General features: G+C 42.1%; 2 protein-coding genes across 4 annotated transcripts; both read left to right on the top strand.

The window, feature by feature from the left end:
- The first annotated feature begins 20,386 nt into the window (after positions 1-20,386).
- Positions 20,387-50,058, top strand: STON1 (stonin 1). Of its 2 annotated transcripts, none has more exons than XM_089528965.1 (5): positions 20,387-20,513; positions 33,142-35,113; positions 43,306-43,508; positions 45,031-47,017; positions 48,510-50,058. In XM_089528965.1, the coding sequence occupies exons 2-4, from the start codon at positions 33,193-33,195 to the stop codon at positions 45,103-45,105; spliced, it is 2,199 nt and encodes a 732-aa protein (XP_089385091.1). In that variant the 5' UTR covers positions 20,387-20,513; positions 33,142-33,192; the 3' UTR covers positions 45,106-47,017; positions 48,510-50,058. The 2 variants fall into 2 exon arrangements, with proteins under 2 accessions (XP_089385091.1, XP_089385092.1); XM_089528966.1 differs by lacking the exon at positions 20,387-20,513 and adding an exon at positions 30,539-30,670.
- Positions 50,059-68,540: 18,482 nt separating this feature from the next.
- On the top strand, positions 68,541-98,744 carry GTF2A1L (general transcription factor IIA subunit 1 like). Of its 2 annotated transcripts, XM_089528967.1 has the most exons (9): positions 68,541-68,638; positions 72,877-72,978; positions 74,509-74,632; positions 76,607-76,695; positions 82,462-82,558; positions 87,416-87,987; positions 89,026-89,310; positions 96,642-96,731; positions 98,481-98,744. In XM_089528967.1, the coding sequence occupies exons 1-9, from the start codon at positions 68,546-68,548 to the stop codon at positions 98,586-98,588; spliced, it is 1,560 nt and encodes a 519-aa protein (XP_089385093.1). In that variant the 5' UTR covers positions 68,541-68,545; the 3' UTR covers positions 98,589-98,744. The 2 variants fall into 2 exon arrangements, with proteins under 2 accessions (XP_089385093.1, XP_089385094.1); XM_089528968.1 differs by lacking the exon at positions 72,877-72,978.
- The last annotated feature ends 21,110 nt before the right edge of the window (positions 98,745-119,854 follow it).

The following is a 119,854-nucleotide window of genomic DNA, read 5'->3' as shown; positions in this document are numbered from 1 at the left end:
ACCTCAGCAGAGCCTCCTGCACTTCCCGGCTTACCAGTAGTTCATTTATTTGCTGCATTTATTAGATGTCTTTCCCAAGCTGTCCAGAAAATGACATGATACTGTAATACAATATCATATATCATATGAATCCCTTGGAAGCCTGAAGTAACACCAGAACAAACCATTGAGGGTTCCATAACCCACTCCCAATTTTTCCCAGCAGAGAGGGCCTGGCCTCCTGAAATCTGGGTTATGTACCTCCCATTCGCTCCTGTAGGCAGGGACAAAAGAAGACCGGCCCCTATATAGGGAGGAGCTAACCCCCCTGGGCCTCAGTCTTGTCCTGCCTACACTCCTAGTAGGACACGAATTCTCCTGCCAGTGAATTTCGTCCTTGCCGCCAAAGCGTTATAGTGCGGCTTGCTTTGCCTGCTCCCTGCTCCCTCTTCCCCTGCCTCTCCTCCTCTTGGTGGTGGGCTATGGGAGACGACCCTAGCGGCACGGGTGAAGGGAACCCCCCAGCTCAGGGTTTTCCTGCCCATGGGTTGCCGGCCCCCCAAGGAGAGCCGGCAGGAGAGGTAGAGCCAACGACTCAGCCAGGGGAGGGCTTGTCCCTCCGAGGCGCTGAACAGCCCTCATCCCTCCACCTGGACCGCCCAGGACCTCAAGGCGTCGAGGAACCCCCGAACCCATCCACCCGCGCTGAGGTAAGCCCCCTCGGGGAGCTGGGCGACCTTGTGCGGGCTGTGTTCGCCCGCGAGGCGGCAAACATCTTGGGGATAGGGGAGCTCCCTCTGGGGAGCCTTCTCGGGGGCCCTCCCATCCCTGCACCTCAGCTAGGGGCCAGTGGGTCCTCCGCAGCCTTCCCCTCCATCGAGCCCCTGCCGGCCAGGGGCCAAGTCGGAGCCTCCGCCACTGTGGAGTGCGCCCGTGCGCACGGGGAACCGGGAGCGGGTCCCTCCCCTCCCTTCTCCAACCGCCTCCCTTCTGCGGGCCTAGGGGGACTTCAGGCCCTGGCATCGTTGCTGGAGGCTGGGTGGACGCCCCAGCCACAGCCAGCGGCGGCCCTCAGCGCTCCACAGGCCACTGCGACAACTGCCCGCGGGGCGGCCCTAGCCCTTGACAAGGGTGGGAGCGCAGCCTCAGAGGGCGGGTGCCATCTTGGAAAGGGCCATGGGGGCCGCCATCTTGGGCGCCCCGACGATGACCACGTGGGCGGCGGGTGCCATCTTATTGAGGACCATGGGAGCTGCCATCTTGGAGAGGGCCATGGGCGCCGCCATCTTGTTGGCGGCTGTGGGGGCCGCCAGCTTGAGAGCCCCGAGGGAGCGCGCGCTCCCTCGGCCTCTCGCCCCAGGGCCAGCCGCGACTCCACGGATCCCTTCCCTACTCAGCTGGATCAGGGAGACCTGGAGCTGGGCAAGCGACCAAGGGAGGAGGACGAGGTATCCCTCTCTGACTCCAAGGCCGAGGCTAGGGCCCTTCTTCCCTCCAAAAAGCGCAGTCGCCCGCTGCGACGCTACCAGTGGGCCGACTTGACCTCTTCTGACCTAGAAGAGGACGCTGAGCCAGAGGTCAGGGTAGACCTAGAAGAGGGAGAGTTATCAGGGGAAGAGGAAGCCGGGGACCTAGATCTTCCGACTGTTTCAGCTCGCCTATTTAAGACGGAGGACTTTCCCAGGCTGCTTAAAAAGACCTTAAAGACCCTCGCCATTTCTCCCCAGGGGGAGAGCAAGGTTCCCCTTGAGTCTGACTTACCCAGGGTAGGGGAGGGCCTCTTCCCGGTCCCGGCCCCTCCAATGGCCGAAATACCTTGCCCGGCGAACCTCATGGAGGTCATTAGAGCCGAATGGGACAGACCGGCGGTCTCGGGCCCATACCCCAGCGCCCTTAGAAAGCTCTACAGCTTCCCTCCATCGGTGATGGAGAAGTTCCAGGTCCCGGTGGTGGATGCCCCCGTGTCTGCCTTAGTTTCTTCCGCCGTTTTTTGTAAAGACGGCGAGGATACACTAAGGGTGCCAGAAGATAAAAAGGCCGAGACGGCCCTGAAAAAGGCCCATGAGGCCATGTCAGTGGCTATCAGGGCGGCGGCCGCTGCCTCCATAATAGCCAGGGCCTCTCTCCAGTGGACGAGGGAGCTTCTCCAGGAAGTTCCAGTTCACCAGACTCACCTCAGGCAGGGCCTGAATAAGATAGCCTTGGCAGCAGCCTACACATCTGATGGGACGCTGGACTCCGTCCAATACTGTGCCAGGGCTCAGGCGGCAGCGGTTGCCGTCCGCCGCCAGCTTTGGCTAAAAAACTGGAACGTCGATGCCAAATCAAAAAACAATCTGGCCTTCACTCCCTTCCTTGGGACTAAATTGTTTGGTGAATCGCTTGACCAGGTCTTGGTTGAGGATAAGGATAAGAGAAAGTCTCTGCCAGGAGGGCGCAAGTCAGAGGCTAGGCCTAGGACTAGATCCAAGAGACAGTCCTTTCGTTCTTCCAGACCCTTTTCCTCCCCCCCCCTCCTCCTCCTCCTCCCAGTCCAGAGACTCTAGACCCTTTGGACAGCGATGGGGTGATCCTAAGTTCCAGCCCAGACAGTCCCGCCAGCCCTTCCACCAGAGAGGCCAGCTCGGAGGTGGAAGAGGTTCAAAGAAACATCAACAGGCATGATGGGGCGCCCCCAGTGGGGGGCCAGCTGCAACTCTTTGCCGAGGTTTGGGAGCGATCCACCAAGGACCAGTGGGTCCTCAACACCCTGAGATCGGGCTACTGCATAGAATTCCACCGATTGCCCACCGACAAATTCATCCCCTCGCCAAAGACAAACAATCCAGCCAAACATCGTCTCCTACTGGACGCCATCAAGGATCTACTACGTCTTCGGGCCATCGAGGAAGTCCCAGCTTCTCAGCGGCGCAGGGGCTGTTACTCCACCTTCTTTTTGGTTCCAAAGAAAAATGGAACTTGGAGGACTATCCTAAACCTGAGACGGCTAAATTCCTTCATAGCCTACAAAAAGTTCCGAATGGAGACCCTCAAATCTATCATAGAGTCACTCCAGCCCAGGGACTTTCTTGCCTCCTTAGACTTGCAGGACGCCTACTTTCATGTTCCCATTCATCCCGACTACAGGCGCTACCTGAGGTTCGCCTACGACAACCGCCATTTCCAATACAGGGCGCTGCCCTTCGGCCTATCGTCGGCCCCGAGGGTGTTCACGAAGATCCTGGTGGCTCTTGTGTCCCACTGGAGGGCAAGGAAGATCCATGTCTACCCATATCTAGACGATCTCCTGATCCGATCCTCATCTCTGTCCCAGGGTCGAGCGGATGTCCACCAGGTCCTTCAATCCTTGGAACATCACGGCTTCTTGGTCAACATGGCGAAGAGCTCCACAGAGCCGGCGCGACAGATTCTCCATCTGGGGGCGCGCCTCGACACAGAGACGGGCTTGATTTCCCTCACACCGGACAGAGTTCAGGCCATCTCTTCAGCAGTCTCCCAGGTCCTGAGGCGACCCAGAGCCACGATTGCCCTCCTAGCCCACCTTCAGGGCCTCATGGTAGCATCGAAGGACTGCGTTCCATGGGCCAGGTTCCACTCCAGGGCCCTCCAGTGGTTCCTCCTACCCTTTCAAGAAGCCATAGCATCAAGATCCCCCATCAGGACGTTGGTGACGCCCCAGGTCCTCGACTCCCTACGGTGGTGGACCTCACCAGCAATCCTCAGGGATCTGGTACCCCGAGAAGGTTCAGATCACCACCGACGCAAGCTTGCGGGGATGGGGGGCACACTGCGGTCCTCTGATGGCTCAGGGGAGATGGTCGCCGGAGGAGCAGACCATGCCCATCAACTGGCTAGAGCTGAGAGCTGTCAGGCTGGCCCTCCAGGCCTTTCGTCAGTCAGTCCTCAACAAACCAGTCCTCATAAGGACGGACAATGTCACCACCAAAGCCCACCTCAACCGCGAGGGCGGAACAAGGTCAAGAGAGCTGATGAACGAGTCACGCCTCCTGTTTCAATGGGCCGAGGCCAACCTCATCTCCATCGAGGCAGAACACCTTCGAGGGGAGCTCAACACGATAGCGGACTGGTTGAGCAGGTCAGACGTCGACCAGGGCGAGTGGTCACTTCACCCGGAGGTTTTTCGTCAGATAGCCCTCCGGCTGGGCCAGCCGGAAGTGGTCATGTTCGCCTCCTCCATAAACACAAAGCTGCCCAGGTTCGTGTCTTGGTTCCAGACAGAAGGGGCCGAAGCAGTCGACGCCCTCAATCTCCAGTGGCCCACAACGCTGGTCTGCGCCTTCCCACCACTCCCTCTGCTGTCAAGGCTGGTGGCCAATATCCGGAGAGACAACTCGGACGTCATCCTGGTGGTGCCGGCGTGGCCCAGGCGACCATGGTTTTCCGAGATCCTGGCCATGGCATCGGCCTCCATGGACCTTCCTCAACGCCGAGACCTCCTAAGCCAGGGCCAGATCCTTCATCCCGACCCGGAGTGGCTGAACCTTCGCGCCTGGAGGCTGAACGCGACATGCTTCTGCGATGCGGTTACTCCTCTGAGGTCATAGACTCCATCTTGGCGTCCAGGCGCCCGTCGACTAACCGCATCTATGAGGCCACCTTTAAATCATTCAAGAGATGGTGCAAACTCAGGCAGATCAGCTTCCTCGACTTCTCAGTTTCGGAATTACTACAGTTCCTTCAAGACGGCATCAAGAAGGGCCTTAGGCCCAACACTGTCAGGAGACAGGTGGCGGCCGTCACCTCAGTGTTGCCTCACGAGAGGGCGTCTGCCATGTCCTCTCACCCTCACATTAGGAGACTTCTTAAGGGCGTCTCTAACAAGGCTCCGCCTACCAGACACCGCTTCCCCACCTGGAACCTTCATACTGTCCTGAAGGTTCTGACGGTGGGTCCCTTCGAGCCGATCCGTGAAGTTTCCTTAAAACACCTCACCCTGAAGGTAGTCTTCCTCACCGCCATCACCTCGGCGAGGCGGGTGTCTGAGCTCGGCGCGCTGTCAGTCCGCAGTGACCTGTGCATTTTTAGACCAGACTCGGTGTGCCTCCGGACTGATCCTACGTTTTTGCCGAAGGTTAACTCGACCTTCCATACCTCACAGGACATTTTGCTGCCTTCGTTCTGCCCAAATCCTCAAAGGGAATTGGAAAAAGCCTGGCACACCCTGGATGTCCGCAGGGCGCTTAAGGTCTACATCAGGAGGACGGCGTCGTTCAGGACTTCAGAAGCCTTGTTTGTCTCTTTCCACCAGGGGTCCGGGGGACGCAAGGTGTCGGTCTCTACGCTAAGCAGGTGGATCAAGGCTTGCATCACGGAGGCCTACAAGACGTTAGGCCTCGCCCCTCCTGAGGGACTGTTGGCCCACTCCACAAGAAGTGCATCTACATCGGCGGCCCTGTTCACCAACGCCTCCTTGGCCGAGATTTGCCGGGCGGCGACGTGGAAGTCTCCCTCCGCATTTATCAGACATTACAAACTAGATGTCTTTCAGTCTGCCGAGGCGGCCTTCGGTAGGAGGATCCTCCAACAGGTAGTAGCTGAGCCTGCAGGGTCCGGCTAGGCACCTCCCTCCCTTCATGAGAGGGCTTTTGTAAATCCCAGATTTCAGGAGGCCAGGCCCTCTCTGCTGGGAAAATGAACGTTGGGCACTTACCGTGAGACGTTCGTTTCCAGCATGAGAGGGTCCTGGCATCCTGCCCTCCCTTGGTGCCACCCTGCGGCTCAGCTCGACCTGGTGACGGACCCCCAGTTTTTTCTCTGTTCGCTGGTGGTTGATTGTTGATTGTTCTTTTGTCTGCTATTGAGCTTAGGCTCTTGAGTTAGCCTTATGTTATTCTCTTGTTTATCTGATTTTTCCAATTAAAGGTTAGTTCAGTTTTTACTGCTACTCGCTTGGCTTGTTATTGACTGAGGCCCAGGGGGGGTTAGTTCCTCCCTATATAGGGGCCGGTCTTCTTTTGTCCCTGCCTACAGGAGCGAATGGGAGGTACATAACCCAGATTTCAGGATGCCAGGACCTTCTCATGCTGGAAACGAACGTCTCACGGTAAGTGCCCAACGTTCATTTTTATATTATCTATATGAAGCCACTAGGTTATCTGAGAATTTGAAGAGAAGTGTCATCAAATACGCCAGTTGATCATAGAATCATAGAGTTGGAAGAGACCACAAGGGCCATCCAGTCCAACCCCATTCTGCCATGCATGAAATGTAAATCAAAGCATCCCCGACAGATGTCCATCCAGCCTCTGTTTAAAGACCTCTAAGAAAGGAAACTCCACTACTCTCTGAGGGAGTTTGTTCCACTGTCGAACAGCCCTTACTATCAGGAAGTTCCTCCTAATGTTGAGATGGAATCTCTTTTCCTGGAGCTTGCATCCATTGTTCCAGGTCCTATTCTCTGGAGCAACAGAAAACAAGCTCGCCCCCTCCTCAACGTGACATCCCTTCAAGTATTTAAACAGGGCTATCATATCACCCCTTAACCTTCTCTTCTCCAGGCTAAACATCCCCAGCTCCCTAAGTCTTTCCTCATAGGGCATGGTTTCCAGATCCTTCACCATTTTAGTCGCCCTCCTTTGGACACGCTCCAGTTTCTCAATGTCCTTTTTTAATTGTGGCGCCCAGAACTGGACACAATATTCCAGGTGGGGCCTGACCAGAGCAGAATAGAGTGAAACTATTACTTCCCTTGATCTAGACACTAAACTTCTGTTAATGCAGCCTAAAATCTCATTGGCCTTGTTAGCTGCCGCATCGCACTGTTGGGATCCTCTTTTTCCCCTTTTTGAAGATGAAGATAGCGTTTGTCCTCCTCCAATCTGCTGGAACTTCTGTTTTCCAGGAGTTCTGAAAGATCATTGCCAATGGCTCTGATATTACATTAGCCAGCTCTTCTAATACTCTTGGATGTAGTTCATCAGGTCCTGGAGATTTATATTCATTGAGATTAACCAGGTATTCCTGTACCGTCTCTTTACTTATTCTGTGCTGAAATTCCCCTATTCTGTCCACTGCTCCATTATCCTCAGGTTGAGCACCCTATTCCATTTCTGAGAATACTGAGGCAAAAAAAGTGTTGAGTAATTCTGCCTTTTCTCTTTCTTCTGTTAGCATTTTGCCATTTTCTGCATGCAGTGGCCCTACCGTTTCCTTCTTCTGTTTGCTGCGGACATACCCCCAGAAAGCTTTTTTTGTTGTTCTTTACCTCTCTAGCAAGCCTGAGTTCATTCTGCGCTTTAGCTTTTCTGACTTTATCTCTATACGTGCTTGCATTTTGTTTGAATTGCTCTTTGATGATTTCCCTGTTTTCCAACTAGATAAGGATGGGACATCCCAGAACTTGGGTTGCTCCTCCCATATCACTCATAGTAGGCAGGACAAAGACTGAAGAGGGTCCCCCTCCCAGCCATATCTATATGAGCAGAGGGGGAGGACCCTCTTAAATCTTTGTCCTGCCTATTAGGATTGATATGAGAGGAGCAACGTCAAGTTCTGAGAGATTCAGTCTTTATCTGCAGGAAATGAATTTCTCACAGATAAGATGTAACATTCCTTTTTCTTTGTCATTTGGGCAAGTTTGGGTTGTACAAATGTTGAACCAGTAACTTGATTTGGAAATGAGCTAGATGTAGGCCAATGAGGTGAATTTTGAAAAGGTGAAGCCACTGTCTGTGGATAGTGTATCAAGTCTGGCGATGTGATATTTGGCCTGTTTGGATAGAGTTGTACTCCCTCTGAAAGAACAGGTTCACAATTTAGATGTGCTTCTAAATTCAGCTTTATCATTAGAAACCCTGGTAATTTGGATGCCTTGTTGATTGCCTTCAAGTTGGCTTCCAGCTTATGGCAGCTGTATAAATATGAGACCTCCCAGGAGTCCTGGTAATCGATTTGGTAACTTTGATGACCTTTTATTGGCTTTGGGCTTGTTTGTCAGCTGTGTACATTTCTGGATAGGATTAGTTTAGTCTTGGTGATCATGGTAACCTCCTAGTTGAATAACTATATATAGTTGACCTTCCATATCCATGGATTCTTTATCCACGGATTCAACCATCCATGGATGGGAAATAATTTTTACAATATAAATTACAAAAAGCAAACCTTGATTTTGACATTTTATATAAGGGACACCATTTTACTATGCCATTGTATTTAATGGCACTTGAGCAGCCACAGATTTTGGTATCCATGGGAGTCCTGGAACCAAGCCCCAGTGGATACTAAGTGCCCACTGTAATATATATTGTTATTGATGTTGCCTATAAACATTTAATCACTAATCTGCAGTGGTGGCTGGTAACCTCTGTGTTAGTGGGGCAGTGAATCTGCTCTGGGATTCAGCGTGAACTTTAAACAAGCTATCCAAATTACTTAAACTTATGGAGTTCAGCATCCGAAATAGCTCAGTAAAAGTTTAGAATAAACCCCAGAACAAATTAATTGTCCCATTGCAATGAACTCACTGGGTTCACAGTGTTGGACTGAGATCTGGGAGATCCAGTTTTAAATTCCCACTGAACCATGAAACTCATTGGGAGATTTCACTCTTAGCCTGGTCTGTCTCAAAAGGTTGTTAGGATAAAGTTGGAAGGAGGAGAGCAACATCATGGTCTTTGAGCTTTTGGGAAGAATAGTAGACTATAAATGTAACTAATAATAAAAAAGGTTTGTGATTCTAGAGACCAGAGTTTGATTCCTCACTTGTCATGAAACCCACGGGGTCACTTTGGGTAAGTTGCATGCTCTCAGCCTCAGGCCTCCTCTGAACAAACTTAGCCAAGAAAATCCCATGATAGGTTCACCTTAGGGTTGCCATAAGTCATACAACAACACAAACAACAATATAATTAAAAAAGAGAGCCATGATGTAGTTGGAAGAGACCTGAAGGGCCATCCAATCAAATCACCTACCATGCAGGAATAGACAGTCAAAACATGCCCGGCAGATGGCCATCCAGCCTCTATTTAAAACAGTAATCTTTGAGAACTGGAGAACAGAAGTGCCAGCAGATTGGAGGAGGACTGAGAGTTCCTGCATGGCAGGGGGGTTGGACTGGATGGCTATTGCGGTCTCTTCCAACTTTATAATTCTGTGATTCCAAAGGAAACTCCACCACTCTCCAAGGCAGCATGTTCTACTGTCAAAACAGCTCCTACTGTCAGGAAGTTCTTTCTAATGCTTGGGTGCAATTTTTTTTCCTGTAGCTTGAATCCGTTGTTCCATGTCCTAGTCTGTAGAGAAGCAGAAAACAAGCTTGCTCCTTCTTCCATATGACATCCTTTCAAATATTTAAACATAGCTATTATGTCAATTCTTAACCTTCTCTTCTCCAGGCTAAACCTCCCCAGCTCCCTAAATCTCTCCTCATAGGGCATGGTTTCCAGACCTTTTGCCATTTTGGTCGCCCTCCTCTGGATGCACTCCAGCTTGTCAACATCCTTTTTGAATTGTTGAAAGTACTTGGTGATTTTTGAGGTGTACCATTTAGGAACTGAGTCACGAGGCTCATTTTATATCTTTACTTCAAGGCCATGGTAAATGTCATCCTTTATTGTCAATTTATGGAAATGAGAGTGGAAGGATAGCGGACACCAACTTGGCTTGAGTCTCCCTGGGATCTAAATTTTCTGACATTCATTCACATATACATTAATGTGTGCTTGACAGTTGTCAGCACAATCCAGTAAGTTGGCTGTTGTTGCAATCTTCAAAGTACTTAAGCTACCATTTAAAAACTGTTTTAGTGCAGTTGAGATCAAAGGCTCTAAGCTTACTGGAACACCCTTTTTTCTCTCCTCCTCCTGCGTCCTCTGCATGGGACAAAATCTTGGCCCTAAATACTTTCCTAATCCATTTATATTAGCATTGCTGATTCTTTTTACTCTGTTCAAAATGATATTGTCAAATTGACCCTGCAACTGCTCAGAAGTATGTGTGCTACCCTTATCTGAGCCAGAGGAGGCACAGAGTCTAAGAATTTCTGTGTTGTGTTTGGAAAGGTATTTGACAATTGGTCTGCTTAGAACTCAGCTTGGAATTGGGGGCAGGAAATTAAAAATAAAGGAACTGGTCATTTTGTAGATAGCTTTGCTCTTTCCATTTTCTTTCCAATGTTGTGTAGCTGGGGTGGATACTTCCGATGTTATTCAACTGCATTCCAGATCCCCACCCCACCCGTGAATTGGAAAAACTGCCAATATTGGGGTCCCATTGATTTCAATGGCTGCATGCGCCTGTGTGCAACCCTGCACATGGGCACACGCCATTTTGTTTCCTCCCTGCTTGCCATCTGTGAGTAATAAAGTCCACGGATCCCAAGTCTGTGAATGGGGAGGGACAATTGTATTTCTAAATGCTCCAGTGAAGTTTCAACTAGTTACTGCAATGTGAGAAATTTGAGAACAAGCAAAATTTCATTTGGAGGAAGCAGACTTCTTGGGGGGGGGGGGGGGAGCGGCGGAATGCTGTTTATTCCATCTCTGTACCTATATGTCTGCTACCTCAGAAGGTGGTAGAATCATTTTTGTTGAAAGTATCTAAACAGGTAGAAGGCCACCAGCCAGGGATGCTTTAGTCATGGATACCTGCTTTGGCAGGGGCTTGGACTTTATATCCCTTGGGAACTCACCAATTCTAGGGTTACTGTACCTTGGACTGCAGTCAAGAAATCAAAAGAAGATTAGAAATGAGAAGGGCAGCTTTGAAAAAACTAGAAAAGATCCTAGAATCAGAGAGAGAATCAGAGAATCCTAGACTTGAAAGAGACCACAAGGGTAAAGATATACAACTGAGCACTAAAGTTATAATCGGACAAGCCATTGTAATCCCTATCATCAGAGAAGAGAAGAGAAGGTTAAGAGGTGATATGATAGCCCTGTTTAAATATTTGAAGGGATGTCATATTGAGGAGGGAGCAAGCTTGTTTTCTGCTGCTCCAGAGAATAGGATACAGAACAATGGATGTGAAAAGGAAAAGAGATTTCACCTAAACATTAGGAGGAACTTCCTGACAGTAAGGGCTGTTTGACAGTGGAACACATTCCCTTGGAAAATTGTGGGGTCTCCTTCCTTGGTGGTCTTTAAACAGAGGCTGGATGGCCATCTGTCAGGGTTGCTTTGACTGAGAGTTCCTGCATGGTAGGGGGTTGTACAAGATGGCCTTTGTGGTCTCTTGCAACTCTATGATTGTATGGTTTTATGATTCTATGTAGATATGTGAAAGCTGGACAGTGAAGAAAGTGGATAAGAAGAAGATAAACTCATTTGAGAAATGTGGTGCTGGAGAAGAGTATTGAGGATACTGTGAACAGCCAAAGGACAAACAAATATCTGCTTGAACAGATCAAGCCTGAAATCTCCCTGAAATCCAAGATGATCAAACTGAGGCTGTTGTACTTTGGCCACATCATGAGAAGGCAATAATTCTAGGAAAGGTGGAGGGAAGGAGAAAGAGAGGAAGACCACATGCTAGATGGATGGACTCTATTAAGGAGCTCATGGCATGAGTTTACAGGAACTAAGCAGAGCAGTGGAGGACAGGGAGTCTTGGAGATGTCTCATCCACAGGATTGCCATGGATCAGGGTTGACTTGAAGACAGTTAACAACAAAAAACAGTGCCAACAGGATTCTGACCATGGGCATAATTTCAGTTCTCTGTGGGTCAACCTTATGTAGGCCAAAGGGACCATGCATGTGGAAGAGAGATGCGTGAACAGGCTTTAGAAGGCCTAGTTTTGCAAAAATCCAATACGTTAAGATAAAACCTCAAGTTGGGTGGAACCTCCAAAACAATGCAATAAATAGTGTCTCTCCAGTTTTGTTTTCTCCCATCCCCTTCCCCATCCCACCCCTGCCAGAGGCAGCCAGTTTTCTGTGCTATTGACCACATTCAGTCTTCAAGAACAGGGTTTGTTGTTGTGTGCCTTCAAGTCATTTCCAGCATACGGCAATCCCAAGGCGAACCTATCACAGAGTTTTCTTGGCATGATTTGTTCAGAGGGGGTTTGTCTTTGGCTTCTTCTGAAGCTGAGAGAATGTGACTTGTCCGAGGTCCCCCACTGGATTTCAATGGCTGAGTGAGATTCAAACTTTGGTCTCCAGAATCCTAGTCCAACACTCAGACCATTACACATGTTGGTTCTTGCTGTACTATGAGGCACGTAGGAGGTCTACTAAACAGAGTATACTAAGTCATATTTGATCATAATTTGTTGTTGTTATGTGCCTTCAAGTCATTTCATTCCTTTGGTGACACTAAGGTGACCCTATAATGGGTTTTAGATGGCTGAGCTGGGATTGTAACTTTGGTCTCCATAATTGTAGTTCAGTGCTCAAACCACGACACAAATTTACCAAATTGTTGTTCCTTTTATGAAGAACTTGCAGAATCTTTATGGGATAGCACATGACTTAGCTTTTGTTGTTTCCTCGATAATCCAGGCAGCTCCATAGAGTCCATTAGGACCACTTTCAGCTGATACTATAGGCAACATTCTGTATTTATTTAAATGTGTAGGAGGGCCGCATTCTTGAATTTCAAGGCATTTTGTAGAGGATGAAAGACTTGTATCTACGGGAAATGTCACTGAAACTCCTAATGACAAGGAAGCAATGCCAATAAGTGGCAATGGAACTACTAGGTCCTTAGTTATAAGGGACACCTTAATTATAAGGAAACAGCTTTTGCCAGATTGAGAAAGCAACTCCTGCCCCAATAAAAACAGAAGAAACCAATAACATTAGTTAAAAAAAAGAAAAGAAAATTTATTTCCACTATTTCTCCATAGTGTTACCCAGACATAATGCACTGGATCCCATGGCATAAAATTAACTGAGCAAAGAAAACCAAGACCAGGAACTGTAATGATCTGATACTGTACTTATTTGTACTTAAAAAAAACAAAACTTTTATTTTTATTACAGATATTCCTTAATTTATAACATTGTTTCTTCCTTCCCTTCTTCTCGCTGCACAATCTTAGTTAATAAGCCAAATATATATCACTGTCTATCATTGTATAGCTTCATAGTATTAACAACTGGACTGTATATTATTCTTAACATTCAAAGTACATTTTTTTCCAAAAGAAAATTTGATCAGTTGGTGGATGAAATCCAGAGTCTGGATGAGTAACCTAAGTAAATAAAGGTAGAATTCAGAGACATAATTTTGTTAGTCTGCAGACGGATGTGATAGCACTTTCTATCTGAGTGAAAGAAATTGTAGCATAAACTTTCATAGATCTGCACCAACTAAGGAAGTAAGCAAAGTCTACAAAAGCTATACTACGATTTTTTTTGTTCAGTTAGTCTCAAAGCTGCTGCAGGAGCCCTTTGCATAAGTAATAAAGGGTTTCCAAATTTCTTCAAGTGTATCTTTTTTAATTTCTCCTCATTCTAATCTCATGTTATATGTTAGTTCCTCTGATAGTACTGTAGAGCATACTTGATTCATCCGCATTTGTACTTTTGAAAGATCCTCTGTTTCCCGTGATTTCATTATTTCCAGCCTTGTAGCAAACAGCAGTGCTGTAAGAGCTTAATTTGATAATTTTTCATTTTCATTTACAATGGAAATTAACAGTAGTATCCCTCTATGTGTTCTTTGACCTAACATTTTACTTATCCAACTTAATGCTTGCTCTTACATAAACGTCTTCCTCTTAGATAGTTTTTAAGAAATAATTTTGAGTAGTAAATATGTGAACACCTTGTATTAAACATTTTATTCATTGTTCTTAAAAATTAAACTAAAAAATCTATTGTCCATTTTAAAAATATTTTTTCCAGGCATAAAGGCTGGGGGGGAAATGGGGAAAAATCACAAAGTCTACCAATTTTTTCCCATTCCCTGGGCCTTCCCATACTTTAGCTATACAGCAGGCCCTCGGTATCTGCTGGGGTTTGTTTCCGGATCCCCTGTGGATACCAAAAATCTGTGGATGCTCAAATCCCATTAAGTACAATGGCATAGTAAAACTGTGCCCCTTGTTTGTTGTTGTGAGCCTTCAAGTCATTTCTGATTTATGGCAACCCTAAGGTGAACCTATCATGGGGTTTTCTTGGCAGGCTTCTTCAAAAAGGGGGCTTGTCATTGCTGTCCTCTGAGGCTGAGAGAGTACAGCTTGCCCCAAAATGGCAAAATCAAGGTTTGCTTTATGAGATTTATTGTTTTTAAAAATATTTTCAAGCCATGGGTGATTGAATCTGTGGATACAGATTCTGTGGGTACAGAGGGCTGACTATACCTGTCTTCTCTCCCTGCCCATCCCTTGCAGGACTAATAATGAGTTGGACTGGAAGCATTGACACTTTCTTCAGCATGGCTTCTCAGACCTAATGAGCACAATAACATGGATCCTCTCTTTTGTATCATGTTTAGTTTGTCCCTCAGCGGCTAATTTGGAGAGAGAGACAAAGGACATATCTGTCATATAAATAGAATAACAGCTTTCCAGTGCACCTCAGCTGATCAGCCCTTAAATAAACCAATAGGCAGTTAAAAGGTGATATAAGGGAGCCTTTTATTCACTGCGGTTTGGTTCTAGGACCCCATTGCCCCCATGGATACCAAAATCTTGGATATTCAAGTCTCATTATATACAATGGTGTAGTAATATGGTGCACCTTATTTAAAATGGCAAAATTAAGGTCTGTTTTTTGGAATAAAATATATATATATATATATATATATATATTCTCAAAATGTGGATCGTTGAGTCTGTGGATGCAGAATCTGTAGATACAGAAGACCGACTGTAGTTGTTGATGTCTGCTCTGCAGAAAAGAGTGTAGAAAGTGACTTGTGTTCATATTTCAATTCAAAATATGCCCCCTGTTAAAATTAGCTTCCTGGTAGCAGGACTTAGCAAGCCACCAGTCATTTTGGAGTTCAACTCCCAGAAGCCCTGGAGCAACTTGGCTAATGGTAAGGGGGTATGGGAATTTAAGTACCAAAAGTGTGTCCATACCAAGAAAGCATAGAGATGATTTTCCTCATCTATATAATGTTTACTCACTAGCAGAGCCCAGTTAGCACAAAGATAATCAGCCATAAATGGTGGGAAAGTGCTTTGAACATGTAATTGAACTGATTATATACTTTTAAAAAGTGGAGTGCATATTTATATACAAAGCAACAAGAGAGGTGGCAATACTGTTTGAAGAAGAGAATGACATGCAAGGGTTTACCCAGAATAGAACTGCACTTTTGCCCCAAAGACATGTACAAATCCATAAGGCTTTAAGTGATTTGGTGCTCCAGCGCTTTAATGTAAACTGGAGAAAGGACAGGAAATGAAACAAGATTAGGTTGTAATGGCAGATTAATGGCCCCGCAGCTTTTAAATTCAGCAGCCCCATTCTCTGCTTGCTTAAGTCTCAGAACAAGAAGTAATTGTTTGAAAGAATCTCTGGGATGGATGGGGGTGGTGGAAGAGAACACCATTATTATCTTGTACCTACGGAAGACTTGACCTTTCAGGGCAGTGATGAATAGCAGTGGGAGGGAAAAAATTAGATTTGTTTCTAAAGCTGCACTGCTCTCTGCTTTGTGTGTGCAGACAAGGCTCGTGGATGGACACGTGTCCTTTTACTAACAATTGCTCTATCCTTTCTGAAAGAAAGATTCCTATGTATGGGTGTGTGCATGGGTGTCATTAAAGAGAAGACTGAAATGTTTGCAAACTGGAAGACAAGCAAAATTATATGATTGGTTCCATTCTCTATGCTAAACATATCCAGCTCCCTAACCTGCTTCTGGAACGCCTGAGGGAGTTAGGTATCGGGGGCACTGTGCTCCAGTGGCTCTGTTCCTACCTCTTGGGCAGGTTCCAGATGGTAATGCTGGGAGACAGCTGCTCTTCTGAGAGAGAGCTGACATCTGGCATCCCTCAAGGCGCCATTCTGTCCCCCATGATGTTTAACATTTACATGAAGCCACTGGGAGTGTTCATTCAGAGACATGGGCCGTGGTGTTATCAGTATGCTGATGACACCCAAATCTATCTATCTATCTATCTATCTATCTATCTATCTATCTATCTAGTCTCCGACTGTTACAGTGACTAAGGATGGCATCTCTCCTCTGGACCTGCCTAGGGTCAGTAATGGGCTGGATGAGGGAAAACAGGCTCAAGCTGAATCCAGAGAAAACAGAGGTACTTGTGATAGGTACCCCAAGTCCAGGGACGGAGATTTGTCAACCAGTCCTGGACGAGGTCACACTTCCCCTAAAGGACAAAGTCTGCAGTTTGGGAGTACTCCTGGATCTGTATCTAGAATTATCATCTCATGTGGATGCAATGGCCAGGAGTGCTTGGTACCAGCTTCAGTTGATATGCCAACTGTGTCCCTACCTGGACCAAAAGGACCTTGAAACTGTAGTACTTGCACTGGTAACCTCTTGTTTAGATTTCTGTAACGCGCTCTACATGGGGCTACCTCTGTACCAAATTTGGAAGCTTCAGTTGGTTCAAAATACGGCAGCCAGATTGGTCATTGGAACGTCTACGTCTGACCATATAACACTGGTATTAAAATATCTTCATTGGCTGCCAATCAGCTTCCAGGCGCAGTACAAAGTGCTGGTTATTACCTTTAAAGCCCTACATGGCTTGGGCCCGAGTTACTTGAGGGAATGCCTCTCCCTACACAATCCACCCCACACTCTCAGAATATCAGGGAAGAATTTATTAGAATATTCGAAGAACAGGTTAATGACAACTTCCCACAGAGCATTCAGTGCCGCAGCCACCAAATTGTGGAACAATGTGCCAGAGGAGATCCGTCTTATCACCACCTTAGTTGCCTTTAAGAAGGCACTTAAGACGGATCTCTTCCAGCGGGAATACCCGCCCGATCTCTTATAAAAGAGTCTAAGAAAAATCCCGCTTCTGGTTGTAACTGTACATTTTAGATGATGATTATACTGTATGGAATATAAGTTATAAGTAATAATATTGTTTTATTGTATGTAATTTATACGGTATCGTTTTCATGATATAATCCCACCTCAATCCATAGGGAGAGGTGTGAAATATAAATAAAAATTATTATTATTATTATTATTATCATCATCACAGAATTTGGTTTCCAGGTGTTTTACCAACTGGGCCGCCCTCCTTTGGGCCTTTTCCAGCTTGTCAACATCCTTCTTGAATGGTGGTGACTAGACCTCGATTTGAGTCCAAAACACACTGCAGAAATAATCCAGTTTGAGACCATTTTAACTACCTTTGCCCAGTGCTGGGGAATCCTGGGAATTGTAGTTTGTTGTGGCACACTGCAGTGTGTTTTGGACCTTATACTGCAGTCCTGTATTCACTAAATGGTGATGGATGGCAATTATTTCTGATTTCAAAATGTCTACAATCTTGAATGTTTTCAGGATTGTGATAAACCATTATATGGATTCAAGGAAATAATGATATCCCTCCAAGCAGACAGGCATCTCTACACAGGTGTTGCAGATCACCAAGGGACAGCACACCCATCTTCTCTTTTTGTACGTTTTTCCTGGTTTTGGTCCTAGACTATCTGTCCATATCACAGGCATATCACATCTGATTAATAATAATAATAATAATAATAATAGGTTTTATTTATATACCGCCCAATCACTGGGAATCCGAGCGGTTTACAATAGAGGGGATAACAGACAGTTCCCTGCCCACAGGCTTACAATCTAAAAGAAACGACACAAAAGGAGAAGGGAATGGTGGTGGGGAGGGGATCAGGTCCAGCATTCTTCTCTCCCTCTGAGGCCTGGACCAAGGCAGATGGACCGGAGGGAGGGCTCTTCTTCTTCAGGCTAGCCCCTGATGGAACTGGGCCAGCCTACTCTCTCCCTCAGATTAATGTGGCTTTTTTTGCCACTCGAATTGCCATGCCTGCGTAATTCCTCACTCACATAAGGACTGGCCAAATGAGTTGGTAGCCATTTCTGGTGCACCATCCCAGACTGCAGAGTACGCTTGCACATACTGGAGGGTACAGCATTTGACTTTCCCCTCATTTTAAAAAAAGTTCTCTTTGGAGTTGAATTCCTCAAGGGCTAGAAAGGGTCGAACATTTTGCCTTGATTTGCTAGTTTACTGCAGTGGTACTGAGGGAATATGTTTTGTGTGAACTAAGTCATTGAAGAAATGTTGAGAGATCTTGTAGCACCTTTGAGACTAACTGAAATAAAGAAGTTGGCAGCATGAGCTTTCATAGGCTTCACTCTACTTCCTCTATATGCATATAGTCCACTATATATGCATCTGAGAAAGTGAAGTCTACGAAAGCTCATGCTGCCAACTTCTTTATTTCAGTTAGTCTCAAAAATATGTTTCAAGATCTCTCTACATACTGATTCTACAGACTAACACGGCTATATCTGTAAATATAGTCAGTGAGGGAAAGTAGTGAATTTGTAACAACTGAAGTAATGAGGACCATCCACCAAGAAAGATACAGTCATACGTTCTGAATATAAATACAGTTATTTTTGTTCTGCAAGTTCAACAAGGAGTAGCCGGGAGTAATTTTACAGTTAGCAACAAATGCATGAGCAAAAGTAGTATCAACAATTATTCATAAAGACACTCCAGTTAGTGAGTGGGATTGTTGCCACATATATATTTGGTGGCAGCGGTCGGATCCTAAAGACCCCTTGTGCCGGCACATGAGAGGGTCAGTGGTGTCGTGATGGCAATGGCAAACCCCTTTGGAAGAAACTTGCAAAGAAAACCGATGGATGCTCAAGTCCCATTAAATACAATGGCATAGTGAAATGGTGTCCCTTATATAAAATGGCAAAATCAAGGTTTTCTATTTGGAATGTATACTTTTTTGGAATATTATCAAGACGTGTATGCTTGAATCTGTACATAACAAATCAGTGGATACAGAGGGCCAACTGTACTACCATTCCACCATACTATTGCTACTATGAAGAGAGTTGTTGTTGTCACTTAATTAATTAATCTTCTTGAGACTAAGGGCCACACACCACCAGAACATGAGGCGGACATGTGCAAGGGCAGCATTTTCCCTCCTTTCCTTGCCCTCGAAATGACGGCTGTTGAAACTTGACTTAAAGGAAAGTCAGCAAACAAATGGGACTTGCTTGGGAACCACTGCTAAGATTGTGCTGGGGAAAAAAATGGACTGACCAAGTAAAATGCCAAAATTTTATATACACACACACACACACACACAATATATATATATATATATATATATTTAAAAATAATACTAAATTTAACAAATATTACAAAGAAGATGGGTATATATAATACATAAAGTATAGAAGAAAAAAAATCAACCCAAAACACGGAATAATAATGCATTATCGACACCACTTGAAAGTGCTGTAGCTCAATCCTATGGAAGCCTGGGATTTGTAGTTTTGTGAGGCACCGGCAGTCTTTGGCAGAGATGGGCAAAGACCGTGTAAAACTACAAATCCCAGGATTCTATAGGATTGGAGCTAAGGCATAAATAAATAAATAAGGCATTATTGACGCCACTTGAAGTGCCCTAGCTCCAGCCCATGGAAACCTGGGATTTGTAGTTTTACAAGGCCTTCCGCCTCCTGGGATGAAACTACAAATCCCAGGGGCGTGTAGGACGGAGCCCCAATGGCAGTCAAGAGCGGTGTCTTTATATAACCAGCACGGCATTATCTCTACAGATAAATAATAATGAATAGATAATAGTAAATAAATGATAAATAGATAAAGCCGCTCTGAGAGCCTTTGTTACTCCAAATAAATACATTATCCTCAAGAGGGTCTCCTTAAAGTGCCACAGGAGGGTTTGGGATATAATGAAACATGTTGTTATTGTTTTCTTTTATGCATATTTTTAGTGATCGTTTGAAGAAGCGGGATATAAATAAATTTTATTATTTATTATTAATATTATTATTACTAATAGGCCAGAGCCATTCCCAAACTTTGGTCCTCCAACAATTAACATCCAACATGTTGTTGGATTTGCTATAATAGGGCCAACAAGCGGGATGTGTGTGTTTGGTTTTTGTTGTTGTTGTTTGGTCCTTCAGGTTTTTTTGGACTTCAGTTCCCAGAAGCCTCAGCCAGCTTGTCCAAATGTCAAGAACTCTGGGAGCTGAAGTCCAACAACAACAAAAAACAATCCAGACTAAGAACGGGTAACGCCCCTCGCGAGGGCGGGGTGGTTAAAAAAAGGTGTTCCGAGCCTGCGCATGCGCGGTCCTGGTGGCGTCGCGCGTTCACTCGGCAGTAAGGAAAAAGGGGGCGGGGCGAGAGGAGGAAGAAGGGGCGGAGAAAGGGGCGGGGCGAGAGGATGAGGCGGGGAAAGGGGGCGGGGCGCCATTGAGGAGTTTCTTCCAAAGTCCGTCAGTCGCCAAGTGAGAGGCGTCCAGGGAAGACCTCTCTTATTTATCTCTCCTGAGGCGGCTTCGTTCCTTCTCTTCTTGTCTTTTCTTCTCCCATCTTTCTCTCTGTCTCTCTCTCAAGTTTGAAGGACCGCCCAAAGCGCTGGTAAGGAGGAGGGGGACGCAAAGTGAAATAAGGCTGCCTGCATGCATCCACACTGGGGAAATGACCCGCTTTGGCCCCGCTTTAGCTCTTTTTTCTGGCTCAAGGCTATGGAATTCTGGGAGTTGGAGTTTGTTGTGGGGCCCAGAGCCACAGAACTTCACTGGGCGAACTTGGGCAAGGCATGCTCTGTTGTATTGAACCCCTTTCCTGTATTGTTAAGTGTTATATATGTGTATTATGCTATTATTTCTTAGGTTGTATGCCATGGGCAGGTTTACTCTCATCTGTTTTATTGTTTATTGCTATATAAATAAAGCATCATCATCTTCATCATGAAACTGATGCAGTGCTCAGGTTGAAAGTATCCCAAGTCAAGGAAAACCCTTCCTTGGTTTCCTTGTAAACTCCTGGAACATTTACCCTGGAATAAATTTGGCAGAACAGAGCGCAACCTACTTCCAAGTAAACAAGGAAAGTTTGCAGCAGCGGTTTGTCAAAACAGCCCTTGCTATTGTTACGAGAGCAGCGTTCGACTTTTACCTCTGCACTTTTATCACATCGGCTTCGTTTGAACAGAGCATTAAAATGCCCTCAAATTACAACGTTCGGATTAATCTGTATCACCTTGTATTACTTTATCGTTCTAATCCCGCCTCGATCTTTGGAGAGGTGGGAAATCTAAATAAACTCTATTATTATGATGATTATTATTGTAGTGTTGTGTTCAAACGAAGCAGACGTTTAATGCATGCCTATTTGTGGTTTTAGGGTTGTAATTTTAAATACGTTTTCCGAGTAGTTTCTTGGCAGTTCAGGAAAGGTGCCATATATATGTAAATGCAGGTTGAATCTCCCATATATTCCAAAAACCAAAACTTTTTTCCTTGGTGGAAGGGATAGCGGCATCTTTGCTTTCCGAAGATCCAGTGTACACAAACCTTCTCCATGGTTGTGTATTCCTGCATGCCAGGGGATTGGACTTACAAGGTCTCTATGAAACGTAAAGGACTTTTGTCTTTTGACTTGGGCCCCATCCCCAAGATTTCTCACCGTACATATATCCAAATACAAGTATTCCAAAATGGAGATAAACCTGAAATCCAAAACACATCTGTTTCCAAGCATTTTGGATGAGGGAGACTCAACCTGAAATAACAGCAATGCACCCTTCTTCCAAGGCTGGGACTCAGGATGGCTGACAACGTTAAAAAACACCATAGAGTTAAAACCATACAGAGACAATACGTTAAAACAGGATTACATTGCTACAATAATTAAAACAAATTCAATGCTAAAATATCCAGATAAAATACTTAAGATACATTAAAACAGTATAGTACCCCAGGCCATTCTTTAAAAGCATTCTGTTTTGAATGCGTCTGAAGAGGAAGGTTTTTGCCTGTTGGAGGAAGGCCATCCATCAAAGAAGGAGCCATTCTGGTACTTTAAAATGCAATCCTGTCAGCCCTCAGTCCTCTCTTCGCCAAGCTGAATATGCCCAACTTCTTCAATCTCTCCTAATATGTTTATTCTCCATACCTCTTATCATGTTCATCTCCCTTCTCTGAACTCACTCCAACTTGTCTATAGCCTTCTTACAACAAGGTGCTCAGAAGTGAATACAGTACTTCAGAGGAGGCCTGACCAGTGCAGAATATAATGGGACGAGATCCGTCAAGTTGCCAACCTTGAGAGCTTCAAGAAAGCTGTCAAGACAGATCTCTTCTGGCAGACCTTCCTGGATAGAGCCGGCCATGTAATGCTCCCCCCACAGACATATATAAGCAAAGACTCTGCCCACCGTTATTCTATTATTCACTATTGTTTTTAGATTTTATTGTCTCTAATTTTAATGGATAGAATTGTTTAATCCTTTTTTAAGGGAGGGGCAGAAATCGCATATATTGTATTTTTAAAAGATTGTACGCCGCTTTGATTGTGGTAGCAAAAAGCAAGATATAAATAAGTTTTATTTTATTTATTTCATTTCCTTATTGATATGGTTGGATGCTTGCTCTGTTTGTGCTCTGTAGTATTCTCTCTTTTTAAGCTGGATTTCTTTCTGGAGCCATAGCTCTGAAATCAACTAGCGGAAGGACATCTTAACAGAAGAGTCAGTATGTTCAGAAGCAGCAAATACTTTTTGAGATACGTTATACATTAAATTGATTTAATCTGGTATAGTAGTACCTTATGCAACATATAATCTTTACTTATAGAATAGGGAAAAACCCTTTAAGGTTATGTAGAATAACTTTCTGCCTCAGTCAGGATCCTTCATACACCTGACAGCATGTAAATTTCTCCCCATAGTAGCCTACATATGAGTATGACTTGTCTACAACTGGAGCAAGGGTTAAATACCCTTAGCAAGGGGCACCTACTTGAAACTTTAGGTCAGACATCTAACTGTTATTAACTTGTGCATGTCCTAAAGTGATGATCATCACAATCTTTGATTAAAAGAGCTAGAAGGGAGATTAGAGAAGTTGTTGGAAAAGGGTAAGGAAAATTTCCTGCTTCCATAGGTAATAACAAGTTATCTTACTTTGCAAGTAGAGCTGAGATGAAAATGCAATGAGCTAATCGTGGTCAGGAGTGTGGACCCAATATGCTTGATCCCCAGTTAATTTAACTTTAGTGCTTAAACTTCTGATCTGTTTATATATTTCTGAATTAAAGCTTATTAAATGACTGGTTTCATGCAGCTTTATGACTTTCATGTAAGATGGTGCCAAATGGTGAGCCACAGTACAAACAACTCTGTGGCTACATGAGGTCAGTTTTTGACTGGCGGACTGTAGATCTTGGGGCTAAATTCTCAGCTGGCTCAAAGCCCCAGAGCTTGCTGCAGTTGATGGCATTGGAAAGTTTTGCCTGCAAAGTCTCCAAGACAGCTACAGAAAATGCCAAGGAAGGGAGATCTTGGAACTTCTACAACCACTAACACATTTCAAGGATTGTGGAACATATGACTAAGTTGCTCAAGATCTTGTTCCTTTTTCACAAAATGCACAACTTTTGTCCTACTGATTTGGAAAGAACAGAGATTCTCAGATAGGCTTGTTTGTGGTAGTGGCTATGCTGGAAATGGTTGGAATTTTTTTTTGCCAGAAAGATTCATGGTGGTTAAAACTGAGGGAAGTGACTGTATATCACTGCTTTCTGATCAACATTCCTAACCAGTTTTCCAGTTACCAAGCTTTTAGCCACCTTTATTTGGATCTATGGAAACTAGCAGTGAATATTCTTATTTCCCCTTTTTACTGTTTATGGCAGTTTTCTATTTAGATTGGCTATATCAATTATACATGCTGCTTGTCAACTAATAATCCATTGCTTTGTATTTTGATTGAAGGAGAAGTCCTGCTCCCCACGCAAGGTAAAGATAGGAACCAAGAAATAAATGTTCAGAGATGAACTCTTACAGCTTATATCACTATAATGTGCACGGCCATAGAATGTTTATGTTAAAATGCCATTCACTTGTAGGTATTGGCTTATTAATTGATAAATAGGCAATAATTAACTCAGATATTTTATTTTGAATAATTTAGAACAGGGTGGAGCAGAAGGTAAATCTGGATCTATGGGGGGAGGGTTAACTGGGTTATTGTAGTGGACCAGCAAGGGTTTCTGACACACAGTTGTTCGACAACAAGAACAAGCTTACATCTTCCTAAGTTAAGCTGCTATAGAAATCTTGGTTTAACCAGGAGTGGAAAAGGCTGTTAGTTTGGTTCAGATTCTGAAAACAAAACTATACCCTAGGCTCAGATTGTGTTTGTTGGCGCCCTTTTACTTAATTTTAAGTGCCTGTCTTTTGTACCTTGTTCTGGTTGCTGTTCTAGAAAAAGAAAACAAATGATTGAAGTCTGCTCACTCTTGCTTTAGATTTCAGGCAAGCTGACAGGTCAGCTTTCCTCTGCTGTGAAAGCATTTACATTCCTATCATTTTTGGTCCATTAGGATTCCATGAACTTCGTACTGCTGAATAAATTATAGTCTTTGTGAAAGGTAATCCAAGCTGTCAGGGCCCAAGCATTGTTTTTGGTGTGTGCAAGCGTGTAAATGGGCCCTCCCCACATAAACACTTTGTTCCTGGGTTCAGATGTCCCTGGTTAGGATAGTCATTCATCCCTCTCATCAGCTATTTCTCCCATTTGTCTGTGCACTAGAAACTGGGGGGCTCAAAGGTCTTGCAAGAGCAAGTCACACCTGGAACAACACACACTTCTGTCACAGAATCATAGAGTTGGAAGGGACCTCAAGGGCCATCCAGTCCAACCCTGCCATGTAGGAATACACAGTTAAAGCACTCCTGACAGATGACATCCAGCCTCTGTTTAAAAACCTACAAAGAGGGAGACTCCATCACACTCTGAGTCAGCGTGTTCCACTGTCAAACAGCTTTTACTGTCACAATGATCTTCCTAATGTTGAGGTGGAATCTCTTTTCCTGTAGTTTGTCCTAGTCTCTGGAGTAGCAGAAAATAAGCTTGCTCCCTTCTCAATATGACATCCCTTCAATTATTTGAACAGGGCTATTCCATCACCTCTTAATCTTCTCTTCTCCAGACTAAACACACCCTGCTCTCTAAGTTGCTCTTCATAGGGCATGGTTTCCAGACCTTTCAACATTTTGGTCTCCCACCTCTGGACATGCTTCAGCTTCTCAGTGTCTTTTTTCAATTGTCAGAGAACAGGTCCTTTTCTAATAACACAAACACACTCTGGTCAGAATTAATCTTATTCTGCTCTAACACAGCTTCGGATGCACTCCAGCAAACCTCATGAAATCTTGATGGTGGGGAGGGGGTAGATGTATTCTATGGCCACGTGTGCCCCCAAAGCAGTTTTTGAGGCTCTCCATACCTGCCTTTTTGGATTGTTGTTGTTGCTACAAATATTGTGGGGAACACAATTTGCCACATCCCCCCCCCCCCCCCCCCAGTTTAGTTCCTATGAAAAAATATCCAGGATGAATGTGGCTAAATAGTTCTACACAACATTTATAGTCATCCTCCCGCTTTCTTTTTTCTTTTGCTTACTGGTGGGTTTTTTCCCTTTGCTGAGATAAAACTTTCTTCTCATCTGAGCAATTAAGACACTTGGGATTCTTTTAAAAAAAATAAAAACTTGAAGGAAAACAATATTTGTGAATAATTCTGGAAAAATAATTTGTTAGCCAAGAAGCCAGTGAACTATTGGGCTGTGATTATTGTTGCATAAAACTTTCAGAAATGTTTTTCTGTGTTAGGAGGATTTGTCTGTTTTATAAGTTGTGATGGGAAAGAAAGGCAATTACTCTTCAGTATAAATAGTTGTGGTTAGGAAAGAGGATAAAAATAGTTTGTTTGCCATTGCAGAGTGTAGCGAGAAACTGAATTTAAGTAATACTTGGAATGTAAATCAAACTAGCAGGAAATTCCAAGTGAAGGCTGGCATTTTGTCCTCACTTAACACAGGCATATGAACTCCCTACCCTTTCTGGAATAATAACGGGGATCTGAGTTCCTCTGAAGTCTTTTTGAGTACTCTGAATGTTTCAGAACTTTTGTGAAAGTGCTGGTAGCAGCTTTATCTTTAGAGGGAGCTGGGTTCAGCCTACAGATGTGTGTGTCGTCTGTTGAGTTATGGCAACCTATGGATTTCATAGGTTTTCTTAGGCAAGGAATATTCAGCAGTTGCAACAGGTAGAAGTAGTGAACTGTTGAAGGGTAACAATATGTCTCCAGTGGGCTTCTGATCTGTGCTGTCCGGCTATACTTCTGTCTCTCCCTTTCAAATTGGCAAGATCATAACAAACCAAAACTACAAGAGAACTGGTGCTGTTATTAACAGTCCTCAATTTATAATAGAACTATAGCGGAGTTTACTAAAAGAAAATAAATCACTAGTACAACCCTTCTCACACTGAGTGGAGTTGAGAAGGAATGATTTAACAAAGAAAGAATGGGAGGGAGTATGGAAATAGTGAGGTGATCCTGGATCTTCATGGGATAAGTCCTGGATGAGTGTGCTGTCATCTGAAAATCTTCAGTGTGATCGCCCGTTTATGCCGGGAGTATGCGTTTTACTCTGGCCTTTCCTCCCTGTTTGAAAATCTCCTGAGACTATGTTTTCTACCTTATTTAATGGACATGGTGCTAAGCAGCTCTATAGATTTCAAGAATGGAAGCTATGGAAGCTGTATTTTTGCTTCCCAAGCTTTGGCTCTACTTTGCTCTAACAAAACATGATGGTAAAAGAAGTTGCTATTGTAATGCAGGAGCAGCTGGCAAATGTGAAGATAAAACTGTTTGTGGAATTTAAAGTTGCTCATGAAATCAGAAGGAATGAAAACTGTTCTATTTAATGAGGTGGCACAGCATGTGTGTAAGCCGTTACCCACTAGTTTTAATGCATAGATGTCTGTCTTGACATATATCAGCACATGTGTTGTCCATAATTATCAACATGTGGAACCAGCTCTTCAGAAAGGCTACAGGAAATAGCTTTGTAAGACAGGACAAACTGTCAAGTATATATCAACATTCAGGTCATAACAACCCAACTTCTAGTGTACTTATATCAGGGGTAGGCAACCTGCGGCCTGCGGGCCGGATGCGGCCCGTCAAGGCCTTGGGACCGGCCCCAGCCTGGTCCTGCCGTCGATTGCTGCCGGGGCCTTTGGCCTCTCACGCGCAGGGGCAAGGGGGGCAATTTGCTATAGACGCCTCAGAAACATGCATTTATATTAACATTTTTTTAAAAAAATCAGCAATTTTTTTTGCGTGTCCTCCACTTTTTATAAAAAAAGTGCCCACCATTTGAAAATGTTGTCCTACATTTGTCCCGGTTTATTTATTTATTTAATTTTTTAAAAAAATTTTTTAATTATTTATTTTTTGGCTTCGGCCCCCCAGTTGTCTGAGGGACAGCAACCCGGCCCCCGGCTCAAAAAGGTTGCCTACCCCTGACTTATATAGTCAATGACAGACATTTATTTTCTACTATGTTCAAACAATCCAGTTGTTTTGACAGAATGATTTAATACAGCGCGCCCGCGCCATACGCAGCCTTGAGCATACGCGCTCAAGGCGTGGGGCGGAAGGGGCGGCGCGTTCCATTCAATTGAATGGGCGCACGCGCCCGTTCCGCCCCGCGCACTCCTGCGCCGCCGTGCATGAGCCCCATTGTTTCCAATGGGGCTCGAGCATAGGCGGAATTCGCCTTACGTGGCAGGATCCGGAATGGATCCCCTGCGTAAGGCGAGGACGGACTGTACCTTTAAATATTTTTCAAACTGCACTAGGTTCCTAATTATTATTTTAAAATTTTCTCCAGATAAAATGCCACCATACAACAATTATTATGGAGTTTAAAAATCTGAAGAAAATTGAATTTCAGTACTTAAAGAAAGTTTATGTTTGGTATCTCTAGAAGATTTAAATATATGTAATTCCATTAGCATGTACAGTTGTACTCTGTTGTATACTTATGAAACTAGAAAGGATAAATGTTCTTTGTTAGAGAAGCAAAATTTCCAGAAATTTTGATGTCATAGGAGATGAAAACATTGGGAAATCAGAAATTTTCAGAAAATTAAAAAAATGCAGTGTTTGCATTTTTTATAGACTGAAAATCACTGAGTTAACTCAGGAAGATAAAATGTGTAACTTATAAGATGGTTTGGTATAAAAGTATGACGTTGGTCCATTACAAGTATAGTTCATTCAGAAAATACAGTGATTACAAATCAAATTTACTTTTTTGAATTGTATTTTTATTTACAAATGGAGTTAGAAGATCCTGAAAAGCAAAATATGCCTGAATGACAAAGGACCTCTTTGTCTTTGCCAGTTTATGAGAATCAAGGGGAAGAAAACACAGTAAGAACAGAAGAACCCATCAGCAATAGAAAAACAAGGAAAACTATACTGTATTCTCTAGTCCTAGTGTCAATCCCTCATTCCCATTAAGAGAACTGAGAAAAGTAAACCACAAACAGCAGTTACAGTGATCTGACACAGTATGTCAGTACTTTTTGAACTGTGTGATGCAGGAGAACTGGCACCTTCCCTGACAGCGCCAGGAACAACTCCCATATTTCTGCCGACTCGCTACAAATGTTTATTTCTTTCCTGGAAACTCATTGCGCACTGGACTTAGACTCTGGAAACCAGGCTTCAAATCCTTACTTGGCCATGAAAATCCACTGGGTTACTTTGGTCAAGTCACACTTTCACAGCCTTAGAAGAAGGCAAAGGAAAACCACCTCTGAACAAATCATGCCAAGAAAACCCCAGGATAGGTTCATGTTAGGGTTGCCATAAATCAGAAATGATTGTAATAAGTATAAGAAATTTGCAGGGGCACAGTGTCTTTTTGGTTTTATTCATCAGTCCATTATCCAGTGACAGTTTTGCTTGCCATATGATAGTTTTACTCACCAGTTATTATTTATACTTGTGAAGTATGTTTTAAATTTTATTTAAAATATTGTTTGTAGTGTTACAATTAATATTGCAGATGGCATCCGCATGGGGTCAGCATATGAAGTCAGTGCACGTTTATGTGCTACATAGAGGCCTGTTACAGACAGCCAAAATAAAGCTGCTTCGAGTCACAGTGGAGGTATGGTGTTTCAATGATGCATGCATCCTAAGAGTCCAGAAGTTGCACCAAAGCCACGCTCCAGCCCTAAGGACTGGAGCGTGGCTTTGGTGTGGCTTCTGGACTCTTAGGACGCATGCATCATTGAAATACCATACCTCCACTGTGACTCGAAGCAGCTTTATTTTGGCTGTCTGTAACAGGCCAGAGTATTTCTTTTTAATGAGATCATGATATTTGACATTTAATTATTAACAAACGTCTCATTAGATTAAATTATAGCTTTAAAATTTCATAGTAAGAATTAACTAGAATTTTAAATTAAACATCAACCATTAAATTTTCCATCAATATACAAATAATTTTAACGGCTTCATAAAATAGCCTAGTTCATTTTCATCCCCATTTGTAGCATTTGGGCCTGAAAAACTGTTTGATGTCTCTTTTGACTCAGTTACTATCATTCATTATTACTGTCAGTTATTACTTGGTTGTGAACTGCCCATAATAACTTGGATATTGCATCAAAGCAAACGAAGCTCCTGCCACACCAAGAAGACTCCATTTGGTACCCTTTTCTGGCCTTGGAGCTGCTGCTTGTACCAGTTCAACTGCCAAATCCAATCCATAACCTCCAATATTTCACAGATGAAAATTATGGTATATCTGGCCAAGGAATATCAGAGTGTTGTCAAGAGGATAGGGCAAGGCATTAAGCGGGTAAAAGGCATTACTGAGGAAAACATAAACTATTTTAGGCAGGGAAATCCCCCTTTAATATTTGTATCGAGTTTAGGAAAACCTGAAATCCTTGCTCTCACCAAATCAATGCAATACTCTGTGTCTGTATATGAAAGATCTTGTAAGAGCAGGTCACACCTGGAACAACACACACTTCTGTCAGTCATAGAATAATAACGTTGAAAGAGCCCCCAAGGGTCATCCAGTCCAACCCCTGCCATGCAGGAATACACAATCAAAGCACCCCCTGACAGATAGCCATCCAGCCTCTGTTTAAAGACCTCCAAAGAAGGAGACTCCACCACTCTCCTAGGAAGTGCGTTCCACTGTTGAACAGCTCTTACTGTCAGGAAGTTCCTCCTAATGTTTAGGTGGAATCCCTTTTCCCGTAGCTTGCATCCATTGTTCCGTGTTCTAATCTCTGGAGCAGCTGAAAACAAGCTGAAAACAAGAAGAAGAACCCTCCTCCCGACCACCATCTTGAGGGGAGAGAAGCAGAGTCATGATGTGTTATGTATTGTTAATCTGATATTGGAAACCGCTTTGATCGTCCATGGAAAAGCGGTATACAAATAAAGCTTATTATTATTATTATTATTATTATCCTCAATGTGGCATCCCTTCAATTATTTAAACAGGGCTATAATATCACCTCTTAACCGTCTCTTCTCCAGACTAAACATACCCAACTCCCTAAGTCTCTCCTCATAGGATATGCTTTCCAGACCTTTCATCATTTTGGTCGCCCTCCTTTGGACATGCTCCAGCTTGTCAACATCCTTTCTGAGTTGTGCCCAGAACTGGACACAGTATTCCAGGTGAGGCCTGACCAAAGCAGAATACAGTAGTGCTATTACTTCCCTTGATTTAGACACTATACTTCTGTGTATGCAGCCTAGAATATCCCATTGGCTGCCGCATTACACTGTTTACTGATGTTCAACTTTTGGTCTGAGTTAGTGAAAACTGCATGGTTAGCAGTGAATATAACGTTATATAGTATATTATTCTAAAATCAAGATGTTTGGACAGTATGCCAAACCTGAATCTAGTGACATTATGTGAGTACAGCAATCAATAAAATGACCCACTGATTTCTGTACACATATTTAATTGAATGCTTAGTCACTAACATATTAAAATTGCAGTTGTATGTATGCAAATTATTGGGGATGGGGCAATACAACTCAGGGGACATAGTCATTTAGTCTTTTTTTTAAAAGGTAGACACTAAGTATTACCATATGTCTGTTTTTACTCTGACAAGTAAATGATACCTATAATTTTGTTGACCAGCATAGAAATAAACAACCTATGAAGAGATTTGTTTTTGGAAAATTCTGTTCTGCTGGGTTTGTTGTTTTAAATACAAATGCTTGGCAGCTTGCATCCCCCCCCCTCGAATTAGTTACAAAAAGAATAATCCAAGAAGCATTTGCTCTGGAATAATCTAACTACAGATGTTGAGACCTCCTTTTTATTAAAACCCTGAAGTCATTTACTAAACAATTTTGTTCCACTCAATATCCTATTCCTTTCTTGCATTGCATTGTGTAAAATATTGTGATGTACATTATTGCCGTTACCTCAATGAATAGAGTCGGTCTTGAATTTTACCTGAACAATTGGATAAACTAAGGAAAAGGTTGTAATTTTGAACATGTTTCTATTGTTAATTACAAAATTCAAAACGTTTCAGACTTGTCACACAATAGATAACTGTATTTTATTTAATGTGAATTGTGATGTTCATGTCTGAAAAGCTGCAGATCTTTAATGTCTAATTGTGCCACTTGGCCTAGACAGAGGGAAAGGAAAAATGCTTGTATTTTGTGTCTTTAATAATAATTAAAAAATCGTACCAGAGGCAGAAATAACATGGAAATAATAGGGTTAATCTCCCACACCAAAAAAGAGAGCAGTTCAACATGATTCAGTAAATGTTTTATTCAAAACTAACTGTATACACATGTGAGATGAAACAATAAGATCAAGTAACTCTTGCATAAGTAAACAAAACATTTTGGACCTTTTAGAGATAACTTGAATGCTTCTTCCAAAATGCACCCAGGGATGACTCCCCCCATCATCCTCTACTTTCCTGTGATTTCCATCTTTGTTGTCACACATGTGTCATTTTCTAACAGCTAGAGTAGAATCTTTGCTCTTTCCCAATCCAAGCTTTATTTCATTATTTGTTGTAGACATGCTGCTGAAATATGACACCAGAAGTCTGTTTTCACCCCTCCATCATCATCTTCCCAGTACTGATTCTGCTAAAAAAATCCACCCTTTCAACTAGATAGAGGATGAGGAAGAAATGAATGGTGGTGGGAAGGCATAAGCTTTTGTAAAAGGGAACTTTGCTGTCAGAGATGTTATTAACCAGGGCATGCTTGTAATGTTGTTATAACATTTTTCTGCATGTGTCTTTCTGCTCAGCTTGTTGTTGTTGTTATGTGCTTTCATGATGGTTCTGACTTATGGCACCCCAAAAGTGCTTTTCATGGGGGGGGGGGGGGCTTGGCATGTTTTGTTCAAAGGAAGTTTGTCATTGCCTTTCCCTGAGGCTGGGAGAGTGTGACTTGCCCAAGATCACCCATTGGTTTTCACGGCCACTACACCACACTGCTCAGTGTATTCAGACTGCTCACACGGCTGTCACAAGAGAAATCCATGGCCTGCAGAAGGTGTTAATAGAAAAACACCTGATTCAGTGACAAAAAGGACAACTTATATAATCCGAATAATACAAATAAAGAAGACAAATTAGTTTTGTTTGTATGTCTAGTGAAATAACAAGCTTTGATATTGCATCCCTGGTTATCTGTGTCCATCACTGCTTGAAACAGGTAATTCAGGGAAGAGAGAATACTTGTCTTCTCCTTGTTCAAATCCCAGGTAGTGATTTTTAGAAATATCTGTGTATGAAATAGAGGATATTGTTTGTTTTCAAACAGGACTCCCCACTTTTTTGCTGACAGTTTGAAAAAATCCTTTTGTTTTCTGTTTTGTGCATTATGTTGCCAGTGGTAGAATCCAGCTGTCTTGATGTTGAGGGAAATTAGGAACTTGTACATGTGTCTATTCTATATGTTTAAACTTGTTTAATGATTATAACTATAGACCCCTGTGAGTGTTCTAACTTGGAAATTGTCTAGTCCCTTCACAGTCACTTTCTTTAGTTGTTTGATGGCTTGAAATTTTTTTAATGTATAGTGTAGACATGTCCTTATAAAGTTGATAGGCTTTTTTCTAACTATTACTTTTCCTTTTATTTTTTAAATAGATGATTTGCAAGTGAAGCTTCTGCTGAGTTTCTCCAGCTAGCTGCCACAAGATGTTTAGCCCAAGTCATGCAAACTGGGTAACTTTTGAAGATGAACCTCTCTTCCAGTCTCCTCAGAAGGCAGGAGGAGGTCATAATGTGTGCAGAACAAATGGCCTTAACCTCCATCTGCCTAAGATGCATGATTCTTCAAGCCAGTCATCTTCATCTAGCAATATTTCTCTTTCGTCTCCTGTAAATGACTATTACTTTATTCCTGGCCCTCCTAGTAACTCTCCACTCTGTACACCCACCAAAGACTACCCTGCAAGCCCTTGCTTTCCAAAATCAGGATCACACCTTCTTTATCCTATTCCAGAGCTGTCATCCAGCATTAATGTCCTTTTAGCTGGTTCACCGTCTCCTATACTGGATGATGTATCTCAAACTGAGCATCACTCAGAGACCTCTGCGCCTAAACCAGCAGATGATACAAATGTTATTCAAGACAACTTGAAGAAATTGGAAGATTGCTCAGAGTCTCAAACATTTTTCCAGTATGTTCACAATGACTGTGCTTTTTCTAGCCCATTTTGGACAGAGAATTTACCTGGTGTGTCTTCATTTAACACTGGTGTGTTAAATCCCAGAAAGGATTCAGATCTTGAAAAAGACTGTTGCTCTTTGAAAGAAAAAGAAAGTTTGCCTAATCAGAAAAGCCTCAATCAGGGATCCTTCAACTATATTTGTGAAAGGCTTGAGCACTTGCAAACTGGTTCTTCAGCTAATGAAAGGACTTTGACTACAATACCATGCATTTATACTGAAGATGGAATTTCTTCATTCATTCCTCATACCCTCTTCAGCATCCAGAGAAAAGATGGCTGGCCTTTCATGTTGAGGATTCCTGAAAAGAAAAATATGATGTCATCAAGGCAGTGGGGACCTATATATCTTAGGGTTTTACCTGGAGGAATCCTACAAATGTATTACGAAAAGGGACTTGAGAAACCCTTCAAAGAATTCCAGCTGCAGCCATTTTGCAAACTTTCAGAACCAAAACTAGAGAACTGCAGCATCTCTGGGAGAATCCATACCGTGAAGATTGAATATGTGTCATACACAGAGAAAAAGAAGTACCATCCTAAAGCTGAGGTAATTCATGAACCGGAGATAGAACAGATGCTGAAGCTAGGAACTACTGATTACAATGATCTCACAGACTTCATGATGTTAGTCGAGGAGGAGTTAATGAAGCTTCCTGCTCCTTCAAAACCAAAGAGACATTACGAAGAACAAAAGATTATCTTGGAGGTAGTAGACAACTTTTGGGGAAGGATCACTAAAGCAGAAGCAAAGCTGGTTGAAAGTTCTGTCATCACTCATATTTATTGCTTGGCTTTTGTCAATGGAAACTTTGAGTGCTTTTTGACACTAAATGACTTGGAGCTTCAAAGAAGAGATGAGGATTATTTTGAGAAGGACACTGAAAAGAAATGGATTGAAATCCTTGACTATCATTTCCATCAATGTGTAAAAAACCAAGAATTTGATCAGTCAAGGATAATTAAATTTACTCCTACAGATGGTTGTAGGCTAGAATTAATGCGTTTCAGGACGAGATATAATCGACCTGACCTTCCCTTTTTTGTCAAAGCTTTGGTAGTAGTTCAGGGAGCTTACGTTGAACTGCAGGCTTTCATAAACATGTCTTCCTCTGCTCTTGCTTCAGTACATTCACATTGCATGAAACACTGTGAAAGCATTATGGTACACTTTCCTGTTCCGCCACAGTGGATCAAAACTCTTTGGACCATGAACCTCCAAAGGCAGAAGTCCCTGAAAGCAAAAATGAACAGAAGAGCATGTCTTGGCTCCTTAACTGAAATTGAATCTGACTCAGTAATACAGGTTTCCATCGGAACAGCCAAATATGAAAGTGCATATAGAGCCATTGTGTGGAAGATTGACAGACTCCCAGATAAATACACAAGTAAATATTTGAATATTTCTTTGAAATAGTATAACATTGTACTGGAAGGGGATTGCATTTTCTCATAGAAGCTTAGTAGTACAAAACCAGTAGGTTATAAATAAAAGATTCAGTGATCAGATAAATTAAAAATATATGACACAGTGCCTATAAATTTGAATATCCTTTGATCTTACTGCATTTAATTGAGAAATGTGTGTCAATGCAACATCAGCCTAACAAATCAGATTTTAGAGATGTCATTAAGCCTGCTTTGTACATTCAATTTCCTTAAGAGGCACCATCATATTTAAAAACATTGATTCTTGCATAAATTACACTTTTGCTTTTTAAAAATACCCCCCCCCCCCGAACACCCTCAGATAAGAGATTTTTAATTAATGCCTAAGTAGAATATATATTGGTCACAATATTAAAAACAATTTTTCTAGGGCCAACATTATGACATATTTTGGAAACATACTTTCTTTTCATTTGGGACGTCCATATAAATGTGACATTACCTTCCTGTAATAACATGTGCCTCTCAATCCTCAAAAGTACCGTATATACTCGTCTATAAGTCTAAAAATTTATATCCCAAAATTGACTCCAAAATCCCAGGTCAACTTATTTACGGGTCAGTACAGTTAATGTGATAGCAGCTCTTTCAGATTTCCCCATGCGGTGGAAGATAGTTTCTTTTTGTTTTGAGCCAAGCAGAAAGAATCCTGAGTCATTAATTGCTGTTAGACAAACGGAGTCCCTCTCTTGCCTCTACTGGCCATCACTATCTGGGTGAAGGCTGAAAGGTGAAACAAATGCTGAAGCAAAAAACCTCAATTAGAGTCTCTCTTGATGTGCACACACATACACACACTGAAGGAGCCTCCAGGTTTTACCCTTGATTTATCCATGGGCCATAGCAAAATCCATAATTTTGGCCCTAAAACCTGCCCTTGACTTATACTTGAGGTTGAGTTATAGTCGAGGATATATATGGTACATAAAAGATGTTTAATGTAAGATCATGGAAAAATGTTATGAAATTGTAGGAAGCACTTCTGTTGTTCTTGGAAGTGAAAATGCAGAGAAGGGCTTCTTTAACTCAGCTTTTCCACTAATGTGAGGCATGGGGAAACATATCTAACCATATAACAATTTTTCTTTGTTCTTATGTTACATATTTGGATATACAACCCCTCCTGGGGAGTAGAAATTATATTCTGTGAGGATATGCAAACCTGTGTTATGTTTACTTATGCTCCATAATTATGCTTTTGTTAGTCATTGGGAAGGGATAAAGATGTATGTGTGGCAGTTAAAATTGTATCCCTTGCTTTGTATTAGGAGCCTTTCATTCAGTAATCTGGGACTAATCTGGTTGCAGTGATAAAGCTCAGTGTGGACCTAATTAGTGCCTGCCTCTGGCCTAAGAACAGGAACTATAAGAGTAATTTGTTTTATTGAAAAACAAAATTTAGATGGAATATCTGGGTTGTGGTTCAGAACTGAGAAGTGGTTTGGGATGCAGCATATAGCTGAGACTTTTTCCACCTTAACTACTGGCATAGCATCTGTCTACCAAAAGAGAGCAGCATTGCTATATAGTTAGATAGCTGTGTTGCCAGACTTCCTTGTGGTTCTGGGATTCTGCTAAGTCTGTTGCAGTTGACATGCTAGCTTTGCTCAGAAAAGAATTGTCCTCTAGTACTCTGCTAGTTGGACTAGCTAATGTGTGCCAGTGCTGGAGTATCCTCAGTGACAAGAGAAGGCCTCCAGTTATACTTCTGTTCACTGATGTTTCATTAAAGGTATGTTCAGTGTAGCGGAAGCACTTAAACTTGTTCTCATGGACAAATTTGTGATTACTTTTTTACTTGACTGATGGGGGAAGTTGCATAGTTTAGTAGTTGAACTTGGAGTGAGCATTGTTTGTGGTCCTATCTAATCTTGTCTGCTTCAGCATACATTTTGTCAAGACCTTAGCAATGGGGAAAAGCCTTCATTTGGTAGTCTCTGTAGCCGATCACAGCATGCTGTCAGGAAACTGACCGTCACATTTTTCAATAATGTAGCAATCAGGGGCAGTTTGGTTACGTGGTGTACATTGTTGTAGCCAAGTATTTCAGCCTATGAAGGAATAAACTTGTCGCAAGCTGATGCTCTGCAGATATTTAAGACTACAACTCCTGTTATCTTTGACTGTTGACTATGCTGGTTATGACTATTAGGTTATGCTGGTTATGCATCTCAGCATCGACAGGGGTAGTGTGACCCAGTTGGTGCTCTTAGACCTCTCAGCGGCTTTCGATACGATAGATCACGGCATCCTCCTGGACCATTTGGGGGGATTAGGTATCAGAGGCACTGCATTGCAGTGGTTCCGGTCCTTCCTCTCAGGCAGGTCCCAGAGGGTGCTGCTCGGGGACAGTAGCTCCAGAAAGAGGGAGCTCCTTTGTGGGGTCCCTCGGGGAGCTATTTTTGTCCCCAATGTTGTTTAACATCTATATGAAGCCGCTGGGTGAGATCATACGGAGTTATGGTGCTGGGTGCTATCAGTACGCTGATGACACCCAAATCTATTTCTCCATGTCTCGTTCGTCGGCATCGAATTCTAATGGCATCTCTTCTCTCAATGAATGTCTTTGGGCGGGAATGGGCTGGATGAGGAAAAACAGATTGAAGCTGAATCCAAACAAGATGGAGGTGCTCATGGTAGTGGCCCCGAAACCAAGAATTGGGTTGCAACCACCAGTCCTGGATGGGATCACACTCTCCTCCAGTGACTGTGTTCGCAGTCTGGGGGTGCTCCTTGACTCGTCGCTCCTGATGACAAATCAGGTGGATGCGACGGTCAGGAGCGCCTCTTATCAGCTTCGGCTGATACGCCAGCTGCGCCCTTTTCTGGAAGTAAGGGATCTTGAGACTGTTGTGCACGTGCTGTTAACCTCACGCCTTGACTTCTGTAATGCGCTCTACATGGGGCTACCCTTGTGCCTGGTTCGGAAATTACAGCTGGTTCAAAACATGGCAGCCAGGCTTGTGTCAGGAACATCTAGAAGGGACCACATCACTCCGGTTGTGAGGTCACTCCACTGGCTGCCTATTGGTTTCTGGGCCCAGTACAAGGTGTTGGTTATTACCTTTAAAGCCCTAAATGGCTTGGGTCCAAGCTATCTCAGAGACCGCCTCTTCCCATACAATCCTCCCTGCGCCCTCTGGTCGGAACTTGTTGCAGCCTCAAAAATTGAGGCTTGTGGCGACCTCCCGGAGGGCTTTTTCTGCTGTCGCCCCCAGGCTCAGGAACGACCTGCCAGACGAGATCCGTCAATTAACATCTTTGGACAGCTTCAAAATGGCTGTCAAGACGGATCTCTTCAGGCAGGCCTTCCCAGACTAAAATATCCCAGCCTCAGGATCTCCCCCCTCCTCACTAATGTCTCCAAAGCCCCTTTTTCTTTTCTTTAGAACTGAAGTTGCAGTGGTTTATAGGTTGGTATTATTTTGTTTAATTTATTGTTGTTCTAACTAGTTATTGTGGTTTTAATTTAGAAATGCAGTTTAATAACTTTTTAAGGGGGAGGGAATATATTGTTTTTATGCTGTATGTTATTTTAATGTTGTAGACCGCCCGGATTGGTTTGCCACAGGGCGGTATATAAATAAAAATGTATTATTATATTATTATTATTAATAGTCAAAAACATCTAGAGGTTAGGGAAGGCTTGCAGAAAGAGCTACACAATGTGATACAGTTCCATCCTCGTTTCTGATTAGCGTCCCCATTTTAAAAGAAGATATTCATTGTATTGCTTATATATCTCATTACTTCAAAAGAAAAAAAGATAACAAAATGGCATAAAACCTGAAAAATTATTCTCAGATTAGCTCAAAAGACCCTTATCAAATAAGAACAAGAACATGACTTGTTGAAAATATGACTTTTATACTCCTGAAAAGTAACTTCTCATTTGTTATTTCTAAAATGTATTTTTATCATGCACTGATTAAAGAATAGCACCTTGTTGCAGGTGCTTGTTATATTCCAGCTCTGATTTGAAGGGATGTTTTAAAGAATGTTAGGTATAATGTTATCATCTTGCCAGTCTGCTAGCATAGATGCTGTTGTCTAAAATGGCAGAAAGGTTAAAAAAATGGTCTAATTATAAACATAGCTTGGGGTTGCCAGTTTTATTCCCCCCTCCTCAAGTTATTTTCTCCCTGATTTAAGATCATTTTAAATTAAAAACAACTATGATGACATAAACTGTTAATCTAAAGGTCATAACATCATGTCAAACTAAGAAAATGAAAGAGAAGATCTAGTTCAAATGCGTATAACTCTATTTTGTTGATTTTATCCCCCCCCCCCCCCCGCAGTTTCAGGTTTTGGGCTCCCAACATTCACTGCATGTGCATAGGGAGAAGGACAGAGTGATGCTTCCCCCCTGTGCAATACATCTTCCCAATTTAACAAAGGGAAAGAGGCCCTGAGCAAACTTGTCATTTCTGTAAATTTCAGAATAAATATTAGAATAAAATATGTAATATCAATTTCTCTGGCTCCACATAAGTATAGCTACCATTAAGTCACAATGTTCTGGAAGTGGTAAGGAATTGTGAAGAAATGTTAGTGAAAATATGACTTTTCAGAAGAAAAAGCATGGCAGTTTGCTAAAATAGCTTTCTGAAGCAAGATCAGCTTTGGTAAGATGTAAACATGTAAGAGATCTGACTCCAAACTGAAACGACGTGCTCTTTTAATTGTAATTTATAAGCATTTCAAAATTAATATAAAATAATAATAATAATAATAATATAATAAACTTCAGTGTCTTTATCATTTTAAATTAATATAAAATGTTTTGGATTACTACTCACAATTCAGATTATTTTAACACTAGATTTTTAAGTAACTGCTGCTGCCACTTGTTTCCAGAAGCATTTCTTTGGCAGCATGTTCTTACCTTTATATTATATATAACCAAAGTAAATAACATTTTCTTAATAAGAATCCTACCTCTGCTTCAGTACATGTTACGCATAGTCCAGATGGAGCATCTGGTAGTAGTGCTCATGAATATTTATTTTCTGGGATTTCTTGGTGGTGGTTCTCCATATCAGTTCTTGGAATCCCACTGACTGCCAGAGCAGCTAGAACCATTGTTTAAAGAAATAAACGTGGGATTTGTCTAGAGTTTTCCTATATGCTCACAGATACTTACTTGTATTATCTTAGGTCGGTTACAAACCAGCACTTGGGACGTCCGCAGGACATCCCATTTTAAAAAAGGGGTGTCTCTTCTAGATGCCCCTGGCTCTAGTACGGACTCTGTCCGTACAATATGGCGCCGGCCGTTCCACACGGCCGGCGCCATCTTTACGTATTGGACGCTGTGCATCCGAACATGTCGCAGCACCTGTGACGTTGCGAGTGCGCCAGCGGCACCTCGCGACGTCACAGAGGCGCCGCAGAAAGAAGCTCCATTTTGGAGCTTCTTTTTTGCTCCGCAAGGGAGCCGCGCGGTGTGGCTGCGACGGCTCCCTTACGGAGCAAACGGCGGCGGCGGCGGCAGACCGCCTCAAAGCGGCGGTCTATAACCCGCACTAGTTTTTAATAGATATTTGCATTACCCTGTTCCAAATTAAAGAAGCTAAGACTAAAGAGTGTTTATGAAATGGAACAGTGATTTATATATAATTATATAAAACAGAATTAGGAAGTTGGTAGCACTTGTGTGTTGTACTTCGCTCCCACCAAACCCAGGCATTGAACAAGCTTTATGAGAGTTTTAGTCCAGCAACAAATGGAGGACCAGAGGTTCTTCACTCCTGATATGAAGTAATAAGAGTTTGGTTGTGTTGTGTTTGTTGTTGTGTGCCTTCCAAGTCATTTTCAGCTTAAGATGACCCTAAGGAGAACCTACCATGGTTTAGTTTGTCTTTTGCCAAGTTTTGTTCAGAAGGGGTTTGGCATTGTTGTGTACACAGGGCTATTGTCCAAGTAACTGACTGATCGTGTGACCACTTATAGATTACCATATATCCTCTACTATAAGTTGACCTCATGTATAAGTGGAGGGCAAGTTTGGGTGCCAAAATTATGGATTTTATTATAGCCCATGGATAAGTCGAGGGCAAAAGTTAGGGGCATGTAACAATGGATCTAATGAATGAAGCAAAGGAAAACAATGCCAGAATTCCAGCAGGCATAGCTCTGCTCACACTAAAGGATGAGAGAGTAGAGGTGGCTCTGTACACTTGCCTTTCACCAGGTGATAGTTCCTTTTTTTCTAAGAGTTAAAGTACAGTACTTACATTGACCCATCGACTCTGAGTCGACTCAGAGTTTTGGAGTCAATTTTTTCCCACCAAACCCATATAAGTAAAGCTTTACGCAGGTAATTTAGGAGATTATCACATTATCTTTGCTCCCAGAAAAGGAGACATGGGATGTCTCTTTTCCCTCCTCCCATTGTTATGATCCCTTACCTTTCTTATACCCAAATATATTGCCCTTCTTGCTCAAAGCCATCTGAAGTTTTAATTTCATTCTGGTTTTAGATTTTTGGGGATTCCACAAATACTTGATATAATCCTTAACCCACAGTTTTAAATAAACCCCACCAGATTCAGTTGAATACATGAGCGTCTTCACTGAATCTCTGCAACAAAATATCTTCCTCTTGGTGACTATTGATATCAAATCCTATTTTTTGCTTTCAGATTTTCAGACATCCTGGCCAAAATTTATATACATTGGCAAAGAGCTGGGATGAAGGTCCTTCAAATAATTTTCAGTAAAGTTGTTCCTCAGGGCTGCCTTTTATTTATTTGTGTTTATTACACACTAAAGGAGTAATTGCTTTGAAAGCTTTCTTGTTGCTTTTTTGCTAGGTCCCTTCTTTCCATAGAGCAGAATAATAAAATTTGTTTCACAGAATAAATGGGTTTCATATGTTTTAATCATTATAATGATTACAATTGCTCTCACTTTTAAATGGTATTGTTGTTAGATGCCTGAAAGTCAGTTATATTGATGGAAGGCCAATACACCTGCTTCTCAGCTAACCTTATTTGTAGGCAACAAACTTTTAAAAAACATGGAAAATGAGGAAGGAAGAGGTGTGTTGACTATATAAACTCAGTGTTATATGTAAACTGACTAATTGTTGCAAAGTGGAGACAAGGGCCTCTCTATTTATCCCTAGCCTATTTTTTTAAGCAATAAGGAAATTAAGGCCCTGTACAGACGGGCCAAAAGCGGCGTGGTGGTGCTGAAACTAGGGTTCGGGAGCGTGCAGCAACCACACGCTTCCAAACCCTTGTATGTACAGGTGCCACCATGACTGCGCGGCCCCCGCCCACACGGTGCGGCCCCCGCCCACACATAATGCAAGCACAGTGCAGCGTCCATACATTGCTGCGCTTGCGTCACTGATGTGCCACAGTGTGCTAATGGTGCACTTGTGGGGTCGTGCGCGCACTCCTAAAAGAGCCTGATTTTTCCAGGTTCTTTTAGGTGCAGAGGGATGCTACGTCGTTTGGCTGTTCCTTAGGAACAGAAAGGGGTGGTTACAGACCGCCCTTTGAGGGCTGTCTGTACATCCCCTAATTCTGCAGCAGAATAAAGATACAAACTGATCAGTGCATACTCCTCTTAGCTGTATTTCTGAAAGTATAGATATGTACTCATTCCGTGGTGTAGTGGTTTGAGTGTTGGACTATGACCCATGGGACAAGGTTTAGAATCACCACTCAGCCATGGAAACTGATTGGGTGACCTTGGGCAAGTCACACTCTCTCAGCCTCAGAGGAAGGCAATGACAAAACCTTTCCGAACAAATCTTGCCAAGAAACCCCTGTGCTAGGTTCACCTTAAGGTAACCATAAGTTGGGAACAAGTTGAAGGCACACAACAACAACAACAACAACAACAACAACCTCATTGATTGCTTCCATTTCTGACAAGTAGATCAGTTCTGTGTCAGAGTGAAGGGATTTGGTAGGAATTACTGTTGGAGAAGGAATAGTAAATGTTTTCACATAGTATACAATTGTGTATAGATCAGACATGGACTGCTTTCCTCTCTTACTCTTACTTTCCTTTCTTATGATGATTGTCATTGTTAAATTCAGAGCTCCTGTGAACTGATTGTGTTTGTAAAGCTTACATTTTCTCTCCCCTGCTCCTGCTGTTTCTTCCCCAGGTCCAGATCATCCACACAGTTTGTCTTACAAACTGGAACTTGGGTCAGATCAGGAAATTCCCTCTGATTGGTATCCCTATGCCACAGTACAGTTTGTTGTGCTTGATGCATGCCCCTCTGGAACAGAAGTAAAATCACTGGGCATTGAGAATGATGTGCAGCCTCAAAAACATGTGATCCAGAAAGCATATTATAATTGCCAGGTAATATTATTGTTTTCCTGATTTTTTTTACCTAATGAAGTGTTTCAACCAATCATATTTAACTAATTTCCTTATTTTTTTCTTAATCAAGGCAAATATATGATAAAAAAGACTGGCACATGTGGAGGGTACCAGGCTAGGCAAGGCAAAAGTAGACTGATGCAGTAGAGTAATTTTTTTTTCTTGAAAGTAATATGGAATTTGTTGTGTTTTTGAACTACAAGCAGATATGGCTCATCTTCTGCTATTGTTTCCAAGCAGATAGTCACTGGTTCTGCAGTTCTGGGAACATGACATTGGCATATAAAATAATAAAATTGGCATATAATATAGCAGTAGCAATAGTACTTCACATTTATATACTGCTTCATAATGAACTAATCACACTTTAAGCAGCTTACAATGTGTTAGCCAGTTGCCTCCAACAAGCTAGGTGCTCATTTTACTGACCTACAAAAGGATGGAAAGCTGAGCCAACCTGGAGCCCTGCGGGTTCAAACTCACAACGTTCTGGCTGCAGTACTGGCATTTAACCACTGCACCACCAGGTCTCAGTGTAATTTATGCTTAGAATCATAGAATCATAGAATCGTAGAGTTGGAAGAGACCACAAGGGCCATCCAGTCCAACCCCCTGCCATGCAGGAAATCCCAATCAAAGCATCCCTGACAGATGGCCATCCAGCCTCTGTTTGAAGACCTCTAAGGAAGGAGACTCCACTACACTCCGAGGGAGTTTGTTCCACTGTTGAACAGCCCTTATTGTCAGGAAGTTCCTCCTAATGTTGATGTGGAATCTCTTTTCCTGGAGCTTACATCCATTGTTCCGTGTTCTAGTCTCTGGAGCAGCAGAAAACAAGCTTGCTTGAACTCGGTGGCATCACTCTGCTAGCATAAAGTTTCTACTGGTTTTGGAATCACCGTCTTTTCAGCAGTCAGATCCAGTACTGCATACTGTTTGTGCTTTTGCGGGTCACAATACTTCATTATACTGTAACTAGGCATATCTTGTGCTGGTGGTACAAGTTGTTCTGCTAGATCATGAGAAGAGGAGTGGCCTGGTGGTTGCATGTTTTTCCCAATTCCAGCGGATGCTGTTTTTCCCCATCCCTCCAGCATCTTCCTAGTTTTTCCCAATTCCAGACTGTTTTGGGACCAGAAGATGAAAAACAGAAAATGCTTTTTTGACTTCCTATTTTTTTTAAATGGTGTCCCCATGGCTGAGGGCACATGGGAGCCATTTGGGTCAAAGTACAAGCCCTTCAAATTCCCATGGGTGGGCAATGTGGCCTTTCTCTCTGGCAGTTGCCTAACCTGTTCTAGAGTATGAACAAACATTAAGGGAACATCACATCCCTAATGGAACAACAATATCTCAGTACATTTTCTGCTGGTAAGATGTTGGATTCATCCATTCTTTATAATACATTTGGGATGATGGCTAATGGTTTCAGTGAGTGTAATGACAGTCTTCACTAATAACATAACTATTTTTTAATTGCATTCCTTTTGCTTTATTGAAGGTTGAAATTGAGAAGAAATGGATTAGGCTTGATGGAGAAGATCCCAACAAGTGTGGGAGTTGTCAAATGCAGTAAAAGAAAGAAGAGAGAAATAATCTGTTGTGCTTTATGATTGTGAGAAATACATACTGTATATTTGTTACAAACAAGAGAACAGCAGGGCAGTGAATTTCAGCATATACAGCATCCTCCAGTTTGTCAGGTTGAAGTATGGTGTGAACAGTTGGGGGTTTGTTCCTTTAATGTTTACCATATTAATAGTGATGTCCATTAAAAGGCTAATATTTTCAGTTTTGGGGGCTTTCTTTTTGTACCTTCTTGAAAAACATTGCACTATGAAAGGCTTTTAGGAATCACATCAAAATATATTGATTTTGATATTGTCTAGAAGTATAAATTATAGATGACTAATTAAGTTTTTTATGTAATATGTATGTATGTCTATGTAGTTACTTTATATATCCTGTATGTTCCTTCTACTGGCTTTAGTAAAGTATGCAAGCTTCAAATGTCCTTAAAAGGATTGTGTCTCTTGGAAGCATGTTTAACACTTTTAATGGCTCTTAAATAAACTATAGCAGCTTTTGGGTGTTTCTCATGTATTCTTCCCCTATGGAGGAATAGACATGTGGAAAACATTACATTAGAATGTAAAATCTAAATGACTTTTTTTTAGAACAGTTCAGTTGTCAAGAGGTGTTAGGAATGTAGTCTATTATTTGGCAGATGATTCCTGCAAAATCCACACCAATTCTGAATCCTATTGAACTGTTGATATACTATTGAATCCTATCAGAACTGTCGAACTGTTTATAGAAAGGTTTGTCACAGAGGAACCAGCACATATACCTGAAGTTTTCTTCCTTTGGCTTGCTTTATTGAAAATTTTAGTTTGCCCTCTCCTTTCTGAAAGAATGATCTGCCTGGGAGGAATCTGCAATCTGCCTGGGAGGAATTGCAGAAATTTTTGAGCTCCCCCCAAAAGGCAGAGTTTTTGTTTTTGTATTTTCGATGGAACAGAATTCTTTTAAATACTTTGCCAGCTATTACAAATTATTTTGAATTGCCAACAATAGCAGATGTCTGTATAGTTGGGAGCTTGGAATAAAAACAGGTCCTGAATTGTCAGAGAAGCTTGTGAGATCCAGGGAAGTCCAGATGAACGAGGAAAGTGAGATGTTCCTTTATCCTGCCAGCTAAGCAAGACTTTGCTTATGAGGCATTTAGCAGAAGGGAAAGTGTTACTAGAAGTGCTTTGACAATTGCAATTAGCATAACCTTTTGTAATTTGATTTTGAAGCTTATTGATAAAATGAGTTTGTCCAGTTGGGGGAAGTTATCTTCTTCATTTTTTCATCTTGTGGCTTATGCTTATACACTGGAGGCCAAAGAAGTGTCTGTGTATGGTTTAATTTGTATTGATGGCTTTCTGTTTTATAGAAACAGCTCTAGATGTTATCTTTGTTGCATGTAAGTCCTTTGGAATAAAGCTATAATAGCACACTTCATCTCACTTTAATATTTTTATCCCTGCCACAGATATTAAACATGGACCTTAACACTTCAGTTAATTTGCCCCAAAGGGAAAATGATTTTGAATAAATTGAGTTTTATTAATCTGGGAAAACATATTTTATATTATAATTCCAGTTCAGCATGTAATGAAAGTGGATATTCACTTTCTAAATTCCCTGTGTAGTTTTGTCCCAACAGTTAATTCTGAAGATGCCTCAGCATCTCTGATCTCATTTTACTAGTAAATTGTCTTGAAATGTCAAAAGAGCCTTTCAGTGATCATAGCTCTGCTGTATACTATTTTCTAAATGAACCTTTTCTTTCTCCTGAAGTGTGGATCAAGGATAGAAGAATGTTGTTTCTTGCCTTAGGTAATATTAGAGTTTAAATATTAACCAATTTGTCTTTCACATTTAGACTGCATCTGATGGCACACAGGCTTTTAATTTCAACAGGATTCTCTTGTGCTCTGGTATGGAAAGCACAATCATTTCTAGATTATTATGCCTTAACAGATATATATCTTTAAAAAGTACAGTTCAACTTGAAATATGGTGCATTTTTTGGATGGGGGTGGGTGGGTGGGTGGGCGGGCGTGCATGGGATAGGAAGCAAAAAAAGGATTTAGGCTGCAATGCAGTGTTCCAGACCTCCTCACTGTTATATTGTTGATAACAGAAAAGTATGTATTTTTTTTCCTATCCCAAGGATGAAAACCCACGTAATAGCAACAATTATATGGTTTCACTTTATGCTTGAAGATGTATAGGCATGAATATAACTCAGTAAGAGTTACCACCTCAAAAGATTTCTAGATTTAGGCATTCTTCATGACACGTTCCCACATGGTGTAACCTTCATAAAGGCAAAAGTATGCACATCACCCTTTTGAAGTATGATGCAAGTATATTAGATAGTTTTGTTGTTTCAGTTTCTCTGTAGATGTGTGAGCATTTAAAGCAGGCTATCCTGATGGTTATAATCAGATAACTACTCAAAGAACTGTTAAAGGTATGCAATCTGTCTTCCTTAAAGTTTGGTAGCTACCACAACCCATCACTGATCATTGCCCTGTCTTTTTAAATGCTTTAAAACTACAAAAGAATGTTGGCAGCAAAGTTCAGATACCAATTGAAGTGTGACTTGATGAGCAGAAGAAAAAAAATCTTAAAATCCATCCAGCAATTGAACAAATGCCTAAAATTCTTGCAGTGTCAAGAAAGAGCTAAGCCATACATTTGTTTTGGCTCACTGTTCATAGGAAAGCATGAGGCAGTAAGGGAAATGAACTTGGAACTTAGCTGTCATCTCCTTTTGCCCATCCAGCCCCACCACAATCTTTGTTTTGAGATTTTGCCTCTTAATGGATATGTTTTAAATTGTTTTTAATTCTAATGATAATGTAATCATATTAACTTTGGTTAATGTTAGCTGATATATATTTTTATCTTTATCAGTTTTAATGTTTGAGCCCTGGGAAAAATAATATCATACTAGGCATGCTATAGTCCAAGCTTTCAAGCCTATCTTTAAGTCCTGAAAAGTTGAAAGTTGAGTTCTCAGGCTGCTATAGTGTGTAACAAATACCCAAACTCTACTTTGGCTGGTGAGTTAGTATTTTATTTATATTTAATATCATCATTCAGATAGCGTTCCACCTGGCTCTGGACAGTTAGAATACAATAATGAAGGCAGACACTGTGCATAAGTATAATCAACATGGCCCTTGTCTTTTGCCACAGAAGGTACAGTACAAGAAAGAGACAGGCTGGAATGCATCAAGTGCAAAGAAAGAAAATAGGATACCTCCAGAGGCACAATGATGTGTATTATTAAATCTAATATGTTTCTCACTGAATTGTAGGAACATGAGAATCTGTCTTTTACAGAGGCTTTCCATCTAGCTCAATATCCCATTATTGAGCCTTCAAATGTTGTTAGACTATACCTTCTATCTTTTTCAGCATACATGACCAGTTGCCAAAGATTATGAGGGAGTTATCTTAACAGCATTCGGGGATCTGAGTCTGAGAACAGCCGGCGTCTGTTATTACTAATTCTACCTGGAGATGCCAGGTATTGAACCTGAGGTCTTTAGCATGCAAAACACATCTTGCCATGTGTAGCCCTTATTCTTCACCCTAAGGAAAGCCACTTTCATTTTAGGAATCTTACACATTGCAACAAGGTTTTGTGCTCTGAAACTGGCTGTGCCCTAAATATAAAGTATAAGGAAGAATAAAATCTGAAGCCCATAAAAGATCCTTTTATGCAGTTGTAAGACATTTTCCTTTTTTCATAAGATAGAATACAGCAAATGCAAGGAAAGGGTTCTATATTATATTAAGGTAAGGCATAGTGGAACAATTGGATTATAAGGGATGTCAATAAAAAAGTTAGCTCGGAGGAGGATAGTTATTCCTAATTTGTAATTCTTTGACCTCTGTCCCAAATCAAACATGTTCTTCCTGTGACAGTGCAAATGACAGTTGGAATAGGTCACTTCCAATTTTGAAGATCTTTTGATGAAAGTGAACTGCACCAAAAGAGAGATTAGAGCCTCTGATATTTCATGTTGTACAAAGTAATGATAGGACCAGGGATTTATCATGTGTATAAAAAAGGGAGATGCTCAGAAGTAACGGCTGGATTGGGAGGAGAGGTGAGAGAGAGGACAAGGATCGTGTTTGGTGGTTAGGAATGCAAGGGAGGATACAGTGATCAGCTGCCTTGTAATTCATGTAAACCTGTTTACTACTTTGGTGGTGATACTGGCATTCATTTATTATGTAGTCTTAATCAAAGATTAGTGTGATTTCTTTGCCCTTCAGAATGAAACTACTATGTGGTGCTATTCCCATGTACCCATGAGAAGCGTACAAGGAAATGATGAAATCCTAACTGAAAATCTGCATGTATTTTCTTCCCAAAGATCTAAAATTTTGACAAGGAATTTCTCTTGCTTGCTGACCTTGTACCAGTGTGGTGAAAGACAGGATGATCATAAGGAAAGGGAACACTATTCATTCATTTATGTACAGTAAATTTAATGCAATGTATTAGCAAGTACTGTAGCTTATTTTTTAGCTATCATGTCTGTATATTTCTAAATGCTGTTGGGTTGGATCATGACTAAAGTCCCATTGATTTTAGTGGGTTTACTCTATGTATGATTAAATCTGGTCATTGTTTGGTATAATCCAAAGATGACCATTGTTGGAAGCGTTAACTCTTCAAGTGTTACTTGGACAGTTTGCGAAATGTCAGTGCTGAAACAGTATATTGCCACCATTACACTCCTTACACTAGTCTCCTTACACTATTTTTAATAGAAGTATATTTTAGTGGATTTAAATGTGTAACGCAGTTTGCTACTGAAATCAGTAGTAGGCAGATGTAACTTTGGTACCTGTATGAATTCAAGAGGTTTTTTTAAAAAGTAAATTATGCTTAATATAAGAAATCTTCTGTATAATTGCTAAAAGAAACTAAAGCTTTATCCTTGTAACAGTATTTTATAGATATTGTTTTGAAACATTAAAATTATATATTTTGAAGAAAAATAATTGCTTTGGTATCCCCCCCCAAAGGAACCTTGTAGGTGAAAATAACTGTAAATAGTAAAACTTAGCAGCAGCAAAGACCCTATTACTCTGCACATTATACACACATTACAATACCTACTTCTTGCTTTTATATACATTATTGGTATCTTTGCACCAAATGTGTGAAGAGAAACATCTCCCCCACTCTTCACACAGATTGAGAGAGCACACACTTCATTGCAGAAGTAACATTGATGTGCTCTTAGCTGGCATCTTCTCTCATCCTATTCTTTTTCTCACCCTGTGAAACCTGAATATGAGCTCAACATGGGTAGAAATGGAGGCTGATCCGTTAGGGCAAGTGGGGCACCACTGCTCAGATTCTGGCTCCCAATAGCCATCCTGTTCCTTCCTACCTCCTCATTTGCCAGTCCATGGGGTGGTAGTGAGACATACGTTTCCCACAGAATTAAATCAAGTATGAAAAGAGACCACAGTATTGTTTGGTACTGTTGGACAGATATTAAGGAATTATTTTCCTCCAAGGAAAAGGACAAACCAGAATTAGTTGGTTTCACCTTCCATTGACCACTCTGTCCTACTAGCCTTGATGGGCACCAGTGATCTCTCTGATATCTGACGTTAACCTTTCCTGACATCACACCACTCCCTCATACTTGGGCAAAAAAGCATTGTTTCCTGTCAAATGTGTTGAGCCACTACACACCGAGACAGTCCCATTTCCTCCATGGAGGCTACAAAGTCCTGAACCACACTTAAGACCATCTCAACCAGTTTGTACAGGGAAGCTGTTCAGAAGCTTGATGGATGATAAATGAACAGCAGTCCTCATTTGCCTCTGGCCCAACACCAGGTACAGACAGTCAAAGCCTGCCCCGTAGTGGAAAGGTTTCCCAGTGAGCAAAATAAAGCTTTTATGAACCACCACAACTCTCCCTGACTCTGCCTTAGGATACTGTTCCATAGAGGAATCTCTTTTCCTGTAGCTTGCATCCATTGTTCCGGGTCCTATTCTCTGGAGCAGCAGAAAACAAGCTTGCTCCATCCTCAATATGACACCCCTTCAAATATTTAAACAAGGCAATCATATCACCTCTTAACCTCTTCTCCAGGCCAAACATAGCCAGCTCCCTAAGTCTCCTCATAAAGCATGGTTTCCAGACCTTTCACCATTTTGATTCCCCTCTGGACACGCTCCAGCTTGACATCCTTTTTGAATTGTACCAAGAACTGTACACAGATGAAGGCTAATATATGGCAGTCCACAAGGGATGCAGTTGCTGTTGCAGAAAGATCAAACAATTGTCGACTCTTTCCCTCAAGGCTCAGATAAGCCCAGTGATCATCGTTTCATTGTGAATTTCTGTTTGAATACTGTGTACTTAAAAAAACAACTCAGTTGGCCCTCCTTATCCACGGATTCAGCCAATGACAGCTTGAAAAATATTCAACCACAAAAGGTTAAAAAAATTCCAAACCTTGATTGTGTCATTTTATATGAGACAATTTTACTACACTATTGTATACAGTAGTCCTTCAATTCACGGGTTAGGGTTGAAGGACCCCCATGTATGTAGAAAAGCCACACATAAAAAAAATCACTATTTTTACCTAAGAGAACACCTCTCTCAGAACCTCCAGGTCCTCCAGTGCAACTCTGTGGTCAACATCTGTTAGAAATTGATCATAAAATAATGCTGGAGGACCTACAAATGCCTAGAGTAGTGGTTTCTCTAGGAACCTCTAGGTACTCCAGCACAACTCTATGGTCAGCTTCCAGCATAATTGCACTGGAGGACTTAAGAGATTTCTAGAGAGAACGTAATAAACAAAACAACAAATAATTAAATCTGCAAAAGTCAAAGCCATAAATGTGGAGGGTCTACTGTATAATGGGATCAAGGGTGTCTCTAAGGGGATGCGGACTGCACCAGGTGACATCCTAAGCAGTGTGTGACACTATTGCTCCCCAAACATCTGCCTTTTGCAGAAACAGGCTGTGGCATTCGCCTGCATCCCTTTAAAGTGCTGAAGCCCAGTGGAAGAGATGGTGTGGCAGAAACGAGGCTCAGTGAGAGGAGAAAGGAGAGGCCTCAGGTTTTTAATTCGTTTTAAAAAATTAAGTTAAAAATTTTAATTTTAAATCTTTATTCTTTTAAAATTTCCTTTAAAAACATCACATCACAAATTTTCACTCTAATCAATGAAAGTATATACATGTAAATACATTTAGGCTGTGCATATGATAGTGCAATTTAAAGGAATAATTTTAATTTTGCTTATTATTTATGTCACAGCTATTGCCATTACATTTAGTGATCTACGGGAATTAAGATTCATGAGTAACTTTAGTACAAAAAAGTTAGTAAGGATTGTGTATTTTGTGGTAGGGGGCCAATGGGGGTGACTCCATGAGTTACTGCACTGAGTTATGCCAAATCTAGTGACACTACTTGAGCATCCTCGGATTTTGGTAACAACAGGGGTCCTGGAACCGAACCCCAGCAGATGTCCAGCATCTACTGTGGTATCATTTCATTTTAAACTGCCCTGAAAGGTTATTTTATAAGTTTTGATTTTTTTTTAATTGTCTAATGCTGTTTTATTGTTTGTGGCCTACCCTAAAATCTTTGGATACGGGGCAGGATCCATTTATTTTCATAAATTGTAAGTAGAAACTCCCATCCTCCACTCCCCATGCAGCACTGGTGATGGGACCTATAGTTCCACCCATCTGGAGGAAACTAGGGGTGTATCCGTGCTAGTAGATTATAGTAATTCCATACCACTTTAATTGCTATAGTTCTGTCTCATGGAATCCTGGGTTTTGTAGTTCAGTGAGGTATGTAGAATTCTTTGCCAGGAAGCTCTAGTGCAGATGTTCAGCAGGTCCCTAGCAGAAAATCTAAAGGACCTCACCAAACTACAGGTCCCCAGGATTCTGTCAGATGGAGCCATGGCAGTTAGAGTGGTATCAAAGCGTTATAACTATAGTGTAACCATACCCTATGGTACATAAACCAACTCACGGCTTCTAGCTTTATGACTCCCGGGAAGCAGACAGATCTGGTGTGAGTCCTTTGGGTGTGGGACAAGAAATTACAAATTAAACTTCCTCCTGTATCTTCACCTTTGGCCCAAACAAGGAACTAGGAACGTCTTCAGCTTTCATGGGAAATATTTCTGTTCCCTGAAGCTAGCTTTCCTGGAGTCTGAGTTTATCAAAACCTAATCCACCATTACTCGTTGATGCAGTGATTGCTCAACACTTGCTGTCTGCTGATTGACAAAACTGGCACAATGAATGCCTGTCATTGACATCTGTGATTGCATGATTGCATGTTTTCCTTCAGTCCTATTTAAAGACTATAATCTTTCTGTTCCGGTTTATTGTTGCACAGCACACTGTATGATATTGACAGGCATCAGTATGTAAATTCGGGAGTGCGAGAAGACAAAATCAGCTCCAAGAACTTTCCACCTGCAGAAACATGTGAGTGTGGGTCTGAGGCACTCCAGATCTGCCTATTACACGGACACAGTGACAATCTTTGTGGTGATTCCAGGTGGTCCAAAGGACTAGCAGAGATCAGTGTGAGCATAAGTAGTGTATGAGATGTGAGAGGCAGTGACCTAAGGCCTGGCCACTGTCATTCATGCCTGACTAGCATCTAGATAGGGTTGCTGTAATGTTACTGTTCAAAGATAAGACTCAGTGATTTCCAACCTGTGCGGGCCGAGCTTGCAGTATTCCAGCTCGCAGAAACCCTGTCAATTTCCAGTCTACAGTCTACAGCTGCCCCTTCATATCTGTGGGGCATTCATTCCAGACCTCCCCCCCCCATGGATAAGAAAGAATGTAGGACCTGAAGTCCCATTGCCATCTATGGTAGTGCATTGTGTGCACAGCCCTTAGTGCGGCCATGTGCATGCACCTCCATTAAAAACAACAGGGCTTACCGTCCATGCAAGGGCAAATCCATGGATGGCAAGCCCATGGATGACGAGAGCCCATTGTACCACTGGCTATTCAAGGGAAGTAATAGTGCCACTATATTCTGCTCTGGTCAGGCCCCACCTGGAATATTGTGTCCAGTGCTGGGTGCCACAATTCAAAAAGGACATTGAGAAACTGGAGTGTGTCCAAAGGAGGGCGACTAAAATGGTGAAGGGTCTGGAAACCTTGCCCTATGAGGAACGCCTTAGGGAGCTGGGGATGTTTAGCCTGGAGAAAAGAAGGCTAAGAGGTGATATGATAGCTCTGTTTAAATATTTGAAGGGATGTCATATTGAGGAGGGAGCAAGCTTGTTTTCTGCTGTTCCAGAGACTAGGACCTGGAGCAATGGATGCAAGCTCCAGGAAAAGAGAGTCCACCTCAACATTAGGAGGAACTTTCTGACAGTAAGGGCTGTTCAACAGTGGAACACACTCCCTCGGAGTGTAGTGGAGTCTCCCTCCTTGGAGGTCTTCAAACGGAGGCTGGATGGCCATATGTTGGGGATGCTTTGATTTGGATTTCCTGCATGGCAGGGGGTTGGACTGGATGGCCCTTGTGGTCTCTTCCAACTCTGATTCTATGATTCTATGATTCTATGCTGACTAGGGGTTATGGGAGTTAAAAGTCCTACATCTAAGAACCGAAGTGTGGGAAGTACTGCTCTAGAAGTAGAGTTCAAAGATATAGCTGTGTTAGTCTGTAGAATCAGTACATAGAGAGATCTTGTAGCACCTTTGAGACTAACTGAAAGAAAGAAGTTGGCAGCATGAGCTTTTGTAGACTTAAATCTACTTTCTCAGGAGCATTTGAGGAAATGCATCTGAGGAAGTAGACGTAAGTCTATGAAAGCCCATGCTGCCAATTTAAGGTCCTCCATTTTTCTTAAATGCCCTACATTTTGGACTATTGTCCTATATGTTGGTCTAAATTTTGTCCTACATTTTGTCCCGGTTTTTAGTAGAGAATTATGGCAACCCTAAGGAAGGGGTACAGCTCTTAGGCCTCACTAAGCTACAAACCCTTGAATGCCACAGGAGGCAGCCATAGCAGTAAAAGTGGACTAATAGCATTAAAACAGTGTGGTGCAGTATTCTCCTTAGTCTCAGAGGAAGGCAGTGGCAAATCTCTGAACCAATCTTGCCAAGAAAACCCATGTTCTAGGGTTTGGCTTACAGTTTCAGTCAGTCCGAAATGACATAAAGGGCATAAAACACATACACAGCGGGGGTGGTGGGTGGTGGTGGGGACAGTGGGGAAGAGAAAATGAAGGCACTGCTCCTCCAAATCCTTCCCCTTTACATGAAATTTGCTACTAGTCCACAATGTCTAGCATTGCAGAGAGTGAGAAACTGAAAATCGTTCATACCTTATATTTGCTGTGCTCGTATTCTCGTGATCATTTTGCCCGACCCTTTGCTTTAGATACCTAAACTGTATTTAAAAATTCACAAATAAAGTTTAAAGTTATTGCAATGCTAGACATTTGTGGGAACTCAAAGAAAATTTCATTTGGAGGGCGAAACGTCCAGAATAAACTCTTCCAGAACCAGCCACATAGCCGAAAACCCCACAGAAAACTTGGGACCATTTTGAATAAAGTGGATAAACCTGCAAAGGCAGGTTTACAGTTGGACATGAAGAAAACAAAAATAACAACCGCAGATGATTCACATAAATGTAAAGTAAATGATCTACTTGATCTGCATGTGAGGAAGTAGACCAAGGTGCGTTACAGACCGCCCAAAATGGGCGGTCTCGCGCCGCTGCCGGTTGCTGCATCCGGGAACCGCAGCAGCCAAACCGCGTGGTTCCCGGGAGCAGCAACAAAGAAGCACCAAAATGGCGCTTCTTCCTGGGCCCCGGAAGAAGCACCGCAAGGCACGAGGCGTGCACTCGTGGCGCCACTTCCGGTGCGTGACGTCCGGACGCTATGCGTCCGATACGTCAACATGGCAGCCCCCATCTATATAGGGCGCCGCCATTTTGTACGCGCGGAGAAGTCACGCCGCTTCCTAACCCTAGTACGCACTCCGCGCGTACTATATGCCCGTCTGTGACGGGCCCAAATCTACAAAAGCTTATGCTACAACTTCTTTCTTTCAGTCTCAAAGTTGCTACAAGATCCCTTTGCATAATGATAGGGAGGTATAACATTTCACACACTCCATACCAGAGCCTTATAATATGGTTTTCTAGGTCACGTCTGATCATTCCCTCCTCCCTGCAGAATCCATTACTTTGCAACAGAGAAGCAGCATCTGTGGTTCCCAGATTCCCGGGTGCTTAGCAAAAATGAAAATCTCCTCTAGAAACATTGGGGGGGGGGGGGGGAGACTGTGTAGTCTGCAAGGTTTTCATTTCAGGCAGATGTTGATAAAATTAGCTTTTGCCAGTATTCCACTTTTCTAAAGCAATACTTGCTTAAAACAGAAGAGGGCATTAGGTATCTATCGTGAACAATTTTTTTTTAAAAAGATTATAGCTCTCAAGATCAGTCTATATTATTTCAGTAAAAACCCAACGTGAAATATATACCATCATTAGCTATTAGGCAGAGTAAAAAATATTCATATGTTTAAGAGAGCAACTCATTGCTCTCATAATTTATCTAAAGTATCACCATTGTCTAAAGCAGTGGTGGGATTCATGTCACCTTCCAGTTGTTGTCAGATTCCAAGTCCCATCAGCTCTAGCCAACATAACCAGTGCAAGGAATGTTGGGAATTACACTCCCACAATTTCCAGAGGCCTGCATGATACCATCCTTGGTTTAAACCTCCCCTGCCCCACTGGTAAGTTAAACTCATGAATAAGGAAAGGTTGATTAAAGACATTATTTGTTGTTAAATGAGTTAGCACAAGCCAATGAGCAACAGCAAATCACTAGAATGACTGGTAAAAGTAATTCTTCTTGTCTGTCTGAGTCACTGACCTACAACCCTCTTGAATGGTGGTGGCATCCCATTTGCTCACTACTTATGACTCTTCCCAGAATCAGTTACTTTAAAGCCTGAGCATCATGACAATTCAAAAGTTGGTTGTTGTTCTTGCTGCTGCACCAGTTGTTTCTGACTAACGGAGGCTCTATCACTGGGTTGCCTTGTGAGATTTCTTCAGAAGGAGCTTGCCATTGCCTTTTGAGGCTGTGAAAATGTCACTTGCCCAAGGTTACCCAATGGGTTTCCATGACCAAGTGGGGATTCAAACCTCAGGGCAGCCGCTAGGGGTCCTGGGGAATGGAAAACTGGCCCCACTTCATTTTATGCTCCTCAAGGTGTAGATTTTTTTGGGGAAAGTTTACTTTTACTAATTCATTTTGTGACTTGTTCAAAAGCCCCTAAAACAATTCATTGCAGTCAACATTACAAAAATGTGTTAGCTACTTGTTATGTTACTCATTGTGTTGTTACTGTTTTTATCAACCAAGGGACAGGAGGGGGTTTAAGACTGATAAAGGGATAACACAGACCTTGAAAAATTCTGCTGCAAATCCCTCTAAAAATATTGTTTAAAATGTTGTCTTTGGGCACTTAATGACATCACTGAGGTTGTCTCAGGTTTTGGCCTGGAAACTTTTGAGGATTGGAACAATTCTGAATCAGCAACCCTACAGACCAACCATATTTTATCTAGATTTTTTGGGGCAAAACACTGCTGGTTGCATCTGGGATAGGAACCCCAGATCTCAGGACCCAAATCCCCTTTGATAGTCCTCAGGGCAAAGGAAGGGAATCTCAGGGCAAGAGTGCATTTATGCTTCCTTTTTTAGACTTCAGAGTTTTTTATTTAAATGCCTTGGCCTGTGCAGTGGTGGTCAGTACTTAAGGTCTCATGCTTGATGAAATCAGAGTGGCTTCCCCTTATAACATCACCATGCCCTGTCCTCTGTGACATCATAAGGGGGGCATCCCTTGCTCTCAGGTTTTGGTCCCACAATTTCAGAGTGTGGGAGAGTCCTGAGCTGGCAATCCTAGCGTGGGGCCTTGTGTGAGTCCTACACATTGTGGCTCTTTACAGTGAGAGCCACTGTGGGGCAGTGGTTTGAGTGCTGGATTGCAACTCTGGAAACCAGGATTTGATTCCCAGCTTGGCCATGTAACCTCACTGGGTGACCTTGGGAAAGTCACACACTCTCAGCCTCAGGAGAAGCAATGGCAAACTTCCTCTGAGCAAATTTTGCCATGAATACTCCATGATAGGTGCACCTTACGGTCTCCATAAGTTGGAAATGACTTGAAGGCACACAGCACACATTGTATTACATTTTCTAAGTGCACAGAATGATCAGTTTGGAAGGAAATGTTGGTGTCTTTCTTGTTCACCCCAGTTGTCTCCCAAAGCGTAGATCCTAATGATTCCCAAGTATTTCAGATGAGTTTCATCTACTGGTGGAAAATACACATAAATGAACAAGTCAATGTCATCGAATCCAGCATGTCGACAGTGTCATTAAGTAAATCTGGTTGCCATGTGGAATTGCTTTAGGAGAAAATTACCTTTCCTCTTTGTCTCATTTGTGAGGTTTCAGCTTACTATCTTATTATGAATGCTGCTGCCTTGCAGTATGTGAAGGTGTTAGCCTGACTATATAATTATAGGACTGTCAGGAGGTTTGGGTTTCTTTTTTCTTTTCTTTTTTAAAACCTCAATTAAAATCCCTTCTTTTTAAAGGTGGTGTAATTCATCTTAAAATCAACAACTGAACTCAAGTTTTATGCAGGAGATGAGCAGATCGTATTGTGGCAGGCAGATGGTGCTGTGGTACTGACAGTTGCCACAACTAGCGTCACACAACCCCAGTGTGAGAGAAACACTATGGTGAGATGCCAGATGAAGTAATGGTAACGTTCTTTAAAAATAATAATAAAAAAGCTTGATTGCTTCTTGCTAATGAGCTCTGGTAGTGCAGGAGTTTAGTGCAAACATTTCCATTCCTGCTAGAAGTATAACAACAGTCCTGCTGGTACAGATCAAAATGCTGCCTAGTTCACCAGAATCAGAGAATTACAGTCGGAAGGGATACCAAGAGTCATCTAATCCAAACTGCGACTGATGCAGGAAGTCAACTGCTAAAGGAACCCTGACAGATGGTGGACCTTATCACACGTGGGGGGGTTTGCAGCTCAGATCCGCAGTCACTCCTGTTCTAGCAATGCAAAGCGTGATGTTTTTTCACACCAGATCCAGAGTCACTCCTGTCTAACAATGCGAATTAAGGTTAAAACGTGATGTTTTACCACACCTGGTGGCCTTTCTGTTGCCCTTCTGAATTGAGAGGGAAGCAAAGTAAGTTCTATTCCAAGCAAGTCACGTGATGCAGATTCAAGCAAAGTGGAGTGAGTGCACATTGTATTACCACACCAGAGGGTTCAACTATTCGAATTGGCACCCTTGCACATGCTCAGTGGGGCTCTGGACGCTGCCCTCCTTCCCTGCCCCCTCCTTAGCTGTCATCCTTCATGGGGTGAAGAAGCAGTCAGGGGATGATGGGATAGCTCACTGGGGGTCGCTGGGGCCAGGATCGAGATGCAGGAGAAGGCAAGGGATGATGGGATAGCTCGCTGGGGGTCTCTGGGGCCAGGATCGGGATGCAGGAGAAGGCAGGAGATGATGGGAATGATGGGATGGGTTGCAGGGTGGCAGAGGGGGTAAGATGGCATGAAGGAGGAGGAGGGGAATGACGGAGCAGGATGCAGGGGGCCAAGGGGGGTGACATCGGAGTCGTTTTCCACACCAGACCAATTCACAGTGCAACTGAAGTGAGCCTGGAAGCGAATTCTGTGAAGTCACCTTTTTTCGGTTTTACCAAAATGAGGGGTCACTTTGGAATCACTGCGGAAGCACCTTGCAAGGAGCTCCCATAGAAAGGAATGGCGTCTGATATCACATTCGCGTTACGACATGAATGTGCATCGTTGGAAGTGCAGTCATGTCGGAACTGAGCCGGAAAATTTCCAAAAAGCTCCGTGTGATATACTCCGGTGACACAACCTCTGTTTAGAAACCTCTGACAAAGGAGAGTCCACCACCTTTGGCTGGTAATGTCTGGAAGTTTAGTTGCAATCTTCTTCCTTGCAATTTGAATCTACTGACCTTTTAAGCCACTGTGAATTTTTAGCTTTCTCCCTTATTTATTTAGTATTGATTGAGTTGGCTTTATATCTCCACTGTTTATTACTTTTTTAAAAAAATGGATGAATGCTATCAATTTTTTATGTCTTAGTAGCTGCAGGAACATTTCATGCCCAAGGTGTAAAACAGACATTTTGGGAAGGGCTGGACATCTTTGGAGAGTCCCAGGATCCAGTTGCTGGAATCTCTATGTTGGCTTGGGAAACAGCCTTGCCTAAAATGCTAGTAAGCTGTTGTCACAGTGTAGGTAAAACCAACTGAGGCCTCATCTACATTGCACTTTAAGTGTCATGGCTCAGTGCTATGGTATTCTGGGATTTGTAGTTTTGTGCGCTATTTACCCTTCTCTGTCAGAGAGCTCTGGTGCCACAACAAACTGCAAACCTCAAGATTCTATAGGATGGAGCCTTGAGAGTTAAAGCAGTGTCAAACAGCATTAATTCTGCAGTGCAGATGCAGTCCTAGATAGATCAGTGTTCTACCTTGGTTTTAGGCCATATATATAGAACACTCTCTCTCTCTCTCTCTCTCTCTCTCTCTCTCTATATATATATATATATATATTTAAAGGTTCAAATGCCTGCAAACGTTTTCAGATCAATCCTGGTTGAAACTTGTATAACTTATATGTTCCAACTGCCCAATTTGCCAGGGACAGTCCCAATTAACCTTCTGTCGACCCACTTCTTCATTGCTTTAAAAATAGCCCAGTCTCTCTCTCTTCCTCTCAATTTCCCCCATTGTCCTCAGCTTACTTCAGTTGCTGCAAAGTGAATTCAAAATGCAAAAGTAGTCAATTAATCAGAAGTTGGGAGAGGAGAAGTTAGCATCTTGTCTTTTGCAGTAGGATCAGGCAAAAGCAAACTTTAGCAGCCTCTCCTAGCTTGCATGCACCTCCCTGTTAATACAGTACCTTCTACCATCTTGACTACACTCTGAGGATGTGTGGCCACACAACTGTGAAATGTTGAATGTATGATAGTTGTAGCAAGCTCAGTAGTGTATATGTGCGTATTGTAATAGGGAATCTGTTATGAATTTAAAAGACCCTTTTTATATAAAAGACAGGGCAATATAATAGTTTTAAAGTTATTTAATTGTTTTTTAAATTAAACATTTTAATGATGTACTATTTTTAAATTGTATTGCTTTTTAATTTTCTGTTAGCTGCTTTGAGTCCCTATATTGGGAGAAAGGCAGGATATAAAATAATAATAACAACAACAACAATAAGTGCAGGATTGACATCCTTCCCCAAAGGTTTATTGTCATGGTTTGTTGTTTACAAGAAATATTCTTATTAAAAAAAACCCCGAACACAGAACAATAAAAATAGAGCAGCAGAAAGAAGATAGGGTGACCAGATTTCAAAGGGTAGCCTTGATTCTCAGGGTCTGGACCTTCTTCTCCAGTCCTCAGGGCAAAGGGGAAGAATCTCAGGGCGAGAGCACTGTCTTGCAAGGTATGTGAACATACATTTCCCTCATTTGCTAGACATGGCGTTTTCTGTTTGAATGGCATCCTCTGTGCGACTGTGGTTGATGCTTAGGGTCTCATCCTTAATGGCATCAGCAGGGCAGACTCTTGCAATATCAACAGTGCCTCTCTTCTGCGATATCACAAGGGGTCATCCCTAGGTCTCAGGATCTGAGCCTGAAATTTCAAGGCCTGATAACCCTGACCTGGCAACCTTGAAATAAAGAAGAAAGTGCAATGATGGCTGGCAACTTTCATGTCCATGTGGTGGCAAAACTGCTCTGAACTTTAAATGAGGTACAAGATGGTAAGAACTGTTCAATAGTGGAACACACTCCCTTTGAGTGTGGTAGTCTCAAGGCCCTGAGGGTCGAGGAGGAAGGGTTGGTATCTTGCTATCTAACTCCTGCCAGTATCAAGTTCTGTCTCCCCCCCCCCAGCTATCATTTCTCTTCTTTTGAGTTTCATCCTATTAGACTCTTTTCTCCTCTACAGCTCCGGGTTGCAGTTATCTATCGCCCTCCTGGCTCTGCCACCCAGTTCCTCTCAGACTTTGAATCATGGCTGACATTCTTCCTTTCAGATTCAGTCCCCGCTTTGATCCTAGGTGACTTTAATATCCATGTTGACGATTCCAATAACCCTACAACATCTCGCTTTAACTCTCTCTTGGCTTCTTTTGGCCTCCAGCCACATTCCAACTCTTCAACTCCTTCTCTCGGTCACTGTCTTGACCTAGTTCTTGCTGCAAACTGTGCCATTTCTGACTACCTGGCACTTGACTTTCCACTATCTGATCATCATTTAATCTCCTTTGCTCTTACTTATACTCCTCCTCCTCGTCATACTGTTCAACACCATTTTCGTGATCTTCAATCTGTTGACTCTAACCATCTTGGTCAGACCCTGGATTCATCTCTCTCTTCCCTAAATCTCAGGGATTCTGCTGATTCAGCAATGTCTTTATTTAACTCCACTCTTTCCTCGACTCTTGACCATTTTGCCCCTGTCTCTGTACGCACTTCTTCCTCTAAGACTAGGCCTCAGCCTTGGCTTACCCCCATCATTAAGTTTCTCCGGTCTTGCTCTAGAGCGGCTGAACATCTTTGGAGAAAGTCCAAACAGTGGGCTGATTTTATCCACTTCAAATTTGTTCTTTCGTCCTCCTCATGTGCCCTCTCTATGGCAAAACAAAATTATTACAAATCATTGATCTCCACCAATGAGAGGCATCCGCAGCGTTTGTTCTCCACCTTCAACACTTTGCTTAAACCTCCCTCTCCTCCTGTCTCTTCATCATTCTCTCCTAATGACTTTGCTAATTATTTCATCTCTATGATTACCACTATTCGCTCTGAGATAGTCCCTCCTGATTCTTCTTCTGCTCTTAATCTTCTATTTCCCTCACCTAACAAATTTTCTGTGTTTCCTCCTGCCTCTTTGGATGAACTCTCTACACTTCTGAACTCTTCCAAACCTGCAACCTGCTTTCTTGACCCAATTCCTACTCGTCTTCTAATCTCTATAGCTCCCTCCCTTCTGCCCTCGATTCTCCATATCTTCAATCTCTCTCTCTCTACAGGCTCCTTCACGTCGGACTTCAAACATGCTCTCATTTCCCCTATTCTGAAAAAACCTTCTCTTGACCCCTCCTCTTTGTCTAGCTATTGTCCGATTTCTCTTCTTCCCTTTCTTTCTAAGGTTTTGGAACGGGTTGTTTATTCTCACTGTCTTGAGTTTCTTGAAGCCAACTCCATCCTCGATCCCTTTCAGTCTGGTTTCCGCCCAAGGTATTCTACAGACAGTTCTCACTAAGATCTCGAATGACCTTTTACGGGCCAAGGCTAATGGCCTTTACTCTGTTCTCATCCTTCTTGATCTGTCTGCAGCCTTTGACACTGTTGATCACTGTCTCCTAGTTGACATACTCTCTGACCTTGGGTTCTCAGACTCTGTTCTCAACTGGTTTAGATCTTACTTGTCTGGCAGATCTTTTGCAGTAGTTGCAGGAGGTCAGACTTCTTCTCCTGTTCCCTTATCTGTTGGAGTTCCCCAGGGTTCTGTTCTGGGTCACCTTCTGTTTTCTCTCTACACACTGTCCTTAGGTAAACTCATTAGCTCTTTTGGTTTTTCCTACCATCTGTATGCCGATGACACCCAGTTGTATCTTTCCACCCCCGACCTTTCTCCAAGGCTTGAACAGCAAGTCTCGTCTTGTCTCACAGCTGTCTCGCAGTGGATGCGCCATCGGCGTTTGAAGCTCAACATGTCCAAGACAGAGCTTCTTGTCTTTCCACCTAAGTCCACCCTTCAACACTCCTTTTCTGTCTCTGTGGACAACATTTCTATTCAACCAGTCCAGCAAGCCCACAGTCTTGGTTTTATCTTTGATTCTTCTCTGTCGTGTATCCCTCAGATCCAGGCCACAGCCAAGGCTTGTAGATTCTTTTTATACAACATTGCCAAAATCCGACCATTTCTCTCCGACTCTACTGCCATGATCCATGCCCTAGTGGTCTCACAACTTGATTTCTGTAACATCCTCCTGGCTGGGCTTCCTCTTTCTCACTTCCGTCGTTTAACCTCTGTCCAGCATTCAGCTGCACACATTATCACTACTGCCCAGCGCTCTGACCATATCTCCTGTCTTGGCATCCCTTCACTGGCTCCCCCTCCCTTTCCATATTCAGTATAAGCTCTTGCTGTCAACATTTAAAGCCCTCCATGGGCTGGCCCCTCCTTACTTATCAGACCTTCTTTCTCCTCACCTTGCCACTAGGGCCCTCCGTTCTGGTAGTCAAGGTCTGCTGTCTCAGCCCAGGATTTCCTCTGCCCCATCCCAGATTCGCCCCTTTTCACTTGCTGCCCCTCACTCCTGGAACCTTCTTCCCCCACAAGCAAGAGCCATCACTTCTTTAACCAGCTTCAAAATAGAGTTGAAAACCATCCTGTTCAGAGAAGCCTTCCCAGGCATTGCATAATTGTCGCTTACTATTTGATGTTCTTTTGGTGCCTGTTTATCGAACCATTTCCTGTATTGCTATGTACTGTATATGTATTATCCTACTTGAGAGTATGTATTTTCCCTGGAAGAAGATTAACCATCCATTATGAAGCCAAGCCCTCCCTCCAGTCCATCTGCCTTGGTCCAGGCTTCAGAGGTAGAGAGGAACTGCTGGACCTCATCCCCTTTCCCTCCACCACTCCCTTCTCCTTTTGTGTCGTGTCTTTTTAGATTGTAAGCCCGAGGGCAGGGAACCGTCTAATTAAAAAGATTGTATGTACAGCGCTGTGTAAATTTACAGAGCTTCATAAATAAAGGTTAATAATAATAATAATAATAATAATAATAATAATAATAGTCTCCTTCTTTGGAGGTTTTTAAACAGAGGCTGGATGGCCATCTGTCACTGTCAGGGATACTTTGACTGTGAGTTCCTGCATGGCAGGGGGGTTGGACTGGATGGCCCTTGTGGGGTCTGCCAACTCTATGATTCTAGGTATCTTCCGATAGATCCAGCACCTTGGATAGCTTACCAGGAGTTGTTTCAGTGCCCCACTGACATAAGACTTCTTAGATACACTGTTGAACCACTCATTTTTAACTTTTGCTGCATCCACACTGCAGAAATAATCTGGTTGGACAGTGCTTTAACTGCCTTGGCTCAATGCTATGGAATTCTGGGAATTGTAGTTTGTTGTGGTCCCAGAGTGGAGAAGAGCCTGGATGGAGAAAATATCCCCTTACTGAAGGAGACCAGCTGCTGAGATTTATTATTGTTGTTATTATATTTATTTGTACCCCATTTTACAGTCTAAAAACACAGTACAATTAAAAACCCACAAAAGGTCCAAAACACACTGCAGAAATAATCCAGTTCGAGACTCATTTATCTGCCCTGGCTCAGTGCTAGGGAATCCTGGGAATGGTAGTTTATTGTGGCACCAGAACTCTCTGACAGAGAAGATGAAATGTCTGACAAAACTACAGTTCCCAGAATTCCCTAGCATTGAACCAGGGCAGTTAAAGAAGGTCTCAAACTGGATTATTTTTGCAATGTGTTTTTGGCCAAAATGAGAATTAAAAAGGAAATAAACTACTGCAATATTAAAACAGATCATTTGTTTAAAAATAGAATGCAATTAAAACAAAGATAAAAGCACTTAAAACCACTGAAAAAACCCCCCAGGATGTATTTTTTTAAAAACTTTATGTTTTAAACACCTGTCTGAACAGGAAAGTCTTAGCCTGCCAGTGGAAGATAAAGATGCTGAGGGCAAGAGGAGTTACACTTGCAAAGTCAGAGGTCCATTTGCAATTAATCTTTTATTGTTTTAATGCATTTTTGTATTTTTAATTGTTTCAATATATGCTCGTTTAATTGTACATTTTATTCTTTCAATCAACTTTTGTAGCGTGTTTAACCTATATGGTTTAAAACATTGTTAGCCACCTTGGCCGCTTCTACCCTGCAGAATTAATACAACTTGACATTGTTTTAACTGCCATGGCTCCATGATATGGGATTCTAGGATTTGTTGTTTTGTGAGCTATTTAGCCTTCTCTGTCAGAGAGCTTGGGTGCCACAACAAACTACAAATCCCAGGATTCCATAGTATGGAGCCATGGCAGTTCAAGAAATGTCAAACTTTTCCCTCGAGGAAAAGGTGGAATATAAATAATAATAATAATAATAATAATAATAATAATAAAAAACTACATTAATTTTGTGTGTGGCTGCAGCCTGTGAGTCCCACTATTGGGGAAAAGGCAGGATATAAATGATAAAGATGATAATAATGATGATAATAGCAGTACCTTTTCCTTAGATCAACACTTGGGCAATGAACATCTTTCAGTCCCCTTTCCTTTTAAACTATTATGCCTCCCGTCTTTAAGATTTCATGCCCCTGGAGGTGAGACATATATTTTGCTGGTTTTATTGATATGGTAGTAGTAGTGGACCCTTTACTGGCCCTCCCTCTGGGCCTTTAATACTACCAAGACATGATTGAATTTTTGCACGTGATGCTTGGATTGGAACACAGATCCACCTGTGCAGCTCCTGGGTCAGGCTGTGTTAAAAGGGTAGGCACTATAACTGTGTTAAAGGGACAAGAAAAGAAAGCTAGAAAGAAGCCATGCTTTCACTGCCCACCTCAGTTATTGCCTATCCTCCCTACCCACACTGGTATCCTAAACAAGGCTGTTCTCCCTCTGCATTTATTAGGGAGTAAACCCAGCAAGGTGTAGTGCTTTGAGTGCTGGACTATGACTCTGGAGACCAGAGTTCAAATCTTGGGTCAGCCATGTAAACCCACTGGCTGACCTTGGGCAAGACACACTCTCTCAGCCTCAGGGGAAGGCCATGGCAAACGTCCTCTGAACTCATCTTGACAAGAAAATCCCATGGTAAGGTTTTTAAAAAAACATGATAGAGTCAATTTGGCCTTAGGGTCCAAAATGTCAAAGGTGACTTGACAACAACAACAACAACAACAACAAAGGTGAACCTATCCTGGAGTTTTCTTGGCCAATTTGCTCAAAGGAGGTTTGCCATTGCCTTCTTCCCTTAACGCTGAGAGCATGTGACTTGCCCAAGCTCATATATTAAAACAATTTAAAAACCTCAAATGCATTAAAAGCAATTAAAAAAAATACTCTCCCCCCCGCTTTTGGGAAATATTTTTAATGAGACTAAATAATACAAAACAACCCACATTTCCACGTCTGTATCTGCACATAGCACACTAAACACTACCTAGACAGCCATACTACATATAATAACAAACATAATCTAACAGCATATAACAAACATCATACACTGTAACTTTCAACAAAACAAACTTCAACATACAATGCTAAAAGAGTCAATTAAAAATACTCAAATGCATGAAAAGCAATTAAAAAAAATACTATATACCTCCTTTTTTTGGAAACATTTTTATTGAGACTAAATAACATAAAACAACCTGCCATATTTCCACATCTCCATCTGCACATTGCACACTAAACACTCCCTAGACTACATATAATAAGAAACATAACCTAACGCCATATAATAAACATCATAGAATATCATATATGATGTTGCACAGTATTTGTTATTATATGTAGTATGGTACTCTAGGTAGTGTGTAGTGTGCAGTGTGCAGAGATGTAGGTGCGTAAAAGTTGTGGGTTGTTTCATATCATTTATTTATTTCAACAAAACAAACTTCAACATCTAATAATAAAAAAGCAATGAAAAAATACTCAAATTTATTTATTTATTTAGGTATTTATATCCCGCCCTTCAGCCCTAATGGCTCTCAGGGTGGCTTACAATTATTGTTTTTCATCAGACAGTTCCCTGCCCTCAGGCTTACAATCTAAAAGACACGAAACAAAAGGAGAAGGGAATGGTGGAGGGAAAGGGGATGAGGTCCAGTGGTTCTTCTCTCCCTCTGAGGCCTGGACCAAGGCAGATGGATTGGAGGGAGGGCTCTTCTTTCTTCCAGGCTAGTCCTGATGGAATGCATTGAAATGCATTGAAAGCAATAAAAAAATTACTATAACCCCCCCCCCTTTTTTTTTTTTTTTACTATATACCCCTTAAAAAACTTCCAGTATTCCTCCCATTGGCTTGCTCTGCTGGGGCTGCTGGGAAGTGCAATCCACCTGCATCTCCTTAAGGGCCAGGTGAGAACGAAGGTGATGGAAGCCAAAGAGAGGACCGTTCGGTAATTGCGTGAGAAACCGCCAGGGGGCGCGCGCGAGCAAAGGAGAGAGCAGGCGTTGAGCTCGTCTTCTTCTTCTTCTTCTTCTTCAGTGGCTGAAGCCCTTTGATGGAGGTCGCCTCAGAGTCCAGCCCAGTAGCCACAGGAGAGAAAGAGGGGGAGAGGAGGCAGCGAGAAGCCATGGCTCATGGCAACCCAGTGGTGAGGCTGAAAGGGGAGATCTTGGAGCAGCAGGAGGAAGAGGTTTACAGCCCAGCTTTTGGGAGGTTATTAAGGGATGCTGGCAAACTTCCCTGGAAGAGAGCTCTTGTAGGGCACCTCCTAAAACAAATGACAGTACTTGCCCATTGAGAAGCCATGCTTTGCCCATAGGGAATCACTGGGGAATACTTACCCAATGATTCCCCAATGTGTACCCCAATAATTCTCTATGGGTATGTATGGTTTCTCTATACTTGAGCAAGTATTACTCTATGATTTCCTATGGAGAAGTATTCTATCATGAGGTTTTCTTGGCAAGATTTGTTCAGAGGAGGTTTGCAATTGCCTTCCCCTGAGGCTGAGAGAGTGTAACTTGCCCAAGGTCACCTATTGGTTTTCATGGCTGAGCTGGGAATCAAAACCTGGTCTCCAAGTTGTAGTCCAATGTTCAAACCACTACATCATAGTAGTGGTAGGAGTAACCTAGAGATAAATGTAGTCATTACACCTGGCTGTATGTACTGAGGAGCTGCTCCTGCACTGGGACGTGGGATAGAGGTGGGATATGTACTCTTTAATCGTAACTAAATTGCTGCCGAATTGCCGGCTGCCATCAGCCCATGTCCCAGCCGGGCCCAAGTCGTGCTCCACCAGCACAATTGAAAGCTTTCTAATTTCTAAAAAGTGCTGGCAGAATGCGGCTTGGACCTGAGCTGATGGAGGCTGGCGATTCGGCGGCTATTTAGCTGTGATTAAAGAGTACATATTCTGGAAATAACCAGGTAATAGGATTCACAGGATTTGTTGTTGGTTAATCCTGGGATAAATCCGCTTTAATTGCAACGTCATGTGAAAATATTCACCATGATCTCGCCATTTTCCCAGGATAATGGGACTGGAGCGTGGCTTTGGCATGACTTCCAGACTCTTAGGACACATACATCATTTAAACAGCATACCTCCAAAGTGACCCGAAGCAGCTTTATTTTGGCCTGTCTGCACAGGGCTAAAGTCTGGTTTACCTGCAGGTAATCAGAAACAGATACAATTGGTTGTACTGGCTCAGCAGATGGACTGGTGAGCCACTACAGCAGATGGGATGGGGCATTTAATTTGCCTTGCATTGATACAGGTGGGAGAGGTCTCTACTGACTATGTTTAATTAACGAAATAACATTTGATTAAGACGTGGTGTGAGGTGGGAAAGAGGATTTCTCTCTCTTTGAATTAGTAGGCCATGTGGCCAATTTTATTCTTTTACTAATTTAGATCAACTGTCAAATTGCATAGGCACCTTTTTTAAAACCCATGTGCATCCCAACAAAAGCCAACACTGAGGAACAATACTAAGTTGGAGTGTTTAAAAGCTCTTTGCATTTAACATGTTATTTTATTCATTGTTAATAAAAATCCTGTAAGGTGGGACTGGGAGCTACAAGCTGACAGAAAATGGCTTGCATTAGGGCAGCTACTGGTTATAGGGCCCAGACCATGAGGAATTTTTTTGAGGGGCGGGGGACTATACTTTCCAGACCTCCCTTTGCTGACTGTGGGTTTTGTGAGTTCACCATGACCAAATGTCCTCCTTTTCCAGGACACATCTTACATTTGAACCTTCTGTCCAGTAGGAATTTCAAAATGTCCTCAATTTTGGCCAGGACTAAGAAGCACTGATTTGCATTTATATTAATATTTTTACCTTTTATTTGGTAATGTCGTACATTTTTCTTGAATGCCCTACATTTTGCGATGCATTGTCTTCCTTCGTGGTTATGACATCTGTCACCCTGTGTGAGTTGTAGTCCAAAAAGTAACATTTCCTAGCTCTGGCCTGGCTGAATCTGGTGTTTGGCCCTTAAGACTAAGGATGGGCAAACTGCAGCTTTCCAGATACATACTCTCCAACTGTCTGGATTTTGCAGAGATAGTCCCAATTAATCTTCTGCAATCCCAATTTTCCAACTGTTTTTAAAATGTCCCAGTGTTTCTCTCCTCCTCCCACCATTGTCCTCAGTGTAATTCAGTTGGTGCAAACTGAGTTCAAAGTGCAAAACTAGTTTGCACTCAAGCTGCATCTGCACTGCTGATATAATTCAGTTTACCACCACTTTTACTGCTATGGCTCAGTGCTATGGAAATTGTCGTTTTGTGAGGCATTTATCCTTCTTTTTCAGAGAGCTCTGGTGCCACAACAAACTATAAAAAAGACACCAGTTTGCCACAACAAACTACAGTTTTCACAATTCCATAGCATTGAACCATGGTAGTTAAAATCGTGTCAAAGTGAATTATTTCTGCGGTGTGGCAAAGGAAGCTGCTGAAGCTTCTCCCAGCTGGTCCGTTCTTCCTCATTAATAACATTTACCATCTTGACCACACTCTGTATTTGCTTGGCTATGTGTGATATCTGGAAGGGTATGCAGATGCTGTTATACTTCAATTCCCAACATTCCACACTGTTGGCTATGCTGTGTGGTGCTGATGGGAGTTACAAACTGACAACATTCCAGGTAGCAAATTAGAAAGTGACATTTGAAATGAATTCCCCCTCCCCCCCTCAAAAACAACAACAACAACAACAACAACAACAAAACCTAAAAAGAAACAGCACAAAGCTCATTCATGCAAGAGGTCATCCTGCTTCAGTCGGCTAGCTTTGTGTGTCTCTCTCGTTTAATTTAGTGCCTCCTTTTAATTAGTCAGTGTTTCCAAATATGCAAATAGGCTTTTCTTAAAATTCAGATCTGGAGATTAGCTGGAAAGTTGCCATTATTAGATTGTTTTGTGGACAGCTGATGTCATGGTTAAATTAATTTTCAGTGCAATCTAACTCACAGTTTACTCCGAAGCAAGTTCCAACTGACTGCAATGGGGCTTACTTCTTGGTTAAGTGGGTGAGTCTTAAGGTCATTCTCTGAAAATATGGCCTAGTTTATGTTAATTTTATATTTTAAAAAACAACATGTGTGCTTAGAAGATTTTGAAGCTTTAAATTTACAAGCATTTTATTCATATATGGACTTGTCACTGAAATGTGAAAGCATGGAAAAGAATGAACTCTATTGAAATGAATGACTTCTGGTGGATGTTGACCATAGGGTCATGCTGAAGGACCTTGCAGTTCCTAGAGAGAACACCTCTAGACATTTCAAGGTCTTCCAGTGTGATTCTATGTTCAACCTCTTCTGGAAGAATACCATGGAATTGCTTGGGTGGGAAGACCTAGAAAATGCCAAGAGAGAGCATACTTTTTTGGATATAAGTGAAACCGTAGGTATCGGCTCCATGGATATGAGGATTGTACTGCATTTGCAAATCTAGTGACTCACTTTTTGAGGTGTCATCAAGGCTTTGTTGTTGTTGTGCCTTCATGTTGTTTCTGAATTTGGCGACCCTAAGGCGACCCTATCACAGAGTTTTCTTGGAAAGATTTGTGTAGAGGAGGTTTGCCGTTGCTTTGAGGCTGAGAGTGTGACTTGCCCAAGGTTCATTTGGTAGGTTTTCAGGGCTGAGCAAGGATTTGAACCCTGGTCTCCCTGGATTGGTATTCAGTACCCAGGGTTGAACAAGGGTGATAACTCCAACTGAATTGGGCATTTTGTTTCTACAGTACTGGGAGTGAACTCTGCTTACTTACTTGGAAAGAAAACAACTGAACACAGTGGAACATACTTCTGAGTCATATATAGGATTGTGGTTGAATTTCCTAACTAAATACAGGTTAGGTCTCCCTTACCTGGATTCCAAAATATTCCAAAAACCAAAACTTTTTTCATAGGTGGCTGAGATAGTGATTTGCTTTCTGATGGTTCAGTGTACACAAACTTGGTTTTATGCACAAAGTTACTTAAAATATTGGTTATAAATTACCTTCAAGGTATATGTGCAAAGTGTGTATGAAACATAAGTGAATTTTGTGTTTAGACTTGGGTCCCATCTCCAAGATATCTCACTATGTATTGTGACATTAAAATAAATAAATAAATAAATAAATAAATAAATAAATAAATAAATAAATAATCCAAAACAGTCCTGTTCCCAAGCATTTTGGGTAAGAGACATTCAACCTGTAGTGGAGTTGCTAGGTCTCAGAGCAGAGTTACTGAACTCCATGAGATTCCTAGGACATGCCATCCTTTGCCCAGTATTCTTTCTGTTCCCTCCTGGAATCGCAGCACAAAGAGGCAGCACAATGGTCTTAACTCTTTCTTCTCAATTGATATGTCACACCTATATAGTCCAAATTCTACAAATCGGTTATGGATGATGTGATCGAAGGAGTTCGGGAGGTCTTCATGGAAGAAGGGGTCGATGAACAGGTCCTGAAAGAGCTGAAGCGGGTTTGTTGACTGGCTCTTATTTTTAGAGGTCTTTTCTGCTTCCTCTTTCAATCTCTCTCTCTTTCTTTGCTCCACTGTCACTATTCTGGAGTTAGTAATTTCTAGAACCATCTTCAGTTGATGATCCAGTATGCTTACTCCATTGCCACTTATTAAAAGGCTCAGTCCTTCATGTAGTCTACTATTCTGTGTCACAGAGTGGGGTTTGAGTTGGAAACACTGTAGAAATTATTCTGTCAAAGGAATTCATTACAAAAATCTGAGAAACGATTCTATCAGTGTTGCTGTGTGCCTTCAAGTTGTTTCTGATTTAGTGACCTTAAGGTGAACCGATCAGGGGTTTTCTTGGCCAGATTTGTTCAGAGAGGGATTTACCTTTGCCTCCTTCTGAGGTTAAGAGAGTGTGACTTGATTAAGGTCACTCAGTGACTTATCATAGCTGAGCAGGGATTTGAACCCTGGTTTCCAGAGTTGGACTGTAGCACTCAAACCACTACAACACATTGGTTCTCTATTCTATTAATAGCGGGTGAGAAAAATCCCCCCAATGTATATTTATATTATCTAATTTGCACAAACATTTTATTCTACATTGTGAATATGTTTCTGTGTCATTGCTCTTCCTTCCTTCCTTCCTTCCTTCCTTCCTTCCTTCCTTCCTTCCTTCCTTTATATCTAAAGTCTCATCTCAACTGTCCACATGGCTCAATTATCCATATGGCTGGCTGAGATAGTGATACTTTTGCTTTCCGAAGGTTCAGTGTACACAAACTTTGTTTCATGCACAAAGTGTGTGTGTATAAAATTACCTTCAGGCTATGTGTCTAAGGTGCATATGAAACGTAAATGAATTTAATTTTCAGACTTGGGTCTCATTTCCAAGATTTGCACATACATTATGTATATTCAAATATTCCAAAATCTAAAACAATCCAAAATCCAATGATAGTCCCAATCTTCCAGAAGGAGATGGTTATTACTACATTACTAGTGTTTCCCATTTGCCTAAACTGTAGGAAGTCCAGAAGGTATAAGAAATCCTGTTAGTTTCCTACAGATATGAAAGGATAGAATATTTATAGAGAACATGATCCTTGTGGTTTCTTCATTTTATTTGTGCACAAATATACTGTTAAAGAATAGTGGAAGCGAGTGGAATGCTGTACGCAGATAGTGCAGCCACTAGTTCTGCTATAGTTTCCCCTAAAGCACCTATTACAAACCCTTAAGGCTGTCTTCTAGTTATCTGATCTCCTTTTAAAAACATCCTTACCTTTTTGCCTCAGTGTTATTTGTGGAGGAGTGTTGTGAAGTTTCTCCATTCATGTATACTTCTCAATAAACTTTAAGACCTTCTCCTTATTCCCTGAATAACAGTGGCTCTTCTTTCATGGTTGGCCTCCTTACTATTACAGTGACAGCCCACATTAATGGTATTTAAAACCAAGAAGGTCTGTAAGCTATTGCTGGAAAGTGGATTGGTTTAGAATGAATACTCATCTTTTTATGTCTTTCATCTTTTTCTTGTAGCGCTGGGAAAGTAAGGTGATGCAGTCGAAGGCGACAGAAGGCTTCTTCCGACACAGTCACATTACACCACAGTTCACTTTGCATCTGCCCCCCAATTTCCACCAAACCTTGCAGACGTCAACAGGTTGATGACTGGTTTCTCTTGGGGTGGTTGCATTAAGGGGAGGGACCCCAGCCCAGAGACAGAGAACATAATTTACTTTCAGAAGCTCACACATTTAGTTCCTGGCATCTCCCAGGAGGAAGTTATAGGGATGAAGCATCTTGGCTTTGAGATCTAGGACACCTACTGCCAGGAAAGACAGTGCTAGGCTAAATGGTCAAACAGGTGGATGTGCTATAAAGCAGCTTCCTATGTTTCTTGTGGAACTATGGTGACAAATGCAATGCCTGATGTATGATAGGAGGGGAAGAAAATTGCTTTCTTTTATGAATTTTTCAAAACTGGAGCAGTTCTGTCTGTCCTTTTTGTTGTTGCTGTGTACCTTCAAGTCATTTCTGACTTATGGCAATACTCTCATGGGATTTTCTTGGCAAGATTTGTTCAGAGGCAATTTGCTATTGCCTTTTCCTGACACCAAGAGAGTGTGATTTGCCCAAGGGCATCCCGTGGGCTTCATGGTCGAACAGGGAATTGAATTCTGGTCTCCAGAGTCGTAGTCCAATACTGAATTCACTACACCATGCTGGTTCTCTGTCCTCTTTGTGTCTCTATAAAATCTTCAGTCCAGGGATGGCACTATGTTTAAGGCAGGGATGGGCTAAACATCGCTCCCAAGTTTATTTTTGCAGCTTTTGACCACTCCAGACTCTGCCCTTTTTCTATTGCTGCAGCTTTAGCATTGAATTAACTTGTAACAAAGAACAAAAGTTCTGAGTGCGATTTGGGCTCTCTAATTGCTTCTCATGGAAGCCCCAGGGAATAGAGATTCACCTTTGTAAAAGGTTGCAGTACTTCCCCTTCTGCACTGCCTAACATTAAAAAACATCATTTTTTTCAAAACCAGAAGACTTTAAGCCATTTCTGCTTTGTTTTTGGTTTTTTTTGCGATCATTTTTAAGTATTTCATGTGGCCCTTAGAAGGTCCTAAGATCAGAAAATTGCCACACACACCCTGGCTTTTTAGTAACTGAAGTATATATAGGTCATGCTATAGATTCTGTACTGGACTGATAATTTTCAGAGAACAGGAGGTACGGATTTGGCTTGGGCTAAAATCACCTGTTTGGTCTTGGAAGCTAAGCAGGGTCTGTCCTGGATAGTATATGGATGGAGGACTGCCAACAAATATCAGATGCTGTAGGCTATATTTCAGAGGAAGGAACTAGCAAAACCATCTTTGAGTATTCCTAAGAAAACCCTATGAATTCACAGGGTCCCCATAAGTCAACAGCCGACTTGAAGGACACACGTTCACACACATCTAATAAACTTGTCAGTATCCTCATCTAACCACAGATGGGCAATGAAACCTGAGTAAAATCTAGTATAATTCTGCTGGGTAGACAGAATTGTGCCCATTAATGAGTAATAATGTAGCTAGATTCAGCAATGTTCAAGGAGCATTTAAAATTTGGTGATTCCCAAATTTTCATTATTTTTTCTCCCTCAGTAAATATGAAGGAAGAACTCCTTCTTCTTACTGTTTTTCTCCCTGGGAACAGCCTTAATTTCCAAAGAAATATGTTCCCTCTGTATATGTTTGAATGAGAAGCTGTGAGCATTTGTGGTTGGTACTTAATGGATAATGGTTAATGACATCACCAAGGGCCATCCTTAAGTCTCCGGTTTTGGTCTGGAAGCCCTAGGTGTGCAGGCTGGATGAAAGATTAAACAAGCTGAAAAGTAAGAAGAGGGGATTCTACCTTCATATTTACTTAGGGAGCAAAAATAATGAACATTTATCCTTACTTAATGCAACCTGTTATCCTTACTTAGTGCAAAGCACATGCCTGTGATATGAGCCCATCTTGCTTATGGATGTGTGTCTGTGCTAAATTGTACACACATGTGTACAATAGCGGAATCTATGCCCAAGAGAATTTAAAATTCTTAAAAGATTTCCTTTGACCTTCTCTTTGACCAACATCTCTTCAGGTGCTGTGGCTGGTAGAGGAATTCAACAGTTTACTACCTCAACAGCAATGACAACATCATCATCTGCTGTGGAGCCTGCAGCTGAACTGGTGGGTAGCTTTGATCTAATCTTACAATTTTGAGTGTTGTTTAAATGGCCAAAATCTAGATTTTCCCTTGGTATGTAATGTCACCTGTTCAAGAGTCCTCAGCAATTAAAAATACCTTGGCAAAACACTAATTATAATCAAGGAGTCTATATTCATAACAGCAAAACCAATAATTATAGAGATGGCTGGTCAGGTTAGAACATTTGATTACTGATTTGGAATTTGGAGACCTATTTCATTACCTTGGCTGCAATCCTAGGTACTGTGGCTGAGGTCTACATTGTGGTTGTGTCGTATTAATCTATACGTAACACAGCTCCGTGGTCTACCCTTTTGCTGAATACTGACATTGTCCAACTTACTGTATGTGTATTAATATGCCAGTTTTTTGCCCAGCTGTGTGATAGGGAAAGCACAGTGTCTGTTTTTGCAATCTCAGTGAATCCAGGGGTGCATTGAAGGCATTGTTGAGCAGTTGCTTCAACTAAAGATGTGTATTTGCATGTAAAAAAGTATGTAATGGGATCTTGTAGCACCTCTGAGACTAACTGAATGAAAGAAGAGGAAACATAAGCTTTTGTAGACTTGGGCCTGTTACAGACTGCCAAAATAAAGCTGCTTCGGGTCTCTTTGGAGGTATGCTGTTTAAATGATGCATGCATCCTAAGAATCCGGAAGCTGCAACAAAGCTGCACTCCAGTGCTTAGGAATGGAGTGTGTCTTTGGCGTGACCTCCGGACTCTTAGGACCCATGCATCATTTAAATAGCATACCTCCAAAGAGACCCGAAGCAGCTTTATTTTGGCAGTCTGTAACAGGCCTTAGGCTACTTCTTTTGGTGCAACCAAGGAAGTGGCCCAAATCCATGAAAGTCTACGAAACCTTATGCTACATTTTCTTATTTATTTATTTAAAGTATTTATACCCTGCTCAGTCTCAGGGATGCTACAAGATCTCTTTGCATACTGCTGGTCCAGTATTACACCGCTATGTCTCTGAATTCTACCTGCATGTGAAATGTTTATGGAACTCAACTTAAACAGTAATGAATTGAATACATCCATTGCTCCGTGGTCACAAAAGTACCATTTTGTTTGTAAGGGAATTTACACCTGTGTCGAGTAGGGACTAGGAAGTGAAATTAATCAAACTCAGGTGTAATCTGCACCACAGAAATAATGCAGTTTGACATTACTTTAACTGCCATGGCTCCATGCTATGGAATTCTGGGATTTGTAGTTTGTTGCGACACCAGAGTTTTCTGACAGGGAAGGCTAAATATCTCACAAAACTACAAATCCCAGTAGCATGGAGCTATGGCAGTTAAAGTGGATATTGAACTGCATTATTTTTTCCAATGCAGATTAGATCTCAGTTGAAATTGCTCTTGTGAAAATCTTTGTGTAAGTAAAAAATCTTAAATCTCATACGACATGGAGATTTACCTCTCTTATTTCACTTATGTATGAATTTATTTACTTATGTACTAAGGTTGCAACCCACTAACCTAGGAGCAATCCCCTCTGAACTCTGTGGGGTTTATTTCTGACAAGTCCATTTAAGCAGGATGAGCCAACTCCATTACGGACAGGTATTGGGCAGGGCTGATCCCTTACTCTGTTCATCCTAAGCATCCTGCCCTGTGCCCTCTTTAGGAGAACCAAGCTATATGTCCCTTTCAGCCTGTTCTGGACCCTGTAAATGGATTCATTGCCCCCCCTTTTCAAACTACACTATCAAAGAATGTTTTTAATCAGTCCATTCTGTTTCTGTATGTGGGATGGAATGGGTCTTCCTCTTGTCCTTTGCCTAGCGTAGCAATTTCAATGCAGGACAATCCAAGAGAAAGTGCTTTTGAAAGTTACAGTTCTTTTGAGGTTTCTTCCAGGTGTGGTCCAAGACATTCTAGGGGCAGTTGCTGGCTTTGTGTTCCTTTAGCCTGTTGTTGTTGTTGTTGTTGTTGTTGTTGTTGTTGTGTGCCTTCAAGTCATTTCCAACTTATGGCAGTCCCAAGGCAACCCTATCATGGGGGTTTCTTGACAAATTTCTTCAGAGAGGGTTTGCCATCGCCATCTTTTGAGGCTGAGAGATGTGACTTGTCCAAGGTCACCCATGGGTTTACATGGCCTAGCTGAGATTCGAACCCTGGTCTTCAGAATCTTAGTCCAGTGCTTAAACCATTATGCCTCATTGGCTCTTCTTTAGCCTAGATAAGGACAATTGTGGCCCAACTTGAAGAAGGTATTAAAAATGGGGTGGGAATCATGAGGTTCACAGATTAAATTGTACGTGTTCATTTCTCAGCTGTGGGTATTCAAAAACTACGACTGGATGTCCATTCAGACAAACAACTGTTACAGAAAAAGACCTTTGGCAACTCGTCTCATGTGAAATTTTTATATTTGTAGTGGAGCAGCAAGATGGAATCTTTACTCTGTTCAAATAACCAAGGAATTCCTTCAAGAGCTTGTATATAGATGCAAACTGGGTGGTGTGTTGTCCATAATTTTCTGACCAAGCTGTGGAAGTGCAGTTTGATTTTTAGTATGGATTTCACAATCGTAGAATCTTGGTCTGCATTTTAAGATCCTAATCCTTAATGAAATCTTGATCTGCATTTTAAAACCCTAGTCCTTATGGGGTTGTGAGACAGGCTTGAATATAATGTAGGGACCCAGTGTGGCATAGTAGGTTTTTCCCCTCCTTATTTTATTTGACCCTTTCTATGTAAAGTGCTGTGCAAACTTTACAGTGCTCTATAAATAGATGATGATGATGATGGGCGTGGAGGACTCTGGGGCTTTAAAACCTGCCCTCCCTCCTTGCCAATACACCCCAATGGAGAGGAGATGCTGGAGGACATTTGGGCAGCATTTTTCTAGACGGCTATAGACTGGATTTGCCTCCCTCCTCAGTAACATCAGGACTAGGGAGATTCAGAGGGAGAGTGGCCTGTTCTAGTCCTAGTATGCTATTTGTAATTGGTTGTTATTTTTGCTGCCATTGGAGAGCTGGTGATTGTTTAATTGATTGTTATGTTATGCTTTGACTATCCTGCTATGTTATGTATTTGTAAAATGTTTTGTATAATTATTCAAACTGTTATTGTGCTTCATTATTCTGTAATGCTGAGGGTTATGATCGGGAGGAGGTGGGGTTAGGGAGTCGTTTCTGTTTTGTAATCCGCCTTGATTTCTTCTGGAAAAGGCGGAATATAAATATATTATTATTATTATTATTATTATTATTATTATTATTATTATTATTATTATAGTTTAAGTGTTAGACTACAACTCTGGAGACCAGGGCTCAATTCCCAGCTTTGCTATGAAACTCACTGGGTGGCCTTGGGAAAGTCATAAGCTCTCAGCCTCAGGGGAAGACAATGGCAAACCTCCTCTGAACAAATAATAATAACAACAACAACAACAACAACAACAACAATAAAATTTTATTTGTAGCCCGCCTTTCCAGCGATCAAGGCGGGTAACAGCCTATAAAAGTTTGACAATATACAATCCATAAAAACATACAATAGAACATTAGTCAATAAAAACATCAGCAATTGCTACAATACACTAACATCTCCAGCTAGCCCAATAGTGCAACAGAGAGTGGAAGATGGGAGTACTTCGGGGTATTAGGGGTATGCCTGCTGGAACAGGTATGTTTTAAGCCCCTTTTAAAATTGGTCCAGAGAGGTGGCCGAGCGGAGCTCTCCGGGAAGCGAGTTCCAGAGCTTAGGGGCCGAGATGGAGAAGGCCCTCTGGGTGGTGGTAGAATATCTCGCTTTCGGAACTCTTAACAACTGCTTCTTGGCCGACCTGAGTGTGCGGGGCGGATTGTATGGAGAGAGGTGGTCCTCCAAGTACCCTGGGCCCAAGCCATTTAGGGCTTTATAGGTAATAACCAACACCTTGTATTGCGCCCGGAAGCGAATAGGCAGCCAATGAAGGTCGTTAAGAACCGGTGTTATATGACTTTCCAAGGAGACCCCATGATACGTTTGCCTTAGGGTCACCATAAGTAAAAAATGACTTGAAGGCACACAACAGCAACAAAAATCTGTAGAGAACCAAATTAAGAACTGATTCATATGAAATGTTGCTTACATGGGAAATGTTTCAATTCCCTTGATAGCTCATAATATGCATCTTCATCATCATCATCATGAGTAGCATTCACAGTTGCAGATGTGTAAAATAGAGTTATGAATTCATAAGTGCTTTGCATTTAGGAAGACTGTGTGGTCTTAGTGTAAAACAGTATAAATGGCATCCCAGCCTCGCTCAACAACCAGCAGCCAGATTGGGTGAAGGACATCTATTCAGTTTCCAGTTGGGATGCAAGGATGATGACATTTCCACCCACTTTCTGTAAGCATGCATGGCTTCAGGAATCAGCAGCAAGAGCCTTGTTGCAAGTTTTTGTCACAGCCTCACTTACTGATGTGAAGAAAGTGGAAATGACATCCATGTTTCACTCTGATTTGAACTGAACAGACTTCCTTTGGCTGATCCAGCTGCTGGCTTTTAAGATACACCAAAGGTGAGGAGGTTGCTTCAGACCAGGGGATATCACTTAATTATACAGAAGTAAATAAGCAGCTGATGTAGAATATCAGTGCATAAAACCAACAGCAAATCGTTATTTATTTCTTTGTTTTGTATGCCACCTTTCATAAGTTTAACCATTTTTTACTGTTATGATTGGTTAAAACTAATAACCAATGTTGGGAGCTGGCTTAGAGGTCTCATATTGGATGAAAGATGGGGTATTAAATAAAGAGCTCAGTCTGCTAACATTTCTGCATAAAAACATATTGTTAAAAGCACAAGTAATGTGTAAAATCACAAATCTAAAAAGGACCGAATTTCTCATCTCAGATTACAAATAAATGCTAGATGTTTTGTCCCAAGAGCAATACTATGGACTTTGGGTGTAGTAAGGCCTCTGGCTCTTGGGCACACAGCCAGAACAAAAGACTTGTCCACAAATTTCTTAAGTTTTTAAAAGCTTTACTGGTTATAACACAAAAACATGAAACTGATCTCCTTTTTCTCAATTGTCCTTCCTAAATACCTTGCTCTCTTCTTGATGGATTCTATCTTTTTTCTTCTGAGGACTATCTTTCTTCTTTTGTGGACTTATCTTTTTGTCAAAGGAAAATACTCTCTCCAGGTCTGACTTGGCTGAAATCTTACTACACACTGAAACTAACTAGAGGGAGACAGCATAAGACCCTGGGATTTCCACAATCCTTGTCTTTCTTAAAGCTGTAGATTTCTATTTCCCCTCCTAAACTGATACATAGAAAGCCTAATATAATCTCAACTAAATATATGTCTCAAGAGCATCAAAGATGCTATGGAGGCATGACACTAGAGATATTTTAAAAATATCATAAAAATGATACACATGGCAGCTGCCAAACGTAATCACTCACATCATTCCCTCAAAGATTATACAATTAGCTCTGTTTTTAACTGGTGCCCGAAAGAAAGAAGACTCAGGGATAGGAGATTTTGAATGAAAGAAGATTCTACAATCAGGATGATACCACTGAGAAAGGCCTGCTATTGTACCAGGTGCACTGCTCTAAAAATAAGATAAATGGGATCTGTCAAATTAATCAGTTACATTCTTCCCTTCTCTCTCTCTCTCTCTCTGTCTGCTGCAGAATCCTAGTTTTAATGTTGCAGAAGTTGGGATTCTCTGTACAAAGTAAATATATATATTTTCCTGATGAGCTTCCTTTTATTCTAGGGCTCTTCTAGGGCTGGCGGTACAATCCTTACTCTGCCTTCAGGCCTTACCTATCCTATTCAAATACCTGCTGGGGTGACTCTGCAGACTGCTTCAGGTAAGTCTTTACAGGTAGAGCCTTAAGTGTGAATTATGCAAGAAATTTGGATGGGGGAAAATGATGCATGTATATGCACGTATATGTATAGGGTCACAGGAATCACCCTATGGTAAAACTCATGCTGGCACTGTGCTATCAGTCTCTTCAGTTTTTGGAAGCTAAGCAGAGTTGGGCCTGGGTAATACTTGGATGAGAGCCCATCAGGTAATAGATCTGATCCTTCCGAATTGCGGGGGTTTGGTAGCATCCCCTGTAGATGGGAAAAATTGCAGGACTTCAAGCTCATATTTGTCAGAGGGTGGTGACCTGTGTGCATTGGTATGAGTGTGCCTTCAGGGGCACACCAGCATTGACTGATATGGGGCAGGGCAAGTTTTGGGATTAATGCCCTGCCTCTGTCTAACTCAGTGGACATGCTTCATGGATGAAACTGGAAAGAGTTTATAGAAAAAGATTATCATAGTAGCACATCCTTTGCAAAAACTGTGTTAACAGGCTAAAATTCTATATCTATTCCAGGTTCACCTCCCCGCTCCCTTCACATTCCATTACCATGGAAAGCCAGGCACTATGTGACCTTGGTTCACATGCAGCAATTCCCCACAACTACTTACCTCCATCCCCTTGCACCCAAGCTCCCAACACACAGGATGACCAGATGCCCTTCTTTTCCAGGACATGTCCTATATTTCAGCCTTCTGTCTGGGAGGAATTTCAAAATGTCCTCCATTCTGAGCGTGACTAAGAATCAGGAATTTACATGAATTTACATGAAATTACCTTTATATTAGTTTTGTCTTTTATATTGTGACGTCTTACATTTTTCTTGAATTTCCTACATTTTTGGTGCCTTGTCTTCCTTTGCTGTTATGACATCTGGTCATCCTGCCAACATGGCTACAGCATGGCTAAGCAGGCTTAATTTTAACATGAGAGAGGGAGCCCATGAAGGGGGACTCTTGACACAGGGACCCCAGTCCAAAGATTGCTAGTCTGCCACTATGGCATGTTCATTGTATTTGGGATCTGCAGATAGAGCTACAAAAGAATCTGCCCCAAAATCCTGGAGAATCACTGCCAGCAGCCAAAGAGGACAGAGAGCTAGATGACACCAATGGACTGACTCCGCATAAGCCAGTTTCTTATGGTTCTGTGTTTGAGATGCCCTTCAAAGTCTCTTCCTAAACTATCGTCTGCATCTGCACTGCAGAAATTAATCCAGGTTGACACCTCTTTAACTGCCATGGCTTAATGCTAGGAATTCTGAGAATTGTCGTTTTGTAAGACATTTAGCCTTCTGTGTTAGAGAGCACTTGTGCTGCAGCAAACTACAATTCCCAGAATTCCATAGCATTGAGCCATGGCAATTAAAGTGGTATCAACCTGGATTAATTTCTGAAGTGCAGATGCAGCGTATATGATAGACATTGGTTGCCCATTAGGTTATAACATGATCACTTCAGTTGCATAGTTTCCATATGTCTAGTCCAATGAACAGAGAAATCTGAGACTTAGGTCCTCCATGTTCCAGCTCCAAGGTAATGGGAGATGCTGGGACTAATCACAGTATAGGATACCATATCATATCTGTATTGCCTAAACAATGAACCTATGATGTGTGGCCCTTATGAGCGGCAATTTCTGGGTATCTTAAAGCACGAGTAAACAAAAATCCTTAATGCAGCACTTTGAATGGATTCCTTTTTTTTGGCTAGGGGGCTGGAGTTAATAGAGTAGTGGGACTTTGCTGGTGACTACCAAAAGGCAGATCTACACAACCAATTTATATCAGCTTTATACAAAATCAGCTATCACAATTCCACTTAAAAGAGTTCTGGGAAATGCAATTTGTTGAGTACGTTCCAGAAGATCCTCCCTCCTGCGTCTTGGGAAGCACAGTTCCCATGGCTCTCTCTGAGTGTTGTGGGATGACAATTCAAGCTGTATTTTTGTTGTGTAGGGAAATGCAGCAAGGGGAGAGAAGAAATTGGAAGCAGGGAAAATTAATAATGATGGCAATGTAGCATTATGAGGCTCCTGGGATTTTAATTAAAGAAGCATGCATGCTATAAGACAACTCTGACCTCATCAAGTTGAATAGTTTCAAACTGTCAGCTTCCAAATTCTCCTGGGGCCGTAGATCCAGCAGTAGAATACAAGGTAATAGATAAAGAGACAACATCCAGGTAAGGCAAAGCATCCTCTCTGCAGCTGTCGGTGCCCTTCAAGGGCCTTTAAGAACACAGTGAAATCATGTAAAATATAAAGAAGTCTAAACTATGCTGAAGGGGGAAAACGTTGGAGGGAGTGACAGGTGACTCTCATGGGCTCACAGCAGACTTTGTAAGTTCCTTGCTACTTTAACAGGGCCAGCCCTACCATTAGGCAGAGTGAGATGGCTACAATAGGCAATACATTTTAAGTGATGTGAAAGAATAACAATTGGGTTGTTATTTAATTTACTAATATAATATTTTTACTGCCAGGGGTGGGGATATCCTGCCTGCAGAATATTCTGCCTAATGGACCAAAATGACTAGCCTGGCTTTAGGTCTAATACATATTAAACTCAGTGATGGGTGGGAGAGAGTGCTTTTTGCTCTGCTCCAGTCAGCAAAATGCTTTGAGTATTTCATGAAGGATGTTGTAATGTTTCAGGATTGCAGGAAAGGGCAAGTGCAGTATTCTACCTATCTACAATTAGGCCCTTCATACTGTCTGTCAGTAAAATACATGCCAGTAGGTATTATACAATATTTTAAATAGTTTCATATATATCCTTTATATGCAGTCTTCTTGAGTCTTCCTTATTTGGAATTTCAACATCTGAAATATTCCAGAATTGTCCACATGGATGGCTGAGATAGTGACACCTTTGCTTTCTGATGGTTCAGTGTACACTTTGTTTCATGCACAAAACTATTAAAATATTGTATATAAAATTACCTTCAGGCTATGTATATAAGGTGTATACAAAACATAAATGTATTTCATGTTTAGACTTCACTCACATCTCCAAAATATCTCATTATATATGTGCAATATTCCAAAATCCAAAACATTTCTGGTCCCAAGTATTTTTGTTACATGAAACTCAACCTGTAGTTTCTGTATGGTATTTTATGTAATACTGTATATAGTTTTATAATTAATAGCTTTTCAGCACACTTCTTGAGGGCAACTCCTTGTTTACTCTCGCTGAGGTTTTGTCCCATGGTCTTTGCTTTTCCTACATGTAAGACTGAACTGGGAGTCTTCCTGTTTAGAATCAAAGCATTCTAGAATCATTGGTCCAAAAACACACTGCAGAAGTAATCCAGTTTGACAGCCCTGGCTCAGTTATAGGAAATCTTGGGAATTATAGCTTGTTGTAGCACCAGAACTCTGACAGAGAAGGCTAGATGTCTCATAAAACTACAGTTCCCAGAATTCCTTAGCACTGAGCCAGGGCAGTTAAAGCAGTCTCAAACTGGATTATGTCTTCAGTGTGTTTTGGACTATGGAGCTGGAAAGGATGACAAGAATTCAACTCCCCATGTTGGTATACACAGTGGAGTAATACGCAACTAAGGTTGTTAAAGCACTCTAGGTTTATAGGCATCCAACTACTGTTTAAACATCCTCAGTAAAGGAGGGTCCATTACTCTCCCAGACAATTTATTCTACTTTTAAACCAAACCATCAGGAAGTTCTTCCTAACATTTCGATGGATTCTCTTTTTTTGTAATTTGAACAGAAAACATCTTGCTCTCTTCCTCCTAACAGAGGGATGGCTGGTCTGGGAGCTGTACTTGCTTCATTCTTTATGCCCCATGGGCTGCACTGATCCATTTTTTTTTGACAACCAGAATTTACTAGAATAGAAAAATCAGTTTCTCTGCATGTTTGCTTGAGCAACTGAGGAAGGCAGTCAGGTTGCTATTACAGTGGAACCCTGCCTTATGTGGGGGATCCGTTCTGGACCCACCCGTGTAAGGCGAATTCTGCCTATGCTTGAGCCCCATTATAGTGAATGTGGCTCGTCCACGCGGCAGTATGGTGCACGTGCGCGGCAGCTGTGCACACCATTGAGAGTATTGCAGTGTGGCTTCCATGTAAACTGGAAGCTGCGTATGGTGTGCACATGTATGGAGCGGGCGCGCTGTAATTGCTGTTAAGTCAACTTCAACTTATGGCACCCCTGTGAATGCGAAACCTCCAGGTCACCCTGTTATTAACAGCCCTACTCAGGTCATGCAAACTCAGGACCATGGCTTCCTTGATTGAATCTATTTATAATGGGGTCTTTCTCTTTTCCTATTGCCTTTCACTTTTACTGAGCATTATTGCCTTTTCTAAGGAGTCCTACCTTTTCACGATATGTCCAAAGTATGACAGTCTCAGTTTAGTTATCTTGGCTTTCAGGGAGAGTTCGGTATTGATTTGTTTTAGAACCCATTTATTTGTCTTTCGGCACCACATTTCTTCCAATCAGCTATCTTCGATAACCACAATTTCACAATTATACATAAAAACTGGAAATACAATGGCACTGATAAACCTTACTTTGGTATTCAGTAATGTTTCTTTATAGGAAGGCAGGTATATTCACAGAGATCCAGCATGGTGTAGTGATGAGCATTGGACTATGACACTGGAGACCAGTGTTTGAATCCTTGCTTGGCCATGGAAACCCACTGGGTGACCTAGGCATGTCACACTCTCTGTTTTAGAGGGAAGCAATGGCAAATAAACATACCTTGCAAAGAAAACTCCATGATGGTTCACCTTAGGGTCACCATACGTCAGAAACAACTTGAAGGCACACAACAATAAGAAAGGCATGTTCACAGTTTTTCACTTTCCCTTTTTTAGGACACTTATATAAAGTCAACATGCCTGTGGTGGTCACTCAGGCCCCTGGAAATGGCGGTGGTGTCCAGAGTCCAGTCCCACAAATATTCCAGCAGCCTGGGAAGGAGCCCTCCATATCTCAGTCTACCACAGAGGGTCCAGGGCAAGGAAACAGCTCTTCTGTTCAAGCAGCCAGCAATGAAAACTCACAGGCCCTGAAGTCTGCTGTACCCCAGCATGTAGGAATGGAGGAGAAAGCCTTGCCAGCAGTTGATGTCATGCAGGAGGATCTTGGAAGTCAGGAGAAAACTGCAGTGGGGGTCCTGGTAAGCTCCCAATTATGTAGCTCTCACGAGACTCCAAGGAACCCTGAAGTCTCAAGAGCTACTCCTGTCCCGAAGCTGCCAGAATCAGACAGCACCGCAGCAACCACAGAAGCGATGGGAGGCAGCCCTTCTGTTGGGGGTGAATTGTCTGCAAACCTTGACCAGTCCCTGGATCCAGATGATATCATTGAGTTGATCATCATGGGCAATGAGTTGGATGACAGGACCTTCCTGCCCAGTGAAGCCAGCCTGTCTTTTTCGGAAGAGGTAATTCCCAATGCCACATGTAGTTGTCACATTTAAAATACAGTGGACCCTTGTTATACTTGGGCCTTGGTTCCAAGATCCCCTGTGGATAACAAAATCCGTGGATGCTCAAGTCCCATTAAATATAATGGCATAGCAAAATGGTGTCCCTTATAAAAAATGGAAAATCAAGGTTTGATAGTTGAAATTCATACTTTTTTTTGAATATTTTCAAACTGTGGATGCTTGAATTCATGTATAAAAAATCCATGTATAAGAAGGGCTGACTGTAGTTTATTTCCACACCTCTTTTGCTTTTGTAAACAATTTAAAAAAAAACTTGCAATTTTTGTGAATTTTTGTGAACCTTGTAAATGTATTTTAAAATATGCACTGAAATATATTACATGGGTTGAATTAGACTTGGGGTTTGGAACCCCTCCATCCTATTTAAGATCAATAGTTGGATGCTGTTGGTTTTCATTGGCCTAGATTGCATTGTGCTTTTTTGGGGAGTGGGTTGGAACAATTTCTTTGTGGTGCTGGTGGTGGTGGTGGTGATGATATTTATTTATATCCCATTTCCCCCCCCCCCCCCAACATTGGGACTCAGAGTGGCTTACAATTTAAAAGAACAATACATTTTTTAAACGCAATAGTGAGCATTAAAATAACATTAAAATAGAATTAAACTGTTACATTATTAGAACCAGAGTGGCATAGTGGTTTGAGTCTTTGGCTACAACTCTGGAGTCAGGGTTCGAATTCCTGCTTGGCCATGAAAACCCAGTGGGTGACCTTGGGCAAATCAGTTTCTCAGCATCAGAGGGTGGCAAAGCCCGTTCTGACCAAATCTTGCCAAGAAAACCCTGTAATAGGTTCACCTTAGGCCACCATAAAAGGGAGGATTCAAATCAATGGGTGGCGGTGCAAGCAAATTCAGTAGATATGAAAGATGTTCTCAAGGGGTCCCGCTTCGCTCAGGCAAAAGCAGTAGGGGGACCCAGAGATCCCTAACAAAAGCCCACCTACTTATCCACGTTCTTTCTTTTTTTCCAGCTAGATACCAGTGTCCAGATGGAACCTGATTTGCAGGCTCCAAAGGATATAGCTAGTGACCTTAAAACTATTATTCAGCTGGATGGAACAGGCGATGCTTCTCCCAGGGCAGAAATAGAAAGCCCACCAGATGGGGAAGATGAGGAGCTTGTTGGCATCATTGACACTGAAGATCTGAAAGTCCTGGATGAGGAAGAGGAAGAAGGTGAAAATAGCACTTCAGACAATCAATCTCTCAGCAGCACCAGTGACACCGATGACCCCTCTGTTGACATTACTGAAGAGGTAAAAGCTTTTGAGCCTTCTGAAAAAGAATGTTGTGCTCCTGTGTCTATGGTAGGGTCAAATTAGACACAGAATCACAGAACTGGAAGAAACATCAAGGTCACCTTGTCCAGCACCACTCAAAGTGATGGTCCAGTCTGCAAGCTGCCGGTCTGCAGTGAGTTTACAGGAAACGGTGTGAATACAGTAATATGCACAAATGTGTCCTTTAGAAGCAACAATCTAGTCCCTGCAGCAATACTGAAAATCTGTTACATCCCTGAGGTTTGGCCAAATGTCCTATGTCTGCTCTTGTTGCCTCAGCAAGGGGAAGTGGTTGACTTTCTTTTGCTTGAGGTGATTAAGCAGAGACTCAACAGCTGTCTGACATAGATGCTGGAGGTGCATTCTACATAGTAGATCATGCATTGAGGAAATAGTTCTGACTAGATGAAGACCAAGATTCATCTCAACTCTGTGACTTTGTTTTGTGGATTTTTCTACCTATGTTGAAACTGAAGAACCAGGAGACGTATCATGTCCTCTATGTTCAAGGTCCAAGACTGGAGGAAAAAAAGAAAGTTACTTTCTTTTATCCCTGACAAGGAGAACCTTCCTGAAGCCTTTATTTTTTTATTTTTTCCCCTTTGGGTGCCTCTACAATGTAGAAATAATGCAGTTTGACACCACTTTAACTGTCATGGCTCCTTCCTACAGAATCCTGAGATGTGTAGTTTTGTGAGGCACCAGTCCTCTTTGGCAGAGAAGGCTAAAGACCTTGTAAAACTGCAAATCTCATTATTCCATAAGGTAGAGCTACAGCACTTAAAGTGATGCCAAACTGCATTGTAGATGCAACCTTTAAAGCCTTCTTCAGATAGGCTCTAGGGTTACTTTTACCCATCCCAGCCCCAGACTTGCCTTTTTCCTGCCCTCCAAACATGACCATATAGTGTCCAGTGAGAGGGTCCTCGGAGTGATGAGAATGATTGCCATCATCCTCTGGACCTCTGGGTGGCCCCCTGGAAGATCATAGAATCATAGAATTGTAGAGTTGGAAGAGACCACTAGGGCCATCCAGTCCAACCCCCTGCCATGCAGGAAATCACAATCAAAGCATCCCCGACAGATGGCCGTCCAGCCTCTGTTTGAAGACCTCAAAGGAAGGAGACTCCACCACACTCCGATGGAGTGTGTTCCACTGTCGGACAGCCCTTACTGTGAGGAAGTTCTTCCTAATGTTGAGCTGGAATCTCTTTTCCTGGAGCTTTCATCCATTGCTCCGGGTCCTAGTCTCTGGAGCAGCAGAAAACAAGCTTGTTCTCTCCTCAATATGACATCCCTTCAAATATTTAAACAGGGCTATCATATCACCTCTTAACCTTCTTTTCTCCAGGCTAAACATCCCCAGCTCCCTAAGTCGTTCCTCATAGGGAATGGTTTCCAGACCTTTTACCATTTTAGTCACCCTCCTTTGGACACGCTCCAGTTTCTCAACATCCTTTTTAAATTGTGCCCAGAACTGGACACAATATTCCAGGTGGGGTCTGACCAAAGCAGAATACAATGGCACTATTACTTCCCTTGATCTAGACAATATACTTCTATTGATGCAGCCTAAAATCGCATAGCCTTGTTAGCTGCCGCATCGCACTGTTGACTCATATTCAACTTATGGTCTACTTGGATTCCTAGATCCCTTTAACATGTAGTTTCATTCAGCCAGGTGTCCCCCATCCTGTATCTGTGCATTTCATTTTTCCGCCCTAAGTGCAGTACCTTACATTTCTCCGTGTTGAATTTCATTTTGTTAGTTTTGGCCCAGCTTTCTAGTCTATTCAGGTTATCTTGAATTTTGATCCTGTCCTCTGGAGTATTAGCTACTCCTCCTAATTTGGTGTCATCTGCAAATTTGATAAGTATGCCCCCAATTTTGTCCTCCAAGTCATTAATAAAGATGTTGAATAGCACTGGGCCCAGGACAGAGCCCTGTGGGACCCCACTGGTCACTTCTCTCCAGGATGAAAAGGAGCCATTGTTGAGCACCCTTTGGGTTCGGCCGGTCAACCAGTTACAAATCCATGTAACAGTTACCTTGTCTAGTCCACATTTTACAAGCTTGTTTGCAAGAATGTCATGGGAAACCTTGTCAAAGGCCTTACTGAAATCAAGATATACTATATCCACAGCATTCGCTTAATCTACCAAGCTGGTAATTTTATCAAAGAAAGAGATCAGATTTGTCTGGCATGACTTCTTTCTCTGAAACCCATGTTGAGTTTTTGTGATTATGGAATTGCCATCTAGATGTTCACAGACTCTTTGTTTAATGATCTGCTCCAGAATCTTTCCTGGTATTGATGTCAGACTAACTGGACGATAATTGTTGGGATCCTATTTTTCCCCGTTTTGAAGATGGGGACAACGTTTGCCCTCCTCCAGTCTGCTGGGACTTCTCCAGTTTTCAAAGATTATTGCCAATGGCTCCGATATTACATTTGCCAGTTCTTTTAATATCCTTGGATGGAGTTCATCTGGTCCCGGAGACTTAAATTCATTTAGATTAACAAGGTGTTCCTCTACTATCTCTTTACTTATTCTGTGCTGAAATTCCCTATTCTGTCCTCTGCTCCATTATCCTCAGGTTGAGCACCCTTTTCCTTTTTTAAGAAGACTGAGGCAAAGAAGGTGTTGAGTAATTCTGCCTTTTCTCTTTCTTCTGTTAGCATTTTGCCATCTTCTCCACGCAGTGGCCCTACCTTTTCCTTCTTCTTCCTTTTGCTGTGGACATATCCAAAAAATCCCTTTTTATTCTTTTTAACCTCTCTAGCAAGCCTGAGTTCATTCTGTGCTTTAGCTTTTCTGACTTTACCCCTACACATGCCTGCTATTTCTTTGAATTCCTTTTTCGGGATTTCCCCCTTTTTCCATTTCTTATACATGCTCCATTTCAAACTTAGCTCGGTTGAAAGTTCCTTAGTCATCCATCCTGGTTTCTTGAGACACCCCTGATTGTTCTTTCTCACTGGAACTGTTTGAAACTGTGCCTTCAGTATCTCTCTTTTAAGAAACTCCCATCCATCTTGAACTCCCTTCTCTTTTAATATTGTTGACCATGGGATCACACCCAGTATTTCTTTAAGTTTACTAAAGTCGGCTTTCCTAAAGTCTAGAATGTGTGTCTGACTATGCCTGGCTTCTCCTTTCCATTGTATAACAAACTCCAGGAGAGCATGGTCACTCCCGCCTAAGGATCCCACCACTTGCACTCCATTGACTAGGTCATCCCTGTTGGTTAGGATCATATCCAAAATAGCTGATCCCCTTGTTGCCTCTTCCACCTTTTGGACAAAGAAGTTGTCTCCAAGGCAAGTGAGGAATTTGCTAGACCTTGAGGATTTTGCTGAGTTTGACTTCCAGCAAATATCAGGATAGTTGAAGTCACCCATCACTACTACATCTCTCCTTTCTGAGTGTGTGGTTATCTGTTCTAGAAAGACATCATCCAATTCCTCAGTCTGACTTGGGGGTCTGTAATAATAATAATAATAATAATAATAATAATAATAATAATGATGTTTATTTATATACCGCTTTTCCAAATTAGATCAAAGCGGTGTACAACAGGAAGTACAATACAAAGTAAACAAACAAACAAACAAACATAACAGGCCTCTCTCCCCCTCAAGATGGTGGTCGGAAGAGGGCTCTTAGTCTTTCAGGCCAGGCCTCTCTCTCCCCAAGATGGTGGTCGGAAGGAGAGCTTTTCTTACAGGCAGGCAGTTGGAACTTGCCTGCCTCTCTCCCCTCAAGATGGTGGTCGGAAGGAGGGCTTTTCTTCTTACAGGCAGGCAGTTGGAGCTTGCCTGCCTCTCTCCCCTCAAGATGGTGGTCGGAAGGAGGGCATTTCTTCTTACAGGCAGGCAGTTGGAGCTTGCCTGCCTCTCTCCCCTCAAGATGGTGGTCGGAAGGAGGGCTTTTCTTCTTACAGGCAGGCAGTTGGAGCTTGCCTGCCTCTCTCCCCTCAAGATGGTGGTCGGAAGGAGGGCTTTTCTTCTTACAGGCAGGCAGTTGGAGCTTGCCTGCCTCTCTCCCCTCAAGATGGTGGTCGGAAGGAGGGCTTTTCTTCTTACAGGCAGGCAGTTGGAGCTTGCCTGCCTCTCTCCCCTCAAGATGGTGGTCGGAAGGAGGGCTTTTCTTCTTACAGGCAGGCAGTTGGAGCTTGCCTGCCTCTCTCCCCTCAAGATGGTGGTCGGAAGGAGGGCTTTTCTTCTTACAGGCAGGCAGTTGGAGCTTGCCTGCCTCTCTCCCCTCAAGATGGTGGTCGGAAGGAGGGCTTTTCTTCTTACAGGCAGGCAGTTGGAGCTTGCCTGCCTCTCTCCCCTCAAGATGGTGGTCGGAAGGAGGGCTTTTCTTCTTACAGGCAGGCAGTTGGAGCTTGCCTGCCTCTCTCCCCTCAAGATGGTGGTCGGAAGGAGGGCTTTTCTTCTTACAGGCAGGCAGTTGGAGCTTGCCTGCCTCTCTCCCCTCAAGATGGTGGTCGGAAGGAGGGCTTTTCTTCTTACAGGCAGGCAGTTGGAGCTTGCCTGCCTCTCTCCCCTCAAGATGGTGGTCGGAAGGAGGGCTTTTCTTCTTACAGGCAGGCAGTTGGAGCTTGCCTGCCTCTCTCCCCTCAAGATGGTGGTCGGAAGGAGGGCTTTTCTTCTTACAGGCAGGCAGTTGGAGCTTGCCTGCCTCTCTCCCCTCAAGATGGTGGTCGGAAGGAGGGCTTTTCTTCTTACAGGCAGGCAGTTGGAGCTTGCCTGCCTCTCTCCCCTCAAGATGGTGGTCGGAAGGAGGGCTTTTCTTCTTACAGGCAGGCAGTTGGAGCTTGCCTGCCTCTCTCCCCTCAAGATGGTGGTCGGAAGGAGGGCTTTTCTTCTTCCAGGCAGGCAGTTGGAGCTTGCCTGCCTCTCTCCCACCCCAAGATGGTGGCTGAAGGGAGGGCTTTTCTTCTTCCAGGCAGGCAGTTGGAGCTTGCCTGCCTCTCTCCCACCCCAAGATGGTGGCTGAAGGGAGGGCTTTTCTTCTTACAGGCAGGCAGTTGGAGCTTGCCTGCCTCTCTCCCACCCCAAGATGGTGGCTATTAATTAGTAGACTCCCACAATGACATCCTTGTTGTTACCCTGCCCTTTAATTTTTTATCCAGATGCTCTCCACCTGGCTTCCAGGATTGATGTCCTGGATCTCTTCACTGGTGTAAATGTCCCTGACATATAAGGCTATTCCTCCTCCTTTGGCCTATTTCTCTGGAGGATGTCTGCCTCATGTGCCAGCAATCGGTATATAGCCAGCATTAATCCATTCAGCAGTCCTGTATCCTCTTACCTACATGGCAGTGCCAGCGAGACAGGGTGCAGCAGAGCAAGGATCGGGTTGTAGAGGCAGCTAAGCAAGGATTGCCACTGCTGTCTGTGTCAGAAGAACAGAGGCATTAGCAGCAGTGATCCTCTCTGCATGGCTGTCCCTTCCCATTAGCCAATGTCCATAGAGGGGGTGGAGATGGAGATAGGATTGACACCACCTTTGCTTATATTCTTCTTTTGTTTGATAGCGGTAATCCTCCTTGCTCAGTTGACTCAATCCCCTCCCATTGGGAACTACAATAGCCATCCGGGGGGGGGGGGAGGGCAACAGCCAAGCAAGGATCACAGGTGTTGCCTGCGTCAGAAGAGCACAAGTAGTGATAGTGGAGATCCTTCTTGCTCAGCAGCCCCCTTGGCCATCCATATAGGGATCAGGGGGACAGCAAGAGAGGATTGCTGCCACCAGGATGGAAAGATTTGTCACTGTCTGAGTTTGTCTTTAGCTACTGCACAGTAGTTGAAAGCATGCCTGCAGTGAGGAAAAAATGGATTACAATTATTTGCCATTTCCCATGGGAATGCATAATAGGAAGAAGCAATCCCTTACATAAGTTACGTTTTTGGATTAGAGTTTCCCTGAAGAGAGAGCATTGACAGGTAACATGATGTGTTGTTTGTAGTTAACTGTCCTCAAGTAGATCTCAACCCATGGTGACCCTGTGGGTGAGGCATCTCCAAGACTCCCTGTCCTCCACTGCTCTGCTTAATTTCTACAAATCCATACCCATGATCTCCTTAATAAGAGTCCATCCATCTAGCATGTGGCCTTCCCCTCTTTCTACTCCCCTCATTTCCTAGCATTATTGTTTTTTCCAATGAGTCGTGCCTTCTCATGGTGTGTCCAGAGTACGACTCATTGGAAAAAACAATTTTGTCATCTTGGCTTCCAGGGAGATTTCTGGCTTGATTTGCTTTAGGACCCATTTGTTTGTCTTCTTAGCTGTCCAGGGTATCCTCAGGACTCCTCTCCAGCATCACATGTTGAATGAATTGATTTTCCTCCTATCTTCTTTCTTCTCTGTCCAGCTCTCACAGCCATATATGGCAATAGGGAATACAATGCTTTGTATAATTCTGACTTTTGTGTTCAGTTGTATATTTTCACATTTTAGAATCTTTTCTAGTTCTTTCATAGCTGCCCTCCCCATTCTTAATCTTCTGATTTTCTGACTGCAGTTCCTGTTTCTATCTATGTTTGCTCCCAGGTATGAGAACTCTTTTACTACTTCTATTTCTTCATTGTCTAGGTTAAATTTGAGGTGACATGATAGCCACCTCTAAATATCTGAACAGATCTCATATTGAAGATGGAGCCAGCTTGTTTTCTGCTGCTCCAGGGACTAGAACATGAACCAATGACAAGAAAAGAGATTCTATCTAAACATTAGGAAGAACTTTACTGCAAGAGCTATTTGACAATGAAATAGACCGCCCCAGAGGGTGGTACACCCCCATTTTCTGGTCTTTAAACAGAGGTTGGATAGACATCTTTCAAGATGGGCATGAGGTTGAACCAGATGACCCTTGCGGTCTCTTTTCATTTCTATGATTTTATGGACCTTATAAGATGGGGAAAATTGGGGAGAAATCAAGGGCGATTATCCCATGCAAAACACAATATCACAATTACATACCACTATTAAACAGGAAATAAACAGCAACAAATCATTTTTTGGATTTCCCTGTGAATGATTTGTTGCTGTTTATTGCCTGTTTAATAGCACTGTCATGTGAAAATCTTAATTGTGCCCTCAAGTTTTGCATGGGATAATCGCTGTTTAAACCCCCGATTTTGCCCAATTCCCCCCATGTGGTAAGGTCCACTGACCATCCTTGTTAGAGGATTTGGGGAGTTGTTAATCTAAACCACCTCTCCTTCCAATTTTGATTGACACATACGTACCCATTTTTCAAATTCTTTTAAATTTTGTGATTCTTCTTTTTCAGGACCCATTAAATTCTGGTGATGATGTTAGTGAGCAGGAAACACCGGATGTGTTTGACACTGATAATATAATCGTGTGTCAGTATGATAAGGTACAGTATAGAACATTATCTCTTCAACTTATTTATTTAAAATATGTTTAGATCATCTCCAACAGTGCATAGGATTCTAGGGTGGTTTATTAAACTGGCAAATGAAAATACAACAATAAAAAACACCATTAGACCTCTTAATTCTTTACAACATGCACAAGTTAAAATGCCTTGGGTGAACAAAACCAGTTTAGCCAGACGCTGAAAAGACGCTGCAGACCATGCCATTGCTCCTAGTGGAATCAGAAGTAACATCACATTGCTTCTGGTTCCAATATTCATCTGAAATATCATGTTTTTAAAGGTTTTCCACGGCTGTGGGGGACAGTGTGGGTGAAGGAGAAATAAAGCACCATGTTTTTGTGGGAGTTTGGGTGTGGTTTTTTTTGTGTATTTTGGCTAATGATTTGGCTGAACCCCCCCCCCCCCCCAAGATTGAAGGCATCAGGAAGTCAGCATTGTGTTGTGATTTGAGCTCTGGGAGACCAGAGGTCGAATCCCCGCTCATCCATGGAAACCCATGGGGTGACCTTGAGCAAGCCACACTCTCTCAGCCTCAGAGGATGGCAATGACAAACCTTCTCTGAAGAAATGTGCCACGAAAACACCATTATAGGTTGACCTTAAGGTCACCATAAATTGGAGAAGACTGGAAAGTACACAACAACAAAAACAAGAGGGCATCAGAATGACAAACAAAGGTCCTGAGGATCGCATGCAATCTATTGGCCACACTCCTCCCCTGCCCCCCCACATTATGAGGCGCAAGCTCCATACCAATGGTGCCACTGGCAAAAAAGCAGTCCCCTTTGCTGGCATATATGGTCTCTCTGGTAAAGGCACCTATACCAGAAGTGCTTCTGGTATCTGGGTACCAAGGCAAGCTCTAGATCTAGAATCTTGTATTGGGCATGGAAGCAAGTGGGGGAAGTTGTAATAAAATTGGAATAATACACAGTACGTACAACTGGTTCTACCCGTCAGAGATGTGCAACTCACACTGTGCACCATTGGAAACTTTTGAGTTCCCTTTGTTTTGTAAAACATTGTAGAAAACAATGTACCAATCTTTGGCATTGCTATTTTTCTGGTGTAGCAAATAAAGTGTACTCATTACTTCTAAAGAGGTAGCGTGATGTTATAGTTTGGGTGCTGGACTCTGGGGACCAGGTTTCAAATCCTAATCCATCCATGGAAATCCTCTAGGTGACCTTGGGCAAGTCACACACTCAGAGCCCAGAGAAGGGAAGTAGGAAACCTGCTCTGAACAAATCTTGCCCAGAAAATTCTGTGATAGGTTCACCTTAGGGTTGCCATAAGCTGGAAACAATTTGATAGCACACAACAATAAGAACATTACTTCTATTTTTTTTAATGGAGAGGTATCATTTGTGGAGATTTTTGGCCCCCTTTCCATTTTTTAAAAATATACCTTTGAAAACTGCAATGGTGGCAATAAGGGTGATGATAGAAAGGAATCAGCCACTAAGGTAATACTATTGCATTACTCTTAAAATAAATAACACTGTATTATTTTAAAATACAATTGAATGTTCTTGTATGTGTGATGTAGGGAAGCCTTAGTGCTTTTGGTTTTGGTGTTTAAATTCTCCTTCGAGCAGCTCTTTATTTTCCATCAGTTCTAAAGAAAATCAGGGTTGCTTTTAGTAGATTTTCTAATCAGCAGGATTTAAAGGTTCTCGTAAGCTATTTCTGAGAGACCCTGCCGTTTGCTTTTTTTAAACCCAGGTTCAGCGAAGCAAGAACAGATGGAAGTTCTATCTGAAAGATGGTGTGATGTGCTTTGGGGGAAAGGACTATGTTTTTTCCAAAGCTATTGGAGACGCAGAATGGTGAGAGGTACTGCAAAAATACTGCAGTGCTATTATTATTATTATCTTAATTAAACAATGTACTGTAATGTTCAGTGAGAGGAAACTGAAAATCTTTTGTTCTGAAATGCTGAACGTGAAAAGAAATTTCACATATGATGTATGACTGTGTAAAAATAAATAAATAAATATATCCTGCATTAACAGTGACTGCATATTGATCAATATTGTCTCTGGAGCCATATTATATATATATATGCATAGGTGTTGCACTTAGCTTTTATTAACAAGCACATTAGTTTATGGAGAGTTCCGGGGTACAAACAGCCTGGAGAAAAGTTTCCATACTTTGCAGAGATTCTTGGCTTCCCAGAAGGGAGGGCAAATCTCTGGACCTGTACACAGGAGCCAAAGGCCCGTGTTCCTCTGTCCTTACATTGTCATAAATGGGCACCACAGGTCAATAGCCCTAGGCCTGGATTGGCCAGTCTGGATAACAGTCTGGAGGTCCCAGACCAATCCCTGCTCCAAGGATCCTTAATGTGGGACAAAAATACTGACTATTTGCCTCAGAGTTTCTCCAAAAGTTTGCGGCACTAGCTGGCAAACCACATGCCCTGCACACTCCTTACCCTCTGGTGTTGTTGCAACATCCCTGAAGGTCCCCACCATAGCCTGTGACATTGGATGGGGGCACCAGCATCCCATTTCCATCCTTATGGGCTGTGAAGGGAGCCTTCAGGGAAGATGCTACAGCAGAGGCAGGTAAATGGCAGAAGGTGACAGCAGCACTATGGTACAGCAGCAGATGAGCATGTGAACACCACTGTGCTGGTCTGGGGACTGACCCGCATCAAAACCAGGGGCAGGATACCATGGGTTTGGCCTGTGGTATCCTGGCTGTCTTCTCAGGCCCTCTGTGAGTAGAGTAATCCACCCACCAGATGATCTATCCATTTTACCTTTAGGCCAAAAGTCTCCCCAGAAATTACTATTAGTAGAACTTAGCCCAAAGGGGCTGCAGGTAAGAAGTTAGAAGAACATTAGAACAGCTCTGCTGGTTTCAAATAAAGACCTATCTAGTCCATGGAGATCACCTACATTTCACATTAACATCAGTTTGATAGTACTTTAACTGCCATGACCCCATCCTACAAAATCATGGTGCGTGTAGTTTTGTGCAGTACTTAGAGTTGTCTAGAGCACTGTTTTGAACTATATTAAAGCACTCTGGTAGAAAATTCTAAATATTGCATAAAACTACTGATATAAATCCCAGGATTCCATAGAACATGGAATTTTATGATGGAAGACTTTTAAAAAACCCCAAACCATTTCCCTCATGTCTTCACCTGAAAAGGCTCCATGCATCTCTTGAAGAAGTACCTTTATAACCAAGTTGAGCTCCCCTGTACTCTTTAACTGTATAAAAAGGCAATTTTTTAGAGCAAGAAATACATTTCCAGCCATCTCCAACTCTGTATTTTGGGGGATGGGGGTGGTATTTTTAGCAGTCCAAGTGCCACGTGAAGAGTACTAAGGGCAGAATATTATTTCCTGAAACCATCACATTTGCCTACCTTATCTTAGGCCCGGTACATACCTTGCAGAATATCCGGAGCGGCAGCGGTCCTTTTTTCCCTGGAGGGAAGCCGCAGCTGCCAAATCGTGTGGCTTCCCTTCGGTGGAAAACAAACCTGTGGGTTCTTTTAAAGCTGCAGCGGCGGCGTAACAAGTGTGCCACTGGCGCACTGGTTATGTAAGCGCCGCACGGTAATGTGCGGATGCCATGCAGCGCTTACGTAACAGTGTCGGCACCCGTTAACACAGGGTGCCGCCATTGTTATGGCGCTGGAATGTACTAGGGTTAGGGACTGTGCGGTTGCTATGCAGTCTCCTTACCCTAGTACGGTGCCAGCACAGCGCCCTTCAGTTATATTGGGCAGAGCAAAATAGGATGCATTTAAAATGCAGTTGTGTATTTCAGACATACTTGGAAAGCAAATGTTCTCCCCTCTGCCTTCATTTTAATGACTAGCAGAAATGTATACTCAGAAACGGAGTCAGGTTGGTCCCAGTAGATGCATGACTGTGAATATCTTCAAATCCCTTTTCATGCTATTTTACTGAAGGGCATTATGTGTAAGGGAGAAACTAACCTCTCTCATCTACTTATTACAATGCAGATCTCTGCTTTCAAGGCCAGATTCACTACAACAATTAAGAATATGCTCCAGAATTAATGGATTTGTCTTTTGCATTAGATATTTTGTGCATAATTGCTTCTGGAGTTTTGCACATTTTAAATCTGACCCAGTTTCAATTTTCCTCTAATCATATTTATGCTTTGCTGTTTGGAGTAGAAATTGGTAATGAATTACGTTCTTTGCTAGTTTGCCATTTAAAAAATAAAAAATAAAATAAAATAAAATAAAATAAAAATCCAGCAGCATTATGAACTATGAATTTTGTATGGTTTTTTTTACTCACCAGGAGTGCTTGCTGAAGAGTTGAAATCTTAAAGTTTAATCAGCATATAGTGCATAAGCAAGTAGGAAAGGAGTAATCTACAAATAGCTGTACATTCTGTGTTGCTTTCCATTCTTTACATAACTGTGTTAATTTGGAGCAGTATGCAAAGTGATATTCTTGCACCTTTGAGTCTAAATGCGAGAAATTTGTAGCATAAGCTTTTATAGATTGAGTCTGCATCCTCTGATGCATGGAATGATGTACTTATAGACATCTATTTATTATTGTCTATTTATAGATAGAGGTATCCCTGTTTGGTGGATTTTTGATGTTACTGGTACTTATAGACAGACATTTGGCTCATCAAATGGCAAGTGTGCGTATAACAGAAATGCAAAGCCTGTGGGTAAGATGGTGAGATGACAAGTTCAGTTTTAATGATGGTTGTTGGGGGACAAGGTCATCACAGGACCTAATCACATTGTCCATGACATGAGAGGTGCTTCAACTTGCTCATCCTCTAATATGACTTATCTCACCCTCTACCAATAATGCCCTACAGCACTCTGCATTGGGCAAACAAGCCAGTCTCTGCATCAGACGATAAGTTGACATAAGTCAGACATTAGCAATGGGAATACACAAAAACCAAGACAAAAATCAGTTGCAAAGCATTTCAGTCTTCCTGGACATTCCAGCTCAGACCTCAGAACAACAGTCCTTGAACTAAAAACCTTCAAAGGAAGGTTAGAAACAAAAAACAGCAAAATTGGAACATATCCATAAATTCCAGTCCATCAACCGTGAGTTGAATAGAGACAATGGTTTCCTGGCAAACTACACATATTACAAAGCTAGTTAACACTGCCGCCTCATGAAGGCTGTCTTGCCCATTTTATCACAACTCCTTTCTGGTTTCCAGCCAGCATCATACTATATTCCAAGAATTCTTTCTACCATTCATACGGTTATTTACACATCTTGGCTTTAAGCAATATCTTCTCCCCAACTTTGTCTCACAACAACCATTCTTAAAACTGAACTTGTCATCTTATCACTATACCCACAAATTTAAATTTCTATTATTCACACAGACAATTCATACGCATAAATGTCTGTCTATAAGCACTTCATGCCATCCATCTGATAAAGCCGATTCAGTCTACGAAAGTTTATGCTGCAAACATCTTTCTTTCAGTTAGTCTCAAGGATGCTACTCTTCTTTGCTACTGCTCTTTGGAAAAAAGAATTTCAGAAGCATCCATTCTCTCCCCTAATTTGCAGTGAGGATAGGCTGCCAAGTAGACACATTTTTCAAAGGAGAACAGCAAATGTGATGCTACTCAATGTACTTCTTAGCCATGCTCAAAATGGAAGACCATTTTGGAATTCCTCTTGGACAGAAGGTTGAACTGTAGGACATGTCCTAGAAAAGGAGGATGTCTGATCCCCCTAACTCTGGCCATGTTGACCCTTGATACCAGTCCTGTTCACATTTGTGCTTCAAATGTAGAGTTAGCTGTGATTAAAGTTTCAGGTTCAGTCCCTGACATCTCTGTCAGTCATTGGAATTGTGGACAGCATGGAGCTCAACGAACCAACTGGGTCCTTTCCCAATACACCATTCTAGCACTATGAATCTACTTTATCTGCTATGGTTCCATCTTACAGAATCCTGGGATTTGTAGTTTAGGGAGGGTTACTTTGACTTCTCTGCCAGATAGCTGTCGTACCTCACCAAATTACAGATCCTATGATTCCATAAGAAGCAGCTGTAGCAATTAAAGTGGAATCATAGTTCTTTAATTTTGTAGTGTAAAATCTTCTTGGTGCAAAGCAACCTCTGATGAGTTTCTGGTAGTCTCATTGCAGAATTTGTGTCCTCTTGCTGCAGAATTTTGATATGCTAATCACACAGCCAGTGGCCCAGTGTTGTGTGTTCTGCAGATGTAAAGCACTCCATAGGATCGTTTTCTGGCATTATGGCAGGTTTATCACAAAAAGCAGAGAGATCTTATCAACAGTTTCTTAACAGTGGCACTGAAACTTTTTTAAGTTCCCAGTTGAGAAATCAATATCGGCATAATTAACTCTGATTTACGTTCCAGAGGCATTTGTATTCCTGCATTAAGGACATGTTCTGTTCTGTTATCTACAGAAGTGTCGATTCATTCTTCGGCGAGCCCTGGAACGCATCTCGCTAATTTCCCCCTTTTCTATAGTCATAAATGGCGAGCGTATCAATGTTATGCATCATCATGGATTTGAACAAAATTGCTCGCTAATTTCTCCTGCCAGCATGCTTGCAGGCTTCCAGGCTGATTAAACTGGGAAATTATAATCAAAACTGAAAGTGTAATAACATTGTAATGAGATTATAGGTGTATTTTGCAAATAAAGGCTGGAGGCTCAGAAATGAGGATGGGTGAGAAATAAAATCCACATTTGGTTTTAAATGACAGAATGAAATCTATATTTTCATTAGGGCTGCAATGAGAAGCAGAATTGATATCTTGTTACACGCTCCTTCCACTTGACAAGTGATTCAGCGGTTTCATTTCCTTAGTATCAGAAAGTAGTGGAGACTTATTTATATCAATTTATTTTAGGGTTTATGCCTGGAACGTGCAACAATGTGATGTAGGATGAAAATTCTGGATTCCAATGCACACTCCATACAAATCAGCATTCTTTAGCTACTGACTGACCTCACTCAGGATTTTATCACACCAGGCTGTTAAAACACCATAGCTGCATTAGTGTAGAAAATGCAAACATATTGGTTTGGGGACAGTCATTTTTGCACATCTCTTCAAAAGTGCCATGGTGCTGCTAGAGACCCAAGCTCTATCTTGTGCATGCTGGCCTTCATAACTCAGCCTTCCTGTTCTATGCCCTTCCAAGTATGCCTTTTGGTCTATATTTTATTTCAAAATATTTTCAGTTGGCAATCACAGTAATTAAGTAAAAAAGAAAAAAAAACATGACTGCCTGCATATTGGAACTGCAGCGGGAGGAACTTATCATACATGAATTAATAGTGGAAAAGCAGCACGATTGGGAGGCGTTGACAGGTTTTGGCCATCAATAAAGAGGAGCACTCCAAGAATGGATGAAAGATGAAGCAGCGACAGGACAGACATGGCAAAATGTGATAAGGTATGGCCACAGTTACTATCCTGGTGTAATTCTGCTTTGGGAGCTTTGTGTGATAAAAGTTCTTAATCTTCATTGAGCTATTTTGGAAGGGTCCTCTTTAGGATGTTGAGGATCTCCCTCCCCAGTATACATCCAAGTCATTTTAATGTCATACACATGTGTATATTCTTTTACACATATGACATTACCCACTTTTTTGGTTATTGCAGAGGATGAATTTTTCTACTGACTGCACACTGACCAATATCTCCTGAAACCCACCTTTTAAGCAACACTGCCAGATATGTATTTCCCAATGAAGGATCTCAAAGGCATGGTTGCAAAATTTTGACCTCTGAGCATTCCGTCAACCCCAGCCTTGGCAAGTAGACTTGGGGAATAACCCTTTGCTCCAAAGCTAGCTTCTTTGAACTGCATAACCAGCATGTGGGGTCATTAATGCTAAGAAGGGGAAGATGCAGCCAAGAACTGAAGTTTCTTTAGTCCAGATGTGGCCACAGGTCATGGATAAGGTATTCTTGAGCTAGAAGAATCATTATAAGGCAGCTTTCTGTATAGCTCTGCCCAGGGTTGCAAGGCCAGGACTATCCTAGGCCCTGCGATTTCAGGGCCAAAATCTGAGACTTAAAGATGTTTTTGTTGCTAAGTCAACATTGGGCACATCTACTCTGTGTAGTTTGTAGTTTGGTGAAGTACCAGCACTCTTTGGCAGAGAAGGCTAAGGACTTTGTAAAATTACAGTTCCCAGAATGGAGCTACAGCACTTAAAGTGATGTAAAGTGATGTCAAACTGGACTATTTCTACAGTTAAGATGCATCCTTTGACTTATGGTGACCCTATGAATGAGAAACCTTCAAGTCATCATGTTATCAACAGCCCTGCTCAGCCCTGCAAACTCAGGGCCGTGGCCTTCTCAGTTGAGACTATCCACCTGTAATGCTGCCTTCCTCTTTCCCTACCGTCTTCTACTTTACCAAGCATTACAGTTTTTTCTAGTGAGTCACATCTTCTCACGTTATGTCCAAGGGGTGACAGTCTCCGACTCAAGACTTATGGATGACCCCTTGTGATATGATTGTGATGTGATTAAACATGAGTCATTAAGCTGCAAAGAGTACAGCATTTATAAAAAAAGCCACCAAGTCTTATAAATGAGGAAAATATATATGCACACATTTTTTTTGTCCAGTGCCCTTTTGCCCCAGGATTCTTCCCCCTTGCCACAAGAACTGGAGAAGAGGAGCCAGTCTTGAGGTTTGGTTTGACTCAGTAGTTCTGACTAAGTATAGGACAACTTTGTATATATGAAAGCACTTGGTAGCTATAGTTATAATATAATTTTTGAGAGAGGAAAAATAAAACCTCCTCTTTCAACAATAGAGGTTGATTTGCCATTATAAAGGTCACCCAACAAGATTGTGATGGGGCGGTATTTACAAAATACAATTAGCTTCTTGAGGACAAGATTTTATTCTATTTTTTCCTTTGCAGTAATGTCTGCAAATTCTCTTAAAACCCATGTTACAAATGCTCCTGGTGGAAAGAAATGTCACTAAGAGGAAACAAAGGAGATTAAGACAAAGAGCACTCTTTGTACTGAGTCGAGGGATAATTTTTAAGCTTTAAATTTTAAGGCAAGCTAAATTAAGGACATACATTTGGCTGCTGCTTATTGCATTGACAGATATTTTTAAGCCAAGGCAGAGAACTGAATGGTGTGGCTCCCCTCCCCTCCAGTAGATGGGTTACAATTACACCCACTGTCAGCTTAGATCATGGACAACACACAGCCTGTGGATTGCATATCCCACTCCCAAACATTTTGGTTGTCTCTCTCTCGTTGGCTACTGTCATTGAAGTTAGCTGCAGCTGCCAAAGTATCCCATGAACATCTGGAATTGCCATCCTTCTTCCTCTTCCAGGGACATAGCCAAGGGGGTCCAGACCCCTCCTTCCATTAATTAATGTTAAAAATAATATCAACCAAACCTAATCTAATCACAAAATATGTTTTCCCCAGTGGATCTAGTTATCATAAAAAACATTAAAAGTAAATCATGTAGTATAGATTTATGGTTTAAGATTCATTACAGTAGTTTATTACAGTACAGTGCACTTAGTCTGAACTCCCCCTTCCCAAAATCCTGGCTACGTCCCTGACTCTTCTTTTTGGAATTAAAGAAGATTGTGATGTCCTGCCAGGACTGATTGGACTTCCCCCTGCATTTTCTTTTATTTTGGTTCAGGCCATAGATTATTTTAGTGTAGAAAAGTCATTGTATTAGTTTGTGGGAGGAGCTGTAGGTTTCCCCTGCATTATTTCCAGGTTTGGTTTGCCCTTTCCCAGCATGCTCTGCTGTAGCTAGAGGTTTTTAGTTGGGGAGCAGTCTTTGCTGAGAGCAAGCAGAGAGCTGTCTTTTGGTGGCAAACAGGCCCAGACAGCCGGAAAGGGCATTTCTTACACCTCAGCCGAATTAGTTACCATCAGCAAGAAAATAAAGGAGTTCAGGAGCTGAAAGACCCTGCACCAGCTCCATTGAGTGAGGAGAGCAAACCATCAGACCCAGAAAGATGACAACCTGAAGATTGCTGCAACTGTAAAGTACCTTTTGTTTAGAGCTGGGGAGGAGAAAACTCTTTATTTTTGTCCTTTAAATTAAATTTCCCCCCTTTTTGAACTTTACATTCAGCTTCAGAGCCTTTTTTGGGTAGAAGAGTTTGATCTCACCAGGGTACCGGCGTTGCACACCCAAACCTGCCACCACCTTTAGTTGGTTGTGTCTTCATAAAGATGTTCTGCCCTACCAGCCTGCAGGGCTCTGTGGTATTGGCTTCCTCCTGAACAATGGAGAGCTGCCATAGATCATGGAATCAGTGGCACCACTAGGATTGGCATCCCTCGGTGCAACAACTCATGGTTTCACCACCCATTGACCTCCACCTCTACTACACCATACAGAATCTTTAGTAATGTTTTTTGGTACAAATGTACTCATAAATCATAATTTCCGTATATCATTGAAGGCAATGGTAATAGCTGTGATATAAATAACTAGCAAAATTAATATTTGACTTTTAAATTACAAGATCATGTGCTCAGCTTAAATGTACTTACACATTCATGTAGTTAAAGTGAAAATTTGGTAAGATGTGATGTTTTTAAATTTTAAAAATACATTAAAAAATTAAAATATATATATTTTAAAAACCTGGGGTGTCTGCTTTCTCCTCTCACTGAGCCTCGCCCTACCCACACCATCTCTTCAGTGTTTTAAAGGGACGCAGGTGAATGTCACAGCTTGTTTCTCTCAAAAAGCAGACGTTTCAGGAGCAGTGATGTCACCCCCCTTAGCTTGTCACCTGGTGTACCCCCCTTACCCCCTAGTGATGTGCCTGCATGGAATCATAAGAGTTAGAAGGGACTGCAAGGGGCATCTACTCCAATCCACTGCCATGCAAGAAAACACCATCAAAGCACCCCTGAAAGATGCCCATTTAACTTGTGTTTAAAAACCTCAACTGAAAGAGAATTCACTTGCTTCTGAGTTTTCATTTGTGGCTGAGATTTCAGCAACACTTGAGGCTGACATATGAGTGGGTGCCCCGAAAGGGTTGCAGAACAGGGGCGGACTGCCTTACCTCCCCAGCCTGCCTCCTGCCACTCAGAGGGACTGTTGCTGAGAGGGATAGCACCATGGCCTTTGGAGGACCCGTGCAGTGTCCAGCGTGGCTGCTTGCATAGCAGCCATACCAGACTCTGAATGGTGTTTCTGTCCTCCAGCAACAGATGCTGCTGAGTGGGGGCCTGTGCTGTGGCCTTTGGAGGGCCAATTCAGGGTCCGACATGGCTGCCTGACCAGCACCTTCACCATACTCTGAATGGAAGTCACTGCTGTCCCCAGGAGCAGCTGCTGCTAAAGGGGACAGTATTATTACCTCTGGAGTACCCATTCAGTGTCTGGCATGGCCGCTGGGTGAGCAAGAAAGGCAGGAGACATCCTGTTTCACTTGCCCAGCAGCCGTACCAGTCCCACTAGGTATACTGCCCCATTGGGTGTAACTGTATACCCTCCTCTGGGGTTTCACCTGATGGGAGATGCACCCCCCCCCCCCAGTGATGCCTTTGATTCCAGCTAGGGAAGACTCATTGAATTACTTGTGGGATGGTGAATCAACACACACCTCAATTCACTAAATTTAATGGTTCTACTCCAGTCAGGGCATGTGAACAGATTACACTTCAGGAACTCCACTTATGCAACCATGAACTGAATTACATCCAACTCACGGTCTGTTTGGCCATGGGGAATCAGGCATAGGTCACCCAAAAAGGTCAAGTGCATGTCCTGAAGAGTTTTCCTAGACCTTGAATTCACACCAAAAGAAAAGTAGAGGCTAATACTATTTACTTTACATGCAAAATGCCCCTTCAACTTTTGCAAAAACACAAAATTCAGAAGAGTTGTTTTGAGTTTTTTTTTTAAAAAAAACCTCTGATCTGTTCATTCCATGTTCAAGAGGCAGATTATTTTAATTATGTGAAGAATAAAAACAATTACAAATTTAATCAGCACATGGTATCCAACAGTTTGATTAGATTTCTACAGTTTCAATAGAGGCATAATAACAGTATGTGATAACAAGATTAATGGTGTTTTCATGAGTTCTTCTATTAGAAGCCATGACACTTAACCACACTTATAATTATTACAAGATATATATATTTTAAAAAATATTATGGCATTTTCACACTGATGCTAAATTTGGAATATGTCATCTGAATACCATTTTTACCATGAATACTCATAGAGACGAATCTTGGTGCTGTGCCAAAGATATCACTGCTCTTAAAAATAACTTTCTTGTATTTAATTAACATTGAGGCAGATCCCTTCCTTCATCCAGGTCAGGTTTGTGAGGAAGTTTTTGGGTAAATATAAAGAATTCACTGAAGGTTTTCTATATGGATCTGGGAAGGGAAGGAAACAAGAAAGGAACCAAGGGAGAATAAAACTTGCATCTTCTAAAATCTTTATCTGAATCTGGCTTTTTTACTCAAAGGTTTCTAGGCCACTAAATGCACGAGCCTCAGAGCATACCCACTAACACTTCATAGATAAAAACTGGGGCGCATGTGATCAAGCAACATGAGACTGTGGTCAAAGTGGCAAAAATTATTGATGAGGAAGAACAGACAATCTAGGAGAAGCTGCAGCAGTTTTCCTTTGCCTGAGTCTACAGGGAAAGGAAGATTCTGCCCCCTGCTCTCCTGTTCCCCCTGCTGAGTACTTGATTGCAAACTAGGGAGCTTACTGCTTGGCATTTTAAATTGGTTCCAGCGTCCTGGGCTGCAAATGGAATGTGGGATGGAGGTGGGGATTATCGCACACTACATTGCCACCAGATCACTGACCACTATCAGCCCAGGTCCCAGTCAGGTCCAAGCTGCACTCCGCTAGCACTTTTTAGAAGATGGAAAGCTTTCAGACTTCTAAAAAGTGCTGGCGGAGTGTGGCTTGGACCTGGGCTGATGGCGGCTGGTGATTCAGCGGCAATTTAGTGTGCGATAATCCCCACCTCCATCCCGTGTCCCAGCTACAGCACAGGAGGCTGGAGCCAATTTAAAAGCCCAAGCGATAAGCTCTGGCATTGTACTTTTAACTCAGGTCGTTATCACATGACAGAAATTGGAAGTATAATCCGAATGCATTCATGGGTATTCACGTTATTGCGTGAAAGGCTATCACACACATTTGCTGGCAATGGGAACGCACTCCGAACGCAATTCCACAGCAATCCAAAATTAAGTAAATTTGGTGAACTAGTGAATTCAGAAATCCTATTCCCAGGCTACTTTGCATTCAGTTCCGTGTAGTTTGGTGTGATATGCATGTCTGCTGTGGCCCTGGTATTCCCCCACATCAATTCCCATGATCCTCTATTTTTGTTTTGGCTTCTGGAGTAAGCTTGAGCGTCATGAGCCAGTGTGGTATAGTGGTTTCAGCATTGGACCAGGACTCTGGAGACTAGGGTTTGAATCCCTGCTTGGTCATGTAAATCCACTGGGTGACCTTGGGCAAGTTATACTCTTTCAGTCTCAGAGGATGGCAATGGCAAACCCCCTAAAGAAACTTGCCAAGAAAACCCCATGATAGTGACATGGATCACCCTAAGTAGGAATCGATTTGAAGGCACACAACAACAAGTTTGAGCAAGACCCAATGATTTACAAGTAACAGAGGGTTGTACTATACCAGAGAGTGTTGGAGTTAGCAAACTTTGCATACCCATAATCACTGTCAGCTAGATTTCATGTCACTCTAGGGGTTCAGGCACAGCGTATTTCTGGCAACTTCCTTTGTATTTTGTGTCTTTGTCCATACTTACTCTCTTTCTCCATCGCTTACCCTTCCCTTGTTTGTTCTGAGTTCTCATCTGCCCTCATCTTTCTGTCCTTCTCCTTGTTTCTTCTTCACGAAGCATATCCAATAAAAGCCTCTCTAGGGAGACGTCTGCACTGCAGAAATAATGCAGTTTGACATTGCTTTAACTGACATGGCTCAATGCTATGGAATTCTGGGGTTTGTAGTTTGTTGTGCCACCATAGCTCTCTGACAGAGAACACTAAATATCTCACAGAATTCCAAATCTCAGAATTCTAGAGCGATGACAGTTAAAGTGGTATCAAACTGCATTTGATGCAGTGCAGATTAGACTAAGGTGAGATACTCCATATTTCCTTTTTTCTTTCCTTTTCTTTCTTAGTACTTTTTCTTTTTCTTTCAGATGAACCTGTGTTGATTATTTGTAAGCATTTGCGAGTAAACTTATTTTTAACTACCTTAGCAAGATGATTAAATTTAATTTCTTTCTCAACTAGAGAAAGTGTGAGAGTTGGACTGGATTCATGAACTGTCCAACCTCTGCCTAGAGCATGAATTATTTTTCCTGAAAGATCCACTTCTGTCTTTCACATTTCCCAGCAGAGGGCCCCTTTGCAAAGTTTCCCATTAAGCCTGAATTAGGCACCTGGTATCTAGTTCCACCACCTTGTGGTAACAGGTGGTTTCCATGTCAGTGGGATGATGAATCCAGGCTGTGTTTTAGAGCAAATTCTAATAGAGCTATCTAAGGCACTAAAACAGTTCTGGAGATAGGGTTCTGTGGCTTTGACAATTCTTTTAAAATTCAGATGAAAACTCTAAGTGGATGAACCACCTCACTAACGTGGAGATAACAAACCACTATTGCCATCATCTTTAGACTATCTAGAGGAATTCTTAATCTGTGGCCTATGGATCACTGGGGGTCTGTGCATGCATAAACTTCAACAGGTATGTAAGAACACTTATTAATTGGATGCCAAAGCTGAGATAGTGGTGGTGGTGGTGATGATGATGAAGAAGACACTGATTTATTATGTTTATTTCTATCCTGGCTTTTTCCCAGATTGGGACTCAAAGTGGCTTATAACGATGGGTGTTGCCATAACAAAGACCATGCCAACATTTCTCAGCTGTTTATTCCTGGCAAATAACAACAGCCTTCTCAGTGACATTTACTTTTGTGCTGAAATAAACTTTACTTTTTGTGCTATTTACACAATATGGATTTGTTCCATCCCCACTGGAAATGACCACTAATTTCTGCATGTTAAAGAGAAAAAAAGGTCTGGAACGATATAACTCTTTGTAAAGATTGTTTTGCTGTGTTCTGTTTGTATGATGAAAATTGATTTCCAAGATACTAAAATAAACCATATGCAACATTTTGCCTGAGATCCTACATTGGCCGACATGGCATAAAAGTTCCCCAGGCAGAACTCCACTACAGTTCCTCTCTGAACAATAGCAGTAGCAATAGCAAGTTCATTTCTATACCACTTATCAGTGCACTTCAGCACCTCCTAAGCAGTTTACAATGTGTACTGTATATACTCATGTATAAGTCTAGAAATTTTAGTAAAAAAATTGACTCCAAAAACCTGGATCAATGTTAAGTCCATCCCCTGGTGAAAGGCAAGAGCATAATCTGTCCTGGAAGCACAGACCCCCTTCTATTCTGTCATCCATCCAGCCTTTAATGTGAGTACAAACAGTTATGTCTGCTGGAATTTTCAAGCTCTTTAGCATTGTTTTCCTTTGCTTCATCCTTTAGATCTTTTTTTACATATCCCTAAGTTTTACCCTCAACTTATCCATGGGTCATATCAAAATCCATAATTTCGGTCCCAAAACTTGCCCTCAACTTATACATGAGGTCGACTTACAGTTGAGTATATACAGTAAGCTAATTGCCTCCAACAAGCTGGGCACTAATTTTAGCGCCCTCAGGAGGATGCCAGGGTGAGTTGACCAGGAGCAGGTGGGTTTTTTTAGTTTTTTTAAAACTATATTTTATGTGATATTATATTTTATTGTATATATTTTATGTGATTTTATATATAGATGTTTTAATTGTTTGAATTTTATAATAATTTTAAAGGTTTTATCTGTGAGCTGCCATGAGTCCCTCTGGGCAGAAAGGTGGGATATAAATGAAATGAAATTAATATTTATTTATTTATTTATTTATTTATTTATTTATTTATTTATTTATTTTCTGGGTTTTCCGGAGAAACAACAACCAGAGCATATTACACTGACAACTGCTGGCTCCTTTTTCACCTAGTCCTTTCGAGTGTCCCTGCTGAGTTACTCTGTGGGTGCGAGTCTCTCTAAGGTCAGACAAAGTGACTCTGAGGTCAGACAAAGCACTTGCAGTGGTGGCATTTCCTGGCTCACGTGGACCTTGGGAGAAGGTAGCCACTCAGTGTTTGCAGAAAACCCGCAGCCCTTTGAGATTGGGGAGGACAAGCGATCATAGCTGCCAACTGCTTCTCCAAGCTGGCTGCTGTTCAAATGTGCAGACATCAGCCTGTTTTGGGAAGGTGTTGCTGTGATTGCTGTAAGGGGACGTGAGGGAGAGAAGGAGAGGAACAGGATCATACCACTCACACTATGGGAATGCCTGAGAAGTGGAACTGCAGAAAAAGGGACCTATTACATGAAGGCAGTAATGGAATAGCAGTGAGATTGAGAGCCTATTGACAGGTTTTATCCATCAGATCCACTACAGTTATGAATGGAATACAAGGTAGCAGCAGGACGGACAGGACGTAATGTGGTAAGTACCAGCTCAATATGCTTTTATCCTGTTAAAATTTCACTTTTATAGCCTCGTGTGATAGTATCCAGAGAAAGCCCTTTCCTACATCTTCACAAAATGTATGAGAGCCAGTGTGGCACAGTGGTCTTAGTGTCGGGCTACGATTCAGAAGGCCAGGGTTTTTCCCCCTGCTTGGCCATGAAACCCACTGGGTAACCTTGGTCAAATCACACTCTCTCAGCCGCAGGGAAAGGCAACGACAAACCTCCTCTGAACAAATCTTGCCAAAAAAAAACCATGATAGGTTCACCTTAGGGTCACCATACATTGGAAATAACTGGAAGGCACACAACAAAATTAACCTCTCTAGTGGGAAACAGCAGCGAGTTCTGCCAAAGATCTCAATCTTCAGACAGGGAGAATCACTCCGTCAAGTTCTGAGACCCCCAAGCCATTTAAGGCTAAATGCCATCACAAGCACCTTGAATTCAGCCCAGAAGCACACTGGTATCTAATGCAGTCCTTTCATGACTGGCATTATTATATTCCAGTCAGTACTCAAGTCGCTGATTTTTGCACCAGCTGGTGCTTTCATGTCATCTTCAAGGGCAAACCCATGCAGAGTGCTTCACAGTAGTCTGATGTGAAGGTCAGGTCATACAATCCTCACCTTGGCTAAAGGCTTCACTGCAAGCTCATACCACATTTATATCTGTTTAATTGTTATAACTTTCCCCAAAGAATCCTGGGTATTGTAGTTTGATGAGGAAGCTGAGAATGGTCAGGTTGAGTTCTTTATCTGAAAAACAGAAATTCAGTTTCACTGAGGACAATTATCATTATGCCAATTTAAATCAGCAAGACAATGTATATGTGCCTTCAAGTTGCTTGTCAATTATGGTGAGCCTATGAATGTGATAGAGTTTTCTTAGGCAAGGAATACTCAGAGGTGGTTTTGTCTGTTCTTTCTTCTGAAATATAGCTCACACCACCTGGTATTCATTGGCAGTCTCCCATGCAAGTACTAACCAGATCTGGCCCTGCTTAGCTTCCAAGAGCAGAAATTATCTGGCTCCTTTAGGGCAGGGGTTCCCAACCTGGGGGTCACAACCCCTTTGGGGGTCGCTCAACTCTTACTCGGGGGTCACCAGGTTGGGATTCCCCCCTGCCTCCCCCTCCTTCCCTTTTCCCTGCGGGTGCCGGTGCTGGCACAAGCACCTGCAAAAGGGGCCGGAGCCGCCTCCTCCTCTTCCCCTTTTCCCTGTGGGTGCCAGTGAAGTCACCCGCGAGGAGACAGGATGGGGCCACCTCCTCCTCCTCTGCTTCTGCCCGCGGGTGCCAGGTACCCACAGGTAGAAGGGAACGGGGATGGGGCTGCAAGCCCCAGTGGCCTTTGCGGCCGGAAGTCCCGTCCCTGTTTCGCCGGTGGCCTCCCTGATTGGTTGGGAGGCTGTGGGTGGGACTTTCGCCCGCAATAGGGGTTGCGGCCCAACAAAGGTTGGGAACTGCTGCTTTAGGGTGTTTAGGCTCAACACACCCTTTCTAAATAGGTGGAATTAACTGGAAGCTTGCAGAGGTTTGCATAAAGTATTCTACTTCCTGGTGTGCATTAACATTAGTAAAGTTATGAATTGAAACAATTAGTCTCATACTTTGATCTTGCACTATGTAAACTCCTGTGAACTTTTAACTGGATGCTCCAGCTATGACCTTATTTTTAAAAAAAGTTCAGTTGTGTTTTAAAATGACAACTTTTTGTATTTTCATCCATACCAGTTTTAAATCCTGCTGCTTGTCATCTTGAGAAAAGTGGGTCAAAAATCAGTTAAAGAAATATTGTTATTTTTGTTTTTAATTACATTTCTGTCCTGCTTTTCCTTCCTTCAGTGAGTTCTAACTGGCACGTGTGTTTCCACTTTATCTGCACAACAACTCTGAAAGGTAGGTCAGGTTGACAGACAGTGTAACCGATCCAAGCTCATCCAGTGAGTTTCCTGGCACAGTGGGGATTTAAACCTGGCTAGCCTGAGTCCCATTTCAATACTCTTAAATCTAAATGCATGGAGAGACCGATCATGGATTTAGTTAAATAACTCTTAAATTTCCACAAAGTGGCAATCACAAATCATCTGTATCCTGCCCCCCAGGCAGTATCCACTTCTCTTTGGATGCCCTGTCCTTTTGCACAAGATAACAAGGATTTGGAGACGCTGGCATTTCTGACAAATCGAGAAGATGCTAAAATACATTTTCTAGAGATTTACTTTGGCAGATTTCACTGTGACAAACAGAGGGAGAGAAAAAATTTCCCCATATGCTTTCTGCATGGTTAGCATGTTATTATTTTCTGCTGAACATCACCAGTGTTATCACTTATGATAATTAATGACACTTAATGGGAGGAAAAAGATGCTGTCTACTTATATTATCAAGGTCTCTAAAAAAACACGTGGTTGGAATTACTGTGTGAGGTGTATGTGTGCAGAACAGGAAATAAATGAGAGAAAGATGCTGTTGCACATATAGGACATTCTTGCAACCATCTTTTTGTTAACCAATCCCAACAAAGAAAATCCAGCAAAAATACTTAAAATGAAAATAGTGATGTAGTCATGGCAGGTGGTAGGAGATGGGGACTCCTAACCTGTATGGGAATGGCTGAAAGATATTAGCCAGCATCTCCTGGATGTCTTACATATGCATATGTTTCCATACACAGAAGATTGTAGTTTGTTGGCTGATGTTTAACATCAATTCCGTGGAAGCTTACCAATTGGGAATTACACATGTGGTGCCATTCCATGCTATGATTTGTTGCACACTGTGCCCTGATTACATATTCATACATAGTTGTGGAATGTACATTTGGCTGTGAAATATGGCAGTTCCGTAATGAAGTGGCATAGCACAGCTAGGGTTGCCATAAGTGAGGACCTCCAAACCGGGACAAATGTAGGACAAATGTAGGGCAACATTTTCAAATGTAGGACACATTTTTATAAAAATGGAGGACGCACAAAAATTGAGTTTTTTTTTTTTAAAAAATGTTAATATAAATGCATGTTTTTAGGAATGATCAAAATGGAAGACATTTTGGCATTATTCTTTGACAGATGGCAGAAATGTACTTGCCCTCGGGTTCAACTTTACTTCTCACAAGTGTGTACTTGGGCAAGGGACTGTGGTTTTTCTTCACTGCGCATGAGTTTGTAAAAATCACAGCAACTTACACTGGCCGTGCCTCAGAGGCTTGTTGATATCAATATCACCATCACCATCATCATCATCATCATCATCATCATCATCATCATCATCACCACTATAATTGGCCAAGAAAGGCAGACTTGTTAGCATTCAAAGCACCATAAATACACAAAAATGCACTTGCATATATTTCATAATAAAAAATAATGAAAAAATAAATAAAAAACAAGGCATCGGTGTATATATTTGATAATAAAAATTAATGTAATAAAATAAAAAACAAGCGATAATAAAATTAATAAAATAAAACAAAAACAAGCAATAATAAAAATTAATGAAATAAAACAAAAACAAGCAATAATAAAATTAATGATATAAAATAAAAACAAGCAATAATAAAAATTAATAAAATAAAACAAAAACAAGCAATAATAAAAATTAATGAAATAAAACAAAAACAAGCAATAATAAAAATTAATAAAATAAAACAAAAACAAGCAATAATAAAAATTAATGAAATAAAACAAAAACAAGCAATAATAAAAATTAATGAAATAAAACAAAAACAAGCAATAATAAAAATTAATGAAATAAAACAAAAACAAGCAATAATAAAAATTAATGAAATAAAACAAAAACAAGCAATAATAAAAATTAATGAAATAAAACAAAAACAAGCAATAATAAAAATTAATGAAATAAAACAAAAACAAGCAATAATAAAAATTAAATAAATTAAATAAAATAAGTATTTTATATTTTTAAATATAATTTAAAAACCCCAAAATACCAAGGCAGACCTAATGGCCACTGACTCAGCTTTCCTCCTCCTCCTCTGGCCCAATTCTGCCCTGGCCTTCAGGCTCCCTTCCTCCGGCTCCCTCCTCCTCCTCCTCCTCTCCCCCCTCCTCCTCCTTATGATGGCTGGCGCGCGCGCAGAGGAAAGCGGGGCAGGCGCGCGTGCTGCCACTGGCCCCTGCTGAGGCCTGGGCAGCGCGCAAGCCCTCACAGTGGGGGCGCGGTGGTGGCGGCACTTCTGCTGCCAAGGAAGAGGAGGAAGGTGGAGCCGGAGGAGGAGGTGGGTTGGCGCCGCAGCAGCCGCATTTGCAGCAGCGGCAATGGCCGGAGCGGGCCCCCAAACTGGGAACAAGGCACGGGTGGGGGCCCAAACCGGACCGGGACCGGGAGGGCCCCCCCGAAACCGTGATTGTCATGGGGGCCGCCGGGTTATGGCAACCCTAAGCACAGCTGAGCACAAAATGGAAAGTTACACCATATCTCTGTAATGTAGGATCTCGGCTGTCATTATGAATAGATAGCTTGACATGTTCCCTTACCCTCCCTGTTCAGGGCTTCTAGATCTCTGGCCATGTGGGCCTTTGGCTTCCTTCCCTTCTGTGTTTAGGTCACATAGAGTGCAATTGACTTGAAATATACAGTCAGCCTTTTTTATCCACAGATTCAAATATCCACTGCTTGAAAACATTTTTTATAAATTAGAAATCATAGAATCATAGAGTTGGAAGAGACTGCAGGCGCCCCATTCTGCCATGCAGAAACTCTCTATCAGAGCATCCCCGACAGATGACTATCCAGCCTCTGTTTAAATACCTCCAATGAAGGAGACTCCACTACACTCCAAGGAAGTGTGTCCACTGTTGAACAGTCCTTACTGTCAGGAAGTTCCTCCTAATGTTGAGGTGGAATCTCTTTTCCTGGAGCTTGCATCCATTGTCCCGGGTCCTAGTCTCTGGAGGAGCAGAAAACAAGCTTGCTCCCTACTCAATATGACATCGCTTCAAGTATTTAAACAGGGCTATCATATCACATCTTAGCCTTCTCTTCTCCAGGCTAAACATCCCCAGCTCCCTAAGTCGTTCCTCATAGGGAATGGTTTCCAGACCCTTCACCATTTTAGTCTCCCTCCTTTGGACATGCTCCAGTTTCTTCACATCCTTTTTGAATTGTAGTGCCTAGAACTGGACACAGTATTCCAGGTGGGGCCTGACCAGAGCAGAATAGAGTGGCACTATTACATCCCTTGATATAGACACTATACTTCTATTGATGCAGCCTAAAATCTCATTGGCCTTGTTAGCTGCCCCATTGCACTGTTGGCTCATGTTCAACTTGTGGTCTACTTGGACTCCTAGATCCCTTTCACACATAGTCTCCTTCAGCCAGGTGTCCCCCATCCTATATAGTAGGATGCGACGGTCAGATGTGCTTGCTATCCACTTCAGTTGATATGCCAACTGCGACCCTACCTGGGCCAAAGGGACCTTGAAACTGTGGTACATGCTCGGGTAACCTCTCGCTTAGATTTCTGTAATGCGCTCTACATGGAGCAACCCTTGTACCAAACTCAGAAGCTTCAGTTAGTACAAAATATGGCAGCCAGATTGGTCACTGGTGTTTCCAGGTTTGACCACATAACATCTATTCTGAAAGATCTGCACTGGCTGCCTATTCGCTTCCGAGCACAATACAAGGTGTTGGTTATTACCTATAAAGCCCTAAATGGCTTGGGCCCGAGTTACTTGAGGGGCCGCATCTCTCCCTATAATCTGCCCCACACACTCAGAACAACCGGGAAGAACTTGCTAGAAATTCCATCATCTAAATATGCTACTACATTCCAGAGGGCCTTCTCAGTAGCAGCCCCAAAAATCTGGAACAGTCTTCCTGAGGAACTCTGCCTGATCACCCCTCTAGAAACATTCAAAAAGAGTCTAAAAACTTTCCTCTTCTGTCAAGCCTTCCCCTCTGGAAAATGAACTAGTGTACTTTGATCCCATCAACTTCCTGGCTCACCTTTTTGAATGATTGTTTTAGATTTGTATATTGTATTGTGTTGTTGGTTTTATCTATTTTATGATGTGTTTGTAACTGGTTTTAAATTTTGTGTACACCGCTTTGATCTTTTGGAAAAGCGGTATAAAAATAAAATTTATTATTATTATTATTATTATTATTATTATTATTATTATATCTGTGCATTTCATTTTTCTGGCCTAAGTGCAGTGCCTTACATTTCTCTGTGTTGAAATTCATTTTGTTAGCTTTGGCCCAGCTTTCTAATCTATTCAGGTTTTTTTGAATTTTGATCCTGTCCTCTGGAGTATTAGCTACTCCTCTTAGTTTGGTGTCATCTGCAAATTTGATAAGTATGCTCCCAATTCTTTCATCCACGTCATTGATAAAGATGTTGAACAGCACTGGTCCCAGTAGAGAGCCCTTTGGGACCCTACTGGTCACTTCTCTCCAGGATGAAAAGGAGCCATTATTGAGCACCCTTTGGGTTCGGC

Source organism: Sceloporus occidentalis, unplaced genomic scaffold, assembly GCF_023333645.1.
Source record: "Sceloporus occidentalis isolate IW3139 unplaced genomic scaffold, rSceOcc1.0.p SCAF_6, whole genome shotgun sequence".
In the NCBI taxonomy this organism is placed as follows: domain Eukaryota; kingdom Metazoa; phylum Chordata; class Lepidosauria; order Squamata; family Phrynosomatidae; genus Sceloporus; species Sceloporus occidentalis.
Note: the sequence above shows the minus strand (reverse complement) of the source record. Positions and strands in the feature narration are given on the sequence as shown.

Bases quoted from the DNA above. Each gene is read 5' to 3' on its own strand.
- GTF2A1L (XM_089528967.1), top strand. From the start codon at position 68,546: ATGGAGGTCGCCTCAGAGTCCAGCCCAGTAGCCACAGGAGAGAAAGAG. The intron at 72,979-74,508 runs GTTTGTTGACTG...TTTTTCTTGTAG, and splicing joins TCCTGAAAGAGCTGAAGCGG to CGCTGGGAAAGTAAGGTGAT. The intron at 87,988-89,025 runs GTAATTCCCAAT...CTTTTTTTCCAG, and splicing joins GCCTGTCTTTTTCGGAAGAG to CTAGATACCAGTGTCCAGAT.
- STON1 (XM_089528965.1), top strand. From the start codon at position 33,193: ATGTTTAGCCCAAGTCATGCAAACTGGGTAACTTTTGAAGATGAACCT. The intron at 35,114-43,305 runs GTAAATATTTGA...TTTCTTCCCCAG, and splicing joins ACTCCCAGATAAATACACAA to GTCCAGATCATCCACACAGT. The intron at 43,509-45,030 runs GTAATATTATTG...GCTTTATTGAAG, and splicing joins AAGCATATTATAATTGCCAG to GTTGAAATTGAGAAGAAATG.